Consider the following 144,179-nt stretch of genomic DNA (forward strand, 5'->3'; position numbering starts at 1 on the left):
AAAGATTAAGGAAAGGCAAACCTACGTTTCTAGCATTTGTAGACTTAGAGAAAGCTTTTGACAATGTTGACTGGAATACTCTCTTTCAAATTCTGAAGGTGGCAGGGGTAAAATACAGAGAGCGAAAGGCTATTTACAAATTGTACAAAAAGCAGATGGCAGTTATAAGAGTCGAGGGACATGAAAGGGAAGCAGTGGTTGGGAAGGGAGCGAGACAGGGTTGTAGCCTCTCCACGATGCTATTCAATCTGTATATTGAGCAAGCTGTAAAGGAAACAAAGGAAAAATTCGGAGTAGGGATTAAAATCCATGGAGAAGAAATAAAAACTTTGAGGTTCGCCGATGACATTGTAATTATGTCAGAGACAGTAAAGGACTTTTAAGAGCAGTTGAACTGAATGGACATTGTCTTTAAAGGAGGATACAAGATGAACATCAACAAAAGCAGAACGAGGACAATGGAATGTAGTCGAATTAAGTCAGGAGACGCTTAAAGTAGTAAATGAGTTGTGCTATTTGGGGAGTAAAATAACTCATGATGGTCGAAGTAGAGAGGATACAAAATGTAGACTGGCAATGGCAAGGAAATCGTTTCTGAAGAAGAGATATTTGTTAACGTCGAGTATAGATTTAAGTATCAGGAAATTGTTTCTGAAAGTATTTGTATGGAGTGTAGCCATGTATGGAAGTGAAACATGGACGATAAATAGTTTGGACAAGAAGAGAATAGAAGCTTTCAAAATGTGGTGCTACAGAAGAATGCTGAAGATTAGATGGGTAGATCACATAACTAATGAGGAGGTATTGGGATTGGGGAGAAGAGGAGTTCGTGGCACAACTTGACTAGAAGAAGGGATCGGTTGGTAGGGCATGTTCTGAGACATCAAGGAATCACCAATTTAGTTTTGGAGGGCAGCGTGGAGGGTAAAAATCGTAGACGGAGACCAAGAGATGAATACACTAAGCAGATTCAGAAGGATGTAGGCTGCATTTAGGTACTGGGAGATGAAGAAGCTTGCACAGGATAGAGTAGCATGGAGAGCTGCATCAAACCAGTCTCAGGACTGAAGACCATAACAACAACAAGAGTGTGATTCCCGTAGTGAAGTTAAGAAAACGCTAAAGCGGAAGGATTTGAACACATTTTGCAGCATTGTGTACTGCGTACAATAGAGGAACAATCCCGAGACGATGATGATTGTGTCAATATGAGAATACATCTTGCTATAAAGCAGCATCAGTCAGGCAGTGGCTTGCGGACGATAACATTTCTGAAATAGACTGGTCTTCACGCAATCCCATCCTGAACACGACTGAATACATTTGAAATGAGGTAGAACGTGGACTTCGTACCGACCAGCAGCGTCACCCCCATACCAATGTCCACTAATAGATGGCTGGAGACATTTGACCAGATAAAGTATAGTTCCCTGCGGTTTGTTGGTATTGTTTTGTTGCGTCCTGTATATGGGATGAAGTGGTTTGGTGCGTGATTCTTCTTAGAATCTACATGTTGAGAATTTTAACAGAAATCCTATTGACAATACAGAACGCCTCTCTTCTAAAGTCTGCCGCTGGAGTTGGAAGTATGTCTCCATAATGCTCTCGTGCTTCCTAACCTAGTCCTTGACGGCACATGCTGCTGCTTTTAGATCTTCTGTATATCATCTGTTAAGTCTATCTGATGAACTAGTCTCAAGAATCGGATAGACGAGGATTTTATACATCATCTCTTCCATTGGTAAAGTTCGTTTCCTGAAGATTCTTGCAATAATCTCGTTGTGGTATATGCCTTTTTCCACAACTCGTATGGAGTTAATATGTCGCTTCCCCTCCTAGATATTATACCATTTCCATTGTTTTCAATTATTAAACGCAAATTGTACTCTCACTGATTAACAGAATTTTTGCCACAAAGAATGCGAATGGTGATCCTGGCTACGATGTGGCTGGAATAGAAAATATAATCAATTTCTGTCTTTCGGGCTCAGTTTCCTTGCAAACCGCCAGGTTCTTACCGAGATCCGTACGTATTGGTTATTCTGCTGTGGCTTAATTTAACTACTCTACAGATTTAACGTCGAAAAACGCTCCCAACGTACGCAAAGAATCCCATATATGATTTTAATTTCGGGAAGCCGTCTCCAGAGAACGAAGGTGGTTTAATAACATTGTCAAAATGGTTCAAATGGCTCTGAGCACTATGGGACTTAACTGCTGAGGTCATCAGTCCCCTAGAACTTAGAACTACTTAAACCTAACTAACCTAAGGACATCACACACACCCATGCCAAAGGCAAGATTCGAACTTGCGACCGTAGCGGTCTCTCGGTTCCAGACAGTAGCGCCTAGAACCCCTCAGCCACTCCCGCCCGCAGTAAGGGAATTTTGAAGCTAGTACTAAGAATACTGGTACTTGGTTTCTCATCCAGACAATAAAAAATACGTCTTTCAGCATTTTTGAAAATTCAACCACCAACGGGGTAAAATAGTGGGTGAATGTTTTTTTTTTAAATAAATAATTACTAAAGAACAACATAAAGATTTTAAGGCTACTCCTGTGACAATTGGTATTTGATTTCTAGGTCGGGGATTTTAAAAAAAATATGTGTTTGACTGTTCCTGAAAATTCAACCACTAAGGGAGTGCAATTGGGAATAAACATTTTTAACAAAATATTTCGTTACATAAATAAAGTTTAATGTTAAATTTATGGAAATTGGTATTTCACTTCTCGGTTAGATATAAAGAAATATTTGTTAGGGGATGAAAGTTGTTAGGGAAATACCTCCAAAATGCAAAAGGAATGATTAATATAGACTTGGGAGTCCAGCTACCAGAATCGCTTTTTGGTCAGAAGTACATTCGGAAAAGACCATACTGCCGTAATTAGCCTGAAAAGCTTAGAAGGTATTGCACTTCGGGAACAACATAAAAATTCGATTAAATAAAACAAAAAATTCTCTGCAGGCCATATAGTCTACGCGAGCGAAACACCGGGCGCTAAGCTAGTTTCTTACTTATTCTGTCATTGTTAACGATTTATCGCGAGGCCTTAAATAGTTATTCCCGTTTCTAATCTTTATATTCATTTTGAATTTCTTGTACATCCTTATGGGTAAACAGCTCTGTGTTACCACATATATACAACACGGTGTAAAATGTTTCGAGACTGAGTTAATAAAAAATATAAAAAAAGTAAGATGTTGGCTTTAATGCTTCGCTTGTTCTACATAATCTCCCGCCACTTGAGTACAACGGACAAAACGCTCGTACAACCACGCGAAACTCGCAGAAAAGTCCTTCTTTGAGATTGTGTTCAAGTCGCGCGTCACATTGACTTGAAGGTCAGTTATGTCATCAAAGTGTTGACTCATCATGTGAATTTCTACAGTTTGTGGTTTTGTGGTAGTTTCGTTCTGATAGCAAGTCTCGTCACCCGTGACGATTTTTTCCAGGAAAGATTTTTCGCGATTTTTATGTCAATTAATTCACGGTAGGCATCCACGCGTCTTTGTTTTTGCTCTAATGTCAAGGTGTACGGGAGAAACTTTGCGCACACTTTTCTCTTCCTCAAAAACCATGCTGGAGAATGTCTTGAAAACTTGATATAGACATGTTGCTCCGTTGTGGTTTGTGACACAACGTCGTTGACACACCATGGTCGCACTTCCATTACTTAAAATTCCCTGCTCACAGTTGTCTGGCCGAATGAATATTTGTAGTTTGCAGTTGTTAGTTCAAGTTGACATAGTAGCTCCTGTTGTGACGTCGCAAATACACCACGAATAAAATCGTCCTCGGATCTGTTTGGACGGACGGTGTACATTGCAGAAATTAGTTGTTTCTCTCACAGGTCCTAGTTCAAGGTGATTCACGTTCTTAAATGTTTACTTTTTTATGAAATAGTAAACTGTAGCAGCACGGAGCATCATGAAGCTGCTTGTTGATCTTGTACTTGTGGCCTGTGAGCGATCGCTTTGTCGGCAGGCGATGAGGGGCTCTTCTCGGCGGAACGAGATAGGTGAGGAGTGAATAGCGCCGTGGGCTTCCCTCATCAGCCACACCCCACACTCCACACCCCGCTGCTCATCAACTCATTCCGGCGCCCTTGCTAATCAAAAACAAATTTTGTAGGCAGGATGAAGGCTGCAGCTTCTATAGCAGACACTGTTGAGCCAGCAATGCCTGATACATTCACGCCTCCCATCTCTCCACACCTGCCCCAATGAAACCCAGTGGCTGTAAACCGCTCAATTCTCTGCGAGGCAATAAAGAATTAGAACATAGTAACTGCGTCACGGCACGGAATATAAATAAGTACACATCATCGGCAGATATGAAAATGATTAGAGTTGCAATTGTCAGTGACAAGTAGAACGGCCAGCAGGGTGTTTTACTGTTCTTCGTGTTTGGGGTTGTTAATAGGCCTGATAGGATATATAAGGGGCGTGTCTGCGTCAAATGCTTAATTGATCGCTGTGAAGGTGTGGGGCCTGGTGTAGCGCTAAAGTGCGTTTCTGAAAACCGTAATGTCGCGGGACTAATCCCAGTCCGACCACTCATTTTCCAGCCTGCCTTTAAATCTAGCAGTCACCTCTCAATGACATAGAGATTAGCCACGCGGTCCGGATTCCACGCAAAAAATTAAGTCCCCTTTCCCCAGATGGATATTTGGGGTAGATTATGGAGACGCAGATCGGCTAAGTGGTGTCCAGTTGAAAGACTTGCACAAGACCTTTGATCCACCCAAAATTAATACTATTTATTGTGAAGGACTCGCATGAGACAGCACTTTCAGCAGCTAAAAATTTGAAAAGAGCTTCACTGTGGTCTTCATTAGGCAAGCTGATCGAATCGTGTAATATCTTGGTTTGTAAGGTGTTCGGATGTGACAGTGACCAATTGAGGCACGGTATTGGAACGCGAGGGCAAGCACAGTCGACGTCGAGGTTCCATCTCTGAAGCTCTATTAGGTACCAGTCACATCGTAAAGCCTTCACAGGTGCGCCTGCTATCCGAGAACAAATAACTGACGCCTTGCATCAATCTCTGTAATGCAGTTCGCCGGCCGAAGTGGCCGTGCGGTTAAAGGCGCTGCAGTCTGGAACCGCAAGACCGCTACGGTCGCAGGATCGAATCCTGCCTCGGGCATGGATGTTTGTGATGTCCTTAGGTTAGTTAGGTTTAACTAGTTCTAAGTTCTAGGGGACTAATGACCTCAGCAGTTGAGTCCCATAGTGCTCAGAGCCATTTGAACCATTTTGTAATGCAGTTCCTCTGATCCGAGATTGGTAGCAGTCGGACTAGGGAATCACTGTTCCATGAATAGGCTGGCAATAGCAACACAGACAGCTGCGTTTGGAGCTGTGTCATGACCGAGAAGAATATATTTCTGATGAATGACGTAGGATTGTGTTCAGAGATAAGTCACGGTTCTGTACTACTCCAGATGATCATCGTCGGCGAATATGAAGGCGTCCGAACGAGAAGTCTCATTTGTCCAATGTTTTGGACAGGCACAGCATTCATTGTATGGGGAGCCATCGGGTATGACGTCAGACTGAAGCTAATAGTAACCAAGTGAACTGTGGCGGCTCATGGACTTCCTGCGTTCTTATGTCTTACCTCATAGGCGGCAGTATCCCAGTACCATTTTTCAATAGGCAGATCCTCGTCTACACATGGTGCCTATCTCTGTGAACTGTCTGGGTTGTCTTGGGTACTCAGGCAGCCAGTAAAATCCTCAGATCTGTCCCGGACAGGTCACGTGTCGGACCAGCTCGGACGTTAACTGCGCTCCTGTGGCAATGTCCAGGATGCCAAGGAACAGTTACAACTCTTATGAGCCAGGTTGCGTTGGGAGATGGTACAACGGCTCTATGGCACCCTTGGAAACAGAATCATTGTATGTACGAGGGCTATTCGGAAAGTAAGGACCGATAGGTCGCGAAATGGAAACCACAGTGAAAATCAAAACTTTTTTATTTGCAACAGTTAGCTACAACTTCCAGCTACTTATCTCCATAGTCGCCGATCCGACTTAGACGTTTGTCGTAGCGTTGTACCAATTTTCCAATACCTTCGTTGTAGAAGGCAGCCTCCAGTGCTTTCCGCCAATCCTCTACGCTGGCCTACGGCTCGTTGTCTGTGCCAAAATGTTGTCTTCATAGCCATCGGTTCATGTTAGCAGAGATGAAACTCAGAGGGAGACAATTACGGGCTGTATTGTAAGTAATCAAACATTTCCAATTGAAAACGATGCAGGAGCATCTTCATTGACCCTGCAGAATGCGGCTGAGAATTGTCTTGAAGAAGAAACTGCAAGACAGTTATGTAACGTTGGCTGCATAGCTTTAGGCGAAATTTCTCACCAGGCCCTCGTAATTGGAGGGAGACACTATTGTTCTAGGTATCTTTATATGCTCCTTGTGTGCTCAGAACTTAAACGAACGACGTAATGCGATTGACGGACATACTAGAGACACTGCCCAACACATATGTGCAAAACTTCACCGGGTTTTCACTGTGGTTTCCATTTCGCGACCGATCGTTCCTTACTTTCCGAATAACCCTCGTATCCTGACCAGAGGGGGTGCAACACCGTACTGGGTAACTGTGATCACACTGCCAACGTCTTTGCAAATTTAACTCGATTTTGTGAACACTGAAGTAACATCACACACCACCTCAGCTCGTAAAATTTCGTTTTGTTTCTTCCTTTCCGTCTGGGTGCTTCACTATTTTGTCAAGCTGTGTGACTTCTGTTTATAATCAAGCAAGCCTAAATATGAATGTCAAGACACTCAACCATTTAAACAAAAAGAATATTAAACTTCCTGACAGATTAAAACTGTGTGCCGGACCGAGACTCGAACTCGGGACCTTTGCCTTTCGCGGGCAAGTGCTATACTATCTGAACTACCCAAGCACGATTCACGACCCCGTCCTCACAGCTTTACTTCTGCCAGTACCTCGTCTCCTACGTTCCAACTTTACAGCTCTCCTGCGAACCTTGCAGAACTAGCACTCCTGAAAGAAAGGATATTGCGGAGACATGGCTTAGCCACATCCTGGGGGATGTTTCCAGAAGTAAAGATGTGAGGACGGGGCGTGAGTCGTGGTTGGGTAGCTCAGACGATAGAGCACTTGCCCGCGAAAGTCAAAGGTCCCTAGTTACCACCGGAGCAGCTGAAAAAAAAAAAAAGAAGGCGGGGAAGGTTGCAGAAGAGTTTGGATCTCGAAGACACGGACCCGTCTGCGTCCTCGTGCCTCTGACGCGCCGGCGCACGGATATTGGAGTCGCAGCGCGGCGCGGCGAGGAAGTTCGCCTTCTTTTGTCCGCCCGCCGTCACCCGCCGCTCACGCGCCATCAGTCGCACAGATTGAATTCCGGCTCCTGTTGGCGCAGCCCCGATCCTCTGCCTTTGCGAGAGTCCAGGGCTCTGCTCACCCGAACCCAAATTTATCACCTGCAGGACAGTATGTGAAAGCGCTAAGAATAAAGCTACCGTTTATAGAACCACCGAGGAAAATTGAAGTAAAATGTGAAAAGGAGATAATTTCAGTGAATACTTGTAGTGGTGGTGGTGGTGGTGGTGGTGGTGGTTTATTCATATAGTTACTTAATTGAAATTGACAAGTCAACTTCATGCAAACAAAAACAAAATTAAACGTAAAAATAATTTATTTTATTTACTCGTGTCCAATACATTACGTACATATATAGCCGGTAGACAGCAATTTACAAGAAATACAAGTACATGATTAAACTCCATATGACATCCAAAATTCCGACGTTTGAACTGCTGTATCATTGGCGATAACCAGATCGTCCATCGGGCGTGGGGCTGCAAGGTTTCTACAGATGAGCAGGTGTTGATGATCTTGCTGTTCGCCACATTCGCATAGTTCATCTCCTGGAGAGAAACCCCATTTCTTCAAATTGACCTTGCATCGGGATACACCAGTTCTCAGCCTGTTGAGGACCTTCAGTGTTTTATATGGGAGGTGACGTTCTTTAGCAAGCTTTTCTTTAGGGTTGTTCCAGTACCTCTCCGATGGTGAGTTACGCCAAGGCTGTATTCGACGATTTGCAGGTTAAAAGTGGTTCTGTTGAACGGAGGAAACTCTTTCTTGATCTTAATCTTGGATGTTGGTATTCACATCCGAACAAGGGGTGTATTGGATCTGTCTCCTGTTTCCGCGTCTCTTATTCTGCTGCTGTTCTGCTTCTGATAAGTGGACGTGCTATGCCCATGACATGATATATTTTATTAATTTTTTAATGAAATGAAAAACCAAACGATCGAGCGTACCCTGGGAAACGTTGGAAGATATTCCAGCGGCAAACCTTTCCACCACCAGGACACTACATCTAATAGGTTTTTCCCAACTCAAAAATAATTAATACAAACTAGAGTATAATTACCTACAGGTTTAGTCTGACATGTAATTATAGGTTGAGCCAATAATGATATATTACCCCTGATCGTCGCTCACGTAGGGGCTACGAAGTAAGATTAGAATAATTACAACGCCCAGGATTGCACTTCAGTAGTCATTCTTTCTGCAAACAGTACGCCATGGGGAAAAAATCTCATAAAGATGGGACAGTGGTAAATACCCTCCGTCATGCACCTCGCAGTAGTTAGCAGAGTATATCTGTAGATTTGTTGTTTTAAGTAAACATATTTGCAAGGTACTTATCGGTCGCATGCGACAGCATGCACTACTTAATATGTTCCAATACGCCGTACATGAAATAGGGATTTTTCCGGTGCTCATTCCTCGGGTTGCATTGGTGATAGAAAGGTAAGGTTAAGCGTTTTCGATAGCCCTTGGGCTAGGGATAATTTGTGTACTTAAAAGAAGGAATGGCTTACTGTAACTATGCTACAGTACAGGGTCAAAGTCTGAATATTACACACATCCACCAGCTTAGGAAAATGGAGAAAATCGGTGGTTCCTTTTTAATAAGATGTGGTTTATGATGCACATTATGACGGTTATGGAGGGACCATATAATTAATGGGTGGTTCCTGAGAAAGCCCGAAAACATGGTGTTTGGGTATCAAAACCGAACCGCGGATTCCAAGACGGCTATGCAGGCGAAAACGTAGTTTATGAAGTTCACTTTTCCACGTAAAATCCGGTCGTAGTGAAAACGTAGTTCATTAAGTTTACTTGTCCACTTAAAATACGCACGTAAAATCCGGGTCGAGGCGAAAACATTGTTTATAAAGTGACGTATCACGGAGCAATATGCTGTAATGTGTCTCCATTATCGTCCGTCTAGTAGTACTGAAGCACATGCAAAATTTTTGGGCGCACAAAATACGGCCTTAGGCGTAAAATTAGTTTCGCGCTATTTCAATTTCACAGAAGTAACCTATCAAAATTTTACAGTTCCATAAAGTTCTTTTCATTTAAGTGACATGCCATGCTGCAGCAGGGAAAAGAAGGGAACCTACCGAAAAAACTGCGAATATACTCCTGTTCGTTAAAAGACTCCGAATAAAAAGTGGGATACCAGCTGCTCATTCCACATTCCTCATCATCATTAAAAATTTTGACAGAAATTTTGGCATGCGAACGTGTTCGAGCTTTTTTACGCTGAGAAAGGACACAGTGACAATGGGAAAGAGACGGAAAATAATAAATTCTGGAAGATAGTAATCAGTTGTTGTGATATAGAAACTGTAAAGGAGACAGTGGTGTATGTGTGTGTGTGTGTGTGTGTGTGTGAGAGAGAGAGAGAGAGACAGAGAGAGAGAGACAGAGAGAGAGAGAGAGAGAGAGAGAGAGAGAGAGAGAGAGAGATTGACAGTAGAACAAATGTGACAGTAACTGAACAGTGCTAGGAGAATAGTGAAGGAGGCAGTGCAAGTGTTAGAGGAATAAAGATTGTGGGTGAGAGTCAGTGATAATGAGAGACAAAGCCTTTTGGGGCTCCGATAGGAGCATTTTTCTGCTGGTCTGGTAATGCCAAAGCAATTGACGCAATTTTTAATTCGTACCTGTGGACCAGTGATTACTCACATCAGGACCTCCCTACTGCATTTTTATTAATTTTTTTCGAATTTGATATATGCATTCTTCTTTTCTCATAGCATTACCTCGTCCCTGTCGAGGGTCGACATGTTATCCTACGTTTATCAATGTTAGTAGTAGAGCTCGGCCGGATGCCCTCTGAGTTACAGCCCATTCCTTCCCAAACACTAACCCCAGAACTGAATTTGTATTCGTCACCTGTGTGCTTTTGTGTTATCCTATTTGAATCTGAGTGAAAGCTTTCGAAGTGTTTGCGAATCGTGGAACTGAGGAGGGGCGTGAGTACCAGTCCGGTATTCGCCTAATAATGTGGGAAACCGCCTAAAAACCACATCCCGGTTGGCTGGCACAGGCCGTCATCGTTAACCCCGTAAGTGGAGAGCTAACGCGCGTGCTATCCGGCCGTGTATGTTTGCTATTTGTCTGTTGAGGAAATTAAGTTGACCTCCCTCAACATAAATCACGTGTTACGCTCGGGAAAATGAACAGAGGTTATTATTGAAAACAGGAAGACATCTACACCTTTTAGGATGGTTGGTTGGTTGTTTGGGGGAAGAGACCAAACAGCGAGGTTATCGGTCTCATAGGATTAGGGAAGGATGGGGAAGGAAGTCGGCCGTGCCCTTTCAAAGGAACCATCCCGGCATTTGCCTGGAGCGATTTAGGGAAATCACGGAAAACCTAAATCAGGATGGCCGGACGCGGGATTGAACCGTCGTCCTTCCGAATGCGAGTCCAGTGTGCTAACCACTGCGCCACCTCGCTCGGTACACCTTTTAGGACTTACGCATGCAGTGCGATAGTCAGTAATGAGACATTGCACCAGTCTATGAACCAACAGGTAAAATATCAAGAAACTTGACATTCTACAAAAACTTACCACGTAGTAGCTGTATAGCATTTCTTACAATATAAGCATAGTTATATTGCTGTGTGGATATTGACAAGTAATTCAAAATAGCTGCGAGCACAAAATGGCAAAAAAGGAACTGAAAAAGAGAACATCAACATGTAAGAAAGAAAGTAAGGTACAGAGAAGTATTGAGCCTTCCTAGCTGAAGACGTTGCTCCTCTGGAGAAGGTTAAGTTTACAGTCGATGAAACGCTAACGAAATGAAATTTATAACCCGACACATGAGATAGAAGTGATGCAAACAAACACACACACACACACACACACACACACACACACACACACACACAGAGAGAGAGAGAGAGAGAGAGAGAGAGAGAGAGAGAGAGAGAGGGGGGGGGGGGGGAGTTATAACCCGACACATGAGATAGAAGTGATGCGCACACACACACACACACACACACACACACACACACACACACACACACACACACACACACACAGAGAGAGAGAGAGAGAGAGAGAGAGAGAGAGAGAGAGAGAGAGAGAGAGAGAGAGAGAGAGAGAAAGAGGGGGGGGGGGGGAGAAAGAGGGAAGGTGGTGGAGGGGAGTGCAGAACGGTATTTACAACGTTGTTAGAAGACGAAAAGTAAAACAATATCATCACAGTTAATTAATTTGATTTATTGCAAACATATGGAGTGCAAGAGTTACAAGCGCATAGAAAATTCCGGTTAAGGACGTTCCATATACAGTATAAATACCAGTAACAAAGTAGACAGACCTTTATTACTGAACAAGATGGTGCAGTGTTCTTCGAACTGGACTCGCAGACTTCTGCAGTGAAATAAAACTTGTTTCTTCGGTAATCACGATTTTGGTATTCCTTTGTTTCCTTCTATTGACTTATGGGGAACAAACATACGCACGGAATTGCGAAGCAACATCACTAACTACTATTTATAGCGGAACCCAGGAGATTATCAGAATAAGGAACGTCATGACACTAATGAAGTGAAGGAAGTTTGTTTCACAGCATGTCTGCCCGTTCAGTAAGCACTACACGCCGTGTGATACATAGCTCGCTCTTGGCGAATACGTTATCTTGAGAATTGGGACAGAGGTGGAGAGATGAATTCCGTCTCTCTACATTTGCAGTAGGCGTTGGCCCATACTGACGATCGATGACAAAGATACGATGTTTTTAGGTAGATAATTGATTCGAACCGTTTTTGGATAACAAAATCAAATACATTATTTGTGGCAGCGGAGGACAAGTAAAATCGAAAGCAACGTCTGAAGTGTCGCAAGGACTAAGTACATAAACATACGAACATGCATAAACAATTCATCAGACATGGTCTCGCTGAGAAACTGTCTTCTAGATAAATGTGTTGTGTACTGTGTAAGTACTATATAAATATTGCATCTCATCCCACCTTATTCATGTATCTAGGTGATTTCAGATAATGTCTCTAAGCAAGAGAAATAGCCCCAATGTGCAGATCGATACCTTCTCTGGTTTCCTTCACGGACATTCAGACACCTAAATGAAAATATCCCCAGAGGAATTCAGGCCGTTATAAAGGCTTGAACTCCTTATGAATGTCCAGTAACAGTTGTCCAAGTACTTTATACAGGATGGTGAGAAGCATTCTGAAAAAATTCAGGGTTGTTGCAGGGCAGGTTATGCTGATAAATAATTGTTAAGAAAAACATTCGATACATTGCACTATTTGCGAGTTAATTAGCATTCATGTTAGCCAGTCAGGCCATTGCGCGCGAATTTCAAGCGGCAAACGTGTCCTTAGTTTAGTTTCCTGAAACTGAACAAGAGACCGATACAGAAATTGGACATGGGATGGTAGTAAGGGTCGAACCCGAGCCAAAGGGTCAGCAGTCTCGTGCGCTATCATCTACGCTATGAGAACAGCTGGTACTAATTCTGTCTGGCGGGACGCATGATTGCTTGTTCTCGGAATGACTTGATTGACGATTAACTCGGAAGTGGTGTAACGTGTCGAATTTTATCCTGAACAACTATTTCTCAGCACAGCCTACCCTGCAACACCCTTAAAAGCTCTTCACGCTCTCTGACCACCTTGTATAATTCTATAGGTTTACGCTGCCAGGTAAATTACTTCGATGAGGCTTCCAGTACGCCAGCGTGCTTCTCATACTACCATAATGCGTTATCTGTACTGTCCACGACGACAAGTATTTAAACTCTAACATATCTTCCTTCATCCATTTGGATTTATTAAAGGTTAATGTGCATTTATGCATACCTGGGCGGCGTGGGAAACTCCTTTGTCCACAAAATGTTTTATTTACCCCCATTCAGTTATTAATTTACAACTGGGAAAGACAGTAAATCAAACTGTTACCGTAAAGTCACTTTCCGTTGAAACTGGTTGCTGCTCGTTCTAATAAAATCTTAGGGCTTATTCCTTCTCTGTTGATCATTATTTGGTTTATTTAAAACTTAGGCCGAATTTTTAGAACGACTTAGTGAATGCTTGTACTAAAGCTTGCTTTTCTTTATTCCCAGACATTACCTCCAAGTAACACGGAACTCAGTTTACATAACTCTTACACTCCCCCATCCTCCCAACCGATGAACAATGGATATTCCCGTTGGTGGGGCGGCTTGCGTTCCTCAACTACGCAGATAGCCGTACCGTATGTGCAACCGCAACGGAGGGATATCTGTTGAGAGGCCAGACAAACGTCTGGTTCCTTAAGAGAAGCAGCAGCCATTTCGGTAGATAAAGGGACAACAGTCTGGATGATTGACTGAACTGTCCCTGTAACATCAGGCAAAACGGGCTTGCCCTCCTGGTACTGCCAACGGCTGAAAGCAAGGCAAAACTACAGCCGTAATTCTTCCTGGACCATGCAGCTCTACAGTATGGTTAAATGATGACGGCGTCCTACTGGGTAAAATATTCCAGACGTAGAATAGTTCCCCATCGAATTTTTCTGGCGGACGCTACTCAGGAGGATGTCATCATCAGGAGAAACAAAACTGACGTTCTACAGGTGCGAGCATGGAATGTTGGAGCCTTTAATCGGCAGATAGGTTGGAAAATTTAAAGTGGGAAATGGATGAGTTGAAGTGAGATATAGTCTGAACTAGAGAAGTTCGGTGGCAGGAGGAACAGGACTTCCGGTCAGGTGAACAAAGGGCTATAAATGCAAAATAAAATAGGTATAATGCAGGAATAGGTTTAATAATGAGCAGGAAAACAGCAATGCGGTTAAGCTACAAAGCTGCTATGAACAGCATAGTGAACGAATTATCTTAGTTAGATAATATAGACACGAATCCCACACCAACCACAGTAGTACACGCTTGTATACCATCTACCTCAGCAAATGATAAAGAGATTAAAGAAATCGACTATGAGATAAACGAAATTATTCAAATAGTTATGGGAGACAAAAAGTTAATTGTAAAGGTGGACTGGAGTTCGACTGTAGAAAAACGAAGTGAAGGAAAAATAGCAGGTGAATATGGAATGGAGGAAAGAAATTAAAGAGGTAGGGAAACTACATTTATACCGTTTATAGACCTAGAGAAAGCTTTTGACAATGTTGATGGAGTACACTCTTTGAAAGTCTAGCGAGGGTAAAATACAGAGAGCGAAAGGCTATTTATAACTTGTACAGAAACCAGAAGGCAGCTCAGGGGTCGAGGGGCTTGAAAGGGAAGAAGTGGTTGAGAAGGAACTTAGAGTTACAGCCTATTCCCAATGTTATACAATCTGTACATTGAGCAAACACTAAAAGAAACGAAAAAGATTTGGAATATGAATTAAAGTTCAGGGAGAAGAAATAAAAACTTTGAGGTTTGCCGATGACATTGTAATTCTATCAGATGCAGCAAACGACATGGAAGAGCAGCTGAACGGAATGATCAGCATCTTGAAATGAGAATATAAGACGAACATCAACAAAAGCAAAACAGAGATAATGGAATGTAGTCTAATTAAATGAAGTAATGCTGAGGGAATTGATTACGAAACAAGAAACTTAAAGTAGTAGATGAGTTTTGTTATTTGGGCAGCAAAATAACTGATGATGGCTGTAGTAGAGAGATGTAGAAAGTAGATAGAAAATGGAAAGAAAAGGGTCTCTGAAGAAGAGAAATCTGTTAATATGAAATAGTGATTTAAGTGTTAGGAAGTCTTTTCTGGCGGTATTTGTACGCAGTGTAGCCATGTATGGAAGGGGTACATCAACGATAAACAAAACTTGAATGATAGACAAGAAGAGAACATAAGCTTTTGAGATGTGGTGTTACAGAAAAACGCTGAAGATTGGATATGTGCATCACGTAACTAATGAGGTTCTGATCAGAGTTGGGGAGAAAAGAAATTTGCGGTGCAACCTGATTAGAAAAAGGGATCAGATAGCAGGACACATTCTGAAGGAATCACCTGTTTAATATTAGTTGGAGATGTGGAGGGCAGGGGGGCGTGAAAATCGTAGAGGGAGGCTAGGAGATGAATACAGTAAGTAAATTCAGAAAGATGTAGGTTGCAGTAGTTATTCAGAAAGGAAGAGGCTTGCACAGAATGGAGTTGCATGAAGAGCTGTATCAAATCAGTCTTCAGACTGAAGACAGTAGCAACAACAGTAACAGTAACAACAGCAGCAACTCTTACTCTTTGGGACACACATTAAAAAATCCATTTCTTTTCTCGGAATTGCTCTTTGTTCATATACATTTCCTTCACATTTTTGTTTCTCGAATTGGTTACTCCCATAATATTTACGATGTAGTCCCTCCACTTTACCGAGCAGGAAAGAACTTGTCTCGGTCTCTACAGTTAAATTAGATAGCTTAATAATTGTACTTCCTAATCAGAATAGAATATTTTCACTATCAGTCATAGCTCCGTAAAGGAGACAGCAGTACAATATCTATTGTCCTCAGATACAATAGAGAGAAACTGTTCTGCACAATAAGCCGTTTCGGCAACTGGCGCCGAAGTTTGCGCATCTCTAGACAGCGACTTGGCTAATGGCGGAATCCGGGACGACGTGCTCGGAGAAGCCGGCCAAACTTCTGTGACGGAATTGCCTATTGCGGTTTAATTAACTTGAACCGGTATGTCGTATCACCAGAGCAGAGAATACAACGTTGTTCTGCTGAGAAACTTACTTTCACCTCGACTTTATTTCTGCATACCGTAGTCTCTGAAGCCATTATTGAGTTTTATATACAGGAGGACTAATCATAAAATTCAAATTATAGGCTCCAAATATAAAGTTACGTAATTAATTTCTTGTTTTTTGGCAGGTACATGTCTTCGTACCTAGTATGCATCGAAAACCCTTGTGAAACCACAGACACAGTGCAGAGAGTAGACAAAAGTGGTAGCGTTTATGTTACTGGAGGTCAACAGCAACGTTAGAGCACTGCTAATTGCACAGGCTCTCAGCAGCTATCCCAGGAGAGAAGTTTCAATTCAGAGAAGTAACTGGTAACTCCATGCGTCACCTAGATACTGTTGTAATGCGTCACAGTAGAAGATGGGCACAAAAAGGCACGTATTGGCAGATACATCAAGCTTGATACTCGCCCCTGAGAGCCAAAACGTCAGTGGATTTAGAATGGTTAGAGTGGTACAACAGCAGTCCTAACTCACGAAAGGCCTCTGAGCGAGACCATGTGACGTAATATACTATTGTTGCTGCCCATAAGAGGATGGGCAGGGACGTTTACCTGTCAGCTGAACGCTATTGTCACCAAACCTGGAGTTGCCTAATGTAAAGGCCAGCTACATCCCTTTCTAAAGAGTTGGAGAGGGGGAGGAATCTGAATGTGGTTGGTCAGAGGCACCCTGGAGGTGAAGAGTCACTCGTCAGATCGGCTGAAGCCGGTAAAGTGGCGGTGGATTGGTGGGTGACTAAAAGAAGGGAGAAATAGCACGCCGCAACAATCCTTTAAAAACTCATGTTTTTGTATTCGGACAGAGTTCTCAGTCAGGCTGTTGGTACGCCAACTCAATGTCACTCGTTGCTAGCCTCGGTAACCTCTGAAAAGTCTGTTTCTCTCACTTGGAGTGCTCATTGCAAAGTTTGTACCTAAAATGCTGCCAGTATTCGCTGATTCTGTTAGCGCACACACCACTGGCTCAGACAGTGACTTGCGCAGTGAAACCAATTACACCCTTTGCACCCTTTTCTTTTTCTAATGTTTAGAATTAGCCTTAAGTGTAGCAGTAAGACTCAGTGCAAATTCATAATGTTAATCAGACTCCCGAGTATCCTTGAGTCTCCTGCAGTGAGCATCCTATCGACTCTTAAAATCCGCACCTCTTGTAGGTGCCTTGGCGCTATTGCAAACAATCAGCCTGCCTTCACTGGAACTTTGTCTTCTTCATTTGTTCCGAACCACTAGGAAATTGCTGATTGACCTATAACCCCTTCGTCTTCCCTCTTTCCTGTGTTAGTACACATCAAACTGCTTATCTCCCATGTTTCACTTTTGTACATGGCTACGCTCCAGCCGGCCGGAGTGGCCGAGCGGTTCTAGGCGCTTCAGTCTGGAACCGCGCGATCGCTACGGTCGCAGGTTCGAATCCTGCCTCGGGAATGGATGTGTGTGATGTCCTTAGGTTAGTTAGGTTTAAGTAGTTTTAAGTTCTAGGGGACTGATGACCTCAGATGTTGAGTCCCATAGTGCTCAGAGCCATTTGAACCATTTTTTTGATACTACGCTCCAGACAAGTAGCTTCAGAGAATATTTCCTAAGATTTAAATTTATATTGGATGTTTCAAGTTTCTTTTTTTCACAAATATATTTCTTGCTGCAGTTGTCTACATTTTATATAATCTCTGTTTGTCATCATCAGTTATTTTACTTTTCAAATAGCAAAACTCTACTACTTTTCCTCATCTAAGTCGGCTACATTCCATTGCCCTTCTTTTACTTCTATTGGTGTTACCTTATTTCTTTTAAAGAAATTTCATTCCATTCAGCTGCTCTTCCAAGTCCTTTGCCGTCTCTGACAGAATTACATTGTCATCGGCAAACCCCAAAACTCCTAAAATTTCTCCCTGAACTTTAAACCCAATTCCAATTTTCCCCTTGGTTTCCTTACAATTTGCTCAAAGTACAGATTCTGTAACATCGGCGATAGGCCACCACCCTGTCCCATTCCCTTCTCAACCTTTCGTGTAGCTCAACTCTTCCAACCGCGGGTTGGTTTCTATGCAAGTTGTATCTAACCTTTCGTTCCCAGTGTTTTATCCCTGCTACCTTCAAAATTTCAAAGAATGTATTCCAATCAATACCGTCAGAAGCGTTCTTTAAGTCTACAAATGCTATAAAAGTAGGTTTGGCTTCCTTCAACCAATTTTTTAAGGTATGTTGTAGAGCCATTGTTGCCTCGTGTGTTTCTACATTTATCCGGAACCAAAACTCCTCTTACCCAAGATCGGCGTTTGCTAGTCTTTTCATTCTTCTGTAAATAATTGTCAGTATTTTCCAACCGCAACTTATTGAACTGATTGTTTCGTAATATTCATACCGTGCCTTTTTGGTACTGAAATTATTGCATTCTTCTTGAAATCTGAGGGAGTTTCGCGCGTCTCATTCGTATCACTATGACGAATTGTAATGCAACTGTGTTTTACCGCCATACCAGGAGATGTTTAGGAGACGTCGCGGCCTTTCCCAGAAACCACTACGTCTGACATAACGACCGCGACAAAACCTGGCTGAATTAATGCCATCGTTTTAGTGGCACACACACAACTTATTTTATTTGACACCGTACTAAAAGGCATGGGAATGTTTTAGCAGCGTGTTGCTGCTTCAGCAAATATTTCTTTTGGGCATCTACCATAGTTCTAGAGCTCTGTAGATTTTATCGTTTCGTTTTACTGCCACAGAAAATTTACGACATTAATTTCATTCGTTCCCTTAAAGTTCTGAATTTTCACTATCTGTAATATGCGTTACAGCTCTGAAAGCAACGAAAGCATACGGAGCTTTATATCTTAGGCTCCAAGAGAAGCTTTTCTCTATATTAATTTCTACACGAATTCGCGAGCGGCGTGCGAAACTTTGCAAAAAGGAAAAAAAGAAGACACTTTCTATATTAGCTATTAAGCCGTTGTTGCGAAGTCGCTTCCGCGCATACGTTCTTACACGCATGCACCTGGTTTCGTTATCGGCACCGGACGCGCATCAGCTCAGTTGCTGTCACGGCGGTCGCTGTGTGACTCAAATCGTCACGACGAAGTTACACCATTGGTTCCCTTTATTGGAATGATGTTACCTGCATTTTGCCTCATTTTAACTTGACTGACGACCTACCGATGGTTGTGTTTTTTACAATTCGACAGAGAATATTGGGTAGTCTATTGGTTATCGGTTGAACTAAGTTATGTAACAAACATTTATCGCTGAAGAAGTGGCTCTGACGCCAGGAAACTAGTTGGTTCATAAATAAATATTTATCATACAGCTGAAGCGATCTTTTTCGTTATGATGCAGTTCTACAGCTCTGGATGCCCACTCTGGCACAGTCGGTGAGCCTAGTGCTGGTGCCTTCTGTGACACCAAAGATACGCCCATTGCTGGCCACGCTAATGAGACGGAAGTATCAGGACACGCTCACAGACGTTTTCCGCGCCACCGTCGGCGGTCAGTGCTGAAACAGACGCCACATGGACACGAATTGAGTTCTACACCAGGCTACGTTCCCGTCAACGCCTAGTCCACAGCAAACAGCAAGAAGTTTACCGTACGCGGCGACAACACAGTTAAAGACAAGAAGTTAGACTCCTCAAGTTAGTAAGCAAGTCTTTGCGTATATTTCTGAATTTTGTATTGAGCAAACAGTGTTAAGGGAGAGAGTGTCTGTTGAACAGTGCTTCGAGTAATATTACCAACAGCCCGATCGGTTAGCCGTGCTGTCTAACTCACTTCTTTCCGGGCTGGGAAGGTCCGTCTGGTCCCCAGCACGAATCCGCTCGGCGGACTTGTGTCGAAGTCCGGTGAGCCGGCCAGTCTGTGGATGGTTCTTAGGCGGTTTTCCATCTGCCTCGGCGAATGCGGGCTGGTTCCCCTTATTCCGCCTAAGCTACAATATGTCGGCGATTGCTGTGCAAACAAGTTCACACCACCATTACTCGACCACGCAAACGTAGGGGCTACACTCGTGTCGCGGGAGACGTTAGACGTTCCCTAGGAGGGGGGGGGGGGGGTGTCCACCGGGGGCCGAACCGCATAGTAACCCTGAAAGAGTGGTTCGGTGTGGGGCGGCGGAGGAGTGAAGTGGACTGCGGTAATAGTCGTGGGGTTGTAGACCACTGCGGTTGCGGCGGTACTGGAGCCTCTCCGTCGTTTCTAGGCCCCCACTTAACACCAATACAATATAATACAATACAATACAATATTACCGACGAGAGTCTATTTCAGCACAAGTGTTAGACTGGTTCTATCAATGTTTATAATGCTTGCTACGCCCTGACTCACAGTTACAGCAAAAAGAAAGTTGTATAACTAAAGATATTGTTCTTTTTGAATGTAAATATGTTCAGTTCCTACATTTTACGCGCACAATATAATTTCATTTACCACCTGTTCAGAATCCAAGTCATTTGTGAAAACAAGTCACAACATCCTAAATATACGAGTGGCGAACATAAAAGAAATGCACCGCATACGAAACGTTACGCATGCATTATTTGAAGTATCCTGAGTCAGCGCGCTAAGTTTCCGTCATTTCCGACAGATAGCATAGCTGCATTCCTGTTTCAAAATGGCGCCTGTGGGTGATGAACGTTACAAGCAACGTTCCGTCATTGAGTTTCTCGGTGCAGAGAAAGACACTATGGGGAATATTCACAAACGCTTGTGCAAAGTCTATGGAGCATCTGCAGTCGATAGAAGTACAGTTAGTCACTTCTGATAGAAAGCGGTTCGGCGAAGCTCCACGATTTGCATCAGCCACGGCTGTCACATCTGACGTGTTGCAGCAGACTGGTGGTGTCATTCGTGATTACAGACGCATTACGGCTCAGCAGTTGGTAGTGCATCTGTCAATCAGCAAAGAAAGTTCACGCAGTGAAGCACTGTCTCCGCCACCAGGACAAGAATTGGTACCGACAGAGCATACACGCACTTGCTTCACGGCCATAGAACGGGATGGAGAGTACGTGGAAAAATAGGGTGTGTAGATGAAACACCATTCTTTCGTGTGTGTAATTCTCACTATGTTCAATGAAGAATTGTTAAAGAAAAAAAAGTGGTGCATTACTTTCTGGGGAGCTCTCTTGATACCTTCTGCAATATATTGTTCAGTGATACGGTTAGTGATTAATTCGATCATGATTTCTTAATGATGCTTTCCCTAGGCTGTCGATCGATTGGCATGATGAAAATATTACTTCTTGCGCCAAACGTAAATTAGTGCAGCCCCTGCCTGGGCCTCGGTCAACGCCAATGTTTTGGCTTGCACTCCTTCTCTAATCAGGGGCTAGATCAGTTATTCAAACCATCTAGCACGTATACAGCCGCTTCTATTGATTTGCCTTGACCTGTAGTAGCAAGACACTGTTCGTATCAGGTTGCTGCTTCATACCATGTGCGCAGTAACCGCTATTAGATAGTAAGAGATTACGTCGCCTTCCTTATGTTTATTATCAGTATTTTCGAACTGTTTTCAACACAGTCTCTTGTAGAATTTCACAGCTGCGTGATAAAGTTCCATTTAGTTACCAGAAACCTTTGCAAGACGAAAAGGAGTCCATTCCCAGCATGGACGAGATAACAGATTAGAATATGAGACGAAGTGTTCCAGTTAGTTGGGAATCAGCGACAGACAATATGATCAATCTCACAACCACTCGTTTTACTATTTTATCGTCACCCAGCAAAGCCATAGTAAGCACCATCTACAAATGAACAGTTTGAGACGGATCACTGCCAACTCAGGGGCCAATGCCGTAGAGTACCCTCGGTAAAGCCAAACTGGGAATACATTTGGACCTGCAACTTATTTTATTCCACTCTTTCAGTTGATTCTCTACACCAGGGGCGCCTATTATAATGTCCCCAATACGGGAGTGTGTGCGACGGTCGAACGACGGTAGGTTTGGCGATCCTCCTGTGAAATTTAGGACTTCAGCCTCCTTTTTGCTTTCTTCAGTTTCCACACAATACTGTTCAACTAGTAACTGGAAAGAAGGACTTGACCTGCATAGCAATTTTACGGAGGACCAGAATTTCACGAGCTATGTTAAATACGAATGTAAGCATGAACTACACACACAGCCTTTCATTCACAGAATATGGCACACTTTACTTAAATGACTAAGAGCACGACGAAAAGATACTAACACCTACAGAGCGGGCCGCTTTTATTTTAACATTTATTTATTCTACTCCATTAAACATGGCTTTACATGTCATAGGGTGTTTCAAAAACCATGTTAGCAACGATAACGGTGGATTCTACACTATTACTACTTTCATAGACGGCTAAAGAACTCGTTCGGATTGGCCTGACTCAGTTTCAACGATTCCACTGCTGCCGAAAATGAATTTCTCACGATGATTCACCGTTGGAGAAAAGAGAAGCAGGTGTATAAATATCAAGGGATCTGATGGCAAGTCAGTACTAAACAAAGAATGAAAAGCTGAAAGGTGGAAGCAATATACAGACGGGCTCTTCAAGTAAAATGATCTTGAAAGCAGTATTATAAGGGAAGAAGAGGGCATAGATAAAGATGAGATGGAAATCTGATACTGCAAGGAGAATTTGATAAAGCTCTGGAAGATCTCCGACAAAAGGTCTGTGACAAGGAAGCTATGCATCTGAAAATAGTTTTGTATATTGAACAGGTTATCTGGCTCCTTCAAGTGATGCGCGAAAATTTCAAGCTCCTCCAGTCTTTTAATGAAACGACTATTTGGTGCTGTATGCATTACATCCATGTGATGTTTTATAACATCAGAAAGTAATCTGAGTTGGAAAAATTGTTGAATGAGAAACTTACCTACACTATAATCGAGTACACATGTAGCTGACAGTCACCTTATGTTTTGAGACTGTAACAAACTAGAACCCCTTTGGAGCTCTACGCTGTGTAGAGGGACTTATAGTAATTGGTTCAAATGGCTCTGAGCACTATGGGACTTAATTGCTGAGGTCATCAGTCCCCTAGAACTTAGAACTAATTAAACCTAACTAACCTAAGTACATCACACACATCCATGCCCGAGGCAGGATTCGAACCTGCGACCGTAGCGGTCGCGCGGTTCCAGACTGTAGCGCCTAGAACCGCTCAGCCAATCCGGCCGGCTACAGTAATTAGAGAGACAAATTAACATATGAAAAAATTGTGTATTTTTACAATATAAGGCTTTTACCACTTCCCAACATAATTCCCACCAATATTGACACAATTGTCCCAAAGATGTAGTAGTTTTTTTTTTAATCTGATGTAAATAAGTCTTTGTCTTTGAGCCACTTTACAACAAATTTATTGGCCTTCTTGTTGTTGCTGAACTTTCTTCCATGTAATACCTTCTTGGGTGAAACAAACAAATGAAAATCCGAGGGAACCAAATGTGTACTGTAGCAAAGATGAGGTAGTATCACAAACCCACCAATTCGATCGTTCCTTGACCCAGTTGTGTGGTGCGGGGGCGAGCACTGTCGTGTAGCAATGTCACGCCCTTTCCTTGAGATCCACAACGTTTCTCCCTCGTTACTGCCTTCACTTTGTTCGTCGGCATGTCTGAGTAGTAGGCATTGCTTACTGTACGCTCATCTTCCAAATAATGTCACTAGCGTGAGTTTCAGGCGAAGGAGTTGACAAAAGTGCTCCCAATATGGAAAATCTATCGCTAGAAACCTCTGCACCCGCTGTAATTCGTAAGGGTACTAACAACTGTCATGGAGAATGTTCCACATGGTCATCTGGCTCACCCCTACTGGCAGACCAACTGCCTGGTACAGACGCGACAGTCACCTTCCACAATGTTCATCACGTTGTCATCCAGGTCTGGTGTCCGCATATTTCGGGTCTGTCCTTCATGATTTCCTGCTTCCTGAAACGACCCTATGTCAGACAAACATCGAAAAACTGTTGCAAACATTGAATACTGTAGTTGCTGTCGGCTGGGTAAGTCTCTTGATATAGCGTTGCTACCCGCCACCCATTGCCATTTGCCTTTCCATAAGTAAACACCATGTCGGTGACTTCTCGATTCGAACACGGAACAATTGTTCAAAAATGGTTCAGATGGCTCTGAGCACTAAGGGACTTTACTTCTGAGGTCATCAGTCCCCTAGAACTTACAACTACTTAAACCTAACTAACCTAAGGACATCACACACATCCATTCCCTAGGCAGGATTCGAACCTGCGACCGTAGCGGTTGCGCGTTTCCCGACTGTAGCGCCTAGAACTGCTCGGCCACCCAGGCCGGCCGGAACAATTGTGCACAACGCTGTATCACACCCACTGCAAGGTGAGTCAGCAAGAGAAGTGTATCGGACTAAGCATTACCACTTACTGTGACTGAAGAGGGTACTAGAGCATGACGTATGAGGAACAGTACCACCTTCGAGGAGGAAAGCATACATACTGTAACTGTGGCTGTATGTACAGAGCATATTAGACCACAGTTCTGTAACAAAGTATTATTCGATAAATGGTATCTACCATGGGAACCATGCCTTTCCGGACATAAGGTCATTAGACATTTTCTGTTCCGTATCCTCTCATCGATCAGTTCATAAAGTTTGTACATGATGGAAAGAATCACCCTGTATATTGTTCAACTAATGTGGAATCTTAAAGCGGACACGCCGTCGTCAAATGCAGTATTGAGGTTATCAACAAAACAGTTTTCATGCATCAGCTGTTCTCAGTTCATCCCAGTGATGCCAACCTAAAGTCATGAAAGTACAAAACTCCTACAAACTCCTTCATTCGTGCATCAAATTGTCTCTTTAAATATGTAATGACCTTCATGCATTTTGTTGAGAAACAAATTACTGTGTTTAAAAAAAAGTCGGAGAGGAGACAGGATGGGATGTGATATTAAACTACGAGAGTCACTCCAAAATAAATGCACACTATTTTTTTAAATCCATCTTTTATTGTACATGTTCGAAAGTTTTACAGTGTGTAGATACATCCTTTAGGAACAATATTTTCATTTCTCCACATAATTTCCATCCCTCTCAACTGCCTTACGCCATCTTGGAACCAGCGCCTGTATACCTGAACGGTAAAATTCTGGACCAACCTGTTGGAGCCAGTGTTTGGCATCGTGCACAAGGGAGTCATAATCTTCAAACCTTGTTCCACGAAGAGTCTTTCAGTTCCCCAAAGAGATGATAGTCACATGGAGACAGGTCAGGACTGTATGGCGGGTGTTTCAGTGTTGTCCATCCGAGTTTTGTGATCGCTTCCATGGTTTTTTGACTGACATGTGGCCGCGCATTGTCGTGCAACAACAAAACATCCTGCTTTTCCGTACGTGGCCTAACACGACTCAGTCGAGCTTGAAGTTTCTTAAGTGTCGTCACATATGCATCAGAATTTATGGTGGTTCCACTTGGCATGATGTCCACAAGCAAGAGTCATTCGAAATCGAAAAACATCGTAGCGATAACTTCAACAGCAGAAGGTGTGGTTTTGAATTTTTTTTTTTTTTCCCTTGGGCGAATTTGCATAATGCCACTCCATTGACTGCCTCTTCGTCTCTGGTGAAAAATGATGGAGCCATGTTTCATCACCTGTCACAATTCTTCCAAGAAATCCATCTCCACCGTTCTCGTACTGTTCCAAAAGCTCGCTGCATACCGTTTTTCTTGTTTCTTTGTGAGCCACTGTCAACATCCTGGGAACGCACCTGGCACAAACCTTTTTTAACGCCAACACTTTCAGTATTCTGCAAACACTTCCTTCCCGCTATCCCAACGTAGCGTGACAATTCGTTCACTGTGATGCGTCTGTCAGCAGTCACCAATTCGTTATCTCTCTGCACATTGTCTGGATTGTGTGCATTACGAGGCCTGCCGCTGCGAGGACAATCCTCAATAGTGCTGTGCCTGCTTTCATCACATAACCTGATTGCCCACCGACTAACTGTGCTGCGATCGACAGCAGCATCTCCATACATCTTTTTCAACCTCTTGTGGATGTTTGCCACTGTCTCGTTTTCACAGCACAGGAATTCTGTGACAGCACGTTGCTTCTGACGAACGTCAAGTGTAGCAGCAGCCATCTTGAAGACATGCTGTGACGGCGCCACTCACGGGAAAAGGTTGAACTAAGTTTGAAAACAAGCGGGAAGGATGTATCTACACACTGTAAAACTTTCACACATGCAGAAAGAAAACTGTATTTTTACAAAAATAGTGTGCATTTCTTTTGGAGTGACCCTCATATTATCTAACATTTTTTCTCTCTTACACACACACACACACACACACACACACACACACACACGCACGCACGCACGCACACGCACCGCAGCTACATGATCCTTAATTCTCACATATGAAGTTACCACATACCTAAAATGAAGCATGGGGATTACAACAACTCTGATTTGCACCTTGAAGCTTCGTGCAGTATAAATGCAGTAACAACATATCTTGTATGTTTTCCCGAGTTAGCGTTTTTTCTCCCGCACCCCTTTCCTCTTCCACGGAAGTGTGCGCCCTCCACGCCGAGTGTTTGTTGTTTACCAGCGCTCGGCTGGACGTTAGGAGCAAGCAGACAGCGGGTGGGTCTGCGGACTTGTGCTTCTGCTCTGGCCTTTGTGTGCCCGTCAGGCGCACCGCGTGTGTCCACAGTCGCAGCGGTCCACCATAATGAGGCAAACACAGTGTGTACTGCCGCCGCTGCTGTTGCCCCTGCTGATAACGCCGTCCCCATTGTTCGTTATTTACTCCGTTCCGACAACTCCCGCAGCTGTGCGTGCCCCAGCGAGGCCAGAAAAGGCCATCGCGTCTTCACAGCGCCTAATAGGATTAAATTACTCAAACGCTGCAGTTGCTTCCGCGCCTGCATTAGCGTAATGGAGGGCAATGCAATTGGCAAACACTAATTGCATATGGACAAATGAGAGTGGCTGCGTAACAGCATGACGGAAACGCCCATGCTACACGAGCAGGAACGGCTGCACGTACATCAGCGACAAAACTATTCCCCCTCCCCCCCCCCTGCTTCCACGTCCCTCGTTCATATGCCTCTCCATGCCCTCAAACGAAACTATTATTGGTTATAATACTACACAGTGATGAATAATTCAACAATTATCCCGGTCGGAGTGGCCGTGCGGTTCTAGGCGCTACAGTCTAGAGCCGAGCGACCGCTACGGTCGCAGGTTAGAATCCTGCCTCGGCCATGGATGTGTGTGATGTCCTTAGGTTAGCTAGGTTTAATTGGTTCTAGGGGACTGATGACCTCAGATGTTGAGTCCCATAATGCTCAGAGCCATTTGAGCCATTTTACAACAATTATAATGTGTATTGATCCTCCAGACTTCATTACGTAAAAGGGTATCAGGATGATACCATCAGTATTTGCGTATTAAGGCACAACAACAACAGTAATAATGTTGATAACAATAGTAATAATAATAATACCAAATGGAAACAGAAGTTTGCACACATTGTTCTGTAGAACTGCACTCTGGCGTTATCCCAAAACAATGAAATACTATTGCATCCTTAACTCAATTGACAGCTGCCGTAAGAAGATGAGCTACAGATTGACTCGCGTCTCTGTAGAAAATATTTAATATACCGGTAATATAGATGTACACTACTACCCATTAAAATTGCTACACCAAGAAGAAATGCAGATGATAAACGGGTATTCATTGGACAAATATAGTATACTACAACTGACTTGTGATTACATTTTCACGCAATTTGGGTCCATAGATCCTGAGAAATCAGTACCCAGAACAACTTCTGGCCGTAATAACGGCCATCGTACGCCTGGGAATTGAGTTAAACAGAGCTTGGATGGCGTGTACAGGTACAGCTGCCCATGCAGCTTCAGCACGATACAACAGTTCATCAAGAGTGGTGACTGCCGTATTGTACCGAGCCAGTTGCTCGGCTTCCATTGAGCAGACGTTTTCAGTTGGTGAGAGATCTGGAGAATGTGCTGGCCACGACAGCAGTCGAACATATTCTGTATCCAGAAAGGCCTGTATAGGGCGTGCAACATGTGGTCGTGCATTATCCTGCTGAAATGTAGGGTTTCGTAGGGATCGAATGAGGGTAGAGCCACGGGTCGTAACACATCTGAAATGTAACGTCCACATTTCAAATTGCCGTCAATACGAACAAGAGATGACCGAGGCGTGTAACCAATGGCCCCCATACCATCACGCCAGGTGATAAGCCAGTATGGCGATGACGAATTCACGCTTCCAATGTGCGTTCACCGCGATGTCGCCAAACACGGATGCGACCATCATGATGCTGTAAACAGAACCTGGATTCATCCGAAAAAATGACGTTTTGTCATTCATGCACCCAGGTTCGTCGTTGACTACACCATCGCAGGCGCTCCTGTCTCTGATGCAGCATCAAGGGTAACCGCAGCCATGGTCTCCGAGCTGATAGTCCATGCTGCCGCAAACGTCGTCGAACTGTTCGTGCTGATGGTTTTTGCCTTGCAAACGTGCCCATCTGTTGACTCAGGAATTGAGACGTGGCATGCCATGCGGATAAGATGCCTGTCATCTCGACTGCTAGTGATACGAGGCCGTTGGAATCCAGCACGGCGTTCCGTATTACCCTCCTGAACCAACCGATTCCATATTCTGCTAACAGTCATTGGATCTGGACCAAAGTGAGCAGCAATGTCGCGATACGATAAACCGCAATCGCGATAGGCTACAATCCGACCTTTATCAAAGTCGGAAACGTGATGGTAAGCATTTCTCCTTACACATCACAACAACGTTTCACCAGGCAACGCCCGCAGCGGTCAACTGCTGCTTGTGTGTGAGAATTGGAAACGTGATGGTAAGTATGTCTCCTCCTTACACGAGGCATCACAACAACGTTTCACCAGGCAACGCCCGCAGCGGTCAACTGCTGCTTGTGTATGAGAAATCGACTGGAAACTTTCCTCATATCAGCACGTTGTAGATGCGTCACCGGCGCCAACCTTGTGTGAACGCTTTGAAAAGCTAATCATTTGCATATCACAGCATCTTCTCCCTGTCGGTTAAAGTTCCCGTCTGTAGAACGTCATCTTCTTGGTGTAGCAATTTTAATGGCCAGTAGTGTAATATTGGTGTGTGGTTCCATCTTATATAGGTCCTGTTTGCTTCGTGGCACCCGATGAGCACGGCCATTGTCTTCACTACGCTTTGAATCTACCTGTATTCACTATGCATGCATCACGATAGTGAGACATAAATTTCATGGTCGTTGTGTTAATTGGGTCCTGATTTTGAAACGTTAATTGGTCCTGGAATCAGTCTGCAAAGTCGACGTTTTCTATAGACTGTTATACAGCGGTTGAAGAGGGTTTTTCCACACCTGGTGCCATAATGCTCGCATCTTCATATTTGCAGTTGCGACAGTTGGAAGTTGCTTCTCAATATCTCCAGCACACAAAGTAGGATGTAAATTCCCGCATTTTTCGTCAAGGGGCTCATATTCATCAAAACAGACTCGCAGGAGGAATTTCTTGCAGTGGAATATTCGTCGCAGTTTTAACGGTGGTTCATTCGTTTCAGTTAGTGATGTGTTGTTTGTGGTTGAGATGAACGCCCCAGTATCTATACGCAAGCTTTGTGTTGCATAGTGTCGAGTCGTTGGAGCTTGTTGTCGGGTGATGATCCGTAGCATAGGTGTCAGTAATCAAACTGTGTCCTTAGTAGCGACCGGTATAAAGTCAGCACTGTCTGCCGATCAGAGCCCGATCATTCCCAGGCGTAGGTAGAAGAGACTGTAGGATTTTTCGCATCTGATAATGATATGTCTGATGTGAGGAGAGCATCTTAGTTTATCATCGGTAGTCATCCCAAGATACTGAGTTGTTTTCGCAACTGGAAAAGTATGTTGTCCCAGTTGCGTTGTTTGGGAAAGTGGACTCCTCTAGAGAGTAAAGACTATAAGGGCAGACTTGACTTCAGGGATTTCGAAGTTGCCTTCTGTATACCAATCATGCAGGGAGCAGTGTGCATTTTCAGATGGTACGACTGAAGAGTACCGTCTTCGGAATATAAGCATACATCGTTTGGGTATTGTAATATTTGAATCTCGTTGACAAAATCATGAAGGTGTGCAGTACAGACACTGAATAATAAGGGAGCCAAGACTTATCCCTGTGGGAGCCCTCTGCTGGTTTCTCTGGGTCCCACTGTAGTTCCGTGTTGCCAAAGGATAGTCTTCGTGTTACTTAGAAAGTTTACAGTGTCGCGGACGTGTAGTTCTGTAATTTAGAGTTTTTCCAATTTTTTCGTGAGATTGATAACACGACGTTGTCCTATGCTTTAGCCAGTTCCATGGACGCAACTATCATACAATTACTCCCAGAGAAATTTAGCTGTTTATCAGCAACTAACTTAAAAAATTTCAGTTGTGCCTTTTCCTTTTCGAAATCCAAGTTGTTTTTTCAGTATCATTTTCTTGTTTTCACAACACCATCCTAAGCGTCACTAAATCCTTTCCATTGCCTTCGCCGATCACGTTAGTAAAGTGGTAGGCGGATAAGGTGCAACGGCACGGTTTACTGGTGATTCTTACAGATGTGTCCACACACCCTGGGGCGAATTTCTTCTTCTGGAGTCCAGTCCACACGCCTACCCTGTTAGAAAAGAACTGGATAAGCTATGGTAGAACCAGTCTAAAATGTGCAACAAGTTTTCCTAGTATCAGGTTAAGTGAGTCGTTAAAGTATAGATAGTTCACAAGTGAATACCTCGACGTATTGTCACTTTTTTTATACAAAATACCACCAAGCTCGTGATAATCCTAAGGTACTGTTTCGAGGCTCACACGCAATTGCAGTCACACACAAATTGCCAGCCTATGGTATAGAACCAAACCTAAAAGCAAAAAGGATTACAAAACGGATTATTTATGACAGAATGCTCACAACTCGATGTCTTTGAACGCTCAGTTCTCGGTCCCGTCTTGCACAATATGCCACGTGGATTTTGGTTATTCAAAAGTCCCAGTTTACACACGAAGTTGGAATTTCGCACGTTCGTCTTGTTCACACATTCGCGCTCGCTTTGCGACAATCAGTGGTTAAGTTTTACTCTTTATCCTGCAAAATTATTACAACTCTTCAGAGTCCCTAACGTAAGCGTCTGAACGTAATGATGGCTGAGCTCATAAGTCCCTCTAGCCTTCACAAAGTAATCTTCTTAGCCCACAAAATACGCGCGAACTTACTGTTCTCTGATTGTCTGATGTACACCTCAGCCAATCCGATATTAGTATTAAACATCGCAGTTCCGTGTCTTTTGCATTTTACCGTTCCCAACTTAATAGCTTCTGTGAACAATTTATTAAACGAACAAATTTATAAAATCCACAATTACCAAAATAATTCCCTCTTTAAATAACAGAATTATCGTAAAATGTTTCTTGTTTCCCCAGTCCCATAAACTGGCTAGCTGCAATTTACAAATTTTCCCTGAGTATGATTCATCCTTTGTGTACAGACACAGCTTTAAGCTGACGTATATTCAGTTAATAGACATACAATATTCATTTCTTATATTAATTTCCATTCGTACCATCATTCACACTAGTACTTAAATTAAATAACAGTAATTAATAAAATTCGAAACAGCCACAAGAGATATAGTTTTGTGAGTAAAATATTTTTTTAAAGTGTGTATGACTTCATAGTCCGTAAGATGCTGACACTTTTCGGTCACAGCTATAAGTGCGGGGTGGGGGAGCTGTGTCTACAAGCTGGTAGATTTCGTTCACTGAAGTTACCTGTAGATAATCTATTGCCTGCGGCCTTTCATTGAGAGCAGTGTTAACCTGCGTGGTTCGCACGGAGTTCTGCCGTACCTGATGCTGCGTATTGTCACATTTGAACGAAAAGGAAAGGACCACTTCGATAAAGTGTTATTAATGTCGCTGCAGAGCCTGATATGATGCCCCATCTATGAGCCATAGGATCTATGGATGTAGGTCAGGCTATAAAATTTTGTTCAGATTTAGAGCCACAAGTTTGGCAGAGCAAGTGGGACACAGCGCGTATGACGCAGAGGCCCGCGCGAGCCCTCCCTGAAATTAGCAAGTAAAATGAGCGCTGTACGCCGTGTAGCGGCGCTAGACTTCTCCACTTTCCACAAGCGCTCTCAATTATTCAGCAGAACCGTCGTGGCCGGAGAAGAGAACGCAGCCTCGTGGTGATACCTCGCCGAATACAACCATGTTACCACACACTGACCCCCCGTCCACGATCGCTTGACAGCGCAGTAGCCGTTCAACGTAAATAGTGATAGTGTGTGTGTGTTTGTGTGTGTGTGTTCAGAGGAGACTTATCGACAGAGCTGTAACTGGTTGCACATTTAAAAAGTAAGGCGAAAATTACACACTTTCGACTGGTCCTCTGTCTATCTATCGCTTGAGCCTTGTCCCGCAATTACGCAGGATCAGCCATCGTTAATCGGATTTTGCATGTTAATGGTTAAGGGGTGACCGGATGCCCTTTCTGCCGCCACCCCGTACCCCCGGGCCGGAATTAGTGTACGCCAACTGTCTGCGTCGAGTATAATCCATGGAATAGTGCGAAAGTGTTCAGATAATTGTGAACCGTGTAACTGAGGCGGAACATGGGGACCAGCCCGGTATTCACCTAGCGGGATGTGGAAAACCGCCTAAAAGCCACATCCAGGCTGGACGCCACGTCGGCCATAGTCGTTAATCCGCCGGGCGGATACGATCTGGGGCCGGCGCGCCTACCAGAGCCCAGGAAGCAGCGCGTTAGCGCTCTCGGCTACCCTGGCGGGTACTGGTCCTCTGTCTACCATTCCTAAAAAGACCACAAAATACACATTGTCCAATCACACTAATGTGATAATTTGTCAAAAACCGTCCGCAGCTCGTGGTCGTACGGTAGCGTTCTCGCTTCCCGCGCCCGGGTTCCCGGGTTCGATTCCCGGCGGGGTCAGGGATTTTCTCTACCTCGTGATGACTGGGTGTTGTGTGACGTCCTTAGGTTAGTTAGGTTTAACTAGTTCTAAGTTCTAGGGGACTAATGACCTCAGCAGTTGAGTCCCATAGTGCTCAGAGCCATTTGAACCGAAAGAAAACGAACTGCTTGTAGGGGTGGACATGGTCCCCAAGGACAGTGCACACTTGCGTTGATGCATTGCGTCTTCTAGAATGACGAAATGACCCAGTGAATGCGACGAAAATATTCCACAGACCATAATGCTCCCTCTGTTTTCAGGGTGTATGATTTCAGACGTTTTACGCCATATACACCAACGGCCATTTGTCCAATGGATCAGACTGCCTGCAGAAGCCGGCCGGGGTGGCCGAGCGGTTAAGGCGCTACAGTCCAGAACCACACAACTTCTCAGGTCGCAGGTTCGAATCCTGCCTCGGGCATGGATGTGTGTGATGTCCTTCGGTTAGTTAAGTTTAAGTAGTTCTGAGTTCTAGGGGACTGATGATCTCAGATGTTAAGTCCCATAGTGCTCAGAGCCATTTGATTTTTGCCTCCCGAATTTACCATCTTTGACGCAGAATTATATGCCATCTTGCGGGCGCTGGAGCAGATGAGACTTCCTCCCAGTGTTAGATTTCTCGTCTGTTCAGATTCTTTGAGCGCCCTTTACTCTCTCTCCAGCATTTGTACCCAGCAGATAAAGGAACCCAGACTATCCACGACGCCCTCCTCCAACTACAGCGACTGGGGAAGCAGCTGTCTTTCTGCTGGGTACCAGGGCACGCGGGAATTCTGGGGAATGAAAGGGCTGATCGAGGAGCCAAGGAGGCGTGTCGTGACCGTCAGGTCTTTCAGTGTGCAATCCCACTGCATGCACTCACCTCGCTGTTGAGGTGTAAAGTCCTCTGTCGTTGGGAACATGAGTGGCTGTAAGTGGCCGACAACAAGCTCCGTGTGATCAAGCCCACAACTCGGCCGTGGCGTACTTCCTTCCAGCCACGTCGACGGGACGAGGTCATCCTTACTCGTCTTCGCATCGACCACAGCCCTATGACGCAGGAACCGCGGGACTGCTACGGTCGCAGGTTCGAATCCTGCCTCGGGCATGGATGTGTGTGATGTCGTTAGGTTACTTCGGTTTAAGTAGTTCTAAGTTCTAGGGGACTGATGACCTCAGATGTTAAGTCCCATAGTGCTCAGAGCCATTTGAACCATTTTTGAACTCTATGACGCATAGATTTTTACTCCGGCGAGAGGACCCTCCGATGTGTGGTGCTTGCGACGTGCAGATCACGGTGCACCACATTTTATTGGACTGCATTTTATTAGCTGACCAGCGGACTGCAGCAGATTTGCCGGCGGATCTGCAGTCTATTTTATGCAATACTCAAATGAATGTGGTTCGGGTTTTAAAGTTCTGTGAATTGTCCCACATTTTTAACAAGACTTTGGGGAGATATTTTTAATGTGTCAACGGGGTGGCTGGCTCAACCAAATTTTTTCGTAAGTGGTCAGCCTGTCTCATTTCCCTGTGCTGTTCTTTTAGCCCTTTTTTGTTTTGTTTTCCCTCTGTTGATTAGCTATCTTGACTCCACATTGGTTTTAATGCATGGGAGAGTACGTGAGCGATAGTCATTGTGTGGTCGTTTCGTGTGCTTGCGTGTACGACAGTTTCCGTTCTTATCCACATTCGTTTGTTTCCATCGATGTCAAGGCGCTGATAACCTCACCGTTGGGCGCCCATACGTTCCCAAAACACACACACACACACACACACACACACACACACACACACACACACACACACACACACACAAAACGTGTCGTCCGAAAAGGCCACCTCTCGCCAGTGGGCGCCCAGTTGCGGTACTGGTGTGCAAGTTCCAGCCTTCGTCATTGATGAACAACAGTCGGCATGGGTGCCTGAACCAGGTGCCTGCTGTGGAGGCGCAGCAACAGTCGCTGAATGGTCGTTGAGGCGATACTGTTTGTAGTTCCTTGGTTAATCAGGACAGCCAGCTGCTCAACAGTTCCACATCTATTCGCCTGTCCACATCTCCGCAGCTGTTGTTCACCCTTGTCATCTATGGCCCATGGTGCACCACAGAGGCCTGGGCGCCGATTTTGAATAGCGCCATTTTGCCTCGCACCGTATATTTTAACCAACGCTGCACGCGAAATCTTTATAAACGTAACCGCTTGGTAAGCATTACCTCCCATGGCCTGAAAGCGCATGATAAAATGCCTTTTCGAACGTCCGATCCGTTTCCGCATTGCGACAACGGCTGCACGGTTTCCCGCGTCTACCCAACATGCTTTACATACTCTCCATTGCCAGTGTTTTTACCTTCCGTCTGTGAATGGGTTTTGCTCGTTGACGTCGAACATAGGTGGTGCCGATATTAAACAGACTGGATCTTGTATTTATTTTAACTGGTACTCCCATGTAGACCTTGAAATTCTACACCTACACGCTGCGAAGAACTGTGTATTGTATGGCCCAAGTTATTTTCCATTGTACCACAAATTAAGGCTTCTTCCCGTCCCATTCGCTTTTTCAGCGCTGGAAAAATGTTTGCTTCAATGCCCCATTGCATGTTGTAATTACACTACTGGCCATTAAAATTGCTATACCACGAAGATGACGTGCTACAGACAAGAAATTTAACCGACAGGAAGAAGATGCTGTGATATGCAAATGATTAGCTTTTCAGAGCATTCACACAGGGTTGGCGCCGGTGGCGACACATAAAACGTGCTGACATGAGGAAAGTTTCCAACCGATTTCTCATACACAAACAGCAGTTGACCGGCGTTGAATGGTGAAACGTTGCTGTTATGCCTCGTGTAAGGATGAGAAATGCGGACCATCACGTTTCCGACTTCGCTAAGGGTCGGATTGTAGCCTATCGCGATTGCGGTTTACCGTATCACGACATTGCTGCTCGCGTAGGTCGAGATCCAATGACTGTTAGCAGAATATGGAATCGGTGGGTTCAGAAGGGTAATACGGAACGCCGTGCTGGATCCCAACGGCCTCGTATCACTAGCAGTCGAGAAGACAGTCATCTTATCCCCATGGCTGTAACGGATCTTGCAGCCACGTCTCGGTCCCTGAGTCAACAGATGGGGACGTTTGCAAGACAACAGCCATCTGCACGAACAGTTCGACGACGTTAGCAGCAGCATGGACTATCAGCTCGGAGACCATGGCTGCGATTACCCTTGACACTGCATCACAGACAGGACCGCCTGCGATGGTGTACTCAACGACGAACCTGGGTGCACGAATGGCTAAACGTCATTTTTTCGGATGAATCCAGGTTCTTTTTACAGCATCATGATGGTCGCATCCGTGTTTGGCGACATCGCGGTGAACGCACATTGGAAGCGTTATTCGTCATCGCCATACTGGCGTATCACCCGGCGTGATGGTATGGGGTGCCATTGGTTACACGTCTCGGTCACTTCTTGTTCGAATTGACGGCACTTTGAACAGTGGACGTTACATTTCAGATGTGTTACGACCCGCGGCTCTACCCTTCATTCGATCCCTGCGAAACCCTACATTTCAGCAGGATATTGCACGACCGCATGTTGCAGGTCCTGTACGGGCCTTTCTGGACACGGAAAATGTTCGACTGCTGCCCTGGCCACCACATTCTCCAAATCTCTCACCAATTGAAAACGTCTGGTCAATGGTGGCCGAGCAACTGGCTCGTCACAATACGCCAGTCACTACTCTTGATGAACTGTGGTATCGTGTTGAAGTTGCATGGGCAGCTGTACCTTTACACGGCATCCAAGCTCTGTTTGACTCAATGCCCAGGCGTATCAAGGCGTTATTACGGCCGGAGGTAGTTGTTCTGGGTTCTGATTTCTCAGGATCTATGCACCCAACTTGCGTGAAAATGTAATCACATGTAATTTCTAATATAATATATTTGTCCAATAAATACCCATTTATCATCTGCATTTCTTCCTGGTGTAGCAATTTTAATGGCCAGTAGTGTGGTATACCCCTATCTTCATGATCCCTATAATACGTATGAGGGTACAGTATGTTCGTAAATTCCTCACGTAATACTGATGTTTGATACTTTTAAACGACGCATTCACGCGATATTTGGCGTCTATCTTTAAGCATTTATCAATACAGCGTTTTGAACATTTGACGGATGCTCTTCTGTTGGTGAAGGAAACGTTTGAACATTCGTGCTGCTCTTCATTGAAACGATCAATATCTCTGTTATCCCAGTTTCAATTGGGTGTTACGCATTTGAGGAATATTCTAAAATCGATGTTTTGCAAGCAGTCTCGTTTTTGAGAGCATCCTCCGCGTATCCTGCCAATAAACTTAAGTGTTCCGCCAGTTTTACTTATCACTTATCCTTTGCGATCAGTGCATTTCGTATCCATATATTTATGTGATTTGACAGACTCCATTCGTCATTCAGTGATATTGTCAAGGATATAATTTCTTACTTGTTTCGTTTCGTGAAGTGCAATGTTTTACTTTTCTCAGTATTTAAACGAATTTTTCAAAATTTACCTCACTTTCAAGTTTTATCAAGAGCGGACTGAATATCTGTGCAGCATTTTCCAGACTGTACTATACGTCCTCCTGCGAATGCGACACACTTCATTTGGGAAAAAATCTGGGGAAGCTGTGTTTCCAGGCAGGATACGGTGTGCTAACCCACTGACACAGTATGAGTCGTTTGAATAACGCAGACATCACAGTGACCCGCACAATGGAAAGTAACCGAATCAACCTGGCACAGTGTTTAAGTCGCTGTACTCGTACCTGATGAAAGGAGCGGGTATCAAAAACTCATCTGCTGAAACAGACTTTGGATTTCGCTGGTTTCCGTCACCTATTACCGTGACTGATAGAATATCACCTTCGAAAAGATCTGTAGTGATTTTCTTCCCCAGCCTTCCCTACTAAGAGTTTTCGGTCTCTCTATATTGACTCTGCCCTCGATCTGACGCTAAATTTCAGTTCTTTCTTCATCACGAAAAATAGCTGTGAGAGGATAAAGTACACTCCCGACCGCTGGAACTGTAACACCATGAAGACGCCATCCCACAAACGTCGAACTGGAATAAAGTATACCATTCGTTTGCATATGCATGTGATCAGCATTTCATCGGTACCACATAAAGAAGGTAGGGAGCAAAGGCATCTACATTCTGTATATAAGTGTCGGCCAGCGAGTTTTTCTTTCAAAAGTTGCGTTTCAGTCTTGTTTGTTTGTACTAAGATAGTGCTGAGCCACTTGTTCAAGAAAATCGGAATATGACATTGGCAGTGTTGCAGCTTATGGAGGCTACTTTATCGTTCTGTGGTACTTTTGCCCGCGTTAGCTTGCACCCCCCCCCCCCCCCCCATCCCATGACAGAGGCAGTATCGATGTGTGGAGCTTCCTTGGAGAACAAACGTTGCCATACTGCATTCTTCATCGTCGTACGGGCCGAGTCCCCGGCGTGATGACGTAGGATGCCATTGGGTATAAAATAGGATTACCTCTAGTTCTCATGCTGCAAGCGTTTTACCTTTGATGTGCAGAGGCCTATTGCTCTGCTCTATCTTCGACGTTTCCGTGACGTTACCTTTGAAAGAGGCGATACAAGACCCAAGACTGTATGTTCCCTATGCTGTCCTAACGTAGCACGATAGAGGGAGGGAGGGAGGGGGGGGGGGCGTAGTTCGAATGTTCCTCTGTCCAGCGCGTTCTCTACATCTCTCATCCACTGAAAACATCTGAACAGCTGATCATCGGTTGCCGTGACAACGGCTCACCATTACTACTGTGGACCTGTGGCATAGACTTAGAGCATCGTGGGATAGTTACAGTCGTTCTTGCTGTCAGAGGTTGCAGCTCTGTTTACTAAATTTCGCACCCCACACACTCACAAAGTACGTAAAAATGCGTTCTTGCTAGCACACTATTTGATCAAGAGTATCAAGATACGACTATATAATACGAAATTGACCACCATATGTCGCGAGAGACGTACCCGCCAATGTAGAGAAGCAGCAATATCAGAATGGGTCGCTCAAGAGAGCTCAGCGACTGCGTACGTCCACTAGTTACTGGATGTCTCCTTGCTAACAAATCCATTAGGTACACTGAAGGGAGTCAGTCAATTAAGCAGCCTCTCGTACAATATTTCGGCTCTACCTTATCAAGTTCCGGCGGCGTTTGCTCATGCTTTCCATGCCAAGGTAGCAGATCAGGCTGGTAACATAAATAGTATGTGTTTATTCTCTTCTTTATTACAGTTGATGCACCTATAATCACCTGTCCCAAACATGGATGATCGCTCGTTTTGAATGAATATGGGTTAACTGAAATCACTTTCAACTTGGTAAATTTAAGTGTGCGTTCTTGTTTTGGATTTACAGTAACAGCCTGATAATGCAGTTGCATGCTGTTTTCGAAGCCAGCTCTGATGGCAACCATCCAGCACATGCGGCTGGACATAGTCATACGTGCGGCCACACGGTTGGCCGTTGGGAATCCAATCGTTGGTATGCGGTCTTCAAAATTTCTGCCGTTGATTGGAGTGGAAAATTTTAGGCCGAAAGAACCACCCACTCCTCTCCTGTCTTTTGATTGGAGGAGACGCCTGATCCTACTGTCAATGTCATCTTGCTGATTGTCAGTGCGCCCCACAAAGTTCGCTCGCTACCTGTACTCAGAGGCGAGGCAGTTTAGATTTTAAACAGAACTTACTGTGGCGCACAAAGCAGTTCTGCTCCGTAGTCAAGTAAATATGACATGCTCTTTCAGTATCCTCATGAACAGTGATCCTTTGATGGGATTAAGTTCAATTTGGAGTTAGAATTCTCTGTGACGAATAAACTCCGTCGTTAGGAGCAGTGCAGAATTCTTCCAAATGATGATGTCAGTATCGTTAATGTAAATTCAAATGGAAACACATTTGGTCTTTAATCGTCCACGATTCACTTCGCGTTTTGTGTGTCCAGTTAAATTTCATGAATCTTTTCGCTGTAGAGACGAGCTGACTTTGATTATTCACTTTTTAATGTAAAGTAATGAACTTTGCTTTCAAATCTTTGTGAGTGAGTAATTGCAAGTCCATGTTACATTCACTTAGTTCACAAATCCTTGCTGAGTAGTAATGATCATTACTTTATTATCGTTTACTTACACAGAACCATAGGACTTGTATTTCCGTTAGTGTTTTATATAAATGCTGTTACACCCCACGATATCAACCCCGGCGGACACTAAAAATTCTTCCAAGTTCTGTCTTGCCAGTTCCCGCAAGCCGAACCGGCTGTGTCAACAACCAGTAGACTGTCGGCTAGAGGGAAATACTGAGCAAGTTCCGGCAAACACGGAAGCTATCACAGAACGGGGGAACGACAGAGCGCCAAGTCTACCAGCGAAGCCTAATGACATCATGGAAGGCGAGAGATACGTCATAACAGTGACAAAGTAGAGTGTCGCAAGGAAGGCTAGGTACAACGCAATAACAAGTATTCAGGTGGCGAGCCAGCAGGAAAGAGCCTCTGAAACCAACAGTTGTAAAAATCTGAAGGGGCTCCATAAAATTCACATTAGACGAATTTGGTAGCCGAGATATCAACGTGATTTCAGTATAATGCTCCTCAAACCACTGTAGCACGGACGGCTATACTGCTGAAAGATGACTCGTCGTCCGAGAAGACATCAAGTACGAAGGGATGAAGGTGGTTCACAGCAGTCAGCGTGTCTTCGATTACTACCACAGGTCCCATGCAAGCGCTGGAGAATGTCTCCCACAGCATAATACTGTCCCTACCAGCTTCGCGCTGCACGTTTCGAGCCGTCGTTTACCTCGCTGACGGCGTTTGTGGAGACGACGGGCGATCTAGTGTAGCAAAAATGTGATTCACCCGAAGAGCCGACGCGTTTCCGTTGATCGATGGTCGAATCCTGATGGGCACGTGCCCATTGCTGTCGTAATTGACGAAGTTTAGTCACCATGTGAAAACGTAGGGCGCGGGATTAGCCGAGCGGTCAGGGGCGCTGCAGTCATGGACTGAGCGGCTGGTCCCAGCGGAGGTTCGAATCCTCCCTCGGGCATGGGTGTGTGTGTTTGTCCTTAGGATAATTTAGGTTAGGTAGTGTGTAACCTTAGGGACTGATGACCTTAGCAGTTAAGGCCCATAAGATTTCACACACATTTGAACATTTTGAAAACGTAGGGATCGTCTGCTGCGGAGCTCCATGTTCAACGATGTTCGATCAACAGTGTGTTCCAGAACACTTGTGCGTGCACCAGCATTATGCTCTTTCGGCAGAGATGCTACAGATCACCATCTATCCTACTTTAAAGAGCAGATAAGCCTCCGAACACTACGTTCTGTAAAGAGTCATCGACGTCCCACCTCTTAGCGCCTAGTGGCAGTTTCACTGTCCTTCTACCGCTTTCGTAGATACTCATGACAGAATCACGTGAACGCTCGACCAGCTTCGCCGTTTTCTACACTAGTGGCCATTAAAGTTGCTACACTACGAAGATGACGTCCTACAGACGCTAAATTTAACCGACAGGAAGACGATGCTGTGATATTCAAATGATTAGCTTTTCAGAGCATTCACACAGGGTTGGCGCCGGTGGCTACACCTACAACGTGCTGACAAGAGGAAAGTTTCCAACCGATTTCTCATACACAAATAGCAGTTGACCGGCGTTGCCTTTCGAAATGTTGTTGTGATGCCTCGTGTAAGGAGGAGAAATGCGTCGGATTGTAGCCTATCGCGATTGCAGTTTATCGTATCGCGACATAGCTGCTCTCGTTGGTCGAGATCCAATGACTGTTAACAGAATATGGAATCGGTGGGTTCAGGAGGGTAATACGGAACGCCGTGCTGGATCCCAACGGCTTCGTATCACTAACAGTTGAGATGACACGCATCTTATCCGCATGGCTGTAACGGATCTTGCAGCCACGTCTCGAGCCCTGAGTCAACAGATGGGGACGTTTGCAAGACAACAACCATCTACACGAACAGTTCGACGACGTTAGCAGCAGCACGGACTATCAGCTCGAAGACCATGGCTGCGGTTACCCTTGACGCTGCATCACAGACAGGAGCGTCTGCGATGGTGTACTCAACGACGAACGTGGTTGAACGAATGGCAAAACGCCATCCAGGTTCTGTTTACTTCATCATGATGGTCGCATCCGTGTTTGGTGACATCGCGATGAACGCACATTGGAAGCGTGTATTCGTCATCGCCATACTGGCGTATCACCCGGCGTGATAGTATGGGGTGCCATTGGTTACACGTCTCGGTCACCTCTTGTTCACATTGACGGCACTTTGAACAGTGGACGTTACATTTCAGATGGGTTACGACCCGTGGCTCTACCTTTCATTCGATCCCAGCGAACCCTTCATTTCAGCAGGATAATGCACGACAGCATGTTGCAGGTCCTGTTCGGGCCTTTCTGGATACAGAAAATGTTCGACTGCTGCCCTGGACAGCATATTCTCCAGATCTCTCACCAACTGAAAACGTCTGGTCAATGGTGGCCGAGCAACTGGCTCGTCACAATACGCCAGTCACTACTCTTGATGAACTGTGGTATCGTGTTGAAGCTGCATGGGCAGCTGTACCTGTAAACGCCATCCAAGCTCTGTTTGACTCAATGCTCAGGCGTATCAAGACCGTTACTACGGCCCGAGGTAGTTGTTGTGGGTACTGATTTCTCAGGATCTATGCACCCAAATTGCGTGAAAATGTAATCACATGTAAGTTCTAGTATAATATATTTGTCCAATGAATACCCGTTTATCATCTGCATTTCTTCTTGGTGTAGCAATTTTAATGGCCAGTAGTGTAGATACTCGTTCACAGGCTCTGCTTAATAATAACTTGCCCTTTTCCTAAGTCACTCATCACAATATATTATCTCATTTGGAGCCCATGTCTTCTCTAGGGTAATCCCCCGTCCGTGTCTGCTCCGCTTACGTACTTTCCTTCCGCGTCACGTGCCCGCAACGCCACCAGGCGGCATCCGACGTTGCGGTGGGCGACTCATCAGTGTATACAGATGGCGTATACTAGGTACAAAAGGGCAGTGCGCGGGTGGAGCTGTCATTTGTGCCTAGGTGATTCATGTGAAAAGGTTGTCAACGTGATTCTGGTCGCACGACGGCAATTAACAGACTTTGAACGCGGAATGATAGTTGGAGCTAGACGCGTGGGGCATTCTACTCCGTAAATCTTTATGGAATCTAATATTCCGAGATACACAATGCCAGAAGGTGCCGAGAATGCAAAATTGCAAAATTTCAGGCATTTCGTTTAATCACGGACAATGCAGTGACCGACGGCCTACACTTAACGACCGATAGCACCGGTGTTTGCGGAGAGTTGTCAGTGCTAACAGACAAACGACACTGCGTGAAATAATCGCATAAGTCAATGTTGGACGTACGACGAACATATCGGTTTGAACAGTACGGCGAAATCTGACGTTAATGGGCTGTGGTAGCAGACGATTGACGAGAGTACCTTTGCTAATAGCACGACGTCTCCTGCAACTCCTGTCTTGGGCTCGTGACCATATCAGTTGGACCCTAGACTACTGGAAAACTGCGTCTTGGGCAGATGTGTCTCGATATGATTTGGTAAGAGCTGATAGTAGGGTTCGAGTGTGGCACAGACCCCACGAAACCATGGATCTAAGTTATGAACAAGGCTCTGTGCAAGCTGATGGTGGCTCCATAATGGTGTGTGCTGTGTTTACATGGAATGGACTGGGTCGTCTGGTCCAACTGAACCGATCATTGGTTGGAAATGGTTATGTTCGGCTACTCGGGGGCTATTTCCAGCCATTCGTGGACTTAATTTTGATGGATGACACTGCGTCATGTCACTGTGCTATTTCAAGAATATTTTGGAGAGTTAGATCTAATGATGTAGCCACCCAGATCGCCCATCACGAATCCCAATGGGAAATAATGGGGATGTCAGTACTTGCACCACTTCCTGTAGTGGCAACATGTTCTCAATTGTGGACGGCTCCAGAGGTAGCACGGGTCGATATTTCTGCAGGGGACTTCCAACGATTTGCTGAGTCCATGCCACGTTTAGCTATTGCTGTACGCGGGGCAAAAGATGATCCCACCCAATATTAGCAGGCATCCCATGACCCTTGTCACTTCAACATGAAGAGCAACGCCAGTGGACAGTGGGTGACTGGAAACGCTGTACCCTGTGGAAATCCGATGAAAGCATTTGGGCTCGGTGAATGGCTCGAGAACGTTTGCTATCATCATGCGCAGTGCCAAAAGTGAACGACAGAGGCGGTGGTCAGGGTGCGGGGTGTGGTCCCCTTATTGCTCTTAAGAAAACACTAAGTACAAAAGGATATGAACACATTTTACAGCAGCATGTACTGCCTACAGTAGGGAAACGGTTCACAAATGGTGGTTGTTTGTATCAACAGAACAATGCACCTTGATATGAAGCAGCATTTCTGAGGCAGTGGTTTGTGGACAGTAACATTCCTCAAATGGACTTGCCTACCCAGAGCCGGCCGGGGTGGCCGAGCGGTTCTAGGCGCTTCAATCCAGAACCGCGCGACCGATACGGTCGAAGGTTCGAATCCTGCCTCGAGCATGGATGTGTGTGATGTCCTTAGGTTAGTTAGGTTTAAGTAGTTCTAAGTTCTGGGGGACTGATGACCTCACAAATTATGTCCCATAGTGCTCAGAGCCATTTGAACCATTTTTTGCCTACCCAGAATCCCGACCTGAATCCACTGGAACACCTTTGGGGTGACTTACAACGTCGGCTTCGCTCCAGATCCCATCGTCACACATTACTGCCTTTTTCAGTTTCGTCTCTTGAGGAAGAACGTGCTGCCATTCATCCACAGACTTTGACACCTCTCTGAAAATGTCCCTAGCAGAGTTCAACCAGCCAACGGCCTCGCTGCAGTCACCGAAGTCAAGCGCTGTCCTGCTGGGCTAGCACTTAGTTGGGAGGCCATTCGGTCTGCCGACCGCTGTCGGCAGTCGGGGTGCACTCAGTCCTTGTGAGGCAAACTGAGGAGCTACTTGAATGAGAAGTCTCGTAAACTGACAAACGGCTGGGAGAGCGGTGTGCTGACCACAAGCTCCTCCATATCCGCATCCAGTGACGCCTGAGGACTGAGGACGACACGGCGGCCGATCGATACTATTGGATTTTGGGTTGTTTGGGGGAGGAGACCAGACTGCGAGGTCATCGGTCATCGGTCTCATCGGATTAGGGAAGGATGGGGAAGGATGTTGGCCGTGCCCTTTCAAAGGAACCATCCCGGCATTTGCCTGGAGCGATTTAGGGAAATCACGGGAAACCTAAATCAGAATGGCCGGACGCGGGATTGAACCGACATCCTCCCGAATGCGAGTCCAGTGTGCTAACCACTGCGCCACCTCGCTCGGTGATACTATTTGACCTTCATGGCTTGTTCGGGCGGAGTTTTTAGAGTTCAACCAATCATAAATCTAAATGGAGGACACACGCCAAATTAAAGTCCACTAATATTAGTCCGGATGCTTTTGACCATATATTGTATTACTGTATACCGTAGACATATATGCTCGATTGTATAAAATTTCATTATTTCCAAGCCTCCCTATGGTTGCATTTTTTAATGGTCAGCGGTGTAATTGGTCCCTGCTGTCGTTCATCGTTGGTATCCACCGGGAAGTTATCTTCAGTGCATATCAGTAAAACTGAACAGCTAACAATCTGCGCGATCGACTGTCGACAGCGCCGATGTGATGGCAGCGGCGCCAGCCGGTTAGCCGTCGGCTGGAGCGACGTGGCGCCCTGAGGCGTCCCTGGGGCGGGCTCGGGCGGCGCCGATGGAACCGTGGAATGCGGCGCGCCCCATACCGAGGGGCGCCGGCGTGTGGCGGCGTGCCCTAATGAAATACTTGCGACTCCATTACACACACACACACCCACACACACCCACACACACCCACACACACACACACACACACACACACACACACACACACACACACACACACACACACACACGCTCACGCATTCGCAGCGACAGAACCAGCAGCGACGTTATTGCCCCTGGAAATACTACACACCACGCGCACTCTCTCCAGGTTTAACTCAGCGCTAGAACACTCCATCCCGCGCTATCCCTAGCCTCTCCCGTCCCCTTCATCTCTCTCTCTCTCTCTCTCTCTCTCTCTCTCTCTCTCTCTCTCTATCCCCCCCTCTCCCCCCTACACCACACACACACACACACACACACACACACACACTTACCAAGAACCTCTGGCGACTTCTTCTGCACCGTCCGTCAACCTGATAATGAAATAAAAATGAATGAAAAACCTGAAGCTCTGATGTCACTTAAAATTTAATTCATTCACATAGCATACTGTTTGCATGCTGTATACTTGTGCAACAGCGGTTGAAATAGCGTACAATAATGGTTCAAACGGCTCTGAGCACTATGGGACTTAACTTCTGAGGTCATCAGTCCGCTAGAACTTAGAACTACTTAAACCTAACTAACCAAAGGACATCGCACACATCCATGCCCGAGGCAGGATTCGAATATGTGAGGTGTTCGAATACGCCATTTCGTACCACTGTCATAACCTCAGGATGTGAAGACAGGGTATACCATTCTTGGGACGTATTGACGATATTTCAACCTCTCTTCAACAATTACGAAATCATTTCTGTTGTTATATTGTGATCGATACGTACGTACACCTGACTCAAACGTTTACTTACATTGATGTTTTCGCTATGATTTCAAAACCCCGTCACTAGAGGTTCTTCAAAATGGTTCAAATGGCTCTGAGCACTATGAGACTTAACATCTGAAGCCATCAGTCCCCTAGAACTAAGAACTACTTAAATCTAACTAACCTAAGGACATCACACACATCCATGCCCGAGGCATGATTTGAACCTGTGACCGTAGCGGTCGCGCGGCTCCAGACTGAAGCGCCTACAACCGCTCGGCCACACCGGCCGGCTGAGGTTCTTCAGTGGGGTATGTGGGAATAGCATATCAGTATCAAAGAAGTGCGAATCAGGTTTGTGATGTGCTCAGGTATCCCCATGGTAGGCAACAGCTAGGAAAAGGAATAATTGTGGGATTGGTTCCAAGCCTGGCAAAAATTTTTATTATTCATAATATGTTGGTTACAAAACCATATCTATCTATCGTTCCATCTATTTTCATCTCTGATCATAGGATGTTACCGATTATACAGCCCATACTAGATATCGTCCAATAATCTCCCAGTTATGCTCAGTGGGGCAATGTGCAAAGAAAGGAGATAAACGTGTTGGAACTTACATTGAGCATCGAGAGATGTCCGAGCAGCGGCTTTCTTCTTCTGGAAGAGAACCTCTCCCTGCGGTGACGAAACAGAGTAGGAATGCTCCAGTTCGGAAGTATACTGCATCATTTAATACTCCCTCAGTAGAAATCAGATGTGTTCCGTCACTACAGATTGCGGCGCGCCGCACCATATTGTCCAGTTTCGCTTCTGTGTTTCTCTGCCTGGTACACTTCTTCCGGTCGGATCGCAGTCACAAACCACCATCGTTCACAGTTATACAGAATCATTTAACCCAGCCTTACACCTTTAATCTCTGCAGCCGCATCTCTCGTTACACCGTCGCAGTTATAATATGTCAGAGGAATACTCGCGAGTGGACCCTTAACTGTAGCGAAGTACCCAAAAAATAGTGCTAGCTGACACTCTGGGCATAAAATCGGCCGTCGTCGTGCGACTGGAAGTGGCTGCCCGTCTGATACGGCGATGCAGACGTTACTCTCTGTGCTGGTGACCTGAATGGCGAAGACGGGGAGCGTGAGCTTATTCCTGTGACCACTGTCTTTATGACTGATACACAACTGGTACTGGACGCACAGCGAATCTTATAATTTTTCAGGAGAGGCGCACGCCCATCCACAGGTCCATAAAATGTCGCTTCAGAAATTCAGTTAATTTCTAGAGTTCTGCTTTATGACGAAGTCCATCTACACTACTGGCCATTAAAATTGCTACACCACGAAGATGACGTGCTACAGACGTGAAATTTAACCGACAGGAAGAAGATGCTGTGATATGCAAATCATTAGCTTCTCAGAGCATTCACACAAGGTTCGCGCCGGTGGCGACACCTACAACGTGCTGACATGAGGAAAGTTTCCAACCTATTTCTCATACGCAAACAGCAGTTGACCGGCGTTGCCTGGTGAAACGTTGTTGTGATGCCTCGTGTAAGGAGCAGAAATGCGTACCATCACGTTTCCGTCTTTGATAAAGGTCGGATTGTAGCCTATCGCGATTGCGGTTTATCGTATCGCGACATTGCTGCTCGCGTTGGTCGAGATCCAATGACTGTTAGCAGAATATGGAATCGGTGGGTTCAGGAGGATAATACGGAACACCATGCTGGATTCCAACGGCCAAGTATCACTAGCAGTCGAGATGACAGGCATCTTATCCGCATGGCTGTAACGGATCTTGCAGCAACGTCTCGCTCCCTGAGTCAACAGATATGAACGTTTGCAAGACAACAACCATCTGCACGAACAGTTCGACAACGTTTGCAGCAGCATGGACTATCAGCTCGGAGACCCTGGCTGCGGTTACCCTTGACGCTGCATCACAGACAGGAGCGCCTGCGTTGGTGTAATCTGCGAAGAACCTGGCTGCACGATTGGCACAACGTCATTTTTTCAGATGAATCCAGGTTCTGTTTACAGAATCATGATGGTCGCATCCGGTTTGGCGACATCGCGGTGAACGCACATTGGAAGCTTGTATTCGTCATCGCCATACTGGCGTATCAACCGGCGTGATGGTATGGGGTTCAATGGTTACACGTCTCGGTCACCTCTTGTTCGAATTGACGGCACTTTGAACAGTGGACGGTACATTTCAGATGTCTTAAGACCCGTGACTCTACCCTTCATTCGATCCCTGCGAAACCCTACATTTCAGCAGGATAATGCACGACCTCATGTTTCAGGTCCTGTACGGGCCTTTCTGGATACAGAAAATGTTCGACTGCTGCTCTGGCCGGCACATTCTCCAGATCTCTCACCAACTGAAAACATCTGGTCAATGGTGGCCGAACAACTGGCTCGTCACAATACTCCAGTCACTACTCTTGATGAACTGTGGTACCGTGTTGAAGCTGCATAGGCAGCTGTACCTGTACACGCCATCCAAGCTCTGTTTGACTCAATGTCCAGGCGTATTAAGGCCGTTATTACGGCTGAGGTGGTTGGTTCAAATGGCTCTGAGCACTATGGGACTTAACAACGGTGGTCATCAGTCCCCTAGGACTTAGAACTCCTTAAACCTAACTAACCTAAGGACATCACACACATCCATGCCCGCGGCAGGATTCGACCCTGCGATTGTAGCGGTCACGCGGTTCCTGACTGAAGCGCCTCGAACCGCACGGCCACACTGGCCGGCTAAGGTGGTGGTTCTGGGTACTGATTTCTCAGGATCTATACACCCAAATTGCCCGAAAATGTGATCACATGGCGGCCGCGATGGTCTAGCGGGTCTAGGCGCTCAGTCCGGAACCGCGCGACTGCTACGGTCGCAGGTTCGAATCCTGCCTCGGCCATGGATGTGTGTGATGTCGTTAGGTTAGTTAGTTTTAAGTACTTCTAAGTTCTAGGCGACTGATGACCTCAGAAGTTAAGTCGCATAGTGCTCAGAGCCATTTGAACCATTTTTTGTGATCACATGTCAGTTCTAGGATAATATATTTGTCCAGTGAATACCCGTTTATCATCTGCATTTCTTCGTGGTGTAGCAATTTTAATGGCCAGTAGTGTAGTATACTAACTCAGTAAGATACTAAAAACTACATACTACTACAGCGTATACTTGGGCACAACATCGAATAGCAAAACTTTTGACCCAGGATGTGGTTCAAACGATTTTTTTTAAATCGACTAGAAAAATAATAGAATGCTTGAGGACGGCAAGAGATGTTCATCATCCACTAGTGTCAGCTAGTGTGACGAAAATTCCGTATAGTTGTGGCCAAGTACACAATGGAACCACGAACTTTTGATTCAGCTCTTATGGGAGGATGTAACCTCCCCCTCACTTATCGACCTTAATGACAGCGAAAAATTAAACCGCGTGTACCTAATGGGAAATTTGGGAAAGCAATCGTCACCGAAGTTAATCTGTCGGTAAAGAGGGAGGAAAGGGTTACATCTAAATGAAAGGAAAAATGCAAATGAAACTGGTCGAAATTAATTTTGAAAAGGGGTAAAGTTAATAAAGAAAGTAAATGTGCGGCCGTTACGTCAACAATTAACTAGCGGTAATTAGATATTTGAGATTTGGGGGAAATCACGGTCGCCAGTCCTAAGGACAATTACTATAGTAACTGAAAAAGGAAGGTTATTACACATATAATTAGCAGTAGAAGCGTGGCAACTGAAGGTTGACACGTGTAGTGTGAAAACTGAAAGTTTGTCAGAAGTAATAAATTTCGCAACACTCTGACTTAATTTAGCAAAAGAATTAATAAAACCGGAAAATCGAAAGTTAATTTAGTGACTGAAGTTAATAGTGAGCTTTCTTTCTGAAGCACATCGAAATCCAGCAGAATACGGTTAGTCTTGGACTACCACAACAATCATTTCCAAAGCAACTTGACTCTACGCAATTTAGAAACAAGAGATTTAACTTTGAACTTGAATTAAATGATTCTGAATAATTAACATTAATAAAATTTAGTACGTACCAAGCTGAGCTGCAGTCACAGGTAAGCTAAAATATGCTAACAAAACTCGCACTCTTAATTTGTGCTTCTGTAATCTAATATTGTAGCCAGCTATGAATACTTTAACTGCACTTTGAAACTAAAGTAATGAAATGCAATTATTGTACTTTAATGCTGGCGTCTGAATTTGAACGACACTCGGGTTCATTTCGGAAAAGGAAGGAACCCTGCTTGGTAATGCAATTGGGACAATGAGCAACAAAGGTTCATGCTAAGTTGCTGTAATTTTGCGAGGCAAATGGAACAATTTGAAAAGCTGAGGTCTGCCATACAGTTCTGAAACTTTACGTGCTTTTAGTCTTCCTTGTTGGTTGATTGAAGGTTTGAAACCGTCGATCGAGGAGGTGGCGACAGTCACTCATTGTCGGCCGTCGCTGTTGCAGAAGCTGGATGTTGGCGCGCATTCTTCTCGACACGGTCACCAGGCGAAACGGGCTCTTGATGTGCGCCAGCTAATGCTTCCCGTCCGCGACACCATGTCAGAAACTATCATCGCGAGTCGAGCGCAATTACATGCTGCCAAACCCCGAAAGCGCGGCAACTCGCGGGAGCGTCACACAACACCCCTGCCCCACTCGCTACTCCAGCCAGACTCTAACTGCTCTGCCCGCGCTCCACGCGGCATAGTTAACCCTACCAAAGATCCTACACACTTTGATTCTTCACACGACCTATCGATGTAATCGTTCGATAGCAGTTTTCCCTAGGCAAGACCCAGCGTAAAAATACAAATAATATTTACGAAACAAACCAATTATACATCGACATAAATGCATATATATATATATATATATATATATATATATATATATATATATACAAATAGTAAACCAATTACAATATATAAAGGCACAGAAATGTCATATATTCAGGTAACAAATTAAGGAAAAAACTTACAGTACAATAGATGGAAATAGGAGGATATGCATTTCCGGCGATACAAGGAGTTATAAAATAGGTTGCGTTTTGCCTTTGAATAAACAATATCCTCGCAAGCGAAGTTACACGCTGTGAGCTGAACGATTTTAGTACTCCGTTCCGTTGCGGGAGGCGTTTCGTTTATGGAGACGCCAAGAGCTCAGCTTAAGCGGAGAGTAAGAGGCTCGCGTATAATTTAGGCAGTAGGACTTCGGATTAACGGCAGCTGGAATGCGACGCTGCGCTGAATCCTAGTTAGTTGGCGGCTATTTACATTTTGATTGCATCGGACTCCGTCAAGTGCAACTCGCATCCGACTGTTATTCGGGGGCAGTGATATTAAGCTGGAATACTGCTGGGGATCACGTGTGTACCTAAGCGCTGTTGGTTTCTGTCCAGTGCTCCTGTTGGGGAAACGGTTTAGTAGTAATGGAATCCTGAGCACACTACGGAGGATCCCGTGTGAACGTGCCTTACACGCGATTAATCTCATTAATAATAATGTCGTGTGACGAGGGCCTCCCGTCGGGTAGACCGTTCGCCTGGTGCAAGTCTTTCGATTTGACGCCACTTCGGCGACTTGCGCGTCGATGAGGATGAAATGATGATGATTAGGACAACACAACACCCAGTCCATGAGCGGAGAAAATCTCCGACCCAGCCGGGAATCGAACCCGGGCCCTTCGGATTGACAGTCTGTCACGCTGACCACTCAGCTACCGGGGGCGGACATTAATCTCAATGAAAATGTGCTGAAGTTGCTCTTCCTCTAGGAGAGCTACCTACACGAACACAATATACACTGACGAACCAAAACATTACGGCCACCTACTTAATAGCTTGTTTCTCCGTCTTTGGAAAGAGATATATGACTGACTCTGTGTATCAGGATCCGACAGTTTGTTAGAAGGTTTGTGGAGGTATGTGGCATTAGATGTCTATGTACCGGTCACGTAATTCGCGTAAGTAACGGGCCGCTGTTTTGCGCTCGATAGCGACCCAGACGATTTACGTAGGATTTACATCAAGTGACTTTGGTCACCGAGACATAACGTGAGTTCAGTATGATGCTCCTCAAACCACTGTAGCACAGTTCTGATTCCGAGACGCGGGCAGTTACTCTGATGAAAGATGTCACCGTCGTCGGGGAAAACACAAGAAATAAAAATATAATGATAAATGAATAATCAGTTAAATATTTTATTGTCCAAGCAATAGCATCGACAATACTATTATTTTCAATTTTGCTGATTCAAATAAAGCACCCAATAGGGTGGGAAACAGAATTTATCCCCTCAATAATATACAGATCCAGATTATTATTAAATATTGGCGCTGCACCCTTTCATTTCTGATTTCCAGAAGTCATAGGTGCTTCAAGCTGAAATAACTGTTCAACATTAATAACATGACAAAACTACAGGTGGTTCGCAGCTGTCAGCGTGTCTTCGATTACGACCACAGGTCCCGTAGAAGCGCAGGAGAATGTCTCCCACAGCACAGTACTGCTCCCACCAGACTGCGTCCGTGGCCTACTGCACGTTTCGAGTCGCCGTTCACCTCGATGACGGCGTTTGTGGAGACGACCATCGATATTGTGTAGCAAAAATGTGATTCACCCGAAGCGCCGATACGTTTACATTGATCGACGATCGAATCCCGATGGTCCCGTGCCCTCTGCAATCGTAAGTGACGATGTCGTTGGGTCAACATGTGAACACGTACGGACGGTCTGCTGCGGAGCTCCCTGTTCAACAATGTACGATGAACGGTGTGCTCAGAAACTCTTTTGTGTGCACCAGAATTGCTCTCTTTCGGCAGCGATGTCACAGATCACCGTCTATCCTACTTTACAGAGCAGACAAGCCTCCGAACCTCACGTTCAGTGAAGAATCGCGGGCGTCCAACCATTTAGCGCCTAGTAGTTGTTTCCGGTCCTCCTACCTCTTTCCGTAGATGCTCACGACAGTAGCACGTGAACGTTCGACCAAATTCACCATTTTCGGTATACTCGTTGACAGGCACCTGCTTAATACTAATTTGCCCTTTATAAAAGATTTCCTCCTTTGCAGCCCATATTTTCGCTAGGGTGATCCCCCGTCCGTGTCTGCTCCGCTTACATACATCTGTTATTACGTCACGAGACCGCAACGCCATCAGGAGACATCCAACGTCGCGGTGGGCAGTGGTCATAATGTTTTAGTTTATCAGTATAATTACAAACGCCGATATCACTAACCAAAGTGACACAGAGTCAAAGTATTGTTTCCCTTTTCGTGCCAAATTCGGATAAAATCTAGAGCTTTCGATCAGTGCCTCCACTTTCAGACGTCTACCAATTCCAACGACTCCTTACGTCCTGTTCTGCAACCAGAATACCCACATCGTGCCTGCTGTCGCACAACATATTCGTCTCTCTGAAGGATCCCATCACCCGCATCAAATAACACATGCCCCATATAATCTGTATGTCGGTCTGCTAATTTCCAAAATCAGTCTCACTCCATGTTGAACTTCATAGACTCGTTAGTGTAATACCTGTACCGCATCCCACGTAGTAAATTTCCGCATGCTGGCACGACAGCAGCAGTCACTCTTGTCCAAGTTGAGACTCATCGCTGGCTTGGTTTTCCAACGCACGCTCGCTCACTTACCACCTCCCGTAACAGCTTCCTCTAAGACTCCATAATCCTATCCACACAATAATAAATACGCAGCAGCGCCCTACTACGCCTGATACATACAATCAATAGACAAAGGTCTAATTATGACCTCGAAAAAATAAAGTTTCGTATTGAATTTTTGGTGTTTTTGTAGGTACATGTTTGCAATTCTGGTAAATAGGAGAATCTCGGCGCCAAAATACCGCACCAAATCACTTGACGCTTCAAAACAAAATGGCATATGGAAGCATCATCTAAGGCAACATGACGAAATAGACTTTGCGTAAATTGTTTTCCATCACAGGGTGCTTCGTCTTTCTCTTGTAGCTATGAAATCAATGCCCACATAGGCACTGTTAATGGAAGCATCTGCAATGCTGCTCATCATACGTTGGCAGACGTTGTCTTTGTTCAGTCTTCCATATTTGATTGTGGCCCCTCAGGGTGGTGGTTCAGTTCTGGGGGCTCACGCAGGCACCTCACAGACGAAGAACGAACCGCACTCCCATATTGCACCGACGGAAAAAAATCTCAACACCAAGGAGGAGTTGCGCGACACAAATGAAAGTTGGTAGGCGTGTTTCTGCATCTGAAGGATGATAACTGTTCAGGTTTAACCCCAGTCGACAAGTGAGGCTCCAGAAGCGCCACTTAGGGGGTGAAAATCAGGTTTACTTTAAATAAACGCTATAACGCTCGTGAGAGTTAGTGACCTTTGAGGTTGGACGTGGTGAGTTGTTGTTAGTAAAGAATGCATTTCAGGTGACGAAGACGCCATTATCAACACCCCACTGAGTTTGAACGAGATCGTGTAATAGGGCCACGAATTCCTTTTGCAATATTGCAGAAAGACTTGGAAGAAATGTAGCCAATGCAAATGATAGCTGGTAGCGGTGGACACGAGAATTTAAAGTCGCAAGAAGACCGGGCTCCAGACAGCTACGTGGCACTACCGAGAGAGAAAGCCGCCGTGCTCGGCTTATGGCTCTGACGCACTGAACCTACACCTGGGGCTATGGTCTGTGGTGCGATTTCGTATGACAGCAGGAACACACTCGTGGTTTATTCCACGCGCCGTGACTGCTAATTTGTACATGAGCCGGGTGACTCAACTTGTTGTGCTGCCATTCATCAACAACAACATTATAAGATGACGCTCGCCCACTTACCGCTGTTGTAACCCAACATGCACTGTAAAGTGCGGACATGTTACCTTACTCTGATCGATCACCATACTTGTCTCCAATCGAGCACATATGGGACATCATCGGACAACTCTAGCGTCATCCACAAACAACATTAACCGTCCATGTACTGACCGACCAAATGTAACAGGTATGGAACTCCATCCCACAAACTGACATCCGACATCTGTACAACACAAGGCATACACGTTTGCATGTTAGCATGCAACATTCTGGCGGTTACACCGGTTTTAATGAAACAGAATTTCACATTTGCAATGTTTTATCCCACTCTTACATTAACCTGTTATCTAGCAATTTTAATCACTTACATATGTTAACTAGACAAACATATTCCCGAAATTCCATTACTCTACATCAATTATTTTTTTGTTGCGATTCTTTTTCGTCAGTGTAATTCGCAACTACGGGAAATGGTGGCATCACTTACCGCTAGTCCTACGAGACTCTAAACTGCCTTGCTTTCGCTCTCCGTTTGGTAGTCTCTTCGCCCCAACCCCGGTGCTACACTTGCCACCCGAGTTCAGGAAGGGGTGAATATTAATCGCTGTCTGGAGCACTTCCTTATCCAACACTGGCCACAGTATGCTTGCATAAATGGCTGTAAAACTGATGCGGCTGTGGGATGCACTTACTTCTGCCCTTCTAGCGACACGTACCAAATGTTTGCACTGCGCCTCCATCGTCTGTCTACAGGGCGCAGTTACTGGTTATCAGTGTGGCTATCTATTATGGAGCGTAGACTTTCCGGCTCGTATTTATCCTCACGGACTCCCAAAACTATGCAATCCGGCGTTTGATAAACAGGTTCACAGATGTCGCTTGGATATCTTGGAGGCCATAATACACTACTGGCCATTAAAATTGCTACACCACGAAGACGCGAAATTTTACCGACAGGAAGAAGATGCTGTGATATTCAAATGATCAGCTTTTCAGAGCATTCACACAAGGTTGCCTCCGGTGGCAACACCTACAACGTGCTGACATGAGGAAAGTTTCCAACCGATTTATCATACACAAACATCAGTTGACCGGCGTTGCCTGGTGAAACGTTGTTGTGATGCCTCGTGTAAGGAGCAGAAATGCGTACCATCACGTTTCCGACTTTCATAAAGGTCGGATTATAGCCTATCACGACTGCGGTTTATCGTATCGCGACATTTCTGCTCGCGTTGGTCGACATCCAATGACTGTTAGCAGAATATGGAATCGGTGGGTTCAGGAGGGTAATACGGAACGCCGTGCTGGATCCCAACGGCCTCGTATCACTAGCAGTCGAGACGACAGGTATCTTATCCGCATGACTAACCAATCGTGCAGCCACGTCTCGATCCCTGAGTCAACAGATGGGGGCGTTTGCAAGACAACAACCATCTGCACGAATAGTTCGACGACGTTTGCAGCAGAATGGAATATCAGCTCGGAGACCATGGCTGCGGTTACCCTCGACGCTGCATCACAGACAGGAGCGCCTCCAATGGTGTACTCAACGACGAATCTGGGTGCACGAATGGCAGAACGTCATTTTTTCGGATGAATCCAGGTTCTGTTTACAGCATCATGATGGTCGCATCCGTGTTTGGCGACATCGCGGTGAACGCACATTGGAAGCGTGTATTCGTCATCGCCGTACTGGCTGATCACCTGGCGTGATGGTATGGGTGCCATTGGTTACACGTCTCGGTCACCTCTTGTTCGCATTGACGGCAATTTGACATGTGGACGTTACATTTCAGATGTATTACGACCCGTGGCTCTACCCAGATTCGATCCCTGCAAAACCCTACATTTCAGCAGGATAATGTACGACCGCATGTTGCAGGTTCTGTACGGGCCTTTCTGAATACATAAAATGTTCGACTGCTGCCCTGGCCAGCACATTCTCCAGATCTCTCACCAATTGAAAACGTCTGGTGAATGGTGGCCGAGCAACTGGCTCGTCACAATACGCCAGTCACTACTCTTGATGAACTGTATGATCGTGTTGAAGCTGCATGGGCAGCTGTACCTGTGCTCGCCATCCAATGTCTGTTTGACTCACTGCCCAGGCGTATCAAGGCCGTTATTACGGCCAGAGGTGGTTTTTCTGGTACTGATTTCACAGGATCTATGCACTCAAATTGGGTGAAAATGTAATCACATGTCAGTTCTAGTTCAATATATTTGTCCAATGAATACCCGTTTATCATCTGCATTTCTTCTTGGTGTAGCAATTTTAATGGCCAGTAGTGTAGATATGCGGACAGTGGTCACTGATGTCCACTTACTTTGGAAAAATGCCTTCAAGGTGTTCTCCATAATGAAACTGTTGACCACCTCGCTAAGAGGAATATTACGGAAGTACAGCTCCGCCCATCACCAAAACCTTACAGGAGTTTCAACTCGTCGGTCATGAAAGTTGCTTATCACGACTGGAATTGTGAACGGCACGTATCGGAGCACTTAAGGGCGACCACCTGGAGTCCATACAACCGAACGTATCTTCTCGGTCATGGTTCACTCGGTGAAGTTCAGCATGTGGCCTCTCACACCCGCATGAGGCTGTGACATAGGTGTTATCCCGCCCACCTATACCAGTTGAAAATCATCGCTTCTGGACACTGTGATCAGGACACAACCGTAGTGGCGGATTTGAACCACGTCGTATTGGCGTGTACCAAGTTGTCCAAGGAACTGCTCGGAAGGGTTTACCCCATCCACTACAGGCATAGCTCCCTTACTTCACCAGTTGGGTACACATACATATAGGCATAATTTGCTCGCGAACTGTTTAAAAGACGACGAAATCCAACTTTGACCTATAGGTTGTGTGGCTCTTGTCCTCCCATGTAACCAGTCAGGTTCGAAAAACAGGGACATCTGTTTGTGGTTTTTACTTTACACTAAGAACTTATATTTGTGAACGAAGCTGTTGTCCAACTTTCAATTGTAAGTTTTTGTGGATGTCATTCTCCTATGGAGTCGGCTCGGTTCGAACCCTGTGTATATTTGTACGTTTTTTTTTTTAAATTTATATAACGAACGTATCTTTCTAAATCGATCTCGTATCATTGTTCTACTGTGAAACTTGCGGTAGTGTTAACTTGGTACTGTCTTAACTATTGCTGGAAGTATGGTGTTCGTCTTTTCCTGTTTTTATTTGACATCAAGAACTTATGTTTGCATCCGCTCTTTTTGTTGTTCCACTGCAGAAATTGCAGATATGTTAACATGTCACTTTTGTAACTATTTTAGCTGTATGGTATTTGCTGCCCACAGCGAAAATCAAAAAAGAAATGTCCAGCTGCAACATTTTCACTGATGGCGGTAACGAAAACAGCTCAGAACACCACTTTGTGAATGGGCTGAGCCGTTTTGTATTAGTACCTGTAGCGGTGAGCTACAGTAGAGTGGCACAGGATTTTCAATGAATAGCAGAACTGCAAATTTTTAACTGCAAACAATCGTAAAACTGCTGACGTAATTTTATGTTTCCGAGGTGATAATCGGCACTTCATCATTAATCCCCCAACCATCATTATCCATGTTCCACCGCTTTACAACGACTGGGAGTTGGTCATGAATTGTTAGAAACACCACTGGTATAAATGGCATAAATAGCACCAACTAGACCAGCAACAGCGTCACCGACAATACCACCACCACTACCACCACAAATTATTATAACGATCTCATCAGCTGCTTCATGCTTGCATCACCATGTAGATGGTGGTGGTTAGTGTTTAACGTCCCGTCGACAATGAGGTCATTAGAGACGGAGCGCAAGCTCGGGTTAGGGAAGGATTGGGAAGGAAATCGGCCGTGCCCTTTCAAAGGAACCATCCCGGCATTTGCCTGAAACGATTTAGGGAAATCACGGAAAACCTAAATCAGGATGGCCGGAGACGGGATTGAACCGTCGTCCTCCCGAATGCGAGTCCAGTGTGCTAACCACTGCGCCACCTCGCTCGGTCACCATGTAGAAGTTATTTCCCATTTGTGTGTACGTACTTCTAATTATTCAGTACTGTTTTTCTCCTCATATTCCATTAGCTACCACCACTACACAAATATAAGGCACCGATGTAGCTGCTGTTAACCTGACCAACAGAGTTTAAATAAAGTAATCAATTACGAAGAAAAAGATGAACTGTCTTTATCGTACTGTTCAGTTGCAAGTAAATGACTGTTGCAATACGTCCTGCCTCTGTTTTTACGCCTATTACTCAATTCATGACCGACCATAACCTCCTACCACTGCTCCACAGAAATGGTAGGGGTTGTACATAAAGTGACGATGAATAGGGTGACCTGTCACGAGCGATTATGATTACATTAGCGCTAGTGACACATGGACGTTAGTGGCGCCAGACATTACATCAAAACGGAAAGCGTACAACTTATTTCACTGTTACTTCAGAAACTGATTTTTCTTCTGAATTTATCGAATATCCTGGCTTTATAGTTGAAAGCTAGAGATTTTAACGCGAGTGCATTGCAGTTACAACTCTCGTGCTAGTTAAATTTTGACCCAAAAATGAACAAAAACGCAATGTGACTAATCTCAATGATACGTCAAGTAGTAAGTGCGCTTCATAGCGTAACAGAATGTATGAAGGGGTCTTTAATATGTGTTACACTAATGAAGAATTATAACTAAGAAGTTCAAACATTCTAAAACAATCTTTAAGTATAGCTGCGCTCTTGCAAAGAAAGCACGTGCGGTGATGATGCAAACTGTATCCTGTATTTGTTGTGTCCTGTATCCTGTCTAATAACAAAAAGCATGAATCACAAAAGAACCAGTTACGATGTATTCAGGTCTGCAACAAGTGTCTCGAAGTTCTCTGCAGCTCAGATCTATCGTAAACTGGCTGAAAATTGCGTGCCAGGAAGAAAACACTAAAACTGCTGAAAACAGTTTGTAATACTACTACATCTGCTGAAGGCAGGTTGTTTCCAAATGCAGTGCTCGTTTCAGCTACTGACGTGAGTAAAGGATAAACCAGCACATCTAGACTGGACATAATACTCGTAAAATTGAGGTACGTTTTCAGGAGGAAAATAATTAAGGGGAGGTTTACTATCATTGGCCTGAAAAAAGCATGTTCTTTGAGAATTTTTTCCTCGGGATGTGTTATAGATATCAATGTCAAATTTGGTCAAACTGTTTATTGATATTTCCTCTACAAACTTCAATTTTTTCGACCATAAATGTCGAAGAGTAAAGGCGGAAATGCTGTCGGAAGAAAACAAAATTTCGATGTAGACCTCCACGCGTGGTATGTCACAGGTCAGCAGGCTCGTCTGAAATCAAAATTGAGTTGACGTTAGTGAAGTATATAAGATTCTTTAGGAGTTGTACCTCGCTTAAGTTATTTGGACCATAGGAAACAAAATGGTGGTCATTTGAAAAAATAGGGTTTTTTTCTTCGACTTTTCGACTTCGTCGGCCAAGTAAAAGTATTTATAGTTGATGGATCGGAATAAAAGTGATACAACTCCTAGACAATTTAGTTAGCTTCGTCGGAAACAAAGAATCGTTCCAATTGGTACAGTCGATTTGAAGTTACCATACCGCGCGATAAAAAAACGTCATTGGAAGAAAAACGCGTTTGAAGTTTTGACTACATATAAATGCAATATTATGCAACTTAACGTTCAATCTGCTATTCCGGGTCCATAAACTAGTCCTTCCTCTTCCTGATAGAGGGCGTTCTGCTCGATACGGGCCATTCTGCGCTGCTCCAGAGCCGTTCGTATGGCCGGTGACAAGCGCTTTTTGGCCGCTTTAATCCGGTGGTCGTCCGAATGCTTGGTGAACTGCGTCGAATAGAGTCCCAGGGTGACGTCCATCGTTGTCATGGTCTTCAGAATTGCTCAATACCGTTCGTTGAAGCTGCTCACTGCCAGGAAAGTCGCAGTCTCCACAGTCTTCGCACCAGAATGCAAATTTTTGGGGGCTAACTTCCAAACACACGCGTTCAAGCTTTCATTGAGTTTTGTGTGTTTCCTCCCAAGCATCGGTACAATAACTCATCCTCTGAAAGAAAAAAACCTGGTGCGTGAAATAGGTTGATTCCAGGCAGGTGCATTTTTTTGTTTAACCGCGAATAACAAACATTTCCGTTCCGTATTCGGAAAAACCGTTTCAGGAGTGGATTCTAAACACTTTTATACACGAAAAAATGCGATTTAAAAAAATTATTTCTTGAACCAAAAGATAGTAAACCTCCTCTTAAGGTGAAACCTGAAATAATTTTCAGTTATAATTCAGTGAATAAGTATGAGGGTTCACGAACGGTAGGTACACTTGTCGTTCAAGGGACCACGTAGAAATACTATACCATATATTCTCAAGAATAGAAAATTTACTCCACATGCCTTCAAGTTCACATAATACTATTTGGTGAGTGAGGAAGTAAAACGGAAAGGGAAGGATATCTGCAGATGTCTCGAACAAAAGTAGGTACTGATCTTCAGTGTATGAGACAATGACGCGCACCAGACAAAGCCCTAAAGTTGTTCACAACGAAAACGCATCTGAAAAGCTCAAAATGAATCACTTAATATATAACTATGCCAACACATAGGTAGCAAGCAACTCTACCACCACAAATGGTGAACACTGCTGCTTAGAAATGGCCGCCTCGCCAACGTAAAAGATAATATCATTTGGACTTAACACGTAGAACGATGTCAGCTATTACAAGCGGTAACCGTAGGAATAATCAGAGCAAGATTGTTCACGACATGGCCGTATTCGAACTAAATCTAACTGCCTGCCCGCCTGATTGATCGGCATTGCTCTGCACTCAACGTAGAACTAGCAGATATGCTTTAGCAGAGGAAAGCAATGGTTGGATAGTCTTTGAGCTGCGTGAGTGATTCACAACTTGCGTATCGGTACACAATATGAAAGACGTCTCTAACAGACGTCTTGTACCATGAAAGACGTCTTTAACAGACGGCTTTCATAGTACAAGACATCATCTAGAACACTATAACGTGATACGAGGTATGTGTTGTTGCTGTTATCAGTACGAAGAGTGCTTTGATGCAGCTTTTCACGTTAGTTTGTTTTGGCCAATTCAGTTCACATCTGAACATCTGCAGCACCCCGCATTAATCTGAATCTAGTTGTGTTCACGCGTTGGTATCCTCTACACTTTTATTCCGCCCCATACCTGCTTGCATTGCCAAATTAATCCATTTCCTAATGCTTCAGCATGTGTTATGTCAAACTGTCATTACCTTTAGTCAAGTTATGCCATAAATATATTTTCATTTCCATTTCACTTCAGTTGTTCTTCATTAGCTGCATGATCTATTCATCTAACTGTCAGCATTATTTTTAGCACCACATTTCAAAAGCCTCAGCTGTCTTCTTCTTTGTACTGAGATTTGTTCTCGTTCTGTCTGCCGGCCGGGGTGGCCGAGCGGTTCTAGGCGCTACAGTCAGGAACCGCAGGACCGCTGCGGTCGCAGGTTCGAATCCTGCTTGGGGCATGGATGTGTGTGATGTCCTTAGGTTAGTTAGGTTTAAGTAGTTCTAAGTTCTAGGGGGCTGATGACCTCAGAAGTTGAGTCCTATAGTGCTCAGAGCCATTTGACCCATTCATTTTGTCTGTGTTAGAAGGAACATTTATTTATCGCAATGCTCTATTTATGTCTATGTACAAAAAATTGTTTAATCATATGGATTCAACTTGGAAGGGTATCTTTGGCACAAGTATTTGTAGTTATTTGCTGAGTAGAGGCTACATTTTTTTGGATCGTTATTTCTGTTACACTGCGTTTACCAAAGCCGTCGAACAAATTATTATTTAGTAGTATTTTGCAAATATACTATGTAGCAGTACAGCATCTTATAATATCTTTTCGTAGGAAAATGTACTTCTTCAGTTTATTCTCCCGACGCCGGCCGCGGTGGTCTCGCGGTTCTAGGCGCGCAGTCCGGAACCGTGCGACTGCTACGGTCGCAGGTTCGAATCCTGCCTCGGGCATGGATGTGTGTGATGTCCTTAGGTTAGTTAGGTTTCAGTAGTTCTAAGTTCTAGGGGACTGATGACCACAGCAGTTGAGTCCCATAGTGCTCAGAGCCATTTGAACCATTTTTTATTCTCCCGACGATTCGTACATCTTTTCGTGATCTGAAGGTTTGCACCCCATCCTTAACCGGTACATTATGCTGACAAATATGTGTTCTGAAATTACGATAATATTATGACAGAATTTCGAAGTAATGTTTTTGGTTTTATGAATGCTTTGATACTTCAGAGAAAGAAATGTAAGACATGATTACACAGAAATTTGGCGTATATATACAGGAAAGGCTTAGAAGACAAGAAAGACATATTTCACCAGACAGTAGGGTAAAGTTCCCGTATTTTGGATGGGTGCCTAATTCCGGGGATCTGAATATCTTCTTTTTTTGGTGCTGCACTTCGTAGCTAGCTCCGACAACTAGCAGAGAAAGTCATTCTGATGTGAGTTTAGTTTCTGTGATGTTAATGTTTCGTTCACCATTTGCATTGTGGTTAAAATAAACATTTTCTGCGGAGTTCAGTTGGAAGTCCTTCTTTAAGCCACATAAGACGTACTTTCAAGTATTTCATATGATACCGTAGCCTGAAGCATGCTCTTTCTTATCTGATTGATAAAAGTGTCGTCTACCACTCGCATAAGGGTCAGGCAGTGCCCAAATAGAAGTAAGGGAAGGTCCCCAATACGGGGTAGTACAAGGTTTCACTAATTCTGGTGCGCGAAATTTGAGGTCATTTCATACGGACACGTCTTCTGAATTTTATTCCATATGCCATCGTTCCTGCGTATGCGAGATAAAGACGTTGGACCATTGATGGCTTCGGCTTATTGCAAAGCCGCAACAATAAAACGGCTGCAATTTTCTTTATTCAAAAAATGTGGAATCTATCCATGTGACCCCTCGTTTTATCATCTATGACTTTTCTTCCCCAGCAGTCTGCAGCATATACAGATAAGATCTCAGAAGCTACAACAAGAAAATTTCCGGATTCAGATACTGGGATGGAAGAAACATCGGTTTCTACTTTTGAAATCAGCTCCCCTAGTCTGCTTCCTCCGTCAAACCCAACACCAAGAGCAGCTAAAGCAACAGTGTTGGAGTCATCTCCTTTTTAATAGGATTTGGGGCAGTTCCTGGCTAAAGAGAAGACACCACCTTCAACAGAACCTACTCCAGGAGTTTCGCGTGATAGGTCTGACAGATCTTCAACATCAGGGGCTACCAAAGAAAGCTCTTCGTAAGAAAGATCCAGAGTGTCACGTAACAGCAGGACCATGATAATGAAGATCCCGATTCAAGCATTGGTGATACCATGTTCAAACACTCATCACCTGAATATGAAGAGGATTAGGAATACATTTGCTGCGATCAAGTGACACTTCTAAAGGGATAGGGTTAAGAGTATCGATTTATTATGCTGATTTTGTGAGCTTCATGCAGGTGTCGACGATGATCTTAAATGTGAAGTCTGTATAAAAAAGGACAAAGACTCATGATTTTTCTTGTTATGGCCAAAACTTCTGGGGAGTAACCGACAATTATGCAGCACTCTTTAATTCTGAAACAAACGTTTGGTGCGAATGAAGACCACGTTACTAATTGATTAAATTATAGTGTTCATTTACAATAAGTAATTATGAAAATCTGAAATCCGAGATTGGGAATCATATTTGCCGGAGGCGAAAATGATAAGTTTTAATTCTTTGTCCTTTTATTAGATAATGAGAAAATATTCGAAAGATTTTTTGCTGAAGTAGTAGGCCTATTTAGATACACCCTTGCAATTGTACGGAACATTTTGCCAAAGTTAGAGACTGCTAATTTACTGAAACATTTAAAAACGGTACACGATAATTGGGCACTTCCCATACAGCTCCATTCCACTTTGGTATCAAACAGTGTACCTAAGGGAAGAAGTCTAATGGTCACTAATGGTGACAGGAAACAGGTATACATGTTCAATCAGTAAGAATAGCTCGATGAATGCAGAATGAAAATACTGAAGACACATTTTAATTATTTTTGAAAACAGTATCGGAGAAATCAGCGATCAAATATAATCTTTGGAATAAATTATAACAGTCTAGATCGCAAAGCACGTTTATTGAAAGGTGACCGGTTTCGATCATCACACGATTATCTTCAGATCTACAGCTGTAATATAATAAAAGTTATAAATTACAGGTATACGTTAAAAGAACTTAAAATTAGCTCTAAAATTAAAAGAAAAGATAAATTCGCTCATATTGATGGACAATGGCTGTATTTGGAGCAGGAACCGCTGAATGACGACGTGAACTGCTGGAGGGAGCAGTACAGCTATTTCTTAGATACTGGAGGCTCCACCTACAGGTGACAGTCAGACTGTTTAAGAAAAGACGTACAGCTGTTCACGTCTTTGCAATGAAGTTACAAGAACGGCAGTTATTCCGATTGATGTCTGCCTGGTTGCTAAACAACATTTATTGCCACAGCACTTTTTATTTTGTTTTTGTTGTGGGCAGTGTAAATGGGACACACTGCACATCTCATCCCAATTTTGTTCTTGAAATTAAGTAGTCCTGTGCTTGAAGAAACAATTGAGACGAAATGTAATCACGGCGGACTTTATAGAGTTCAACTGAACTATCTATTTCCTCTTCAAATCATCCTGACTTCAGGAAATTTCAGTTAAACAGTAGAACAAATCTTTCATATCTCGTGTATTTTCGATCCTGAATTTAACAATGCACTTAACGAATGCATGCACTTAACGAATGCATGCGAACAGAATAGTACATACTGGGTTACGAGAGATGCGCCAGCTTGCGTGTTATTAGTTTCACATTTCGAATACGAAGACTTCATTATTAGTTTCCTAAAAGCCATTGCTTATATTTACGTCGCCTTCGTATTCTCAAAATTCTGAAGATATAAAAAGAAACAGTTTTAAATAGTAATGCCATAAGCCGAACAGCTGGATATATACTTCGTAAACGTAAGAGCACGTTTAAATGCAACCGGTGAGACCGTGCGATTAAGTTGGAATAGGAGAAAAGGCTCTATGTAGCAAGTAGTAAGCTCGTATCTGCAGCTCACACAAAGCGCAGCTTAGCTGGCTGTTGCACGGGTCGTTCATTCTGCTGCGTTCAATGTGTTCATTGTAAAGCACTGCCGCATGAAAGAGCGATAAGAACAATAACGGCATAAATTCGGTCAGCGGTTTGCTGTACAGACGGTGGACGCGGTGTTCACGCTTTATCGCAGTCGAACAGGCAGCACGACTGCGGCTGCTGCGTGAATTTGTCAGGGAACGGTATGGCAGTCCACACAACTACTATTGCTTTTATGCACAATTTTCGCTAACTCTACGTAACTCGCTCCTAACAATATGGTTAACCTTCAATACTTTAAAGGGACGATCAAAAAGTTTCCGTTTGAAGGCGTACTGTCCAGAATAGGTATACCAGTCAGGGAAAACCGCCGTCAACGATGAGGCAATCGTCCCACCGATGCCGCAGGTTGAAACACCGTGTCCTGCTGTTAGAAAAAGTTCATAACTGCCTGCTGCACGCCATCGTGCGACAGAGATCTCCGACCCGTCAAAGCTTTTTGAAGGGGCCGAAGGCGTGATAATCACACGGGGAGAGATCTGTACTACAGAGAAAGTGCTCGAGCGTCTTCCATTTGAGCTGGCGTGAATTCTGCTTTACAACATTTATGATATGGGGACGTGTGCTGTCATGAAGTTGACGCAACATTCCACAACGATGGTTTTCGACAGACATGCTGCCCCATACACGTTCTTCATCCTCCGCTGGCTGCGTACAGGTGTTTGCCCTTCGGCTATCAAGAAAATAATAACAGCATGTTGGTCCTGGTTGGACGCATTTGCTAGTAGCGTTGTCATAGTTCACGATTTCGCATTTGCTGCACGCATTTCGGAAACACACGAATGAAACACTAATTCCTTGCCTACTTGTCGATCACTATATACCGGTAGCCGCATCGGAGTCACGCTTTGTTGAATAGACGCTGCTGTAACGCCCTCAAACTGAAACTTTTTGATCGCCCCTTACATTGTCCAGGTCACCAACAAAAGTCTCTTTAATAATTCGACAATTCTCTTCAGTCTCCTCTTCACTGTCGTACTTCCGTTATCTTGCTGCAGCATGTTTTACATCACCAACACAATTATGTACTAAACCTGTTACATTTCCGATATATATGACAATTATTAATATGATGTCTTCGGGTTGTTGCTGTGGCCTTCAGTCCGAAGACTGGTCTGGTACAACTTTCCAGGCTAGTCTATTCTGTGCACGCCTCTTCATAGTGTCTCATTTCCTGGTCTGCACACGTGAGATAAAACACTGCGACTACCTGCTCAATTTCGTGTTGCTCCAATCCTGAAACCCAATGTATCAGTGCGCGGCATGGATTCGACAGGTCTTTGAGAGATTTCCAGAAATATGTAGCAGCAGATGCCTATGCGCAGGCCACGGATTTCCCTTAAATTTGAGCTGGCGCCCAGCATCACTCCAGATAGTGTTGCGTCGGTTTCAGATAAGGTGAATTTGCTGGCCAAGACATCAACTTGATTTCTCTATAAGCTCGTCGAATCACTGTAGTACGATTCTGGCCTGATTACGCTGTCAGTTATCCTTGGAGTTGCCATTGCCGTCATCAGGGATAAGGTGATGCAGATGGTCCGCAGTAATGTTCAGTTAGTCCAAAGCTGGTGCTTTCGACTGCTAGCACAGGTCTTATTGAAGATCAGGTGATCGTACGTGATAGCAACATACTGCCCCAGCGGCCTGGGCATGTAGCATAATGCAAACATTGAGCAGCTGTTGCCCTGAATGATGGCATTTCAGGACACGACTATCGATCTGGTACAACAAAAAACATGATTCATCCGACCAGGCTGCAGATTTTTAATGAGGCACGGTCCCATCTCGATGATCCCGTGCCCAATGCAGTCGTAATTGTTGACGTCATTGTGTCAACAAGGGAATACATAGATGTCTGCTCTGGACTCTCGTGTTCAATAATGTAAGCTGAACTACGTGCTCTGAAACACTTGTGCCTGCAACAGCACTGTATTCTGTCGTCAGATCAGCCATAGATCGACGCTTACGTTGCTTTACACGGCTGCAAGCCTCCAACCCCCAAATACGGTGATGCGGTGTGGACGGCCAACAATTTGTCTTCTGTGCGCAGTTTCATCGTCCTTCGTTCTTGAGACACTTTTTTCAGACACTCATGACAGTTACACGCCAAGAACCGACAGTTACCGACATTCTGGTTCTTAAGCGCTGGGCCATAACAGACACTCATGTCAGTGGTTTTCCCCATTTGAGGGCCGTCTCCGCTTCGTGTATATATGAGGGTTGTTCAAAAGAAAAGGTGCGAAACACCACTATGGGTAGAATTGAAGTGTTTATTCAAAAGTAATGAGGAGACGCCTGAGTACAGCTGTCCCACAAGTCAAAGGATTTCCTGTTCGCAGAATTGGTAAGGCTGTGACTGGAGTGAGTCCTGCAGTGTGTCCTCCTTCATAGTCCATAGTGAAGCGCTTCCATTTGAGATGCATTTTTAGTGGACCAAACGCGTGGAAGTCGCTGGGTGACATGTCCTGGTTGTAGGGCAGATGGTCAGGCTGCTCCCACTTGAAGTTGACTATAACATTTCTGTGACCTTGGAGAAGTTAGGAGAGGACGAGTCACTCGCTATTCTCCTTATTAAAGGGTACAATTTAAGAAACAGTTTTTGTAAGAGGACAGGAAGTTTCCAGCATGAGCAAGCCCTTATGGGATTTTATAAGTTGTTAATGCATGCCGGTTCTCTATGGTGACCCTCTTTCTAATAGCATTTTTGCAGATTTGAGAACAAACAGGTAGTTTGGTCATTTAACAGTAAATCTTGCTGTGGACATTTGGAGCTTGAAAGCCACGTGCAGGTACTAGGAAACGGAACATTTCGAAGCACTTACCAGGGCCAGAATGCTGGGCTTAAGATTTCTCGCACCAGTGTGCAGGCAATGTGTTCGGTCGAAAGCCTACCTGGACCTGTTAGGCACCTCTTGCCACAGCAGGGACAGGTTGCGCCAGAGGAATCTACGTCCCCCAGAAAACATGTTACGACAGTGTTGTAAAATGGTTCAAATGGCTCCGAGCACTATGGGACTTAACTTCTCAGATCATCAGTCCCCTAGAACTTAGAACTACTTAAACCTAACTAACCTAAGGACATCACACACATCCATGCCCGAGGCAGGAGTCGAACCTGCGACCGTAGCGGTCGCGCGGTTCCAGACTGTAGCGCCTAGAACCACTCGGCCACTCCGGCCGGCACAGTGTTGTAAATGCCCTTTATGAACACAGATGGCGGCCGTAAAAATTCGCGTGTTTCCATATTCACTGTGGACTGGACGCTATCAAGAGATATGTCAGATGATGTCTTCCCTAGAGTTTTTGGGAAGCTTCAGGCCTTCAAAACAATTTTAGAAGGAGTGCAACATTTATGGTGGCTCTGAAACGATCTCTGTTGGGACACAAAAGCACTTCTCTTAATTTAGTTGGGGCCCTGGTCAGACACACGGTAACATTCGAGCCATCCAGATAATGATCTCCGTGATGAATGACTTATTCACTTTTGTGCTTTAAGGAAACTCAAAACGCCTGCCTGAAGTAGCAGTGGGAAAAAACAAGTCTGGAGCACAAGGCCTCCTCCTTTCTGCACTAGATTTTGTGAGTCAGAGATTTCCTACTTTTCCCGAAAAGAGAAGAATAATGTTAACTTTGATTAGTATTGGCCAATGAGTAGAGCACATGACTTAGAGGGGAGACTTGAAGCTTGTTGAATCTTGTGATGGGCACGAAGTCCTTGTGGAGAAGGTTGTGGGAGTGCTTTTGAGGAGTTCATGGGGGATTGATGGAAACTGAGGAGAGGAGAATCTGGGTTTTCTGATTCAGACTCAGCTGTGGAGTGGGTCTTTTGTTTATGTCTCTGGTCTGGAGTGGATTCTAACCTTTTTTTTTGTTACGAGTGGGTTGCACTTGGGACACTTGTTCTGAGCGTGACTTAGTACGACTAGCACTGGTCTTGACTGGGGGACTGTGGTGAAGACTTACCAACAGCTTAGATCTCAGTCATCTCAGACAACCTGCTGTGCCGAGGGCAATCTTATTCTTCAAAGGTCTGTTGCCTTGACGTTTGATCTTGTGCACACTGCCATATAAGTGAGACAAATTGGCTCATACTGTAACCGGCAGACGGGAGTGTCACACGCTGGAATCTTCCGAGATTTCAGGGCTTCATTGGAGAGAAATTGCGATACGTCTAATAGATCTGTAGCCGCAACTTTGCGTATTTCGTGCCCACAATAGGGAATTACGGGCGTCGTACTAAGCTGATCTGCAGACGCATGAACCATGACCATCACCCGAGACAATGCATCACACCGAGAAAGGGGTGTATTATTGCTGCTCCGGCTTGTTAGGGGAAACAGAATCACACTGTCGCCACTTGTTCCCAGCTGCACCAACGTGGTATAACTTCTGGGTAGAATAAATCCATTAACGCTTATTCACTGTTAAATATTATCAGATTGTGTTATCCATATTTTGAACCAGAGTAAATAGCTCTAACAGACAAACCTTAGTCTTTGCCAACCTGCCACCACTGTTTTTTATATATTTGTGCTGCCATCAGGTCATGTTTTACTTTGTCATCACACTTAACGTGTGTCTTTTTGTCCTATTTTATAATCAATAAACTTGTGCCATTACTTTTATAAAACATCAATCCCTTGTTGATATTTTAGTCATCCATCAACAGTCGACTAAAATAATGATAGACCAATCGTTTCATTAATATCATTCTAGCATTCAGGTTCATTTAGATTCTGATAAATGTGATAACCTCTAATATAGGCTATCAACAACACACAAAGTCAAAGGGAAATGTCAATTGAGCAGATGCATGGGGCAGGCAGTCAATTTGTAGGTAACTCATAGTCGACTGTCGTTTTCCAAAACATAATGCAAATCCAGTGTAGTCTAGCATAGTGTGGACGTGCATCACCATAGAGCAGAACCACAACCGCCGGCCGCGGTGGTCTAGCGGTTCTGGCGCTGCAGTCCGGAACCGCAGGACTGCTACGGTCGCAGGTTCGAATCCTGCCTCGGGCATGGGTGTGTGTGATGTCCTTAGGTTAGTTAGGTTTAAGTAGTTCTAAGTTCTAGGGGACTTATGACCTAAGATGTTGAGTCCCATAGTGCTCAGAGCCATTTGAACCATTTGAACCACAACCCTCCGTGAACAGCCCAGACCACTTGCTATTGATGGACTTTCGTAGGACGCGGAGTATCTCACTGTACACATCACTGTTAATGGGCTTCCCGTGTATGAGGAATTTGATGACTGTCGGACCTGCGATGCAGGAAAAGACTGTGAACATCTCCTTGCCTATTGCTTTGAATTTTTTAGGGGAAGGTGACGACATATTTTCCATTACATGATGTCTCACTGCGTTATCCCAGAGCGACATATGGAAATTTCTACCGGTTTTGTAGCTACAACGTTTCATACCTGTTCATTTGATCACTCGCTATACTTCCCTCATCATGTAGCGCCACCAGGTAGCATTATGTCTTGTAGTGGGCAGTTGCCGCAATTTTTTGGCTCAGCAAAATAATAAATCCACACCACCTGATTTAATTCGACTAAATTTCCTTCTCGAGGACAGATACTGTTCCTCTCCAGATTTTTAAATATTTTTGGAGCAGAACAGAGTGAGAAATGCATGTCACTTTGTTTTCGGATTGTTTCCACAGCATGTTTCAAGTTACTGCACCCATACTGCAATATAAGCTGGCGATGTTATCATTCATGTTTAAATGACGTTGAAGTCTGCAAAGGTAGGAAAACAATAACACTGTGCACATATTTCTAACCATATACGAAAGGCAAGTGGTTAATTTTTTTTTTTCGATTCGTTTGCTTCTCCATTAACAGTAACTAATCTTCCATCAGTCAACCCATCACATAATTTTTATTCTCTCTGTACACACAGATCTCATAATTGGATCCACAATTAAGCTCCTGCTATCCTGGAAGCATGCACAGCCAAAAACTCGAACTCAATGCAGTTAAACGTAAATAAAAATGTTGTCTTCCATTTCTTCCAAATCATATGGGAACACAGTTCACCGAGCGAGGTGGCGCAGTGGTTAGACACTGGACTCGCATTCGGGAGGACGACGGTTCAATCCCGCGTCCGGCCATCCTGATTTAGGTTTTCCGTGATTTCCCTAAATCACTCCAGGCAAATGCCGGGATGGTTCCTCTGAAAGGGCACGGCCGACTTCCTTCCCCATCCTTTCCTAATCCGATGAGACCGATGACCACGCTGTCTGGTCTCCTTCCCCAAAACCAACCAACCAATATGGGAACACAGTCAACGCAGCTTTCTAAATGGATTACTTTATCACATCGTAATTCAAGATTCAAAAAATCATTCATATGCGACCGTTTGTTAAATGTTTCGGTTTTCTACTGGTTGGCATAATGTTATTGCCTTACTGTGGTGACTGCGCGAAACATACGAATATTGACCAATGCTCATTGAGAAGACATTAACATAGGCGCCATTCTGAAACTGGCAAGGATATAGCCAGACACACTATCTATAAGATCGTCGCAGACAGATATTTCCCATTACTTCTCAATACATGATATTTTATGGATGAGAAGAAGACGGCGTTGATCTAAAATATAGAGCAACAAGATCTGTTATGGAAATCATTTATTCCATAGGTAGCATACTGCATAATACACTGCTGGAATTTCATGCTCACTGAAGCGTAATGAATGGAAGTACTTTCTTTCAAGACAGAGACATCAGCGAAACTGGTATCAAATAAATGCGCCGAATTTAATTTGTTTTTAAATGCTATAGAAATTATTTGCAGTTAGCATATATATCTAGCTTCTTAAATATACCCGAAATTTTAAAATTCTTTATTTAAGCATGTAACACGATGAGGATGGTATCAGATCGAGTTGGCATACTGATAAAAGACGTTTTATGTATCCAAAGAAAATCATACTTACTTCTAGATTCGAAACTGCGAACACAGTCGTTCAATGCTGATAATTCTTTTTGATATTTATAACACACAGACATACGCTGACCTGCCAGAACATTATGATTAACGACCTTCATCGAAATAGCAACGTCTTCTGGCGAGGGATGACTGCTAGTCATATATACTTACAGTACATGTAGTATCAGCGTTCCCCCCGTGTGTAGAATGGGGAAGGTGCGCGATCTGACTTTGACCTAGGGCAGATGGTGATGGACCAGAGGCTCAGAACGAGGATTTCCGCAACTGCACCAGTTTTCAGGTGTTCGAGAAGTGCTGTGGTGAGCGTCTTCAACACGTGGCAAAACCAAGGTGAAACCACGCCAGATGTCGTGGGGTTGTGCTGCCACCCCCCCCCCCCCCCCTCCCCCGTTACAGGTGTCAGACGTCGTAGGCTGGGCCGACTGGTACAACGGGACAGGCGGCGAACTGTGACGGAACTAACATCAGACTTTAATGCTGGGCAGAGTACAGGTGTGTGTGTGAGCACACGGTGCACCGAACACTCCTAACGATGGGCCTCCGCAGGCGACGACCCATGCACCTGCCAATGTTAACACCACGACATCGGCAACACGAACGAAATGGGCGCTTGACCATCGGCACTGGACGTTGGCGCCATGGCAGAGTGTTGCACGGTCTGATTAATAATCCAGATAGTTTCTTCACGACACTGATGGGAGGGCGATATTCCTTCGTCTTCCAGAGCAACAGCTCCTTGATATCTGTACAGCTGGACGGAGCCAAGTTGGAGGCGGCTCCTTTACGCTCTGGGGAACATTCACGTGATCAACTGGGGGTTACCAATGGAGCTTGTGCATGACGGCAAACGGGTATCGTACTATGGTTACAGACCGCGTACGCTCCTTCATGCCGATCATTTTTCTCAACATCAGTGATATTTTTCGTCTATATAATGCGCCATGTGACAAGGTCAGGAGTGGTTCGAGGAACACAGTGGCGAGTTGCAATTGTTGTGCTCATCCCCTATCTCACCAGATCTGAACTCGATCAAACACACATGGGATGTGAAGGGACGTGTCGTCGGAGTTCATCAACCCCTGCCTGGAATTTACGGGAATTAGGTGACTTGCGTGTGCAGATGTGGTACCAGCTCCTTCTCACGACCTACCAAGGTATTATTGCTTCAATGCCACGACGCGTCGCCGCCTTTACCCGTGACAAAAGTAGACATACCCGCTATTAGGTAGGTGGTCATAATGTTTTTGGCTGATCAGTGTATGTACATATAAAATCCCGAAATAGTAAAAAATTTAAATCTTTAAAATTGTTTCTGCGTGGTACCCTGCTGGTAAACCCTACCGACTCTATAGATTGCAGAACAACATTTCAATTTACTGGGCGTTCTGTGTCAGTTATATAACGTTCACAGAGAAAAATAAAAAGATACAGAACACAAATAATTTGTGCATGTGCAGTGTTACGTGGCTTTATGCTTGCTGTTGTTTTTTGGGGAAGAAGACCAGACAGCGAGGTCATCGGTCTTATCGGATTAGGGAAGGATGGGAAAGGAAGTCGGCCGTGCCCTTTCAAAGGAACCATCCCGGCATTTGCCTGGAGCGATTTAGGGAAATCACGGAAAACCTAAATCAGGATGGCCGGACGCGGGATTGAACCGTCGTCCTCCCGAATGCGAGTCCAGTATGCTAACCACTGCGCCACCTCGCTCGGTGGCTTTATGCTTAATTACAGACTTACTATTTTATCAGTTGATTTGTTTTCACCACGTAACGCCCGCTGTTTACGTCCTTCTTCGTTGCTGAGCAATGTATCACTTTTCGTTCTGACGCCGCAACTCTTCCTTTCCTATATCTTTATTACTTTTTATCTATATAAATGATGAACTATTGGTTTTGCCGTTTAACAACTTTTTAATAATGTGTCACCCGCCTATACGTTTTACATGAACCTTTCAAGACTCGATCGGTCTGTTTACAAACAGAAAGCAGAATATCTCTTCCTTTGACGTTGTCCAACAACGACCTAGGAAGCTCGACGCCCTCGTGGCCCAGGCTCTTCCATTGCTCGCGGTAGTTTGCAGCATTCGTTTTATTCCTTGCCCACTTGCCGCTACGTCGAACTTTCGTGGTGATCGTTGGGCAACGTCTTCCACGTTATCTGCAACATAAATAAACTTTCTTCCCACAGTATTTCTGAAAACCCAAAAACAAACTTAAAGAACATAATAATAATAACTGTTCTGACAATTATTCGTATAAGTCTTGGTCGATTTAATGATGGGTGGGACACCACACATGCTTGAGAGCAAGTATGCTTTGGCAGATAAAATAGCGTACGAAAACTGGTGAGCCTGCTAGTGATCTCTTTAATTTTAACTTTATGATAAAATTCGAATTTCGTACGAGATATACATAGGAGAAATCAATATACTGGATGACCGCTGTAGGAACGTACGCTCTCGGAATTTTAACAGTAACCCACACAATGATGCACAACGTCTCTCTTGTATTGTCTGCCACTGGAGTTTTAAGAGAATCTCCGTGAAACTTTCGCGATTACTAAACGAACCTGTGACGAAACGCGCTACTCTTTTTGTATCCTCTAATTTCCTTTACCAATTCTGTTTGGCAACGGCCCCAGTATGACGAGTAATACTCAAGTATGATCGAACGAGAGTTTTGTAAGCTAACTCCTGCGTGAGTGGACTAAGCTTCCTGAGGATTTGTTCGATGACTAATTCTTGATCTGTCTTTACTACGATTAGTGTTATGTGGTAGTATCATTCTAAATCGCTCCATAGGCATACCCCCACCGTTTAACGGATGTGACTGCTTCCAACGATTGTCTGGAGAGTGTGTAATCATCCAGTGGCGGGTGGCTTCGTAAACTTTTCCGGCGAGTTACTGCGACAGCTTACTCTCCTGAAGATGGCGGCCAGGTGCGCGGCCGAAATATTGTGTCAAAATGACGTTATGTTCCAGCTGGAGACCCGATATCAGTATCTCCAATAATGAGTGTTTCCTTCCATTTATCCGCAATGCGACACATTTTTTCAAGTTAATTGCGAACCCCTGCACTAATCGTCGATCCTCTGCTTGGCTTCCCGCCTTTCACTACAATTCTATGATGTTACAACTTACCAGTATACTTAGTGAACTAAAATTAGCGCACTAGGACGCCACAGCGCGATTCATTGCATACTAACAGTTAAAAAACATCTGTAGCCCAATTTCGTCTCTATCATATTTTCGGTAGAATATGAACATGAAAGAAAGGTGATTTGGTAACACTGTGCTTACACACACAATTCCCTTCATTCAGTAGTGTGTAGCAGTGCTACCCAATTAGTGCACTGGGTAGAACTCTGCGGAGAATAGTAGCGTTCGAGAGGTCGATTTTGGGTCTAGGTGTAATGTTTTATTTTTTATAATTTTGTTCTGCCTAGTAGAACGATACAAATCATACAGCTACAGTTTTTCTTAACTTTGAACATATCTCGTCATTCCAAAATAATTTCTAAACTGGATCAATGGAAACAGAGAAAAGTTAAGATGGTGGTTTTAATGCTTCAAGTGTTCTACACAGTCTCACCCCACATAAGCAAAAGGCACAGAACGTTCATACAACCATGGGTAACTGTAATAAAAGCCCTCCTTTGCTCTGTTATTCAACTCGCATGTCACATTGTCATCTTCTTCGTCTTTGGCGAACCATCAGTGATCGATTCTGCACTTTGTCATTTGGTGGTAGGTTAGAATTGATAATACAAAGTCTCTTCACCCGTGATGAATTTTCTAGAAAATAATTTCCGCGTTTTGCATATCAGTCAAGTCGTGGTAGGCGTCCAACAAGTCTTTGTTGTTGTCGTTGTTCTTCGGGAGTCAAGGTGTGCAGGAAAAACTTTGCACACTGTTTTTAATACTCTGGAGAATATCTTGAACGTTTTATTTAGAGATGTTACTCCACTGTGATTTGTAACACGCACACACTGACATGCTACGGCGGCACATTCACTACCTGACACTGCCTGCTCATACAACACTAGTCGAATACACGTGAGTTGTCTACAGTTGTTAGTTCAAACTGCCACCGTAGTTACTGTGGTAACGTCGGTAGTACGCCAGAAATAATATCAGTCTCGGAACTTCTTGGACAGATGTGTAGCAATAATTGGTCAGCATGTCATATACAGAACGTCTCACCTAAATCTGCCACTTCATATATTTCCGAAACTAAACAAGATGTGAAGAAGCAATTGGCCATGGATGCACCTGTCAGGGACTCACAGAATGGGTAGGAATGATCAGACAATAAATGGAAACAAACCTCACTTTCAACACAAACTTAACTTTTTTTTATAATGGAAAATGTATGAGTTTTTCTATGGAAATCAAAACTAAAAGTACAGATAATGATGGCAGACTTCTGTTCACTGTTCTAAACCTCATACATTCTTAAATAAGTAGGCTTTACAGGACACAACCGTGCCACAATTTATGCCGTAATGCGGAGAGCAAAAGGTTGCCAAGGCAGGCTTCAGGACAGTGCAGGCAACCCGCTTTACAGCATTACGCCAGGAACTGCGGCACCGTTCCCATTACTTAAAGTCTAAGTGTTCCATAAGGTATAAAGGCTAGAGCAGTTAAACCGAGTCTGCCATCACTAATTGTACCTCTACCAAAAAAAAAAACATACACGTGCCATTAAAAAAAAAAGTCACGAAACTTTTTCTTGCAGTGGATTTTGGTTTACATTTATGGATTGTACATTCCTGCTACTTTTGTGAGCCCCTGACAGTGGTGCATCCCTGGCCAATGGCATTTTTCAGGTTTGGTTTATTTCGGAAATATATGAGGTGGCATGATTAGGTGGGTCAACCTGTATATTCATGAAGAGAAATGATCAGTTAAAAAGAAATTACCTGTCTAAATATTAAGCATATACATACTAAATATGGTTGTCTGATATGCGTGATTGCATAAAACTAACTAGGATAAAAGAAGAAAGTATAGACCAAGAAGAAGGAGATAAAATGGGTTTCTTTTTAATTTGGGGAAGGAGTATAACTGAAGAAAAGTGAAGCAGGGCTGACAGTGGACCCGAAACCATGAAGGGGAGTTAGTGCGTGGAAGAGATCACTGTAAACGTTTAAAGGCAAATTATGTCTTTGACAGTGCAATAATAAAATAGATTGTGCTCTAATTTCCGCAGTAGTATTAAATAAATGTATGTGTTTTTTTGTAAATCTTGCTATAATTACTGTACAATGGCTAAGAAACCAGATTCCATACTACATAGTCTAAAATTAGAAAATAAAAAATTTACCTAGACACGTAATCAACCTGTTGAACTCTATTGGAACGCAAAACTCTATCCACTACACTAAATAATCCGATTAATGAGTTACCAATAAGACTTTTTTGACGTTAATTTTGTACCGAAAATATACATGTGAAGAAATTTTCATAGAGACATTTTCCAAAAAATGGTTCAAATGGCTCTGAGCACTATGCAGACTTAACCTCTGAACTCATCAGTCGCCTAGAACTTAGAACTAATTAAACCTAACTAACCTAAGGACATCACACACATCCATGTCCGAGGCAGGATTCGAACCTGCGACCGTAGCGGTCACGCGGTTCCAGACTGAAGCGCCTAGAACCGCATGGCCACACCGGCCCTCAGACATTTTCCACTTAAGGGTGCAAATAATTGCGCTTTGACTTTCGAGTGATGGAATTTTGACTTACCCTTTATAAAATCATTATTCGCGAACAGCCTTATGAATCATCTGCCTTCGTCGAATACGTCATTTACACTATCTGATCAAAAGAAATTAGACAGCGACTAGCGGGAATCAGAATGGATCGTGTGTACGCTTCGCCTTTATGACGGGCTTATCTCTGCTGAAGACACTTTAAAAGAAGTTCCTGAGTGTCTATGGAGGAGTGACAGCCTATTCTTCCCCAAGACTGAAACCACAGAAGTTAATAATATTGGAAACAGGAATCTGGTGCGAAGTCGACGTTCTAACTCATCCAAAAGGTGTTGCAAGGTGTTGACGTCGGCACTCTGGGCAGGCTAGTCCATTTCCGGAACGTTGTTGTCCACACATCGTTGTCTCACAGATGCTGATTTATGAAAGGGTGCATTGTCACGTTGATACGTTCATCATGTGCGAAATGTTCCTGTACTGTCTGCAGCACGTATGCTCTAAAATGTGTTTATATCCTTCTGCATATTTCCTTAAGCGCTATAAAGGGACCACATCCTAACCACGAAAGAAACCCCATATCATCTCAACACCTCCTCCGTACTTCACTATTGGTACACACATGATGGAGGTAACGTTCTCCAGACATTAACCAGACCCAAATCTTCCATTGGATTGTCACAGGCTATAGCGTGCTTCATCACTCCAGAGTGATGGAGTTGTGTTTATTAATAAATATGTGTGGTTGTGACTACTTGCCTCCTTTTGTGAATGACTCCCTAGAACGGAACATATCCCGCTCAGCTTCAGCTACAGAAGTACGTGGCTTATCAATAATTCGATCCTATCGCCAACTGTCGAGATGGAAAGTTTTAGAAGAGTTGAAGAGTCCCAGGTTGATTTGTTACTTAGGTGGCATCCAGTGACTAGTTCACGTTCGAGCTCAACCGTAATGACCCTACAACACTCTTATTACGAAGGTCCGAAGTTAGTATTACGACTGAAAATTTATCACCGTTAAGAATGATATGCTGCATTATGTTTACTAAGAACTCTTCAGTCCAGTGAAACAGCTGGTCTGTTATTCAGTACGCTCGTATTTTGATCATTAGGCGACCGCACAGATAAGTTCGAACGTCTACTGCATCATTCTGTACACCATAAAATATGCTTTTAGGGTCTCGTGGACGAAATACTGTGTTGTACCAATTTTTTCTCGTTTCCCCGTCTAATTTATGCTTTGCGTCTGTCCACTGTAAAGCTTATTTACCAGAGTTTCATAGATGTACTATGTGTCGATTTTAAGTTTTTTCGTTTGACCTCTACTAATCGTATTTATGAACCACATATAAATAGAATTTGGCGTTCATGTTCAGCTGTTAGAATAGTTTCATGCGGCGGCTGCTGCTTCGTCCGAACCTGGCGCGAATGCCAGCGCACTTAACCCGCTGGCTAAACGCACCCCACTGAGGGGTCTTTCACACGGGTGGCCGCACATCCACATGTAGTGAGCTGAAGCGAACCGCTTTACATACAACCTCGTGCCTCTTTTCACACAAGTGGCGCAGACTTTTACCTTCGACACACTCACTGTAGCCGTGTTGTGGCTTGTCCAGTGAATTGCCGCTACTCTCTTTACACGGAGTACGGTGGAAGCCTCACGGCGGGCGTCGCTTGCCACCACTCTTGTATGCCACTGTTTATCACCCTCCACGTGCAACCTCTGTATATATTGTCAAGTCATCAGCTCTGCAGATTGTTCCTTCCCTCTGTTGACCATTAGTAGGATTACCTCAATACAGTACAGCAATCGTCTTTTGTGCATGTCTGACAATGCAGGCAGTGGGTATTGTGTTTGGAGTTCTTCAGTTTAACTACAGAATTATACAGGAGGCGAGTCCTGTGGGAATGTTCCAAATCTGGACCTTGAGATAAATTAAAAAAGATGGGAACATAGGTCAAAATATATAGAACTAGCTGAGTACCTGGCATTGCCTTGGTATGTATTTATTCCAGTCTTCTGATAGTCCATCTCCTGCTTCCACCTCTCTCTCTCTCTCCACCTCCTACACCCTCTTTTTCTCTATATTGGCTCCTCCCGCCTCCACACATCTGCTCCTTCCTACACTGTCCATCTCCTGTTCCCTCCCCTAACCCCACCTCTTCGTACTCCCTCGAATTCCATCCGCTCGTCTCCCCTATCTTAGTCAATCTTCTCTTACACCCCTCTCGCTCTCTCTCTCTCTCTCTCTCTCTCTCTCTCTCTCTCTCTCTCTGTCCATTTCCTCCTTCCCCTGCCTCTGGCCATATTTCAGCCTCCCCCCTTCTCACTCCACGTTATCACCCTCACTCCAATAAGAAGGCTGGTGGTTCTACCCCCGCAGTACTTCTTTCCAGGTCGTATCAAGTATTTTTACTAATTTCACTGGAATCGATCCAGGTGTTTACGATGAGCCTTTTACACGTGGCTTTGCCCGCGTACATGATGATCAAATATATTTCACATATATCTAACATACACGTATTTATACAATATTTCATCTGTATCTCTAGCGAATTACACTCTGTAATTTCGTTTTTCACGCATTTCAGTGTTTGATGTCATATCCCCTGAACTATGTGCCGTATAATGATATGGTTCAAATGGCTCTGAGCACTATGGGACTCAACTGCTGTGGTCATACGTCCCCTAGAACTTAGAACTACTTAAACCTAACTAACCTAAGGACAGCACACAACACCGAGCCATCACGAGGCAGAGAAAATCCCTGACCCCGCCGGGAATCGAACCCGGGAACCCGGGCGTGGGAAGCGAGAACGCTACCGCACGACCACGAGATGCGGGCTATAATGATATGTTTTTGTAGGTGCAATCAGCAGCATGTGTGGATATCTACGAAATGTGTTGCGAATAAATTTAAACGTCATGCATGACGAGGCAGTTTTTAACGATTCTCAGTGTTTATGACAACATAACTTCTGAACTACGTGTCCTAGAATGATATAATTTTGCAGGTACATTTAATGGTATAAGTGAATACTGTCTGCAAAATGTGTTGTCAATACAGTTAGTAGTAAAGGACTACTAAATTAATACGTCTTGCCTGATGCGGCAGCTTTACTGCACGAACAGCGAAAATGTAATAAGAGAGAAACTTTTCTCCTTTCATATATTGTGGAAGTTGTCAGCGAGAAAAACTTTCGTAAAAGTTTGAAAGTATGTGTGAAGTTAGTGATAAGTCACTGAGTACTCTCATTCTCAAATACTGGACGAATAAAATTTGCGAATTCGCACGTCATGGGCTACACTGTTTTCACCCCAACCCCAGCCCCTATAGTAGGTACGTGTTTCTTATCCCCGCCGCCGTTCACCCCGGTGACTACGTTTGTGGGGACTACCATCGACCTAGTGTAGCACAAATGTGGTTCACCCGAAGAGACGACACATTTCCATTGATCGACGGTCGAATCTCGACTGTTCCGTGCCCACTGCAGTCGCAACTGACGATGTCGCTGCGTCAGCATGCGAACACGTAGGAGTTGTCTGCTGTGAAGCACTATTCCGTGAGCCGGCATTGTGCTCTTTCGGCGGAGATACCACAGACCACCATTCGTCCTACTTTATATAGCAGACAAGCCTCCTAAAACCACGTTCTGTGTTGAGTCGTAGACTTCCAAATATTTAGCGCCTTGTGGTAGTTTCACTGTCCTCTACCCCTTTCCGGCCGGAGTGACCGAGCGGTTCTGGGCGCTTCAGTCTGGAACCGCGTGACCGCTACTGTCGCAGCTTCGAATCCTGCCTCGGGCATGGATGTGTGTGATGTTCTTAGGTTAGTTAGGTTTAAGTAGTTCTAAGTTCTAGGGGACTGATGACCTCATATGTTAAGTCCCATAGTGCTCAGAGCCATCTACCCCTTTCCGTAGATGCTCACGACAGTAGCACGTGAACATTCGACCTGCTTCGTTACAAGCCGTTTGTAAAAATAATCTGCCCTTTTTCAAAGTCGCTTATCTCGATGGATTTCCCCATTTGCAGCCCACATCTTCACTAGGACTCTCGTCCGTGTCTGCTCCGTCTACAAAAAATGGCTCTGAGCACTATGGGACTCAACTGCTGAGGTTATTAGTCCCCTAGAACTTAGAACTAGTTAAACCTAACTAACCTAAGGACATCACAAACATCCATGCCCGAGGCAGGATTCGAACCTGCGACCGTAGCGGTCTTGCGGTTCCAGACTGCAGCGCCTTTAACCGCACGGCCACTTCGGCCGGCGCTCCGTCTACATTCTTTCGTTACCGCGCCACGTGCCCGGAACGCCACCAGGCGACATCCAACGTCGTGGTGGGCAGTGGTCACATTGTTTTGGCTTATCAGTGTGTGTGTGTGTGTGTGTGTGTGTGTGTGTGTGTGTGTGTGTGTGTGTGTGTGTGTGTGTGTGTAACAAATAATTTATTTCAATTTTAGCAGTATCTTTTTGCAACAAACAGATTTATTTAGTACTCACTAGTGACCTGCCCCTGTATCCACGTTATCACTGTGTATCTACGGGCGACGATTTGTCTGGCATAGCAGAAATAAATTATACATACCGATCCCCCCCCCCCCTAAATCAGTCTGTACCTGACTGAAAACAATATCAAAATCCCTACACTAACTCCTGAGATTATCCTTCACGTACAGGCAGAAAATTGCGGAGGGGGACTTTAATTTAGTAGTATGTATAGATTTCAGAGTCCCAGCGCTTCCTCCCCCCTCTCCGCCCTTTGACAGTTACAAGTATCATCACCTTCGTGTCCATAAACTGAAAGAATTTTGTCAGTACTGTGCAGAAGACTTCACGGACATGCGGTAGAACTTGAAAATCTTCTCAGGACCTGCTCGAAGGGCCTCGCGAAGGAGATGGAAAGCTTCTAAATGTATCAGAAAGAAACTTATTGAGTGCCACCAATTCATTCCCATCTGTATTTTGTGTCTTCATATCGATAACACTTGCAGCAACCATATCTGATTCCTTTATTTGTAACAGAGTAGATCAATAACAACATATAACACGTGGCAGTGCAGCTACCTCATAACAGCTGAAGTTAACAATAAATGAGCCTTGCGATCTAGACTTTAATAATTAATTTAAAGATTATATTTTGATTGCTGACTTCTCCAATAATACACTCCTGGAAATTGAAATAAGAACACCGTGAATTCATTGTCCCAGGAAGGGGAAACTTTATTGACACATTCCTGGGGTCAGATACATCACATGATCACACTGACAGAACCACAGGCACATAGACACAGGCAACAGAGCATGCACAATGTCGGCACTAGTACAGTGTATATCCACCTTTCGCAGCAATGCAGGCTGCTATTCTCCCATGGAGACGATCGTAGAGATGATGGATGTAGTCCTGTGGAACGGCTTGCCATGCCATTTCCACCTGGCGCCTCAGTTGGACCAGCGTTCGTGCTGGACGTGCAGACCGCGTGAGACGACGCTTCATCCAGTCCCAAACATGCTCAATGGGGGACAGATCCGGAGATCTTGCTGGCCAGGGTAGTTGACTTACACCTTCTAGAGCACGTTGGGTGGCACGGGATACATGCGGACGTGCATTGTCCTGTTGGAACAGCAAGTTCCCTTGCCGGTCTAGGAATGGTAGAACGATGGGTTCGATGACGGTTTGGATGTACCGTGCACTATTCAGTGTCCCCTCGACGATCACCAGTGGTGTACGGCCAGTGTAGGAGATCGCTCCCCACACCATGATGCCGGGTGTTGGCCCTGTGTGCCTCGGTCGTATGCAGTCCTGATTGTGGCGCTCACCTGCACGGCGCCAAACACGCATACGACCATCATTGGCACCAAGGCAGAAGCGACTCTCATCGCTGAAGACGACACGTCTCCATTCGTCCCTCCATTCACGCCTGTCGCGACACCACTGGAGGCGGGCTGCACGATGTTGGGGCGTGAGCGGAAGACGGCCTAACGGTGTGCGGGACCGTAGCCCAGCTTCATGGAGACGGTTGCGAATGGTCCTCGCCGATACCCCAGGAGCAACAGTGTCCCTAATTTGCTGGGAAGTGGCGGTGCGGTCCCCTACGGCACTGCGTAGAATCCTACGGTCTTGGCGTGCATCCGTGCGTCGCTGCGGTCCGGTCCCAGGTCGACGGGCACGTGCACCTTCCGCCGACCACTGGCGACAACATCGATGTACTGTGGAGACCTCACGCCCCACGTGTTGAGCAATTCGGCGGTACGTCCACCCGGCCTCCCGCATGCCCACTATATGCCCTCGCTCAAAGTCCGTCAACTGCACATACGGTTCACGTCCACGCTGTCGAGGCATGCTACCAGTGTTAAAGACTGCGATGAAGCTCCGTATGCCACGGCAAACTGGCTGACACTGACGGCGGCGGTGCACAAATGCTGCGCAGCTAGCGCCATTCGACGGCCAACACCGCGGTTCCTGGTGTGTCCGCTGTGCCGTGCGTGTGATCATTGCTTGTACAGTCCTCTCGCAGTGTCCGGAGCAAGTATGGTGGGTCTGACACACCGGTGTCAATGTGTTCTTTTTTCCATTTCCAGGAGTGTATTTTCACAAAATACGTAACAGATGACCTGCAGAGAGCGAGACTTGGCCTCTATGACACGAAGGCCGGCTTACGGCGTACAGGTGTACAAATAACAACTGCTCTTGCACCGCATGTATTCACTGTTGTCGAGACAGATATTCGTTACAACGCACGCAGACTCGTTACATTCGTCACTGAATGTCATTTTGCGTAAATGTTAAATGTCTATTTCTTTTTAATCCGCTCCGAATATGTTGTCGTCGCAACATTAATTTATTTCCTGGCTCTTTCCTGCAAAAAATCACACCGTTTGCTTCTGTTCCGCTACTTGATGATTGCACTACACAGTGACTAAATGTACTAAACCATCCTTGCGTTAGTAGTCTTAAATGAAAGGAATTACGAGTCGTTGAAAGGGTACCAGTCTCCCCATTCAGCTCAGATCACAATTTAATTTTACATTCGAACTGAGCTCTTCGCAAGAAAAGTAGGTAGGTCGAACTAATTGATGCCGGAAACGTACACTCCCCGCACAAGTTCTCTCGCACCTTCTATTACTCGTGCAAGGCTTTTAATTCACAGGACCAGAGAAAGGTGACAGAGTAAATAACTGGAGCCATGCGAATATTGCCGATTCGGGCCGAGCTGTACACGAACTGCTAGAAGGAAAGCAAGCATGCCGTCAGGCAAAATGAATTCTGGATTCCGTGTCGCTACAGACTTGGCCCGCTGAGAAAAAGAAAATGGGGGAATTCGAAGGATACCCAGTTCACACGAACTGCGTGTGGGGAAGAAGACAGGCGAATAAAGAAACGTTTTCGTCACTCCTAATCCGCTGAGGCTAACGACGAACTGGAGAAATAAGAAAGCGGCCGATTCAGAAAGAGTCTGCAGGAAATTCGTGCGGGGAGGAAAACATGCGTATAACGGAACCTTTCAAGCAGTAACCTAACGATACTTCCGTAACTCACTAGGGGAATGTCTCAGACACGACCAATCAATTCGGCTCGTCTTTGGAAAGTCGCTAAAATGAGAGGCTGTAAGATACACTGACGGAAAAAAATTGTAACACCCAATTATAATTAATGTAGAGTAATGAAATTTCGAGGATACATTTGTCTAGATAACATAGTTAAGTGATTAACATTACAAGATCACAGGTTAATGTAAGCGCGAAATATGCCATTGAAAATGTGAAATGTCGGTACGTTAATAACCGGTGTAGCCGTCAGAATGTCGAATGCGAGTATGCAAATATGTGTGCATCACGTTGTGCACGTGTTGGATGTCAGTTTGTGGGGTGGAGTTCCGTTCCTGTTTCACATGGTTAGCCAGTATAGGGACGGTTAAACTACACACATCAAAAAACATTTTGCATCACCCCGGTTCCCAGAACCCTTGAAGACAGACGTTGACAGTGGATATTGTTTCACAGACACAGTCCCTTTGACTGTTCAGAGGTGTCACTAAACCCGATCAAAGGATACAACCATGCATGAGCAGCGCCTAATAGACGGAGGGGATCCGACAGCCGATCAGTTCCAGTCATTCGACCAACAAGAAGGTACACGGCTCGTGTTGCCTGTAGTTCAACCATGTCTAGACGGTCAATACCGCGTTTCGATCGCGTCCACATTTTTACTTTGTGCCAGAAAGTGCTCTCAACAAGGAAAGTGTCCAGACGTCTCGGAGTGAACCACAGCGATGTTGTTCGGACATGGAGGAGATACGGAGAGACAGGAACTGTCGATGACATTTCCCGCTCAGGCCGCCCAAGTGCTACTAACGCAGTGGATGACCGCTACCTACCTACATTAGGGCCCGGGTGAATCCTGAACGCAACACCACCGTGTTGAATAGTGCTTTTCGTGCAGCCATAAGACGTAGTGTTAGGACTCAAAATGTGCGCAACAGGTTGCATGATGCGCAACTTCACTCCCGACGTCCATGGCGAGGTCCATCTTTGCAACGACAACACCATGCAACGCGGTACAGATGGGCCCAACAACATTTCGAATGGACCGCTCGGGATTGGCATCACGCGTCCCCAATGCCTTCAGTCACACAATCAGTGGAGACGTGTTTGGAAGCAACTCCGTCAGGCTGAATACCTTAGACACACTGTCCAGCAAGTGCAGCAACATGAAGGTTCCCTACTGTTTTAGGGTGACATGTGGGGCTGATGTACGCCGCTGGTGGTCATGGAAGATGCCGTAACGGCTGTGTGATATGTGAATGCCGTCCTCCGACCGATAGTGCAACCATATCGGCAGCAGATTGGCGAGGCATTCGTCTTCATGGACAACAATTCGCGCCCCCATAGTGCACATCTTGTGAATGACTGCCTTCAGGATAACGACATCGCTCGACTAGAGTGGCCAGCATGTTCTCCTGACACGGACCCTATCGAATATGCCTGGAGTAGATTGAAAAGGGCTGATTAGGGACGACGTGACCCACCAACCACGCTGAGGGATCTACGCCGAATCGCCGTTGAGGAGTGGGACAATCTGGACCAATAGTGCCTTGATGAACTTGTGGATAGTATGCCACGACGAGTACGTGCAGGCATCAATGCAAGAGGACGTGTTACTGGGTATCAGAGGTACCAGTGTCTACAGCAATCTGGACCATCACCTCTGAAGGCCTATATGGTGGTACAACATGCAATGTGTGGTTTTCAGGAGCAATACAAAGGGCGGAAATGGTGTTTATATTGGTCTCTATTCCAATATTCTGTACAGGTTCCGGAACTCTCGGAACCGAGGTGATGCAAAACTTTTTTTGATTTTTGTATTTGTGGACGACGCTGTAGTTGTCCGACGATCCCATACATGCTCGATTGGGGACAGATCTGGTGATAAAGTAGGCCATGGCAATGTGTTGACACTAGGTACAGTATAATTTGTTACAACAGTGCTATTTGGACGAGTATCATCTTGTTGGGGAACACCCCCTGTAATTCTGTTCATGAACGGTTGCGCAACAGGTCGAACCACCAGAGTACGTACAATTTTGCAGTCAGAGTGGGTGGGATAACCACGAGAGTGCTCTTGCTGTCACACAAAATTGCACTGCAGAGCATAACACCAGGTTTGGGTCGAGTGTGTGTAGCACGCAGACAGGTCGGTCGCAGGCCCTCAACTGGCCTCCTCATAATCAAATACACGGCCATCACTGGCACCGAAGCAGAACCAGCTTCCATCGGGAAACAAAACAGACCTCTACCCAGCCACTCTCCCTTGACACCACTGTAGTCGCAAATGGCGGTGGTTTTTGGTAGGTGGAATGCACGCTACAGAACGTCTGGCTCAGAGCTTTTGTTGATGTAACCAGTTTCTACCAGTTCGCTGTGTCACTGAGGTGCCAACTGCTGCACGAATTGCTGTTGCAGAAGCAGTAAGATGCGGCGCAGCCGAACGCCGAACACGATTGTTTCTCTCTCGGTAGTGCCAAGTGGTCGCCCGGGGGCCGGTCTTCTTGCTACCGTACATTGTCATAACCACCGCTGCCAGCATTCATGTACATACCTAGCAAGTGTTTCTGCATTACTGCAGAAGAAATATCTAGCTTTTCGTAGCCCTGTTACACGACCTCGTTCCAACACGGTGAGGTGTTGGTAATGGCGTCTATGTCGCTGTAAAGGCATTCTTGACTAACGTCAACTCACAATGCCCAACCCCAGTGGTAACTAACGCTCATGAACGTTACAGCGTGTGTTTTAAAAAAAACTAATTTACATCCTCATGGTGGCGCTAATAGCGCCACTGGTATGGAACTGGAGTGAAACTTGAATGTCGCCATCTCTTAAAATTCATGACATGCAATCGACCCTTAATCTATGGCGTCGATAGATTTGAAAACTGAGCACTTCTCATTACCATGTATGTGTCCGCAACTCTATATTTTCCTATAAATCGGAGAAAGAAACTATTACGACTCTCGCTTATGCACGGTGCTCAACGGAGGTGCCACTGGCATAGCGGCCTAGGCATCTGACTGGGAAGCAAATAACCTGCGTTCGTTTCTCAAATGCTTTTTGCAGTTTTTCATTTCAGATCTGCTATAGAAGAACAGACACCGAGGATAACATGACTGTCCCTACGTCATTCTGTCCCGCACCTCATTGTAAACAAGCGCCGCAGGGTCGACTATCTGTGGTCCCTTCTGACCAATTCGTAACAGAGTTACTCGGAATTGTTTTCATACAGCATGGCTAAAAATTTTAAATCTTTGGTGCTCCAAGTCGTTTGAGAAATTTACTTCCTTGCTTGTTGTTATTCCTTGTTAATCCACTTACCTTACTAGGCCTTCTGTTCGCACCAATTTCGATGCAGAAGAAAATACAAAATCGAAAGAAACTGTAGAGTGCATTTCGGATTCGGACACAGGTTCTCTGCTCCCTAACCAGATGCCCTCGTTGCTTCGCCAGAGACTTTCGTTTAACTTATGGGTACGTAAGCGGCAGTCATAACATTTTCTTTCCTCGATTTCTGGCATAATATGCATTTTAGGAATATATGATGAAAAATGTTCAGTTTCCAGCTGTCTATCAACCCATAAATTTTAAGTCGATTGCATGTCATGATGTTTAGTATTGGCGGTCTAGCCGTGGGGGGGGGGGGGGGTGTGAGGGGTGAGGGGGCGGATGGGAGGATAATTGAGCCAAGAGATCTTTGGCTTTCATTTTAGGCTGTACGGAAGAAACCTACCAAATATGAGCTGAACCATTTGGAGGTCTCCGAAGACATATTCGTGTCGGTAGCGAATACATACCATTTCCCCCTGTGTGGAAGGGTCCTAAGGCGAGGCCGGAGTGGCCGTGCGGTTCTAGGCGCTTCAGTCTGGAACCGGGCGACCGCTACGGTCGCAGGTTCGAATCCTGCCTCGGGCATGGATGTGTGTGATGTCCTTAGGGTAGTTAGGTTTAATTAGTTCTAAGTTCTAGGCGACTGATGACCTCAGAAGTTAAGTCGCATAGTGCTCCGAGCCATTTGAACCATTTTTTTTTTTTTTTTTTTTTTGTCCTAAGGCGAACCGTTTGGCTGGAGCATCAAAGCCAGATAGCTGTAACCAACGCTACGACACTATTCGATTGCGAGTAATGTACGTTAAGACAGAAGTAGGTGACGTAATAACAAACGCGGAGGAATACTAAGCGCACTGTTGTCTCCTTTGTGAAACTCAGGTTGAACAGAGAATGGTGGCTCGCACAGAATGTGCCGCTCGACATGACTTTCGCAGCGATCGAAGGCTTATGACAGCGACCGCGAGAAAGTGAGCGGAGCCGCGAGTGGTTCGCACCTGTGATGTCGATAAATCATGGAGCGCCAGCGAGGACAATGGGTAGGGTAGCTCCAGCTGCGCCGGCGCTGGAGAGGTCTGGAGAGCGTTCCAGCGCGCCCTTTCTCAGCCCACTCGCCTCCTCTGGAAACTCCTGCTCCTGGAGGATTCCGCTTGCAGCCCATTAGCAGCGATCCACCTCTGAAAAGTACAAAACAAAGATTTGCTTTTATTTGTTCGCCATTTAAATCTTTCAATTTGTATGTGATTGGATTGTAAAGAATAACATCTTCAGTTTCAAAAATTTCTGTTGACCAGTTGGCAGTACTTCCTTTTTCAAAAACTCCTTTTAATTTACTTATTCGTACTTTATCACCAGTTTTATATTTAAGTTCAGAATCTAACAAATTTGTTACGTAAACAGCTGTCAATACGATTTTTTCATTTTCCTTGTTAAAATATTTCGGCGCCATTTTTATAGTTGAATGTCATGTGGAATATCTATTCCAGCTTGACTTCGGTGGGAGGACTAGCCGCCGCCATTTATTTCACTGTTTTATCATTGTCATTATTATTATTATTATTATTTCTTTACTTTCTCAGACGTTAAGTCTGGTTGAGAATGGAAAGTGACGCGGACCTTGATCAAGCGTCACTTCCTATTAACTGTACGGTATGTGTTATATTGCGTTTAGGAACTTTCGGGTAATTGAACATGTATCAATAATTACGGATTTCTGTAGTTGTATATATATGTTTGGATGTAGCTGTATTGCATTGATGTACTGGTGGATATTGTGTGGTATGACTCCTGTAGTTGATAGTATAATTGGGATGATGTCAACTTTATCCTGATGCCACATGTCTTTGACTTCCTCAGCCAGTTGGATGTATTTTTCAATTTTTTCTCCTGTTTTCTTTTGTATATTTGTTGTATTGGGTATGGATATTTCGATTAGTTGTGTTAATTTCTTCTTTTTATTGGTGAGTATGATGTCAGGTTTGTTATGTGGCGTTGTTTTATCTGTTATAATGGTTCTGTTCCAGTATAATTTGTATTCATCATTCTCCAGTACATTTTGTGGTGCATACTTGTATGTAGGAACTTGTTGTTTTAAAAGTTTATGTTGAAAGGCAAGCTGTTGATGTATTATTTTTGCGACATTGTCATGTCTTCTGGGGTATTCTGTATTTGCTAGTATTGTACATCCGCTTGTGATGTGATCTACTGTTTCTATTTGTTGTTTACAAAGTCTGCATTTATCTGTTGTGGCATTGGGATCTTTAATAATATGCTTGCTGTAATACCTGGTGTTTATTGTTTGATCCTGTATTGCAATCATGAATCCTTCTGTCTCACTGTATATATTGCCTTTTCTTAGCCATGTGTTGGATGCGTCTTGATTGATGTGTGGCTGTGTTAGATGATACGGGTGCTTGCCATGAAGTGTTTTCTTTTTCCAATTTACTTTCTTCGTATCTGTTGATGTTATGTGGTCTAAAGGGTTGTAGAGGTGGTTATGAAATTGTAGTGGTGTAGCCGATGTATTTATATGAGTGATTGCTTTGTGTATTTTGCTAGTTTCTGCTCGTTCTAGAAAGAATTTTCTTAAATTGTCTACCTGTCCATAATGTAGGTTTTTTATATCGATAACTCCCCTTCCTCCTTCCTTTCTGCTTAATGTGAATCTTTCTGTTGCTGAATGTATGTGATGTATTCTATATTTGTGGCATTGTGATCGTGTAAGTGTATTGAGTGCTTCTAGGTCTGTGTTACTCCATTTCACTACTCCAAATGAGTAGGTCAATATTGGTATGGCATAAGTATTTATAGCTTTTGTCTTGTTTCTTGCTGTCAATTCTGTTTTCAGTATTTTTGTTAGTCTTTGTCTATACTTTTCTTTTAGTTCTTCTTTAATATTTGTATTATCTATTCCTATTTTTTGTCTGTATCCTAGATATTTATAGGCATCCGTTTTTTCCATCGCCTCTATGCAGTCGCTGTGGTTATCCAATATGTAATCTTCTTGTTTAGTGTGTTTTCCCTTGACTATGCTATTTTTCTTACATTTGTCTGTTCCAAAAGCCATACTTATATCATTGCTGAATACTTCTGTTATCTTTAGTAATTGGTTGAGTTGTTGATTTGTTGCTGCCAGTAGTTTTAGATCATCCATGTATAGCAAATGTGTGATTTTGTGTGGGTATGTTCCAGTAATATTGTATCCATAATTTGTATTATTTAGCATGTTGGATAGTGGGTTCAGAGCAAGGCAGAACCAGAAAGGACTTAATGAGTCTCCTTGGTATATTCCACGCTTAATCTGTATTGGCTGTGATGTGATATTATTTGAATTTGTTTGGATATTAAGTGTGGTTTTCCAATTTTTCATTACTATGTTTAGGAACTGTATCAATTTAGGATCTATTTTGTATATTTCCAATATTTGTAGTAACCATGAGTGGGGTACACTATCAAAAGCTTTTTGGTAATCAATGTATGCGTAGTGTAGCGACCTTTGTTTAGTTTTAGCTTGATATGTCACCTCTGCATCTATTATCAGTTGCTCTTTACATCCTCGTGCTCCTTTGCAACAGCCTTTTTGTTCTTCATTTATAATTTTGTTCTGTGTTGTATGTGTCATTAATTTCTGTTTAATGATTGAAGTTAATATTTTGTATATTGTTGGTAGGCATGTTATGGGGCGATATTTAGCTGGGTTCGCTGTGTCTGCTTGATCTTTAGGTTTCAGATAAGTTATTCCATGTGTAAGTGTATCAGGGAATGTGTGTGGGTCTGCAATGTAACTGTTAAATAATTTAGTTAGATGTGAATGTGTTGAGGTGAACTTCTTTAACCAGAAATTTGCTATTTTATCATTTCCAGGGGCTTTCCAATTGTGAGTAGAATTAATTGCTTGGGTGACTTCATGTTGCAAAATTATCACTTCAGGCATTTGTGGTATCATCTTGTATGTGTCTGTTTCTGCTTGTATCCATCGTGCATGCCTGTTATGTTGTACCGGGTTTGACCATATGTTGCTCCAGAAGTGTTCCATGTCTGTTATGTTTGGTGGATTGTTTATTTTAATGTGTGTGTTATCTATTGTCTGGTAAAATTTCTTTTGGTTTGTGTTGAATGTTTGGTTTTGTTTCCTTCTATTTTCACTTTTTTTGTATCTTCTGAGTCGTTTGGCTAATGCTTGTAATTTCTGCTTCTTTTCGTCTAATTGCTCTGTCGCCTCTTGTTGTGAGATTTTACCTAACCTTTTTCGTTTTTTTTCCGAGATTTCATTTCTTATAAATTGTGTTAGCTGTCCGATGTCTTTTCTCAGTTTTTCTATTCTGATCTGTAGCCTGTGTTGCCATGCTGGTTTTGTGGGTTTCTTCTGTGTGTTGGTTGGTTCTGATCTCTGTCTAGTGTGTATATTTAGTGTAGTGAGTGCTCCTATATAAACCAGTAGTTGTAACTCTTCCATAGTTGTGTTTTCATTTATTTTGTTGTGTATGATTGTGTTGATAGTTTTTATTGTTGTTTCGACTTGTGGGTTATTTGGTGGTCTATGCAAGAATGGTCTAATGTCTGTATTTGTGTCTTTGTATTCTATATATGTTAGCTGAAATTTTTCTTCTATATCTAGCATCTGTGTCACTTCGTGTTCTATTTGTGCTTGTTCTGGTGGCTGTCTTAAGATTTCGTTTTCCTCTGATTGTTTAATTGGTGCGTGTTGTTCTTTGTTTGTTTGCTCTGGGATATTTGAGTCAATTACTGTATTTTCTTCTTCTTCTTCTGATTGCACATTATTTTGTTCCAGTATTTGTTGTACTTGTTGTTTGATGTTTTCTAATTCTGACTGGGGTATCCTGTTATTTTTGATTATTACACGGATCTGATCAGCTAGTCGTTGTTCTGTTAAAAATTTTAATTCTGGGTATCTGGTAATAAATGTTGTGTATACTTGTGATCTGTATCCAGTTGTGTTGGTTCCTAGGTTTGTTGCTTGGTAATAACAGAACATGAGGTGTCGATTAACTTCATCTGACCATCTCATCCTCTGTCTTTGTTTTCCTTCTAGGGTGGTTGCAGGAAGCATATCCTGCAAAACACCTCTATTTGGATTTAAATCATTTTCCAGTTGGCTAGCAGTGTCGTTACCATTGTGGGCGGGCATAGGGTTCAAGCGTCGTCCCCGACCATGACGGCGCTTGTCCGAGGCTTCTTTAGTTCTGTCCTGAACCAACTAATCACACTAAAAGGGGGGTTAGCCCTATTAGTGGTTTGTTCTTTTCGTCGCCTTTTACGACTGGCAGAACATACCGGAGGCCTATTCTTTTCCCGGGCCTCCACGGGGTTTATTATTATTATTATTATTATTATTATTTCTGTCGTAGTTGTGTACACACATTCACTGGTGACTACATTCGAACACAGTGTTAATTTTCAGTTTATTACCCGAGTTCTAATCTTGTGATTCGTCGTGGACAGTGTAAAATAAGTTACTAACCGTTCGCATTTATACATTTCATACATCGAGATTCATCTACATATATGTTTACATACACACTCTGCAAACCACTGATAGGGGTATGAGAGAAGGTACAGGAAGTTTCAAAGTGAATATACGGGTTTTAAAGCTTTCTAGCATTTAGTACATTCAACTTACAATTTTAAATAATACATCAAATGAAAGAGCAGCGCAAATAGTTTTTCTTACAAGTGTCCAACGTGAGCACCATTCTTCTCATATTGAGTCGGTAGGGGAGTTCTACACAAATCTTGATCAGTGACTCTGGAGTAATTGTTGCCACAATGCTGTTTTTGAAGTCCAGTACATCAGGTGGTAACGGAGGCACTATACACGATCCTTTATGAACCCACGAAGGTAAAAATCGCGTGGCGTCAGACCGTGTGTGAACGTGGATGTCACGCAAAGCAAGCCCCTAACGGCCTAGTACGTCATCATTAAGTCAGTCACCTACTGAGTTATGACAGTAGGCGTCGCACCAACTTGCTGCCAAATAAAGTTTCATTGTTCAGTTTCTTTCAGTTAGGGAAAGAGCCATAGTTACAGCACATCTAGATAATAAACACCAGTTACAGTTGCTTCACCGAAGAAGAAAGTCCCATAAACTTGCAACTGTACTATCTGGTGGGGGATTCGCTGACCCCATACGCGTACATTATGTGTGTTCATATTTCAACTTAGGTGAAATGTCAGCTCATCACTGTAGATAAGATTACCCAGAAATTCTTCATCGTCATGCAGCAACGTTTCGTTTGTAAATCTCTCACGTAAGTCGTAAGGCCTTAGAGCCTGCAAAAACTGCAAATGATAAGGACTTAGTTTTGTCTCCTTAAAAGTCCCCAACGACGTCACTGGAGCCGCTAGTTCACGACCCCTTCCGGACTGACTTCTTGGGACTGCGCATGAAAAACTCTCACTCGTTCAACACGTTCTTCAGTCACTTTTGGACGTTCCATGTTCTTTATTTTGTCCATAGGTGTACAAATAAAACTGTTTGAGCTTCTCTTTCGTGTGATGTATTATTTATAACTGTAAGTTGAGTGTAATAAATTCTGCATAGCTTTAAAACCGATATATTCATTTTGAAACACCATGTACTTCCCATCGTGCCACGTATTCTGTCAGTTGTGTCTGCGTATGGAAGATGGGATGATTGATTGCTTAAATGCCTCTTTGTGCTGTGAAAATTAGTTTGATATTGTGATCAAGGTCCCAGCTTGATCGACACACAAGGGTCTGCAGTATGTTCCTAGTTTCCTTACCTACGAATGGTTTCTGAAACTCTGTAAGTACACTTTCTGTCTTCAGGTATCTGGCAGTTTAGTTCTTTCAGCATCCCCATGACGCTCTTCCAAGGGTCACACAAACATGTGACCATCTGTGTTGACTTTCTCTGTATATGTTCAGTATCCCCTGCTAGACCAATTTGGTATCGGTCCTACTCACTTCCCAATAATCTACGATTGGACGCGCGAGCGTTTTGTAAGCAGTGCCCTTTACAGACTGATTACATTTTTCCAGTATCACCCGATGAACCCAAATCTACCATCGGCTTTACGTAGATCTGTGCCTACGTAATCATTCCACTTCCTATCCCTACAAACTGTCGTGCTTAGGTATTTGAATGAGTTGACTGATTCCACATCTGACCTGTTGATTTTCTGCTCTACTCTCAGCCATGTGACATAGTCCGGTGCGCTGCCGGATAACAGTTTTAAAATGAATATTATCTTCGAAACTAGTGGAAAGCAGCTACGACATAAAATAAAAACAACGAATACAAACGAAGATTTTTTAGTTTCGTATCCCAGAGGGAAGCAATAGTTGAGAAGCGAGCTAGACAGGGTTGTCCCGATATCACTTAATCAGTACACACAGCAAGCACAACAGGTAAATTTGGAAAGTTAATTTATGTTCAGGGCGAAGAAATAAGAAATCCGAGGTCTCTCAATGATATTGTAATTAATACAATGAAGACGTTTTGACCGGCCGGATTGTGTGGGGATGTGCGTTTGGTGTGAATGACGAAATAAAATACAATCTCTCTCATCAACTCGCCGAGTTATAAACTGTTCACAAGTTCTATATCAGCTCGCACCGACCACGTGCTACTGCACGAAAAGATTTACCCACACAGTAAGAGCACAAATACTTCATTGAGCCAAAGTAAATTTGGTTGGACTTACAAGTTTGGTTAGGTTTCGTCTACGGGGCGCCAATTCACGTTCATCGCAATGTACCCAATGTTCCACAAAAGTATTTAATATAAATGCAGACATGATTCGCTACGCAGAAATTACGTACTTTTTCAAGTTTCACAAATTCATGTTTACTTCCAATAAGAACATAACAAAATCGAAGGTCATAATTCTCAATAAATTAATTTCAGAGCCTGACCGAGTTCCTCAAGATATTGGAGCCGGTTGAATAAACCATGATGAAAGGCGTGAGTTAACTTAAGAAAACCTGTAAAGTTCCACAGTATATCAATTATTAATTCCACAATGTCTACCTTATGGGTGCCACTTGTATTACACACAACCCGAAAAGCAACAAGCTCATAATCGAATGCAGAAAAATACACTACTGGCTATTAAAATTGCTACACCAAGAAGAAATGCAGATGATAAACGGGTATTCATTGGACAAATATATTATACGAGAACTGATATGTGATTACAAAATGGTTCAAATGGCTCTGAGCACTATGGGACTTAACATCTGTGGTCATCAGTCCCCTAGAACTTAGAACTACTTAAACCTAACTAACCTAAAGGACATCACACACATCCATGCCCGAGGCAGGATTCGAACCTGCGACCGTAGCAGTCCCGCGGTTCCGGACTGAGCGCCTAGAACCTTGAGCCCACCGCGGCCGGCATGTGATTACATTTTCACGCAATTTGGGTGCATAGATCCTGAGAAATCAGTACTCAGAACAACCACCTCTGGCCGTAATAACGGCCTTGATACGCCTGGGAATTTAGTCAAACAGAGCTTGGGTGGCGTGTACAGGTACAGCTGCCCATGGAGCTTCAACACGATACCACCGTTCATCAAGAGTAGTGACTGGCGTATTGTGACGAGCCAGGTGCTCGGCCACCATTGGCCAGACGTTTTCAATTGGTGAGAGATCTGGAGAATGTGCTGGCCAGGGCAGCAGTCAAACATTTTCTGTATCCAGAAAGGCCCGTACAGGACCTGCAACATGCGGTCGTGCATTATCCTGCTGAAATGTAGGGTTTCGCAGGGATCGAATGAAGGGTAGAGACACGGGTCTTAACACATCTGAAATGTAACGTCCACTGTTCCAAGTGCCGTCAATGCGAACAAGAGGTGACCGAGACGTGTAACCAATGGCACCCCATACCATCACGCCGGGTGATACGCCAGTATGGCGATGAGGAATACACGCTTCCAATGTGCGTTCACCGCGATGTCGCCAAACACGGATGCGATCATCATGATGCTGTAAACAGAACCTCCTCCTTACACGATGCATCACATCAACGTTTCACCAAGCAACGCTGATCAACTGCTGTTTGTGTATGAGAAATCGGTTGGAAACTTTCCTCATGCCAGGACGTTGTAGGTGTCGCCACCGGCGCCAAACTTGTGTGAATGCTCTGAAAAGCTAATCATTTGCATATCACAGCATCTTCTTCCTGTCGGTTAAATTTCGCGTCTGTAGCACGTCATCTTCGTGGAGTAGCAATTTTAATGGCCAGTGGTGTTTCTATGTCTGATAGTAGGAACTCTGAATAATTCGCACATCAGAACTAGGGACTATTTCACAGCTCATCAGATAACACATCCTCCCATCACAGCCTGACCGCCTTTACAGAGGACAACACACACACACACACACACACACACACACACACACACACACACGCCCGAGAGATGATGCGAACCTCCGACGGGGGGAGCCGCGCGAACCGTGGCAAGGCGTCTAGACCGCGCGACTACCCCATGCTGGATTTAGTAAGAAAGTTTGCGAAATCCACTTTTCGGCCTCTCATTTAAATATGTGAATAATTTCAGTAAATTTACTATCACAGTGCGATACAACTCTACAAGAAGTATCCATAGACACTTCGTTTATTGCAATTGGACAATGCGTTGCCGAGTTCAGGAATTATTTATAACATATAACTTAAAGTAAATTAGAAACTAAAGTGGACATCGAAGGTGTGTCTTCACGCACGTAATTGTCCATGTTCTCTGTTTAAAATGAACTTACTGGCTCTTCAGTCACACATATGATTCAACATTTTTTTCAAATTTTTGGGTATGCGCCGGCCGAAGTGGTCGAGCGGTTCTAGGCGCTACAGTCTGGAACCGCGCGACCGCTACGGTCGCAGGTTCGAATCCTGCCTCGGGCATGGAGGTGTGTGATGTCCTTAGGTTAGTTAGGTTTATGTAGTTCTGATGACCTCAGATGTTAAGTCCCATAGTACTCAGAGCCATTTGAACCATTCATTTGGGGTATGCTTTTATTTTGCTGTGGACCCGAAAAGCGGCCATGAGAAAACAGCAGCCATTTCACTGCCGAATGGACGGGTTTTCCGGGTCACGCGGCCACCTTAGCGGCCACTGAGAGGCAAACCCATCTGTGGAGCACAGTGTGAAACTGGCCCACCATGTGTCGAGCTGATTTCAGATGTCAACACGAATATGACCCCATCTTAACCGCTGCCTGTGCGTCCGCATCGCGTGTTTGTAATTGAATGAAGTTTCTCTTCCCTTTGAAATAGGCTATCGTGTTACAGCTTTCACGACCGGATGTCATAGTTGTTGATGAGTCTTCCTACTGCATGGTTGTGGTCGAAGAACCTTTTTGGTTCCTAACGTTTTCGTCACTCGGCAAGACTCAGCGTTGCCAGGAGCACCTCTAAAGATGTCCAGGGCTTCTCTGGGATAAACCTCAGGAACTGAAAAGTTTCTTCGACTATGACCATATAGTCCGGAAGAGATATTGTAATTCCCTCAGAGATGGCAAATAACTTTGAAGATCAGTTGAAAGAAACAGATGTTTTCAAGAAGAGGTGAACATCAACGAAAATGAAATGGGGTTAACGGAAAGTAATCGAATTGTATCAGGTGATGCTTATAGTAATAGCTTAGACAAAGAGCCACTAAAAGTAGGGGAAGAGTTTTGCTATTTGATCTGAAATAGAGAGTATATAAACTGAAGACTTCCTTTTAGGTCTCCCAGAAATTGAGAACAGGAAGCACTGTCTCTTAACACGTTTATTATCACGCTGTTTGAAAGGAGTTTCTACAAAATTGATCTGATGCTTGAATCTAAAAAGGAAACAAAATTCTTTTGAATATTCAGCTAAAGGTCAACTTCTTCTTGAAGTGTCCAGGTGTTAAAGAACAAAATTTGTCAGTTCCTAGCACGAAATTCAAACAACACTTGGATAAAAAAATGATACAGCCAAAGTCACTACCCTGTCCCGGCTTGTAATATGTCCTGCCTTCGTTCTGAAAAGGACTTTCTATAAAATATCGATATAGCGCTATCGGTACATTCCAACACCTACTGATACATATCGGCGATTTCTTTCCACGAACACATCGATATATCGATGACGAAATAGCAATACCGAGTGCCGGTTTTTTTTTAATCTCATATTTTTTTCGCAATTTTCACTAAATATTTGAAATTGTACTTCTGAAATTGTTGCAGAACATAATTTTACTTTCACTGTGTAAAGGACTCTCTTTGACTGTGTGAAGAAAGTATAGGTTGCACAAAGAACTCCGATTGGATTGGAGATTGGCGGCATGAATGGAATAACAAGCTTTCCGATGTGAAGAAATAGCACACCAGTTCCGTTAAGAACCAGTTTTAACACAACTAGTGTGCCATTTCTTCACGTTTTCGTTCTTCAAAAACAGTTGCTGAAATTGATGAACAAAACTCTAAATGGCATGATGGGTCTTTGCGGTGGGCAGAGATGTCTGAGAGGAAATGCTGACGAAATCGGCACTCGGCGCTACGAACAGAAACTGCAACGTTTAACTTCACCACATAATTTCGACACTACAGCTGCTAGGTCGCTAGAAATGAAAACACAGGGAAGTCAACATGAAGTGTTCTGGCCAAATCTGACGATGGACCCATCGGACACCTTCTATTGTGCCGCTAAAATGCATTTACCATTGTTAGCAAAGTGGTTATCGCCAAGCATGAACATGCGTCGTTTTCCTTTCAATTCTTGCTGTATCGGGGATAAGCAGGATGCTTGCTTGTTGATGTACGTAATATCTAGTAATAAATCAGCACTTAAATATACAGTTCTTAAACGGGCAGTATATTTTCAATGTGCGACCGATATTTTTATAGTCTTGTACGACGATAATTTTTCCGTCTGTATATAGATTTTTTTGATATATCGACGTCCGAAAATGATGTCTTTTTTAAATGTCGATATAAAAGTTTCCCGATATTTTTAAAAATATCAACATCCTAAAGCTGAACTACGGTCCGTGTCCAGCACGGGATACGGATATTTGTCTAAGCTCAATAATCACTACTGTAACTTCTCCAAGTCCCCAGAAGCACGACGTCGAAAGCGGACGGCAATGGCGGCGTGCGGCGGACAGGGCGGCAACAACGGCAGTGACTTCGGAGATGAACACTAGTCCCCCGGGGTTCGATGAACTCCGGTCTTAAATCCTGGCCGTGCGGATGACCACAGCTTTGTTATTGGCTGGTTACTTTGTTGGTGGATACATAAAGTAGTTCGATAGGCACGCATCACTGACTGTTGCACACATCGATTTTTGGCTTCGCGTAGCCATGAGTATCTTTCTCTGTCGGCCCTCCGGCCTACTTCTTGTTGTGGTCCGAATGTCAGCAGCTGACATCGTGGAGTCTCGTGAGTTTAAATAGTGCTGCTCGCGGACGGTCGGCTATCGGTGGATTACGGTGGGCGCGCCACAACGCTTTCAGTAGCAAGAAGACCATTTCTGAAAGAGAGAAATTTCTTAATCTCCAATATAAATTTGAGTCTTAGAGAGCCTTTTCTAAACTTCTTTGTCTGCAATATTGCCGTATATAGAAGTGGAACGAGGACAGTAAACAATACAGAGAAGAAGGGAATAAAAGCTTTTGAAATGTGGTGATACACAATAGCGCTAAAAATTACGTGGAGGGGTCGAAAAATGAGTCGTTACTGGATCTGAGTAACGGTTTAGTATGGCTTGTACATAATCCGAAACCGGTTATTAAAGAAATATTATTCCGATCTCGACTGTTCATTTTAACTTAAATAGGGGGAAAAGAGATTTGTGTCACAGCTTGACTAGGAGAAGGGATGATATTGAGAGAATACAGCCTGAGGCATCAAGGAATGATTAGTTTGGTAATGTAAGGAAGTGTGAGAGGTAAAAATTGTAGGGGAAGGCAGTAAGTAGGTTCAAATAAATGCAGTTTGCAGTAGTATCGAAGAGATTAAGAGACTTGTACAGAACTGACTTTTATATAGAGCTGCACAACACTACTCTTCGGATTAAAAGTAACAACAACATTCCAGAAATGATTCCTCGGAGTTGCGGTGTCATACGTCGACGCTGTTCAGTTACTGATCTGCTATTGTGTGTGCAGATCGTACGTTGAAAAGAAAACGGCATTTTTCCATAAACTAAGATTATTTTTCTGGTAATCATAGCGGCTGTTCTTGGAATACCGAGAGTGACTGCAGTAAATAAAATCCTGAACATGACATAGTGATTTGAAATATTTATTGACTAATCAAATAAACAGCCCACCCGGTTGGCCGTCCGGTCTAACGTACGGCTTTCCTGGCGGGAAGGAGCGCCTGGTCCCCGGCACGAATCCGCCCGGCGGATTTGTGTCGAGGTCTGGTGAACCGGCCAGTCTGTGGATGGTTTTTAGGCGGTTTTCCATCTGCCTCGGAGAATGCGGGCTGGTTCCCCTTATTCTGCCTCAGTTACACTATGTCGGCGATTGCTGCGCAAACAAGTTCTCCGCGTACGCGTACACCACCATTACTCTACCACGCAAACATAGGGGTTACACTCGTCTGGTGTGAAACGTTCCCTGGGGTGTCCACCGGAGACCGAACTGCACAATAACCCTGGGCTTGGTGTGGGGAGGCGGAGGGGTGAAATGGACTGCCGTAGTCGTCGTGGTGTTGTGGACCACTGCGGCTGCGGCGGGGACGGAGCCTCTCCGTCGTTTCTATGTCCCCGGTTAACATACCATACAATACAATACAATCAAATAAACTCTTGCAAAGACGAAAGGGTCAGATGGTTCAAATGGCTCTGAGCACTATGGAACTTAACACCTGAGGTCATCAGTCCCCTAGAACTTAGAACTACTTAAACCTAACTAACATAAGGACATCACAAACATCCATGCCCGTGGCAGGATTCGAAGCTGCGACCGTAGCGGTCGCACGGTTCCAGACTGAAGCGCCTAGAACCGCTCGGCCACACCGGCAGGGCAAGACGAAAGGTTGACAGCAGCAAAAAAAAATTTTTTTTTTTAAATATTTCCTCGCATTTCATTATTGGTTATAGAGTTTGTGTAGACTGCATCAAGTCATCGAAAACTAAACCAATTTATTGATGAGAAAATCGACTCCAAATTTAACAGTTCTTAATATAACCTTCACTTTTTTGTGAGTTTAAGATTTTAGAACAGCCACCGGATAGTCGTACACAAATATTGTTAATCATCTATCAGTGGTCATAAAATATTTTGAAAAATGCACTGGTGTGCAGAACTTAAGGACGAAAGTAATGTACGGATACGCGTTTCAAAATATTATACAGTGCGACAGCAAATCAGACACAAAAAGAAGCAAAATGAAAATTGTAAAACTTTTTGAAAATATCACGCGGGGACTCTGAACTATTTTACGGAAGTCTAGATTCCTGTCCCCCATTTATCATCATTCCTTCTTGTGTCCGCTCCGACAAATAAGTGCTCTATTCCCGCTCTTGCCAAGCGTAAATATCAATAAAGTTACGCTTTAAGATTTTCTTACACTCCTTTCGTCTCATTCGTTGAGGACACGGTAAGTATACTCGAGGCGGTGTCCGGCCCTGGCCGGCAGCGGTACAGTAACTTTACAATAATGTCTCACAGCCACGGAACGTAGCTCGATGACACTTGGATCTTACATAGAAAGAACAGCTACAGTACAGCAGCGAAGGTAACTGAAAGAAATATGCAATGAGACGAACAGAAGTGGCACTGTTGTTCAACGACAATAACTATACTACAGTCAAGGGGGACATGTTTTTTTAAAAGGGTTTGTGATGACCACGGACGGCAACGAATGCTCTGCGACGTGCTCGCACGCTGTTCATGAGGATGACAAGGAGTTCATCTGATAGGACGTTCGATTCCTCCAATAGCAAGTTTTCAAACTGCTGCATGGTCATTGTTGCATGTAGACGTGCATCAATACGTCTCTCCAGTTCGTCCCACACGTGCTCCATTGAGATTTAAGTCGGGTAATGGATAAGGCAGTCCATTCGGCGAATATCTTTTCGTTCTGACAGCTTCTCCGTCTGCGTTGTCCAATGCGGTCGCTTTTCATCCATAAAAATGAAGCTGGGACCGAGTGCACACCTGAAAAGACTCACATAGGGAAGGAGTTGGTTTTGGTTCAAGAATCATAAAAGAAGGTTGTATACATGCAAGAATCCTGGAGATACTAGAAGGTATCAGATTATATAATGGTAAGACAGAGATTTAGGAACCAGGTTTTAAATTGTAAGACATTTCCAGGGGCGGATGTGGACTCTTGACCACAATCCATTGGTTATGAACTGTAGATTAAAACTGAAGAAACTGCAAAAAGGTGGGAATTTAAGGAGATGGGACCAGGATAAAATGACTAAACCAAAGGTTGTACAGAGTTTCAGGGAGAGCATAAGGGAACAATTGTCACGAAGGGGGGAAGAAAATACAGTAGAAGAAGAATGGGTAACTCTGAGGGATGAAGTAGTGAAGGCAGCAGAGGATCAAGTAGGTAAAAAGACGAGGGCTAGTAGAAACCCTTGGGGAACAGAAGAAATATTGAATTTAATTGATGAAAGGAGAAAATATAAAAATGCAGTAAATGAAGCAGGCAAAAAGGAATACAAACGTCTCAAAAATGAGATCGACAGGAAGTGCAAAATGGCTGTGCAGGAATGGCTAGAGGACAAATGTAAGAATGTAGAGGCTTATCTCACTAGCGGTAAGATAGATATTGCCTACAAGAAAATTAAAGAGACCTTTGGAGAAAAGAGAACCACCTGTATGAATATCAAGAGCTTAGATGGAAACCCAGCTCTAAGCAAAGAAGGGAAGGCAGAAAGGTGGAAGGAGTATATAGAGGGTCTATACAAAGGCGGTGTACTTGAGGACAATATTATGGAAATGGAAGAGGATGTAGATGAAGATGAAATGGGAGATATGATATTGCGTGAAGAGTTTGACAGAGCGCTGAAAGACCTGAGTTGAAACAAGGCCACGGGAATAGACAATATTCCATTAGAACTACTGACGGCCTTGGGAGAGCCAGTCCTGACAAAACTCTACCATCCGGTGAGCAAGATGTATGAGACAGCCGAAATACCGTCAGACTTCAAGAAAAATATAATAATTCCAATCCCAAAGAAAGCAAGTGTTGACAGATGTGAAAATTACCGAACTATCAGTTTAATAAGTCACAGTTGCAAAATATTAACGCGAATTCTTTACAGACGAATGGAAAAACTGGTAGAAGCCGACCTCGGGGAAGATCAGTTTGGATTGCGTAGAAATATTGGAACACGCGAGGCAATACTGACCCTACGACTTATCTTAGAAGCTAGATTTAGGAATGGCAAACCTACGTTTCTAGCATGTGTAAACTTAGAGAAAGCTTTTGACAATGTTGACTGGAATACTCTCCTTCAAATTCTAAAGGTAGCAGGGGTAAAATACAGGGAGCGAAAGGCTATTTACAATTTGTACAGAAACCAGATGGCAGTTATAAGAGTCGAGGGACATGAAAGGGATGCATTGGTTGGGAAGGGAGTGAGACAAGGTTGTAGCCTCTCACCGATGTTATTCAATCTGTATATTGAGCAAGCAGTAAAGGAAACAAAAGAAAAATTCGGAGTAGGTAATAAAATCCATGGAGAAGAAATAAAAACTTTGAGGTTCGCCGATGACATTGTAATTCTGTCAGAGACAGCAAAGGACTTGGAAGAGCAGCTGAACGCAATGGACAGTGTCTTAATAGGAGGATATAAGATGAACATCAACAAAAGCAAAACGAGGATAACGGAATGTAGTCGAATTAAGTTGGGTGATGCTGAGGGAATTAGATTAGTAAAATAGTTCAAATGGCTCTGAGCACTATGGGACTCAACTGCTGTGGTCATAAGTCCCCTAGAACTTAGAACTACTTAAACCTAACTAACCTAAGGACAGCACACAACACCCAGCCATCACGAGGCAGAGAAAATCCCTGACCCCGCCGGGAATCGAACCCGGGAACCCGGGCGTGGGAAGCGAGAACGCTACCGCACGACCACGAGATGCGGGCAGATTAGTAAATGAGACACTTAAAGTAGTAAAGGAGTTTTGCTATTTGGGGAGCAAAATAACTGATGATGGTCGAAGTAGAGAGGATATAAAATGTAGACTGGCAATGGCAAGGAAAGCGTTTCTCAAGAAGAGAAATTTGTTAACATCGAGTATAGATTTAAGTGTCAGGAAGTCGTTTCTGAAAGTATTTGTATGGAGTGTAGCCATGTATGGAAGTGAAACGTGGACGATAAATAGTTTGGACAAGAAGAGAATAGAAGCTTTTGAAACATGGTGCTACAGAAGAATGCTGAAGATTAGATGGGTAGATCACATAACTAATGAGGAGGTATTGAATAGAATTGGGGAGAAGAGGAGTTTGTGGCACAACTTGACAAGAAGGAGGGACCGGTTTGTAGGATATGTTCTGAGGCATCAAGGGATCACAAATTTAGCATTGGAGGGCAGCGTGGAGGGTAAAAATCGTAGAGGGAGATCAAGAGATGAATACTCTAATCAGATTCAGAAGGATGTAGGTTGCAGTAAGTACTGGAAGATGAAGAAGCTTGCACAGGATAGAGTGGCATGAAGAGCTGCATCAAACCAGTCTAAGGACTGAAGACCACAACAACAACAGGGAAGGAGTACAGTATCACAAATAACGCTCACCGGTTAGTGCAACGGGTTGAGAGATTTGGAGGTCAGTATGCCCATTTAACCTACTGCATGCCCACACCATAACATCTGAGCCACGAAAACGATCACGTTCGATAATGTTCCTGAGTACATTTCGTGTTCCCATATCATCAGCACATTGGACTCGTATTCTGGAGGAAGACAGTCCGAACCCGCGTCCAGCCATTCTGACTTAAAATTTCCTGGCGGATTAAAACCGTGTCCGGACCGAGACTCGAACTTGGGACCTTTGCAGGAGGGTTTCTGTGAAGTATGGAAGGTTGGAGGCGAGGTACTGGCGGAATTGAAACTGTGAGGGTGGGTCGTGAGTCGTGCTTGGATAGCTCGGATGGTAGAGCAATAGCCCGCAAAAGGCAGAAGTCCCGACTTCTAGTCGTCCGGCACGCTGTCAGGAAGTTTCATGTCAGAGCACACTCCGCTGCAGAGTGAATTTTCATCATGACTTAGGTTTTCCGTGATTTCCCCAAATCGCATCAGGTAAATGCCGGGATGATTCCTGTGATTGGGAACGGCTGACTTTATTCCCCATAGCCTTCGTTCATCCGATGGGACGGATGACCTCGCTGTTTGGACCCGTCCCTTGAATCAGCCAACCATCTCTCGCCGTATAAGGATACGTCCAGCGTTTTCAAAGATGCATTCGGTCCTGACTTCATTTTTGTGAATGAAAGTGCGTAACCGCGTCGAACGCAGTGGAGGAGCTCTCGGAATGAAAGAATGCTCGGCGAATGGACTGGCCTGGCCTGGCCTTCCCTCCAACGTAAATTTCATCGAGCACATGTGCTATCCGTTGTGGAGACGTATTGATGCGCGTCCACATGCGCCAACGATCATCCAGCAGATGTGAAGCGCGCTTATGGAGGACTGGAACACCCAGTGACAAGAACTCGTTACCAACATTGTGGCGAGTATGGGAGCATGTCCCCGAGCGTGCCTTGCCGTCCACGATGATCGCACACTCTAGTAAGAACAACCTCGCGTTTTTTACAATGTCCAGAGACCATATTGAAACGCTGTCATTTAATGTAATTATTGTCTTTGAATAAAAGTTCATTTCTGTTCGTCTCATTGCGTATTTCTTTCAGTTACCTTCTGCGCAACCCTGTACCAGTTCTTTCTATGTGTGGTCAATGTTTGAGTGAGCTCTCTTACTTGGCAGTGACACATCATGCAAAAGTTACTTTCGTACTTACGTTTTGCACACCATTGTAGTATTTCAAGCAAGAATATATCACGTACCGAATTAAATACATTTCTTTACAGATTAGATGAGCAGATAAATATTACAGATGTGTAGGTAAAGAATGCTCACTGATGATATCGAAACTACATAACGGCTGTCCTAGGAAATGAATCAGTGAAACAAAAAATCACTATCGATACCAAAACATTGCATAAGATATCTCATTTTCAGTACTATTGCTGTGACACAGCCTATGAAGAGGACAAGGGCGTTAAATCAGAAGCAAAAGTAGCTACGTTCTACGTTGATCTTACTGTTGCAAAGACAATATAAGATTGTTAAGGTGAAGCAGCAGTTTTGATATTGATCTTAGAGATGTAAAATGTGTCCTACCTTGACATTTTTTGTCAACTGTGTATAAGCTACACGTCTTGATTTCTGTAGTTTAAGAGTATCAGTAACGAATCAGCAGTAGTTATACATATGAAATTCATAGCAACAAGAAAATAAATCATAAATTAATTGCCGGCCGCTGTTGCCGAGCGGTTCTAGGCGCTTCAGTCCGGAGCCGTGCTGCGGCTGCTACTGTCGCAGGTTAGAGTCCTGCCTCCGGCATGGATGTGTGTGACGTCCTTAGGTTAGTTAGGTTTAGGTAGTTCTAAGTCAAGGGGACTGATCACCTCAGATCTTAAGTCCCATAGTGCTTAGAACCATTTGAACCATAAATTAATTAAAAACCACACGAAAGACCTCCAAAATGAGTTTTATATTTGAATTACACTACTGGCCATTAAAATTGCTACACCAATAAAAAATGCAGATGATAAACGGGAATTCATTGAACAGATATATTATACTAGAATGACATGTGATTACATTTTCACGCAATTTGGGGCATAGATCCTAAGAAATCAGAACCCAGAACAATCACCTCTGGCCGTAATAACGGCCTTGAGACGCCTGGGCATTGAGACAAACAGAGCTTGGATGGCGTGTACAGGTACAGCTGCCCATGCAGCCTCGACACGATACCACAATTCCTCAAGAGTAGTGACTGGCGTATTCTGACGAGCCAGTTGCACGGCCACCATGGACCAGACGTTTTCAATTGGTCAGAGATCTGGAGAATGTGCTGGCCAGGGCAGCAGTCGAACATTTTCTGTATCCAGAAAGGCCCGTACAGGACCTGCAACATGCGGCCGTGCATTATCCTGCTGAAATGTAGGGTTTCGCAGGGATCGGATGAAGGGCAGAGCCACGGGTCGTTAACATATCTGAAATGTAACGTCCACTGTTCAAAGTGCCGTCAATGCGAACAAGAGGTGACCGAGACGTGTAACCAATGCCACCCCATACCATCACGCTGGGTGATACGCCAGTATGGCGATGACGAATACACGCTTCGAATGTGCGTTCACCGCGATGTCGCCAGACACGGATGCGACCATCATGATGCTGTAAACAGAACCTGAATTGATCCGAAAAAATGATGTTTTGCCATTTGTGCACCTAGGTTCGTCGTTGAGTACACCATCGCAGGCGCTCCTGTCTGTGATGCAGCGTCAAGAGTAACCGCAAATGGTTCAAATGGCTTTGAGCACTATGGGACTTAACAGCTGAAGTCATCAGTCCCCTAGAACTTAGAACTACTTAAACCTAACTAACCTAAGGACATCACACATATCGATGCCCGAAGCAGGATTCGAACCTGCGACCGTAGCGGTCACGCGGTCCCAGATGAAGCGCCTAGAGCTGCTTGGCTACTCCCGCCGGCGGGTAACCGCAGCCATGGTCTCCGAGCTGATAGTCCATGCTGCTGCAAACGTCGTCGAACTGTTCGTGCAGATGGGTGTTGTCTTGCAAACGTCCCCATCTGTTGACTCAGGGATCGAGACGTGGCTGCACGATCCGTTACGTCCATGCGGATAAGATGCTTGTCATCTCGACTACTAGTGATACGAGGCCATTGGGATCCAGCACGCCATTCCGTATTACCCTCCTGAAGCCACCGATTCCATATTCTGCTAACAGTCATTGGATCTCGACCAACGCAAGCAGCAGTGTCGCGATACGATAAACCGCAATCGCGATAGTCTACAATCCCATCTTTATGGAAGTCGGAAACGTGATGGTACGCATTTCTCCTCCTTACAAGAGGCATAACAACAACGTTTCACCAGGCAACGCCGGTCAACTGCTGTTTATGTATGAGAAATCGGTTGGAAACTTTCCTCCTGTCAGTACGTTGTAGGCGTCGCCACCGGCGCCAACCTTGTGTGAATGCTCTGAAAAGCTAATCATTTGCATATCACTGAATCTTCTTCCCGTCGGTTAAATTTCGCGTCTGTAGCACGTCACCTTTGTGTTGTAGCTATTTTAATGGCCAGCAGTGTGAAAACAAGCAGACTGAACGAAATTTTGCTAAAATACCTGTAAAACTAAACTAAACTGCGCCCTAACAGGCCATGAAGGCCCAACGGTACCAATCGACCGCCGTGTCATCCTGAGCCCACAGGCGTCATTGGATGCGGACGTGGAGGAGCTTGTGGTCACCACACGGCTCTGCCGGCGGTTTTGTCGATTTACGAGACCGGAGACGCTACTTCTCAACCAAGTACCTCTCAGTTTGTTTCACAAGGGCTGAGTGCACTCCGCCTGCCAACAGAGCTCGGCAGGGCGGATGGTGATCCATCCAAGTTCTTGCCCAGCTCGACAGCGCTTAACTTGAGTGACATGACGGGAGCCGGTCTTACCAGTGGGGCGAGGCCGTTGGCCTAAAATACCTGTCAGTTGAAATATAGGAAATTAATGAAGTAAGTGTGTTCCACCCTTATTTGTATTTTACTAAAAATTATATTTGCATTTAGAGTAAAAGACTTTTGTGCATACATCTTCAATAATAAACATGTCGCTATATACAACAAAATGAATCCTCACACCCAACTTCGTCATATCTGACTGTCCTTAAAAAAGCGATTAAATTCATTTAATCTTATAATAATGGCAGGATGTAACTAATGAGTTTGTAACGTAAATAATGCTCGATTAACGGAGCTCATTCCTCTTATTTGTACATTAAATGATACGAACGCATTCAGAATGAATTTTTCATTCTGCAGCAGAGTGTGCGCGGTTGGAAAATTTCCAGGCAGAATAAAACTGTGTGCCAGACCGGGACTCGATCCTATATCCTTGCATTTCGCATGCATTTCTCTTATGTATTGAGCTATCCACGCATAATTGATGAGCCATCCTCACGTCTTATTTTCTGCCAGTTCTCTCTGTTATACCTTCCGAATTGCAGAGGCATTGCAGGCTAGCGAGACTAGCACGCCTGTAAGAAGAGACGTAGCTGAAAAACGGGTTGGACACAGTCTAATAGATCGTTTCCAGGATGAAATTTTCACGCTGCAGTCGAGTGTGCGGTGTCTGGGAATTTTCTGGTAAATTGAAATTGCGCGCCGGACAAGGAATCGAACTCAGAACATTGCCTTTCGAGGCCTTGCAGGACATCTCACGCTTAGTTTCGAAAGAAAGAGCGAGGTAGTGGCAGAAGTAAAGTTGGGATGGTAGGTCACGTGACGAGCCTCGATAGCTCAGTCAGTCACAACACTGCCCGCCAACATCATGGTGCTGGGTTCGATTCCCAGTTTGGCGCAGAGTATTAACCTGCCATGAAGTTTCGGTGTTAGAGTAGTTCGCGACTGGGCAGTGTTAGCGACAAGGAAACACAATTACACTCTTCTGTGTCCACCTCAACTGTGTTTTGTCCTTCATTGAAAACCCGCCTGTCTCCTCTCCACTCTTTCCCGTGTCTATGTCTGTCTATCAAGTTACCTGAATCTCGATGTATTTGTCGTGCTCCACATTGCATTATTCTTTGCATAAAAATGTGGCAACAAAAAGTAGTTAGGTCTTCTTGTTACCTCCTGCCTGTCCTCAAAAGTTAGTGTTCTTCTAAATCTGTTCTCCTATCAGATATCAAACATACATTTGGTTGAAAGATGTTGCTGGCTATACATTTGATCGCGCACGGAAAAGTCTGCAACGGGTATTTTCGACCTCGCCGAGGTTATGCATAAGAGAAACAATTCCCGAACGCAACTGATGAAAACTGAAATAATTATGAACCCCGATTCGCCGACTTTGTTTTTATCGCCGCGAGTTTTCGCTACTCAAACACGACTGCGGCGAGTGCTGGGTGTCCCGGGCATTTGCCCGGCGAACCTAATTTCCCGGGGGACCGGTCGTGGCCAGTGTTTGCATTGCAGAATGTGCCGCCGCCTGTTCCCTGCACAGGCGACCTGCTTGCGCACACTGCCCGCCGTGGACACAGGGGTCAAAGCGAACTTTGCGCCTGCACACCCAGCGGCGCCAGTCACCGCAGTTTCCGCCATGAAACTTGGCGGCCAAGGTCACTTCCCGCCACTCCGTCGCTCACTGCGGCATCGCCTGGTAACTCTCAGTGCTGTGCGATCCACATGAACCCAACCTACTTTAATGAGCCATAACATCTGAACCACTAATGCGACACATTTGCAATTTTGAGAGATGTTGATACACTATTGAGAGATTTCATACATACACACATCAAAAAAAGTTTTGCATCATCCCGGCTCCCAGAAATCCTGAAGATAGACGTTGACTGTGGATATTGTATCACAGACACAGCCCGCTTGACTGTCCAGAGACGTCACTAACCCCGACCAAAGATGTAAACAACCATGCATGAGCAGCGCCTATTAGACGGACGGGGTCCGACAGCCGATCTGTTCCAGTCATTCCACCAGGAAGGAGGTACACGGCTCGGGTTGTCTGTAGTTCAACCACGCCTAGACGGTCAATACCGCTGTTCGGTCGCGTCCGCATTGTTACTTTGTGCCAGGAAGGGCTATCAACAAGGGATGCTGTTCGGACATGGAGGAGATACGGAGATACAGGAACTGTCGATGACATGCGTTGTTCAGGCCGCCCAAGGGCTACTACTGCAGTGGATGACCGCTACCTGCAGATTATGGCTCGGAGGAACCCTGACAGCAACAACGCCACTATGTCGAATAATGCTTTTCGTGCAGCCACAGGACGTCGCGTTACGACTCAAACTTCGCGCAGTAGGCTGCATGATGCGCAACTTCACTCCCGATGCCCATGGCGAGGTCCATCTTTGCAACCACGACACCATGCAGCGCGCTACAGATGGGCCCAACAACATCCCGAATGGACCGCTCAGGATTGGCATCACGCGTCCCCTATGCCTTCAACCACACAATCGGCGGAGACGTGTTTGGAGGCAACGCGGTCAGGCTGAACGCCTTAGACACACTGTCCAGCAAGTGCAGCAACATGGAGGTTCCCAGCTGTTTTAGGGTGGCATTATGTGGGGCCGATGTACGGCGCTGGTGGTCATGAAAGGTGCCGTAACTGCTGTGTGATACGTGAATGCCGTCTTCCGAGCGATAGTGCAGCCATATGGGCAGAATATTGGCGAGACATTCGTCTTTATGGACGACAATTGGCGCACCCATCCTGCACATCTTGTGAATGACTTCCTTCAGGATAACGACATCGCTCGACTAGAGCGGCCAGCAGTTCTCCAGACATGAACCCTATCGATCATGCCTGGGATAGATTGAAAAGGTACCACTATCTTAACCCTCCAACGCGGTTCCACTCGCGAATAGTGCGTGGGAAGAATGATTGTCGGTAAGCCTCTGTATTGGCTCTAATTTCTCGAATTTTCTCCTCGTGGTCAATACGCGAGATGTATGTTGGGGAAGTAATATGTTGTCTGACCTCCTGGAAAGTACTGTCCCGCAATTTTAATAATAAATCTCTCCGTGATGCACAGCGTCTCTCCTGTAATGTCTGCCAGTGGAGTTTGTATAGCATCTCCGTGACGCTCTCTCGCCAGCTAAAGATCCCGTGAAGAAACGCGCCGCTCTTCGTTGGATCTTCTCTATCTCCTCTGTCATCCCTATTCTAAATTTCTGTACAGGTTCCGGAACTATCTGAACCGATGTGATGGAAATTTTTTTTTATGTTTGTGCATACATAGTCCTCACAGCAAATGCCGGAGGTTCTCTCCACCAGCATCGATACAAAACCATACTCGTTTCACGTTCTGTGACCCGTATTCTCGCCAATCTTGGTTGGTTATTTCGTGTGTAATGGTATCACGTATTTCTGCAGTTGTCCGTGGTCTATTCTTGTACACTCGGCTTTTAGGAAACCCACTGAAGAAAAAAATACGGTCGGGGGGGGGGGAGGTCACACTCTCGGAGAGGGTCACAATGTTTTAAGGTTATTCAATCAGCAAAGAAACTGGTTACAAGTTTCATGGAAGCGTTAGACGTGTGACACGTTGCTCCATCTTGTTAGAAACAACCTTCTGTAAGCTAGACGTCATCCAGCTGTTCCAAATGTGTGTTGAAGATGCTCTTATAAACTTCAGTGTCGACGGTCGTGTCAAAGCAAATGGCGCCAACAATCCTGAAAACACGCAACAAACTCCAACCTTTTTGTCGTGCAGTGGTATTTCGTACATGATAAAGGGGTTTATACCAGGCCAGTATGTGCTGTTTTAGGTGTTGATGTAACGTGACAGATGGAACACGAAGCCAGGTGGTGCAGTGGTTAGCGCACTGGACTCGTATCCGGGAGGACGTCGGTTCAAACCCGCGTCCGGCCTTCCTGATTGAGATTTTCTGTAATCTTCGTAAATAGCTTCAAGAAAATTCCGGGACACGGCCGAATTACTACCTCATCTTTCCCTAATCCGAGTCTGTATTCCGTCTGTAATGGACCCGTTGCCGACGGAACGTTAAACATTAATCTCTTCCTCCTCCATAGATGGAACCACGTCTCATCTGTAAACCAAGTTACGGAGAGAAAATGTGGACGTTGAATAAGAAACCCTTAGAAACTATCGACAGTAACGCATTCTTTTGTCATCATCTGTTTTTTGCAATGCTTTCATCATGTGCAGTCACTACGATCGCAGTGTCGTTTTCTTCGCGTGCAAACAAAACGGATGAAAACGACTTTTATAGTGACCTCTCCACGACAGGCTGAAAAAAACGGTGTCAAGTGCTGACATGTGCCATATGAAAGGCCCGTCTCATGGCTCATTCGACGCAGACGATTTCCTTGGAGAGTTTTCCAAGCGTCTTCGAACACTATCGGTAACCTCCGCACCCACTGGTGGCCTGCGTTTACCACTGTCTGTGTTTAATGGATCAGTTATCTCCAACTTCCTAACAGTCGCTAAAATTGTTGCCCATATTGGAACATCACGCACATTAAATTCTCTCCGGAATTTTCATTGTGTTGTAACCAATGAGTCTGTCATCAAATACGTTTTCACAATAAAAACCCCTGCGTGAATTGTGCACAACATGTTTCTGCCGCTAAAGACTGGGAACGAATCACAGATCTGCTCGTTATTGCCGCGCGGCCTGAACTGCACACCCACAGACTTCACAAACCGCGACCAACGACAAGGATACGAACGAACTAACGTGAGCCGTGCAAGTGCGGCTTTATACGACCAGACAAAGAGGCTTATGCCCGGGAACAACATCCAACTTGTCAACAACGGGCGGTACTTCTAATTCTCCCAGAGCTACCGAAATCATTACCACAACTTTCCCGTTTCTACGAGCTTTCGGAGGGAAACGGTGACCCATTCAAGTACACTCCTGGAAATTGAAAAAAGAACACATTGACACCGGTGTGTCAGACCCACCATACTTGCTCCGGACACTGCGAGAGGGCTGTACAAGCAATGATCACACGCACGGCACAACGGACACACCAGGAACCGCGGTGTTGGCCGTCGAATGGCGCTAGCTGCGCAGCATTTGTGCACCGCCGCCGTCAGTGTCAGCCAGTTTGCCGTGGCATACGGAGCTCCATCGCAGTCTTTAACACTGGTAGCATGCCGCGACAGCGTGGACGTGAACCGTATGTGCAGTTGACGGACTTTGAGCGAGGGCGTATAGTGGGCATGCGGGAGGCCGGGTGGACGTACCGCCGAATTGCTCAACACGTGGGGCGTGAGGTCTCCACAGTACATCGATGTTGTCGCCAGTGGTCGGCGGAAGGTGCACGTGCCCGTCGACCTGGGACCGGACCGCAGCGACGCACGGATGCACGCCAAGACCGTAGGATCCTACGCAGTGCCGTAGGGGACCGCACCGCCACTTCCCAGCAAATTAGGGACGCTGTTGCTCCTGGGGTATCGGCGAGGACCATTCGCAACCGTCTCCATGAAGCTGGGCTACGGTCCCGCACACCGTTAGGCCGTCTTCCGCTCACGCCCCAACATCGTGCAGCCCGCCTCCAGTGGTGTCGCGACAGGCGTGAATGGAGGGACGAATGGAGACGTGTCGTCTTCAGCGATGAGAGTCGCTTCTGCCTTGGTGCCAGTGATGGTCGTATGCGTGTTTGGCGCCGTGCAGGTGAGCGCCACAATCAGGACTGCATACGACCGAGGCACACAGGGCCAACACCCGGCATCATGGTGTGGGGAGCGATCTCCTACACTGGCCGTACACCACTGGTGATCGTCGAGGGGACACTGAATAGTGCACGGTACATCCAAACCGTCATCGAACCCATCGTTCTACCATTCCTAGACCGGCAAGGGAACTTGCTGTTCCAACAGGACAATGCACGTCCGCATGTATCCCGTGCCACCCATCGTGCTCTAGAAGGTGTAAGTCAACTACCCTGGCCAGCAAGATCTCCGGATCTGTCCCCCATTGAGCATGTTTGGGACTGGATGAAGCGTCGTCTCACGCGGTCTGCACGTCCAGCACGAACGCTGGTCCAACTGAGGCGCCAGGTGGAAATGGCATGGCAAGCCGTTCCACAGGACTACATCCAGCATCTCTACGATCGTCTCCATGGGAGAATAGCAGCCTGCATTGCTGCGAAAGGTGGATATACACTGTACTAGTGCTGACATTGTGCATGCTCTGTTGCCTGTGTCTATGTGCCTGTGGTTCTGTCAGTGTGATCATGTGATGTATCTGACCCCAGGAATGTGTCAATAAAAGTTTCCCCTTCCTGGGACAATGAATTCACGGTGTTCTTATTTCAATTTCCAGGAGTGTAGTTCAGGTTTACATGGACCGCCCTGTACGTTGAACAACTACGCCACAGAAGACTTGCACAGAAACATGACTATGATAAACGACAGAACAATGGCGGCTCGTGCAAAACTTTACTAATACACTACAGTATTATAAACAGGAAAGAAATTAAAAAAATATTTTAAAATAAACATTACTACTTAGTGACGAAAAATTATGTATACACTTCCCTGTTTCCTGCTGCAGAATTTATCTATAACCTTGGAGTTGAAACCCTCACCGTTGGTTACCATATTCTTCACAATGGAGTGCATTACAAGAGCATTACTCCGACAAGGTAATCCGAAGAAAAGTCTTGGTCCTCTTCAGAAATGAAAAACATCTTTCAGGTTCAACAGTTGTCATCAGTGTTCTCACTACAGTTTTCAGAAGCTTTGTTTCTGACAAGGGACCTCTCTCGGCTCGAACAGGAATTTGTATTTAAACACTTGTACACAAACCCATGTCACAGTTGTAACCACGCCCGTGACGGCGTGTCTATATTGTTCTTGATTTTCGCACAACAGCGGTTGCGCTCTTACAGGGTTGGGGGGGGGGGGGGTGGTTAACACACCAGCGATCATGTACCTCCGCAAGTAGTTGCCGTGTTTAGTGTACGTGTATCAGTAGTGTCATCCATACACAGCAAAAATGAACGAAACCATTAATGCTTGGAACATTTTAAATATTGTGGCATCCAAGTTAAAGAGGCGTTATCCAATGGCACACGGTATATGACAGGAAGCTGCCAACTTCAGCGACTCCAGAGTTGTGTCATGGTAAAGGACTGGCGAAGTGTTGTTGTTTTGCCTGTGTGAGTCGATGCTTTGTTGATAAATAACAGTAATTATATTTAAATCCATAATGCAATATAAGACATGTCCACAAATGTTTAGGAAATGTTTTGAATCTCGTCTTTCGTCTACTCATTTTGTCGTGTTACAACAGGCCTAATTTCATTTTAAATTTATTGCATCAAATACACGTGATGACATTACAAATTTCCAGGGATGATGAAGGGTAAATGTATAAAGTTAAGGTGAGGGATACTGGTCGGGAGACCGAGCGAGTTGGCGCAGTGGTTAGCACACTGGATTCGCATTAGGGAGGACGACGGTTCAATCCTGCGTCCGGCCATCCTGATTTAGGTTTTCCGTGATTTCCGTAAATCGCTCCAGGCAAATGCCGGGATGGTTCCTTTGAAAGGGCACGGCCGACATCCTTCCCCGTCCTTCCCTAATCCGATGAGACCGATGACCTCGCTGTCTGGTCTCCTTCCCCAAAAACAACCAACCAACAACTGGTCGGGAAACTACCGAGTCAAAAGTTACCATCGAAAATCGTTGTGATACCTCTGACAGTGGAATAGATGTATCGGTACTGTTGTTACTAAGTTGTAGGATATGAAACTTTAAGAGGTGGTTGTATGAATCAAAACAAGAAAGAATATGCAGTAAACATAGGCTTTAAAATCTATATCTTAACAGCTATGAGCACTAGTACATCTTCGCTACTATGAAACACATCTCTTCTATTGAACAAGTGGTCATAGCTCTTAAACTACGCATTCTGGTGTCGTATCGGCTGCTGTGTAAGTCAGCACCAACACAAACAAGGAAGGAGAGAAGTTGCCATGGCCAACGGCATGAATCCAAAATGATCTGTACATACACTTGCAAATTAATAGAATTCTTCGTTGGCAAAAAGGAAAGAAACATGACTTAACTTCTCGTTATGAAGTGGCTTGATGTGACTGATGTTCTTCGTGTGCCTCCTAATGCAAGTAATTTTCGCTATTGCTAATCGCAGAACGCAGGATATCATCTGCCTGTTCCTCGGTACCGATGCTCTCAAAGACTGCGACCGAACTGGGCCCGACCAACAATGGGCGGCTGGTTAAGGGGGCGCTGAACTCTTGTGTTCCTGGAGGTGTGGCGCTGCCCGCTCTTTCCATTGGTGCGCGGGCCAGCGCGTTCTTGACGCCGTTTCACGGCGCTGCGCTGTTTGGTGTGCTTTAGGAATGCAACTCTGGAGGACATACGTACTGGACATCTTTTCTTGTTTTGATCCATACGACCTCCTCCAAAAGTATCGGAAGTAAAGAGCTTGCAATAGAAGAGATTTGTTTTACAGTATCGAAGATGTAGTGCCCATAGCGTTAGGTATGCATTTTAGAGTCAATGTTAACTACTCTTTTTTTCTTGTTTTGATGCATACTGCCGCCTCTGAAAGTTGCCTAACCTAAAATTTTAGCAAGAGTACCGGTACACGCATTCCACTGTGACAGGTATCAGAATGAGTTTCGGTTATATGTTTCGACTCTCTCGTTTCCAGTTCAGGGTCCCTTACCTCAGACTGATACGTTTACACTTCTTCATTACCCGTGAAATTTTGTAACATCACGGAATCACAAAGTATGTACCGCATTTGAATATTACCGTGTCTATAACGTGCATTCTCGACTCCATGTTACTTCCGTTTTATCCTGCTGTCGCCGTGCGAGATGCCCACGCCTGAGAGTTTCAAGACTGGAAGACAAACAATAAAACATTCCCTCTCTCACATCCTCTATCTCCAAAGGGGCCGCTATACTTACCCCTACGATCCTGAGGTAAACGCCCGAATTCACCAACGACAGTTGCCGGCCGTGGTGGCCGACAACTTCTAGGCGCTGCAGTCCGAAACCGCGCGACTGCTACGGTCGCAGGCTCGAATCCTGCCTCGGGCATGGATGTGTGTGATGTCTTTAGGTTGGTTAGGTTTAAGTAGTTCTAAGTTCTAGGGGATTGATGACCTCGGACGTTAAGTCCCTTAGTGCTCAGAGCCATCTGAACCATTTTTGAACCAACGACAGTTGAAATTAAAAACATACTAAACCATTACCCCTTTGTAAGTATTTTTATTTGTTACGGAGCAGGAAAACTCCACTCTTAAAAAGCTCTTAACGTTAGTTAAGTTAGTAGGTAAATGTGTATTACTCTAAAATACGGGTGAGAACCACGCGTCGCACAAGTACAAGATTCCGGCCACATCCTCTTTAGCTTTCTTCAGTCTTTCAGCTTTACCTTCTGTGGTTGGTACTGGTTTTCCATCTGAGCTCTTGATATTCATAGAGCTGCTTCTCTTTCCTCCAGAGGTTTCTTTAATCTTCCTGTAGACGGTATCTATCTTTCACCTAATTATAGATTCTTCTATTGGATTACATTTGCCCTCTAGCCATTCCTGCTTAGTCATTTTGCACTTCCTGCCAGTCTCACATTTTAGATATCTTATTCCCTTTCGCCTGCTTCATTTACTGCATTTCTGAATTTTCTCTTTACGTCTGCTGTGTTATCCGAGGATTTCGACTACGCTTTGTACTTCTACCTGTGTGACCCTCCGCTTCCTCCACTATTTCATCTCCCAAAGCCACCTATTCGTCTTCTGTTGCATTCCTTTCCCCTATTTCTGTCAGCCCATGCCAAATGCCCCCTCCGAAACTCCCTGTGCTTCCTTCCACTTATCCAGGCCCCATATCGCATTTTGGTCTGTGCAGAACTATTCTAGGTGGTTTGCTGTTTCATTCGTTTCCCCCAGTCCAAGTACTCCTACTGATTTTCCTTCTCTTCCTTTTCCTGCTAGCGAATTCCAGTCCACAAGCACAAGTCAGTTCTCGTCTCTGATGAATATCTGAATAATTTTCTTTACCTCATCACACGTTCTTTCAATCTGTTCACCACCTGTGGAGCTAATTGGCACATAAACTTGTACTTGTGCGGTACGTGTCCGCTTCGTGTCTATCTCGGCTACACTAAAGCGTTCACTATGATGTTCACAGTACACTACTGGCCATTAAAATTGCTACACCACGAAGATGACGTACTACAGACGCGAAATTTAATCGACGGGAAGAAGATGCTGTAATATGCAAATGATTAACTTTTCAGAGCATTCGCACAAGGTTGGCGCCGGTGGTATCACCTACAACGGGGTGATAAGAGGAAAGTTTCCAACCGATTTCTCAAAAACAAACAGCAGTTGACCGGCGTTGTCTGGTGAAACGTTGTTGTGATGCCTCGTGTAAGGACGAGAAATGCGTACCATCACGTTTCCGACTTTGATAAAGGTCGGATTGTAGCCTATCGCGATTGCGGTTTCTCGTATCGCGACATTGCTGCTCGCGTTGGTCGAGATCCAATGAATGTTAGCAGAATATGGAATCGGTGGGTTCAGGAGGGCAATACGGAACGCCGTGCTGGATCCCAACGGCCTCGTATCACTAGCAGTCGAGATGACAGGCATCTTAACCGCATGGCTGTAACGGATCGCGCAGCCACGTCTCGATCCCTGAGTCAACAAATGGGGACATTCGCAACACAACAACCATCTGCACGAACAGTTCGACGACGTTTGCAGCAGCATGGACTATCAGCTCAGAGAACAATGGCTGCGGTTACCCTTGACGCTGCATTACAGGCTGGAGCGCCTGCGATGGTGTACTCAACGACGAACCTGGATGCACGAATGGCAAAACGTCATTTTTTCAGATGAATCCAGGTTCTGTTTACAGCATCATGATGGTCGCATCCGTGTTTGTCGACATCGCGGTGAACGCACATTGGAAGCGTGTATTCGTCATCGCCATACTGGCGTATCACCCGGCGTGATGGTAGGGGGTGCCATTAGTTACACGTCTCGGTCACCTCTTGTTCGCATTGACGGCACTTGGAACAGTGGACGTTACATTTCAGATGTGTTACGACCCGTGTCTCTACCCTTCATTCGATCCCTGCGAAACCCTACATTTCAGCAGGATAATGCACGACCGCATGTTGCAGGTCCTGTACGGGCCTTTCTGCATACAGAAAATGTTCGACTGCTGCCCTGGCCAGCACATTCTCCAGATCTCTGACCAATTGAAAACGCCTGGTCAATGGTGGCCTAGCAACTGGCTCGCCACAATACGGCAGTCACTACTCTTGATGAACTGTGCTATCGTGCTGAAGCTGCATGGGCAGCTGTACTTGTACACGCCATCCAAGCTCTGTTTGACTCAATGCCCAGGCGTATCAAGGCCGTTTTTACGGTCAGAGGTGGTTGTTCTGGGTACTGATTACTCAGGATCTATGCACCCAAATTGCGTGAAAATGTAATCACATGTCAGTTCTAGTATAATATATTTGTCCAATGAATACCCGTTTATCATCTGCATTTCTTCTTGGTGTAGCAATTTTAATGGCCAGTAGTGTAGCTTACTCACATCCAATTTTCTTATTCTGCATTACTCCTATTTGATTTTGGTTTTTTGTTGATAGGCTTGAGCGAACAGAAGTCGTATTGACTCCGTTACCATACTTCACTAATTCCCGCTATATATCACTTCAATATATTAATTTCCCTTCCTAAATTCTCTAACTTATCCATCCGATTAAGAGGTGTAATAGCCACGCTCCTGATGACGACATCCTCCTGTGTATTCCCCATCCCACGGATGCGACTGGAGCACTATTGGGGAGTATTTTACTCAAGACGATTCCACCGTCATTTAACTATACACTACAGTTCCATGTCCCCTTGAAGAAAATTGAAGACCGTAGTTTACCATTGTTTTCAGCCTTGTGCGGTACCAGCCCAACATGGCCATTTTGGCGAAAGCTACAATGCCAGGTCGGTCACTCGTTCTGTTCGTTACCCCTGCAACTACAAAAACTACTGAAACTGTTCAGGAACCAAGGATTAGTCTGGTCTCTCCACATACAACCTCCGTTGTGGCTATCTGTAGCGCTGGGACACCCAGGCCTTCCCACCTCCACAAGATCCATGGTTCGTAGAGCGCTAACACACATGCTCATCAAGAACTATACCCAGAAACACTGTTCACAGATATACAAAAGTAGTAGACCAGCATCATTACAAAAGTGCATTACCCGCACTACAAATAAAACCTAACTTTATACACCTTCAGGCACTGTCACAAAAAATGAATACCATAGAAAACGGCACAGAACATAATTAGAAAACAATCACTCACATAAAATTTCAAACGTGCACTCGCAAATAAGACCATCTGTGACAAAGTTTTTTAACAATCTGATCGTGAACTGTACATAATTTGACACTAAATAAAAGTTGTAAACAACATTTAAGACAGCCTTGACTGAATTTTGAAAACCAACAAGAGGAAACAAAAAAAACTGTAATTAATTTTAATTAGATGTAATACAGTTAACTAATATTGTCAAAATAAATAAGTAAAAACGTAATAAAATAAATAAAAATAAAATAATTAAATGTTAAAAATGAAATTAATTAAAAATAAAATTACATCACAAGAAACAAAATGTTCTTTGTGGCCACCCAAACTCGTAACTCTGGGAATGAAAACTTCAAAACATCGGCTGGTCTGCCGACATAATTTACTGCTTTTGTTTGGTTGTCTTCCCTTTTTTTCTGTGAAATAGTTCTGTTAGAGACTGTTCGTTTTTCCATCAAACCGACGACGTAACGTTGTCGTGAAGACTAATATTAATTATGCCTCACCAGCCTTGATAATACACTGAAGCGCCAAAGAAACTGGTAGCGTCACGCGTTTTCAAATACAGAGATGTGGAAACAGGCAGAATAAGGCTCTGCAGTCGACATCGCCTACGTAAGAAAACAAATGTCTGGCACAGTTGCTACATCGGTTACTGCTGCTACAATGGCAGGTTATCAAGATTTAAATGAGTTTGAACGTGGTGTTATAGTCGGCGCACGAACGATGGGACACAGCGTCTCCGAAGTAGTGATGAAGTGTGAATTTTCCCCTTACGACTAGTTCACGAGTGTACCCTGAATATCAGGAGTCCGGTAAAACATCAAATATCCGACATCGCTGCGGGCGGTAAAAGATTCTGCAAGAACGGGACCAACGACGACTGAAGAGAATCGTTCAACGTGACAGCGGTTTGGTCCCCTTCCCCAAATCAACCAACCAATATGAAAATTGTGAAGAAAAAAGTTCGGAACATGAAAATATGCTTACGTCTCGTAAATGTAGTTATAGTGCAACTTCCAGCAGAGCAGACGCAGAAGCTAGCCAAAAATGCGAATAACTGTAAGTGAATCACTTATGTACTTTAAAAACATTCTTGAACTGTTTTATAATTTACAAATAGCTCATATCAAAAGAAAACGATCATTCTACATTCCAATGAAGTGGCCTTAAAGTAAAAGGTGGAACGCGCCTGGAAGAAATAAAATACATTGCAGCAAGAAAAGACAGTTTTTATTTACAAGACGAATAGATAACACCCTTTGAAACCAATCAGTTGGAGATAATAAAAACAGCGATCGACGGACGGGAAATAAATGTATTCTCAACAAATGAGTATAACTGGTAGGGGAACTCGGGGCAGAACGGGATAGCGGGGCACAATGGGAAATTGCTCTTTTCTAGACTGGACAGTGTTGCAACCTGTTGTATGGGCATGTAACTATTTCTCCGAATGGAAGTGAGGGCAGCCATTCTGATTTAGTTTGAAGTGCGATATCTAAGTGAATTGTTGTCCGTCACGTTACCGCTTGCGTTGTTCTAACGTTTGGTGAATTTCAACGCCAGGTAAGCTGTTAATTGTTAATTGCATACCCTAAAATGACACATTCCCTTAAAATGCATGGCATTTGTTATACTTATTTAATGCATTTAAATACGTCAGTGATTACACTCCATAAAAGTTGTTAACCTCAAAAGTGCTCTTGGGGCGGAACGGGACGGGGCAGAATGGGGTAGTGTCTCGTTCCGCCCCGTCATATTTTGATGCAAGTAGAAAGCAAACCCAACCTGGATGTTTATGGATGCCAGACTCTCCCAACCAGTTATGTTCGCCGAACAACTCAGCCTGCCAGATATCGCCCGAGGCTGTCATTCCAATCCCACTAATCTGTCAAAATACTCGGCGGACTACAAGACGAAAAGGAAAAACCGTCGTATTAACTGATTCTCCTTATAAGAATGAACTGCAGAATGCTGTCGCACGTAAAGTAGGCCTACAGAAAAAAATGGTTCAAATGGCTTTGAACTCTATGGGACTTAACTTCTGAGGTCATCAGTCCCTTAGAACTCAGAACTAGTTAAACCTAACCAACCTAAGGACATCACACACATCCATGCCCGGGGCAGGATTCGAACCTGCGACCGTAGCGGTCGCGCGGTTCCAGACTGTAGCGCCTAGAACCTCTCGGACACTCCGGCCGGCGCCTACAGAAAGGAGGAGGGTGCACAAATATAAACAATGTCAGGTCAGAGACGTCAGGTGCAATGCAACTTAAGGCAAAAACATCAAACTGTACACCCAAAAAAACCGAAACAGAGGACATCAAAGACCTTAAGAAGAATAAAAGGAAGAAGATGATGGAGAAGATAGAATCAGAGAGAGAGGATGCTGAGTGTCTCTACTGTGGGGACTTCTACTCCGTTTCTAATGAGGGCTGGGTCGCATGCCAGAGTGGGCACACAATTCATGTGCTGGCACAGACAGTGAAGATGAAGGGGAAATACTGATTTGTGACTATTGTCGAAAGGGCTAGTAGTTAGTGGTTTGGTGGTTATTAAGCATTGTACATTTTTCAGAATGACATTAAAATATTTTCTTATTTTGAAGAATGACTTTTTAATTGTTTAAATTACACATTCCTTAGTCTGAACTGCCTGTTGTACATCATTTTGTCATAGTTTAATACGATATTCGTAATTCAAATTCAACGTTTATCCAATAATTTAACAAAAAATACCCTTATTCCATTCTGCCCCGTGGGTGGGGCGGAACGGGAAATATGCAAGACTTTCTTTGAAAACTCGTAAAAAATGCAAAATGCATTGTTTTAAGCGATTTTAAAATAAGGTACACTAGGTTACACTAAAAGGTGTTTTTTTATCACTTTAAGAAGTCTTTCCTTGTGTTCCCTTATTTTATAGAAATTGTTAAACGTTAAGTATTCCGTTCCGCCCCGAGTTCCCCTAACTATCTACCAACAAATATATCCAATCTACATCTACATCTACATCTATACTCCGCGAGCCACCTTACGGTGTGTGGCGGAGGGTACTTATTGTACCACTATCTGATACCCCCTTCCCTGTTCCATTCACGAATTGTGCGTGGGAAGAACGACTGCTTGTAAGTCTCCGTATTAGCTCTAATTTCTCGGATCTTTTCGTTGTGATCATTACGCGAGATATATGTGGGCGGTAGTAATATGTTGCCCATCTCTTCCCGGAATGTGCTCTCTCGTAATTTCGATAATAAACCTCTCCGTATTGCGTAACGCCTTTCTTGAAGTGTCCGCCACTGGAGCTTGTTCAGCATCTCCGTAACGCTCTCGCGCTGACTAAATGTCCCCATGACGAATCGCGCTGCTTTTCGCTGGATCATGTCTATCTCTTCTATTAATCCAACCTGGTAAGGGTCCCATACTGATGAGCAATACTCAAGAATCGGACGAACAAGCGTTTTGTAAGCTACTTCTTTCGTCGATGAGTCACATTTTCTTAGAATTCTTCCTATGAATCTCAACCTGGCGCCTGCTTTTCCCACTATTTGTTTTATGTGATCATTCCACTTCAGATCGCTCCGGATAGTAACTCCTAAGTATTTTACGGTCGTTACCGCTTCCAATGATTTACCACGTATGGCATAATCGTACTGGAATGGATTTCTGCCCCAATTTTGAAGTCGTCACAAAATAAATGTAGTGCATCCATATGCGGACTGGAGACAGTTACGAACCGCTGTAGTGGCAGGCGTGTGTGTATCGCGCGGTAAGGAACAGCGGCAGCCAGCGACGCAGTGACCGCACCACGGAGACGTGCAATACCGCTGTGGGTGTGGCGAGCTGTCAGCGCCGCTACCCGCTGCTCTGTCGCGGCGTCGGGTCGGCAATCAGCAGGGCTGCCAACCGCGGCCGCTGATTGGCAGCTTGTGTGAGTACGTCCGCAGAGCTAACACCGCCCCTGCCCTGCTTGCCGCATACAGTGCGTGGCGCGTCGCTTCTGTGGCCGCTACACAGGTCGCAGCGACCGTGTTACAAGCTGTGTGCGCAGCTGACGCCAAACCAAACCCGCAGTCCCAGCTTCGTAATTTGTGATACGGAGCGTTTCAGAAACACCCATCCAATTTCGCAGGACTGCACCTATCACGTTTCGGGCGAATTTTAACGTATGCATTAGACTATAGAATTCTATTTCCAAACGAAACTTCCGATTTAAAACTAATATTTCCTGTACATGCTTAATATTGCGAGAGTTCCGCTGTCTCAATGCATGCTTTTATCTTCAGCTGGCAGAACACTTATAGAAGTTCTTTGCGAAAATTTCTTTCTACAAAGAAAAACTATTCAACTGAACTTTTTTTTTTTTTTTTTTTTTTTTTTTTTTTTTTTTTTTGCCAGATTACGAACACACACGAACCCAAAACTCAAGTAACAACTTGTAAGTAATACAAGCATGACTGAACTGTTCCAAGGCTATTGGTGGAATCTCCCTTTACTTCATTCTGGAACTTCATCATGGAGGGGCTCCAAGGTGTGTCACACGGCGCTGTAGATTCTGTGGCTACTTGAGATGATACGGTTTCATCAGAAGACGGTCTTTCTCCGCCGCACGACGCCCCAGCACCTCTAACAAAAAATCCAAACACAACGAACCCCGAATCGCTTCAGTACTCCGACTAACGCTAATAACGTAACTTAAGCTTGATTTCAAGATTTTAAACATGGCTGCAACAGCAACTGTTGAAATTCTTCACGATAAAGGATGACAGCCAAAAACAGTTGCAGGATAAAAATTTATTAAAATTCTTGACCAAGGTTTCGGTACATATACATATACCTTCATCAGAAGTAAAAAATCTAAAATTACATCATGCAATAGAGATTAATAAAACAATTATGCCAAAGGCGTCGTCAATAATTAAGACATCTTCTCCATTTGTACAACATGACTATGGGCACAGGTTCAAAGCGAACAGTTTAGCACCATTACTTCGCCTATGAACTAAGGCGAGTTCATAGGCGAAGTAATGGTGCTTAACTGTTCGCTTTGACCCTGTGCCCATAGTCATGTTGTACAAATGGAGAAGATGTCTTAATTATTGACGACGCCTTTGGCATAATTGTTTTATTAATCTCTATTGCATGATGTAATTTTAGATTTTTTACTTCTGATGAAGGTATATTTATATGTACCGAAACCTTGGTCAAGAATTTTAATAAATTTTTATCCTGCAACTGTTTTTGGCTGTCATCCTTTATCGTTAAGTTGATTGCCTGCCAACTAGCCACGATTTCTCAGTTACACACTCAAATGCGGACGGAATTGGTATAGGCAAGACAGGAAGTGGCTGGGGCAGTTGTCAGATCAGTTACTGCAGCTACAATCGCTGGTTATCAAGATTTAAGTGGATGTTACTCGGCGCACGTGTGATGGGACACAGCATTTCCGAGGTAGCGAGGAAGTGGGGATTTTCCGGTGCCACCATTTCACGAGTGTACCGTGAATATCAGGAATCCGGTAAAACATCAAATATCCGACATCGCTGCGGCTGGAACAAGATCCTGAAAGAACGGAATCAACGACGCCTGAAGAGAATCGTTCCACGTGACAAACCTGCAACCCTTTCGGAAACTGCTTCAGTTTTCAATTCTGGGCCATCAGCAAGTGTCAGCGTGCGGACCATTCAACGAAACATCATCGATATGGGCTTACGGAGCCGCCGTTTACCCTTGATGACAGCACGACACAAAGCTTTACACGTCACCTGAGACCGTCAATACCGACATTGGGCTACATATGGCTGGAAACACGTTGCCTGGTCGGGCGAGTCTCATTTCAAATTGTATCGCGCGGATGGACGTGTACGGGTATGGAGACAACCTCATGAATCCGTGGACCCTGCTTGTCAGCAGAGGACTGTGGGGACTGTTGAAGCTGGTGCAGGCTCTGTAATGGTGTGGGGCGTGTGCAGTTGGAGCGTTATGGGATCCCCGCTACGTCTAGATACGACTCTGACAGGTGACACGTACTTAATCATCCAGTCTGATCAACAGCATTAATTCATGTGCATTGTGCATTCCGACGGACTTGAGCCATTCCAGCAGTACAATACGACACCCCAGACTTCCAGTATTGCTACAGAGTGCCTCTGAGTTTAAACACTTTCGATGGCCGCCAAACTCCCCAGACTGAACATTATTCAGCATATCTGGAGTGACTTCCAACGCGCTGTTCAAAACAGATCTCCGCCCCCTCGTACTCTTACAGATTTATGGACAGCCCTGCAGGATTCATGGTATCAGTTCCCTCCAGCATTACTTCAAACATTAGTCGAGTCGATGGCACGTCGTGTTGCGGCACTTTTGCGTGCTTGCAGGGGACTACACGACATTAGGCAGGCGCACCGGTTTCCTTGGCTCTTCAGTGTGTCGGCTATTACCGGCACAACGAATGTTTTACGAATTCTCGAATTATTAATTCGCGCCTTTGTACCCTCATTATATACAGCCTTCTATAACTATGTACAGGGCTATTACAAATGATTGAAGCGATTTCATAAATTCACTGTAGCTCCATTCATTGACATATGGTCACGACACACTACATATACGTAGAAAAACTCATAAAGTTTTGTTCGGCTGCAGCCGCACTTCAGGTTTCTGCCGCCAGAGCGCTCGAGAGCGCAGTGAGACAAAATGGCGACAGGAGCCGAGAAAGCGTATGTCGTGCTTGAAATGCACTCACATCAGTCAGTCATAACAGTGCAACGACACTTCAGGACGAAGTTCAACAAAGATCCACCAACTGCTAACTCCATTCGGCGATGGTATGCGCAGTTTAAATCTTCTGGATGCCTCTGTAAGGGGAAATCAACGGGTCGGCCTGCAGTGAGCGAAGAAACGGTTGAACGCGTGCGGGCAAGTTTCACGCGTAGCCCGCGGAAGTCGACGAATAAAGCAAGCAGGGAGTTAAACGTACCACAGCCGACGGTTTGGAAAATCTTACGGAAAAGGCTAAAGCAGAAGCCTTACCGTTTAGAATTGCTACAAGCCCTGACACCCGATGACAAAGTCAAACGCTTTGAATTTTCGGCGCGGTTGCAACAGCTCATGGAAGAGGATGCGTTCAGTGCGCAACTTGTTTTCAGTGATGAAGCAACATTTTTTCTTAATGGTGAAGTGAACAGACACAATGTGCGAATCTGGGCGGTAGAGAATCCTCACGCATTCGTGCAGCAAATTCGCAATTCACCAAAAGTTTACGTGTTTTGTGCAATCTCACGGTTTAAAGTGTACGGCCCCTTTTTCTTCTGCGAAAAAAACGTTACAGGACACGTATATCTGGACATGCTGGAAAATTGGCTCATGCCACAACTGGAGACCGACAGCGCCGACTTCATCTTTCAACAGGGTGGTGCTCCACCGCACTTCCATCATGATGTTCGGCATTTCTTAAACAGGAGATTGGGAAACCGATGGAACGGTCGTGGTGGAGATCATGATCAGCAATTCATGTCATGGCCTCCACGCTCTCCCGACTTAACCCCATGCGATTTCTTTCTGTGGGGTTATGTGAAAGATTCAGTGTTTAAACCTCCTCTACCAAGAAACGTGCCAGAACTGCGAGCTCGTATGAACGATGCTTTCGAACCCATTGATGGGGACATGCTGCGCCGAGTGTGGGAGGAACTTGATTATCGGCTTGATGTCTGCCGAATCACTAAAGGGGCACATATCGAACATTTGTGAATGCCTAAAAAAACTTTTTGAGTTTTTGTATGTGTGTGCAAAGCATTGTGAAAATATCTCAAATAATAAAGTTATTGTAGAGCTGTGAAATCGCTTCATACATTTGTAATAACCCTGTACAATTAAATTTTGCTGTTACAAATCGTCAGGTGAGGGGGAGACAGCGATATCTACTATTTATTATAAATTTTAACGTGTATCTCATGCATCTTCATTCGTCGACAGTCCATTGCAATATACCGCACTGTCTTGATATATTGTTGCAGTCATTGCAAATAATATTAACATATCAAGGAAAATAATTCATCATAAAAATACGTTCGATACAGATGTTCCTCTAAATTTTAGATAGGGTAAATCCTGGAGAGATAACACGCGTTTTCAAAATTGCATGTGTAAAGTCCAAAGGCGCACTTATACTAAAACATTCTTTGTACAAATAAACACATCAGTTGCCGGCCGGTGTGGCCGAGCAGTTCTAGGCGCTTCAGTCTGGAGCCGCGCGACACGCTACGGTCGCAGGTTCGAATCCTGCCTCGGGCATGGATGTGTGTGATGTCCTTAGGTTAGTTAGGTTTGAGTAGTTCTAAGTTCTAGGGGACTGATGACCTCAGATGTTAAGTCCCATAGTGCTCAGAGCCAAGCCAAACACATCAGTTGTCTATGACATAATTTTTTTATTTCTTCAATGTAACATTTAATCATCATATTTGACCATGAAAACATCTTTACATTGCGGCGTCTATCCCTTATGTTATGGGTGATACGCCAAATGCTAAAAAACCGCAAAACTACCCTATTTTTAAGTCAAAACATGTATATATACGGTTATAAATACTTTTTGGTTATAAATATACTTTGGGTAAAGAAAACACGACGATGTGTTAACAATAGTTTTTTTTAGTGATATTTAGATATCTGAGTAGTTCACTGGTTCAGATGACTAGTATACGTATTGATTACATTAAAAATGTAATTTTATTTACAAATTGGATATACTTATTGTGTCAGTATCCGGCGAAAAAATTTTAAGTAATTGGCCAATATATACGATCAAGAATGTTGAAAAAAATTTGGCATTGATCTTCGTGAGACTGTGTTAACACCCAAAAAATGTATGTTAAGTCATTTAAACGAAAATAAAAACAAAATGGAAACGTTTTCACTTGTTTAACACTGTTATTTGATTTGTGCGACAAGTTCCCCAAACGAAAATCTGTGCCGAATTTTATAGCGGCATGTATCCCGATCTGGTCTGGTGAGGTGGCCAGTCTGTGGATGGTTTTTAGGCGGTTTTCCATCTGCCACGGCGAATGCAGGCTGGTTCCCCTTATTCCGCCTCAGCTACACTATGTCGGCGATTGCTGCGCAAAGAAGTTCTCCACGTACGCGTACACCACCATTACTCTATCACGCAAACATTGGGGTTACACTCGTCTGGTGTGAGACGTTCCTTGGGAGGGGGGGGGGGGGGTGGGCAAGGGGGGGTCCACCGGGGGCCGAACCGCACAATAACCCTGGCTTCGGCGTGGGGCGGCGGAGGGTAGAAGTGGACTGCGGTAGCCGTCTTGGGGTTGTGGACCACTGCGGCTGCGGCGGGGACGGAGCCTCTCCGTCGTTCCTAGGTCCCCGGATAATGTACAGTACAATACAATACAATCCCGATCTGTGGGAGAGAGACGCCGACCCTTGTAAATTCGTGACCTTGATAGCCAAGATGGCCGCACTAGAGTCAAAACACCTCCAATAGAACTCACTGCCAACACAACTAATCAAACATTTGGGGATATTTTACTATTTAGAATACACTAAGAACTAATCCAGACTCTGAAATAGGTTTTGAAGGGATGTTTATAACGTTGCGTCACTTATTCCCCCACGAGGTCATGTGAAAGTTCCTCGATCGAAGCGTTAACACTTTTATTGTGGCCTAGCGTCCGCTGAGGAACTACAGTGCTCATTACCGCGCACACAGTGTCGGTATTTGTCGAAACTACGAGGAGTGCGCGTTCTATACCGCACGTGGCGCCTCTTGCAAATTTACCGTGTCTTTTATTACAGATGCTTTTCAACATTGAAAAACTTTAAAAAGTATCCTTTCAAAGGAGTGCATTATTTGTTTCTGATTTAATGCAGTGTGCGTTTTACTTTCATAACAAATTAAGAATTTTTCGAAAAGACCTTGGAGCTAAAATAAACGCTCATTTCCAGTGTCTGAAGATAGTTACTGAAACGCTTTCCGAAGTTCAGCTGGAAACGAAAGATATTTATGAAGAATATGGTACGTACCTCATTTAAAAAATGGATGAGAGATTTAGTGATGTGAAGACACTTAAACCTTCGTTTTTATTTCTGGAAAATCATTATGTACGATTTTGTAATCCGTTACTTCATAGAACCCTACCCACTTCCAGGGATTAATCTTGTTTCATAACGTCCTTTCAACATTACATGTCACTTAGGAAAGTAGCAGTAATTTACGTGAAATAGGTCTTATGTCATCAAGAAAGATGTACATAACTTTCATGTGAATGGTTGTATCTCCCCTTCGCGCCTGAGTGAACCGTCGAGCATCTGAAGTAGGTTGTGTAGTGTAAGCCACCACATAGAAATTCATTCCTCAGGAAGGAATAAATTAATTTGCTTTATAGGAATTACTTTACCGCTCACATCAGCAGTTTGTGTTGGGATTAAAATAATTCTGCCGAAAATTCGACGTAGTTGCTACTTCGCGATTCAGCGGATAATCTTAAATTGCATGCAGAAATATATGAAAAACGTCGTTTGTTGGATGTTATATTAACGGATCTTCTGCCGAAAAGTAGAAAAGGAAACGTTTCATGGAATTGTGGCACAGCAGACGTGTGGAATGTTAAGAGCGCCCCGCGGCGTAGCCGTGCGGTCTAGGGCACCCCACAGTTCGCGCAGCTCCCCCCCCCCTCCCCCCCGGAAGTTCTTCGAGTCCTCCCTCGGGCATTGGTGGTGTGTGTTGTTCTTAGCGTAAGTTAGTTTTTAAGTAGTAAGCCTAGGGACTGATGAAATCAGCAGTTTGCTTCCATAGGATCTTACCAGAAATTTCCAAACAAAAATTGTTAAGAGCAGTCGTCGTACTCTACAGATGACGCAAACGGGCAGCTGTATAGCTGCTGTGTCCGCCCCCGGTAGCTGAGTGGTCTGTGCGACAGACTGTCAATCCTAAGGGCCCGGGTTCGATTCCCTGGGTCGGAGATTTTCTTCGCTCAGGGACTGGTTGTTGTGTTGTCCTAATCATCATTTCGTCCCCATCGAGGCGCAAGTCGCCGAAGTGGTGTCAAATCGAAAGACTTGCACCAGGCGAGCGGTCTACCCGACGGGAGGCCCTCGTCACACGCCATTACTATAGCTGCTGTGCATGTGAGGTTTTCTTTTTGTGTCACCCTGTTTGGAAACAAGATAATCCACATTTTTTTCGCTTCCTTCTATTGTACCGCATACTTTTTGTGCCATTTTGTTAATTTGTAGTAACAGTTGCATTTGCAAATCAGCTACGTAAGAGTAAAAGTGCGTGTCTGACTGCGGCACTCATTCCACTTCTCGGGATTCTTCTGATTGCGCTTTGTTTGTTGTTTCAGGTAAGAAGGCGCTCTACTGTCTCTCCTGACCTACAGTGTTACCAGAAAAACCATTTCAGTAACTGATGGTGGCCATCCTCTCGTGGTGAGTTAATTAGTGAATAATGTGTGTGTGTGTGTGTGTGTGTGTGTGTGTGTCATGAGCTCACATTTGTAGTGACCCACTTGACTGTACACTTACACTATTGGGTTCGGCACCACATACTCTAGAAGAACAGTGGTATATTTCGATTTCCTCTCTCAAGCTCGTGATCTTTTTTCTTTTCTTCTAATACTGTACCTATTGTTTGTAGACTACTTGTGTAGTTATGAGTTTGGTAACAGACTGCTTCATGATTTGACGATTTTTTTGCTTTGCAGTACTCAACGAGTATTGCTCTAGATAACCTGGATCTGCCTTCCAGGTCGTGGGGATAAGATTTGCTGTTAGACAATCGTATAGGTATTTATGAAGCTCTTACTACCATCATAATCATGGCATCTCAAAATCCCTGCACGTTAAACCAATTTAATAACCTTCATAGCTTACTGCTTGTAGAGCAGTGAAAAAGACTTTCGGAATGGCTCTGTGATTCCTTGACAGTTTGCCAGCTGTTTCATTCGTAGGATCCCACCAAAAGAGGTGCCGCAGTAGGTAATTTAATGGACCCACATTCGGAACCAGAGAAATATAAACTCCCATTCAACCATTCAGGTTTCGGTTTTCCGTGGTTCAAGCATCACCTGCAGGTCGTGTTCTGAAATACCAAGGTTTTCAGACTTCATGAAGTTGTACTTCGCCCTCACTGTCGACCAGTTAGATTCTTGTACAGTCTTTCAGTCACCCGGTAACTGTACACTTCCTTTGAAGTGATACGTCACGGCCGCTAAACTTAAAAGAAACTACCGTATATTAATAAATTAAAAACCTTGCCCGCTAACCGTAACAGTGTAAAACGTTTATCTCTCTAACCAGCCCTGATCGTTAAAAATAATTACTGCTGCTAAAAGTATTACTAAAGAAATCTTTTGGTAAGCACACTTCTTCCCGTCGGCGCCAAGTTATTAGACTTGGATTAGCTCAATTTACATTTAATAATATCTTGGATGTTCCCTACCACGGAATCTCATCAGCTTTTCCACTTTTATGCATTTTTCACTTTAGTGCTCTGTAGGCTGCAGTGAGGGAACCACGATATCTACATCTGCTATTCAGTCAGAGTTTCTTTGTCACTTTTTAGTGTTACTCTTTTTTTGCGGTTGTTTTCTTTTAAGCTTTCCCTACTTGCGCTCCCTTGCCTCTGAAGATTCCATACAACTGCTCGCTCAGCTAGCGTAATGAACAATTTAACCGTCAAGACAAGCTATTAAAAAGCTGATTGTAGTTTTCATACCTTTCAACTGCATAATGTTAACTGTTAGCCTCCTGTAAGTTTGCACTGCATTTCTGGCCTCGGTCAACTAACTAAACGAAGTAAGCTCTTTTAAAATAATCGTGCTGCATTTTCATACAGAAAACTCACAAATAGTCATTAAGAGTGCACTAAATAATAAGTAAACGCTCTTAACGCAAAGTTCTTGATTCAAATGGCTCTGAGCACTATGGGACTTAACATCTGAAGTCATCAGTCCCCTAGAACTTAGAACTACTTAAACCTGACTAACCTAAGGATATCACACACATCCATGACCGAGGCAGGATTCAAACCTGCGACCTTAGCGGTCGCGCAGTTTCAGACTGAAGCGCCTAGAACCGCTCGGCCCAACCAACCGGCAAAGTTCTTGATACAAATGTTAATGTTTATTCAATTCCATCAAACCGCACACTCTCACTAACAGACTCTGTTCATACCGAACCAGTCTGTTAGTTAGAAATCGCAACTAAAGTCATCCTATTTACAGTCAAACTTGTTCACACAGCGGTCTCTCAAGTTTTCTTGGCGTGGTTGACTGATGACATGTTTCCTGGTAAATAACTGTGTTGTTCTTCCATTTTCTGCTCAATATTTCGACGATCGAAGCAGTCGCCTCCTCAGGTGCTGCGAGTTCTGCTGTTATGTGAACTCGCTGCGAGGACTCCAAGCAGACAGTTAATTGTTTTTGGTCCTTCGCCGCTTTTTGTAGTTGATTGTAAATTCGACTCACGACGCTGTCTTGTTTTTCAGAGCCTATACTGATATACCCTGAAAGGAACATGCCGTCAGCGTTTCACAGCTCTAGTGGATATGATGGCCGGTGAAACCGTAATAAATTGATTGCCGTAACCGAAACTTTGTTTAAACTGAAATTTCCGTCCCAGCGCGTTTCGTCATGGGCCGTTTGGTTGGCGCGAGAGCGCTACGAAGATATTCAACAAATCCCAATGTCAGGCGCTACAGTAGAGGTTTATTACTGAAATTTCGAATAAGTACTTCCGGTAAGAGTCGGACAACATGTTATAAGGAGGGGAATACAAAAGCGTCCGATTCCACCTGTCTGCTTTGACCCATCACGTCACCAATATGGCGGTAACGACCATTCTCAACACTTCCAATATGGCGTCTATGACGTCATTACATAAACGACAACAAACACTAAAATACATATAAAACCAATACAAGCATCTCTCTCCAAAAATATAATCAAACTAACGGAACCAGCGCGGGTAATTGGGGGCTTTTGGGTAGGGACAAACTAAATACAAACACATACAGACACACACCACGATCCCAAGCCACACAAACGACGACATAAAAACACCAGAAAATTCCCAAGTTCCGCTACACTTACAATATCGACAGGAATGGCTCACTTCCATTCAACTACATAGCTCAACCGCAATTGTCAATACCACAAAATAAAAGCCAACTACTCCAAAAATTTTATTCGCAGCAACTATCGATACCACAAAACCAACACCTAAAATAATAAAAATTGAGATCGGACGCTTCCCTTACCTATAGGTCAACAGCAACTAACGATACCAAAACACATGCAGTAAATAACACCGACCCAACAACACATAAAAACCCCGCCTAACATCATAACACGGGAACAATAGACCCAAAAAAAACGACTACTTACCATAAAAAAGTTCCGGCGTTACACACTAACTCCCTACTCGCATATTCTGCTTGCATACGCTGCATTTCACCATCTCCGTCACAAGCCCAAAACGTTGTAAAATGGTTCAAATGGCTCTAAGCACTATGGGATTTAATATCTGAGATCATCAGTCCCCTAGACTTAGAACTACTTAAACTTAACTAACGTAAGGACATCACACTCATCCATGCCCGAGGCAGGATTCGAACCTGCGACCATAGCAACAGCGCGGTTCCAGAACGAAGCTCCTAGAACCGCTCGGCCACAATTGCCGGCCCAAAAAGTTGCAGAAACTTAATGACGGACAACATGTCGTTCCCGATTTCAGCCCGGAGACGCGTACTATTAAACTTAGAAGTCATAACCATATCTAACAAAAGAAGTCACAAATTGAATTAAACGACTTACTGTGCGACAAACAGAAAACCAATACTCTCCCACTACTTCCCATTTGCAACAACCTCAAGCTGTGTGTCTGAAGCTAACACTCCTGGAGCTGTGAGTGAAGGGTCTCCAACTCGGCTACAACATGAACACCCAGCAATCACAGTTCCTAACCATCTAGGGAGGGTGGCGATAGACTCTTGTTATATCTCTTGTATTTCGTGTGTGTTTGTTTATGTGTCAGTCGCAGTTCCATATTTCCTTAACTGCCTAAGGAGCACAGGGAAATCTAGAATAAGTTGCTTCTAAAGAGAAGCTGGGTAAACCCGCAAGACGAAATGGTGTCTTTGGTACAGTGCTGCAGTAATGAAATCTGCCACTTGACACATGATACAGGTCACATCAAACGACACCGCAATAACATAAACACGACGGAAACTTAATTCTTAACTCACTGAAACTAATTTCCGTTCTTCTACAACACAGACGACGGATAAATGCACACTTCAAGCACCGACACCCGAATGAACCCAATACACCACCAGAGGACACCACCGACCGAAACAAGACGACATCTACAAACACAACACACTCATAAGCTGAACTCCATGCCGTCATGACGTCACACAACACAACACCCTTACGTCACGGGTCAAAGACGACGGGTGGGATCGGAAGCCTCCGTTGACCCATAAGGAGCAATTAAAAAGCCTACGTTTGAGGGCATTGCTGCAGCGTCTATGCAACGTAGCGCTAATGCGATGTGGGTACAGAAGCTCCGATTTATAGGCAAGTGGTTAGTGTAATATTCGTGTTTTTCCGACGTGCCCACGGTAAATGCGGAAACATGAATTATGGCGACTTCATTACCAAATTCATCCAAACATAACGAACGCGCTGTCAGTCTTTTCTTGATAACGCACGTCCCGGCGTCGTAAATGTAGCACAGAAGTTACGTCAACTCGAATGGGAGACACTCGAGTGCCGCCCTCCTGATTAACCCCCATGCCATTAACACACCTTCGGACCCTAACAAAAGGCCTTCAAGGGTCGACAGTTCCTGTCGGATGAGGATGTGCAGCAGCCAGTTACGGATCAGGACTCGGTGTTTTACCAAACGGGTATCTTCAACTTGCTGTGTCGACGGGAAGATTGTCTCAACGCTCACGGTGATTTTGCCTAATCATAAGGATTATGGCTTTACGGCCTTCGCAGCGCAACTTTTTTTTTGTCCCTTATAATTCCTCCCACATACATCTCGCAAAACAACCACGACGAGAAAATTCGAGAAGTTAGAACTAACAAAAATGCTTACCGGCATCATTCTTACTACGTTCCATTCTAATGGGGAACGGGACTTAAATTACTGGCACCAGAAGTACCCTCCACCTCACATCATATGGTGGCTTGCGGAGTACTGATGTAGATGTTTATTAGATTTTACATCATCTTTATTTCTGTAGTCTCTTTACTTGCACTGTTCTAGATACTTGAGGTCTGCACAATGATAAGTTTTTTGTTTCTTGGTCATTTTCGAGCTAGTGCTCGGTGACAGCTGATTTGCTTGGTTCTTCAGTGAAGCGGTCGCTGATGTTCCTTGCCTTTCTCCTTAACTGTTCTGGCATCCTGCCCCACGCAATACATGCCCGTTCCCACGAATTACGGCGCACACCCAACTTTCGGAGACGTAAATCGTCTTTAACATTACAAAGAAGACTTTTTATCTCTGTTTATGGGAATTAAATACACTGGATAATACGCTTCCATAGGAGTCTACCGATCCTTCTGGATGTTGCACCAGCATTAGATAGATAAGCATCTCTTGGTGTCTGTTTCTCTGTCTCAGTCTTAACATCTTTCTCAGGCGTTCCTGATTTTAACTGCAACGCCATTTCAGTTTAACGATCTGATTACCCATTCGGTAACACTATGTTCGTAGATGTCGCAATTCTACAGCAAGGGTTTCTTTCTCTGATAGTGTTAGGAGTCTATGGACCACAGTCTTTGCAGCGACATTCTTTGTTACGGATGATTTTGGTCAGAGGCGTGGAGGTGGAGGTCAGTTTGTGTGGATTTTCTATATACACAGTGACTCAGGTATCCGTCCGATATTATCTTAACTAAAACGTCAACGAGTGGTAGTTGAAGTCCTTTTTGAAGTTTCGCAATGAATTTAGTTTTAGGTTCAAAAGAGTTTAAATGTTCTAGCAACTCTCCTCCAAGTGGCCACACCACAACATGTCGTGCATATATCAATATAAACACGTTGACTTGAACTTAGAAGATTCTAGTGCAATTGCTTCGAAGTGTTCCATGTATAGCTTCACCACAACATACTCAACTTCCGTAGAAAACTTACACTACTGGCCATTAAAATTGCTACACAAAGAAGAAATGCAGATGATAAACGGGTATTCATTGGACAAATATATTATACTAGAACTGACATGTGATTACATTTTCACGCAATTTGGATGCATAGATCCTAAGAAATCAGTACCCAGAAAAACCACCTCTGGCCGTAATAACGGCCTTGATACGCCTGGGCATTGAGCCAAACAGAGCTTGGATGGAGTGCACAGGTACAGCTGCCCATGCAGCTTCAACACTATACCACAGTTCATCAAGAGTAGTGACTGGCGTATTGTGAAGAGCCAGTTGCTCGGCCACCATTGACCAGACGTTTTCAGTTGGTGAGCGATCTGGAGAATGTGCTGGCCAGGGTAGCAGTCGAACATTTTCTGTATCCAGAAAGGCCCGTACAGGACCTGCAACATGCGGTCGTGCATTGTCCTGCTGAAATGTAGGGTTTCGCAGGGATCGAATGAAGGGTAAAGCCATGGGTCGTAACACATCTGAAATGTAACGTCCACTGTTCAAAGTGCCGTCAATGCGAACAAGAGGTGACCGAGACATGTAACCAATGACACCCCACAACATCACCAGGGTGATACGCCAGTATGGCGATGACGAATACACACATAGAATGTGCGTTCACCGCGCTGTCGCCAAACACGGATGTGACCATCATGATGCTGTAAACAGAATCTGGATTCATCCGAAAAAATGATGTTTTGCCATTCGTGCACCCAGGTTCGTCGTTGAGTACATCATCGCAGGCGCTCCTGTCTGTGAAGCAGCGTCAAGGGTAACCACAGCCATGGTCTCAGAGTTGATAGTTCATGCTGCTGCAAACGTCGTCGAACTGTTCGTGCAGATCGTTGTTGTCTTGCAAACGTCCCGATGTGTTGACTCAGGGATCGAGACGTGGCTGCGCGATCCGTTACAGCCATGCGGTTAAGATGCCTGTCATCTCGACTGCTAGTGATACGAGGCCGTTGGGATCCAGCACGGCGTTCCGTATTATCCTCCTGGACCCACCGATTCCATATTCTGCTAACAGTCATTGGATCTCGACCAACGCGAGCAACAATGTCGCGATACGATGAACCGGAATCGTGATAGGCTACAATCCGACCTTTATCAAAGTCGGAAACGTGATGGTACGCATTTCTCGTCCTTACACGAGGCATCACAACAACGTTTCACCAGGCAACGTCGGTCAACTGTTGTTTGTGTATGAGAAATCGCTTGGAAACTTTCCTCATGTCAGCACGTTGTAGGTGTCGCCACCGGCGTCAACCTTGTGTGAATGCTCTGAAAAGCTAGTCATTTGCATATCACAGCATCTTCTTCCTGTCGATTAAATTTCACGTCTGTAGCACGTCACGTTCGTGGTGTAGCAATTTTAATGGTCAGTAGTGTATTTCGTTTCCTCGAAATATTTCAGATTATTATAGCGCAGAGATATGTTCATATGGAATCCAGAGGGCACATACTGCTGTACATTACGCCACAGATTTTGTAATTTAAAAACCTACTCTCTACAACACATCACGAGACTGTTACAACAGCAGTTTGAAGCAAAACTTACTTTACTCATTTGTTCCGAATTGATAGCCAATATTGCACTAAGACATAACTCAGGAATGACAGGTATTGTGCTACCATGACACCTTAAGTTTCCTTTCCCCATTGACAGGTATTGTTGGGGTGTCAGAAAGCCTTTTGATGAACCTCCACGAGATTCATTTCGTCAATATTTCCGTTGTGGCTGGGCCTTCTCTCTCGGGGCGTCACGCTGTCATGGTGTGTAACTCCTTCCTGTCTCTCTATTCGCCAGATAACAAGCAGTTGGTATCCTGCCTGTCGGTATGTTCGATTTGTACCTGACCTCCTCACACGCTTTATTATGTTGTAGAGCATAACTTGTTTTATAATCAAAGAAAAGTACCTAACAAGCGAGGTTGCAAATAAGATATGTAAACTCTTTATATTGAGACACTGGTAAACTATGCACCATGAGCACTACATATTATTTGCTCATCTAAATACATGAACGTTCCAGCTTTTTCATCACCGTGAGTCTATATTTCTCTCCACGATACGGTTTTCCCTGAACAATAACAGAGTTCAGCTTTGCAGCGAAGTGCAATGCGTTTTAGTCTCATTAAAATCTCTTCTGACAATAGCATTTTCGAATGCATCTAACGGATGAATGTCTTGTCGTGTATACCGAAGTGTCGCTTGCTCTCTTATACACTATCTGATCAAAAGCATCCAGACGTCCCTATGTAATGCGGAACTGATCACTAAGATGTCACGATAGGTGGACCTGCAAGTATAAAAGAGGTGGAGGGTACTGCGTTGTCAGTAGAACAGCAGTAACAGCAAAATGGGTCGTTGGGAAGGTTAGTGAATTCGAAAGTGGACTAGCCGCTGGATGTCACCTAAGTAACAAATCCATCGTGGCCATTTAAATCGTTCTAAAGTTGCCCCCAGTGACTTTTGGTGTG

Source organism: Schistocerca nitens, chromosome 4, assembly GCF_023898315.1.
Source record: "Schistocerca nitens isolate TAMUIC-IGC-003100 chromosome 4, iqSchNite1.1, whole genome shotgun sequence".
NCBI classification, from domain to species: domain Eukaryota; kingdom Metazoa; phylum Arthropoda; class Insecta; order Orthoptera; family Acrididae; genus Schistocerca; species Schistocerca nitens.